General features: G+C 37.2%; 3 protein-coding genes and 1 long non-coding RNA gene across 4 annotated transcripts; 2 read left to right on the top strand and 2 right to left on the bottom strand.

The window, feature by feature from the left end:
* Positions 1–19,963: 19,963 nt before the first annotated feature.
* b3glcta (beta 3-glucosyltransferase a) lies at positions 19,964–110,394 on the bottom strand. The gene is made up of 15 exons (XM_008426260.3): positions 110,096–110,394; positions 94,265–94,302; positions 70,695–70,734; positions 55,400–55,509; positions 50,400–50,476; positions 49,716–49,827; positions 45,296–45,432; positions 45,128–45,191; positions 43,150–43,281; positions 38,411–38,480; positions 35,988–36,101; positions 24,840–24,939; positions 24,323–24,442; positions 22,099–22,243; positions 19,964–20,502 (listed from the first exon to the last, which is right to left on the bottom strand). Exons 1-15 carry the CDS (start codon positions 110,157–110,159, stop codon positions 20,335–20,337), a joined length of 1,491 nt encoding a protein of 496 aa, XP_008424482.2. The 5' UTR covers positions 110,160–110,394; the 3' UTR covers positions 19,964–20,334.
* LOC145554519 (uncharacterized) lies at positions 75,052–78,397 on the top strand. The gene is made up of 2 exons (XM_081614425.1): positions 75,052–76,596; positions 78,084–78,397. Exons 1-2 carry the CDS (start codon positions 75,483–75,485, stop codon positions 78,164–78,166), a joined length of 1,197 nt encoding a protein of 398 aa, XP_081470551.1. The 5' UTR covers positions 75,052–75,482; the 3' UTR covers positions 78,167–78,397.
* LOC145554521 (uncharacterized) lies at positions 79,092–80,411 on the top strand. Its single transcript, XR_014090484.1, has 2 exons — positions 79,092–80,011; positions 80,163–80,411. It is a non-coding gene; the product is annotated as an uncharacterized LOC145554521 (long non-coding RNA).
* Positions 110,395–114,115: 3,721 nt separating the features above from the next.
* wdr95 (WD40 repeat domain 95) lies at positions 114,116–136,804 on the bottom strand. Its single transcript, XM_017308170.2, has 29 exons — positions 136,505–136,804; positions 135,446–135,611; positions 134,360–134,413; positions 134,202–134,285; positions 133,443–133,508; positions 132,870–133,100; positions 132,249–132,334; positions 132,066–132,158; positions 131,940–131,985; positions 131,352–131,398; positions 129,987–130,104; positions 127,692–127,761; positions 127,074–127,314; positions 126,873–126,978; positions 125,553–125,704; positions 125,263–125,365; positions 124,601–124,707; positions 124,441–124,520; positions 124,308–124,362; positions 124,183–124,228; positions 123,796–123,855; positions 120,423–120,585; positions 120,248–120,343; positions 120,093–120,151; positions 118,854–118,986; positions 118,671–118,710; positions 118,164–118,252; positions 116,414–116,598; positions 114,116–116,131 (listed from the first exon to the last, which is right to left on the bottom strand). The coding sequence occupies exons 1-29, from the start codon at positions 136,570–136,572 to the stop codon at positions 116,123–116,125; spliced, it is 2,853 nt and encodes a 950-aa protein (XP_017163659.1). The 5' UTR covers positions 136,573–136,804; the 3' UTR covers positions 114,116–116,122.
* Between the last annotated feature and the right edge of the window lie 4,751 nt (positions 136,805–141,555).

The raw sequence follows: 141,555 nt of genomic DNA, 5'->3' as shown, positions 1-141,555 counted from the left end.
TGTTAAAACATTAATGTTACTGACACTTTCGTTTTGCTGCTTCACATGTGGACTTTGGAAGTTCTTAGCAACAGGAGACTAAACAAGGTCTTACATTAAAATGAGAAAACAAACATTTTATTCAAGGAGCCACTGACTGTAAATTCTATAGAGCAAATTTTCCCTCTACGGATTGTGAGTGGCAGAATATAGGACACATAAAAAGAATTAAAACCTCACGTAGGTAATTATCTTTTGTTTCCAATTGTAACTGAAAGGATTATGAAATACCTTCCAAAGCAGCTGGTGACTCTACTTCTTGCTCTTCATCCCAACATGCGAACTGTAACCAAGTCTCATCCTCAGAGTCCCTCCAGGAGCTCCACTCTTCAGGATGTCCTCTCTGTCGGTGATCCTCCATCAGCTGAGCTCAGACAGACTCCACCCCCAGAAGCCTTCCAGCTCCTGGCCCTCCTGAATAATGAAAAACATGCAAAGCCTCGGCTTTCTTCAGTCTGCCCGCTGACCTGGTTTGGGGACATGTGAGCTGCTCTCAGACACATCTGCTGCTCTGTGGATAGCTAAGAGAGAGTGCTTTGACCATTAAGCATGATTTCTACAAGAAAACTAATGTTAATACAGCAAATATCACTGTAGAAAATGTTTGGGGTTGAATATTAAAGATTGTATTTGGGTTTCCAGGAAAAGGTAAAGCTGTTCCAGAGTACACATCCAATAGCACAGAGAAGAGAGATGTCAATTTGTATAGAGAGGATCTTCATACGGACATAGCTATTGGCTGAGCAAAAGGACATTTTTTAATCCAACAACTAAGTAAACAAATAAATAAATAAGGTAAATCAGGCTGTTTGGTTGATCGGTTAGTTGTACTGCTGTCTTGCAGCAAGATAGTCCTTGGGAATAGAAAGTAGTCTTTCTACCAGGATTTTTCATGTTCCTTCCATTTGTTTGGGTTAAATATTTTTCTCCAAGCTGGACACATAAAACCGCTTAATGACAATGTCATTTTTCTTTCTTCAATTTTAGCACCTTTGGCAGCAAATGCAGCCTTACATCTTCACCAATATGACACCACAAGCTTGGTAAACCTATGTTTGAGAAGTTTTTTCCAGTCGTTGTTTCAGAACCTCTCAACATTTGTGGATTCACCTGTTGGTGGATTTTTTTCCTGTGAAACATAACTCCAGATTGTTTGTAGAAAACTCAAACTTTTTTTTCCTGAGCATATCTAAAATATTCAAAAGAAGATAAAGTTTTGTAAACTGAAATACCTAGACATAGAGTTACTTGAAAAGGTATTGGAAGGCATTTGCAAAGCAGCCAATCCAGTAGCATGATTAATCGAATTAATCTGTAGAAAAATCTATGGGATGATCACTGGAAATTGGATATACCTAAGCTTAATGGCAATGGCAGCAAAAATGTATTTACATGTCATTGTTTATGTCACATGTATTTGTAAAAAATCATGAAATCATGTCATTATAAAGAATTGTGTGCAGAATTTTAAATAAAAAGCAAATTTACAAGTTAGGATGTATATGGAAGAAGCATAGTGCTGTGAATTTTCACCGGGAGCACTGTATTATGAACAAAAATGGAAAACAATGATGCCCTGCATTTGAAAGCATATGGAGTCCTATATCAATCCATCTTGTTATACCAACTTAACTGGGAGGGTCCCAGGGGAGGCTGGTGCCTATGGGCCATATGTGTAATTTACTCTGCTATAATTATCTGTCTGGAGATGCAGTTGTTCATATTCTATTTATAGGTAACAATTTTCACATTATGGAACAAATCGATAATTATTATGATTGTTTTAAAAGGCATGAGGTATGAGTACTCAGAGGTCTTGGTCATGACTCGTTTTCTTTAAAATGCTTAGAGAGAAAAACCTGACTGATAAAAGTTAAATGACACCAATCAGAGCTTTGTTTCAAAAGACACACTACCGAAACTTTACGATTACAAAATATGAGCAGCTGCAACTTCAGTCAGATATTCATAGCCGGGTAAATTAAATGGAACCACAAAGAAATAAAATGATCAAAGGAAACCTGATTGTGATGTGAATCCAGCAGATGGCGTCAAAGAACATGACTTTCAAAGGGAAAATTAATACGTACAAATGTGTATGTTTACATATCTCTGTGTTTGTTGCATTTATTTCTTTTTAAAGGAATAACTGAATTAATGAAAAAAATTCCAAACAAGTTCTATAGGTGATAAATTCAAAATTTGCACTGATTTCCGGTGTAAAACGTCACCACCTCTGACAGCCTCTGTGGTTGATTTCAAGCAGACAGAGTTCAGTGACTGGCCATCAACTTCTTCTCCATTACCATTTCACCACTCAGAATGAACATGTTTCCAATTCAAGATGATTGCATGCCCAAGAGCTCTTCTGTCCTGACGAGAACAGCAAAATTGCTCCGTCAACTGTGTGCACACACCACAGCTGATCATGATGACAGTTCGAGCACAACTGAGCTGGTGAGCACCAGGTGCAATACAATCAAAAACAATAAAAAGAACAAAAAAGGAAAAAAAAGGAGAAACGGATTGTTGACATTCACTTTGGATCATTGGCATTTGCCTTGAAACACCCTGGCTGTTCATGTGAAGCGCAAGTGCGCTTCAGTGCAATTTATGATTGTGCCTGGGAAAATGTTTTCGTTTTCCGATCCGAAGGGAGCCAGATGTTCTCTCCTGCAACATATTGGCTGCAGCGGTAATTCTGTTAAACAACTGAGCAATGTAATAGCACGTCAGTGGCACAACACAAAAGACAAATGTCAGAGCTGTTGCGTAACTTTGCACCGGAGCTCTGACCTGATCCAAATCCTCCTGCCTGAGTTTCTTTGAGGAACAGAGAAATCGGGGGATAAAGGAGGTGTGTGGCTGTCGCATCGCTGTGCTTTGATGCACATGCAGGTACTTCTATACTCAGATGAAAGCATGCTAGCCAATTAAAAAGAAATCCCTTAACAAGTTGTGAAAGCAATGACCCACAGTGCAGAAAAATCCCTTTTTTCTTGGAGGTAAGCACTGCTTGACATTACACTTTAAGGGCTTGCTTTGGATTCACGACATTCTCTAGAGATTTTAGTAGCATTCTGTTTTGAAGCTTCAGCAAATTAATATCAATACCACCACGGTTAAGGGAATTCTTAAACAGGGTCAAAACCGTTGAGTCAAAACAGGACTCTGATAATGAGGAATGTGGGTCTGCTTTCGAAGGCTTTGCGCAACAACACAGACGATGTACGATGCCACACAGCGAGGCAGCTGCAGGGGGAGAAAGCACTAAAGCGGCAGGTCAGGGGGAGAGTAGATCAAAGATCTAATGTCTTGCGTGAATGCTCTGGCTGCAAGGTTTGGGCTGTGCTGTGTGATTCTGCAAACAATATTGATGTGACCACAGATGAGTTGTGCAAGCCTCACCTAGCTCTAGTGAGGCTTGCACAAGAGCGTGTGTGAGCAAAGACACAGTCATTATGGTGCTGCTGTGTTTTGATGGAAAAGGTATGTTAAAAAAAAGTGATTGTTCAGAATTGTCTTCAGTTTGTCAAGAATTAAAAACATAAACCCTTATTGTTACATTTCTTAGCTGTTCGTGGAGTCAATCTTAAATTTTGCACGAGAAAAACTCAAAACCTTTGGAATGTCTTCAGAAGCAGCTTGAAAACAGCAGGGGGTGTTCTCTGCAGAAGAGGAGCAGAATTAGAAGTAACAGTGATCTGACAGTGAGTTTGTCTCTACAAGACAAGTTCTGGGATTTGATGTGGAGACTTAAAGCTGACAAACAGCTGCTGAGAACAGATAAAAGTTTTCAGACACATGAAAGATGCAAAAGATAGATGAGAAGCTTTTGTAGTGCTCAAACGCACAAGTTCTGACCTTAAACTCAAAAGCACAGCTTTTTCTCAAGTACCATGAAATAATATAAGTGTCTTAGATTAGTCAAAATTCTATGATATCCCACACTCATAGTGTCCTAAAAGTTGGAACATAAAATGAGAGATTATATATATATTTTTATATTCCATATATTTTATTTTTCTTAGCTAGAGGTGGCTAAAAATTTACCAAAAGTGCTTTTGATTGGTTCAGAAACCCCTCATGATGACTCCTTCTCCCAAAAGCAAAGAAATAAAATGAATGAACCAGCAGGAAACATTTCCCTGCCCACGTCAGAATAAAAGCTGATCAAAATGTCAGGTTTGGTTGTAATATTTTTCTTCATTATTTGTTGCCCACTAAACATGTTACTTTCTCAAAACTACTGTGTAAAGTTCCTGCAAAGTTGTACATGTTTCCCTCTATGACTCTGAAGCAGTGTGATTTCCTTTAATCTTTTTCCCCCCCAACACATCCAGTCCACTTTTGATTTCAAAGTGAAAAACCACAAAGATCACCAATAAATTAAATCACCATGATGTGTCTTCCATTCCCAGTGACCCTATCAGACACAGTCAGAGAAGGATGAAGATGTTGAAATTCTTGAGCAGAAACGCAAGGCGTTTTGTTTTTGGTTCTGATTAAGATAAACAAGCCACCTGGAAAAAGTAAAGCCTGATTCTGCAGCTAGATTTGCATAATTAATTATACAACTGACTGAGTCTTATTAATTTGATGTTTATGAAAATATTTTTGACATTTAGTCGCTGTAGTTTATATTGACTGTCTAGCTAGTAAGAGTATCACCTTATGTTTTTATCGCTACATCTTAAATGCTAAATACCAAAGAAAGGCTCTCATTCTGTGACTTTCTGAATCGTCTCCAAAGTCTCGGTTGGCAGGATGACAGCTCCACAAGGCAGCAACTGTTAATGCCGAAAGACACTAAAGATAAGAGGGGGTAAAATCTCAGCTCTGACACAAAACTGAGCTCTGTGAATACTTGGAGACAAATTTTCGATATTTCATTGAGCACTGGCGGGATAAGAAGCCTGTTTTTCATATTCATTATTCATGATTCTTAAAGGTGAATGTTTCTTACCAAACACATCAGCCTTGGGCCACTGTCAAAACTGTTGCATAAATTAAGGTCAGCGTATCACCACATCAAACATACACATTTCCATGAAGAGTAATTCCCCGCCCCTTAAAGATTTCTTCTGCTTTTGTCTCACTTAAATATTTTAGATAATCTAAGAAGTTAACACTATATGTATAATCTAAGTAAATAGACCGTGCACTTTTTGAAATGGTGTTTTAATCTAGCCGTCTAAACTTACCTTTTTGTAACTGAAAAAGTAATTGCAGCCTAAATCTAACGGTTCCACTGCCCTTGGCAGCAGTAACAGCTATCAAGCAAAAGATTTTTGGATTCAGATTTAAATCCATGCTTTCAGGATGGCTGCTCTAAACTTTGATTTTGAAACGAAACCATTCAGAGTTTTAGTTCGTTCTTCTGCTGCATAACTAAAAGCATGGCCAAAAACTTTCGTTCAGAATTTTCTGGTAGAGAGCAGATTTCATGGCTCCATCATAATGTCAACCTGTCCACTGTTGTCCAAAGAAAAGTAATTTGTTACAGTGCCATCAGAACAAGAGGAAGGTTTAAGGCTACAGTTCCAGAAAATCACATTTCTGCTTTTAGATCGTTTTAAAGGTAGATGCTGCATCAACTCTTTTAAAACTCAAAATCAAAAAGGGACATTTTGAAAGAGATCCATTTACTTGCTTAATCTCAACCCGAGGGTCGGCTGGCCCCTATCTCCAGCAGTCCAGGGAACTTTGGAACATGGTGACAGACAGGATAACCCAGAAACACACCGCATAAAACAACCATGCACACACTCTGTCACACCTGGGGGAATTTAGTGTGTTGTAATAACCTAACGTACACAGTTTTGGCCTGTGGGAGGAAGCCGGAGTGCCCAGAAGGAACCCGTACATTAATAAGGTGAACATAAAACCTCCACACAGAAAGGCCCAAGGGCCTGGATTCAAACCCAGAAACGTCTTGCTGAGAGACATTAGTGCTTACTGCTCCACTATGGAGTCCATTATCTTGCCAAAGAAGACAAATTAATGCCAAAATTGAAATAGTACCTTTCAAGCAGCCATGTTCAGCTTATGCAGGATGAACTGCAGTTTTGTTTATACACTGCACAGATAAAAAACAGTGAAAGGCTTTTAAAATTCTGACAAATGTTTTCCTCAAGATGTCATTAGTTCTTTTGCATCTTATTATTAGTTAGGATTTTGAATCTTTTTATTGTGTTTAATGCAAAATATCTTAGGGGGGAGTGGAGGAAGAACTGATTTCTTATTCTGCACAGACCTAAAACAGAAGGCATGAACACTACTGGTTATGTTTGTGTTTTCTGCATTTCAATGTGGTCATCCTCGCAGAAATCATTGCTGATAAAATATTCAAAAGATTTTAGGCTGTACAATCATAACTAAAACATAAAATCAGTAATAAATTTACTTTTGATCAAATTCAGGTGATGATTTAGCTGTACAATTTGAAACGTTCTCAAGTCAAACTTATTTTTTAAATGAAATGCTGCATCTGGAACTGAAATCCACCATTAAAACATACAGTAAAGGTGATTTCCAAAGTCAATTAGTTACAGTAGATTTTATTCGGATTTTATTTATCTATACATTAGAAAAACTCTATTTTCCCTCACATTCACAAACATGCATCACCGTATGTTGGTAAATCTTGTAAAATCTCTGCAAAACACATTTTTATTGCAACTTTACAAAATGTGAATTTCATGGTAGTTTTGCAAGAAGCAATATATTTCATAATTTATATACACTGTTAGAACTGTTTGTTTCTTGTTAACTGGCAGTGTTTGCAACGGCACTCCTTGCCTTTAATGCACTGCTAGCCAGTTGGCAAACAGTGTGCGACGCCCTGCAGCCTAAGGTCTTTGAACAGCTAATAGGACAATAATGGCCTTTTCTCTCTGCTTTAAAGTTTTGCAACACTTATTTGCAGTTTTTGGTCAGGAGATCTGTGTTCTCTCCCTTGTCTTGTTTCAGTGACTTTCGCACGGCCAGCATTTTACACACAACAACAAAGCCTTGGGGAGATTTGCTAGTAACCAGTAGCTTTGATGTTTAATCTTTCAGCTCCACTTTGACATGCTGATGTAAATGTGTCTCCCTCGTAGATATAGGTCAAGAAACTTACACTTTGTAGAACTTTGGGTGAATTTATAGCAACACAGTTATTATGAAAAGCTTCTGATCCTCCTTGTTTTGCATAGAATCAATGCCACTGTACTTTCTAAAGGAGACTAAGCATCACATTACTGTAATTTTCAAAGAGCTGCTGTGGTCCTTGTTCCATTATTTCTGTTTCATCCTGCATAATGAACCATTTCAGTATAATTACTCATGCTTGATTACTGAATCTGATCTGGGCTTTTTTGTTGTTGTTGTTGATGTCATTGCCACAATTATTACTGATGACTCAGTGTGTACTGCAGGCAGCAAATGACACCAGAACAAACTGATAGACGAAACCATGGATATACATGCAAGAACACAGCTGCACATCGATATGAACAGCTGCTGTTATGTCACTTCTCTGTAAAGGAAAGTGAGATTTGTGTATCACTTTCCCGTCTCTCCAGCATCTTCTGTCTGACTGATTTTAATCTGTACTCTACCAGTTAATCTCCCCCTAGGAGGACGGGAGGTCCAGGCCTGCCATAAAAACGCACAAGAGGGTGTCTTTTTAATCTTCCATTTTATCAAACCCTCTGGGAATATATAACACGTTGCAGAACAGCTTGGAGTTATGGGGCTGCAGTTGGAAACTCTTTGAGAAATTACAAGATCATATCACATCAGGTGACTTAACGCTGACAAGTGCATCCTCAGCTCCGTCAAATCTGCAAGGGTGCACAAAGCCTGTTTTCGTCCGATAGCTGAAAACGACCAGTCTAGACAACACTAATGATTCTCATCTGTCACTGCAAGACATCTGATAATATTGAACCTTAATTCTGGCTGTCACTCCACAGCCTGCTGAAAGTGCTCAAACATTTATCTCTGTTGGAACATGCTTTGTCTTGCAGCTCAGTGTGTCCTTTGATCATCTCCTAATTAGGTTTGATGGAAAATGCATCCACCTTTTGTGTTTTGCTCTGATTTGCAGCACAACAACAGAGGCTGCCATTCAGAGAGACAGCGAGAGGAAAACAAAGGGAAAAAATGTACAGGAGGTCTTCTGCACTGAGCACATTTGTTGGGACAGTAATGCAAAGAGATTGAATCATATCATTCACAATATATCCAGAGATCTCTCACAGCAGACATAATGCTGCTATCACTCATGACGCGACATGTAATTGAATAAAGCCGAACAATTTTAAAGTCTTTACAGGTCTTGTGGAATTTAGTTTTTGCCTATTTGAAGGTATGAAAGGTCTGCCAGCTCCGACTGACAATTCAACTAATTTACCATAGGCGAGTATAGCACGGTTCTTTCAGCTCAAATAAATTAAATAATGTATTTTTCACTCAAATCAACCACTTGCTTGCAGTACAGAGGGATGAATAATGCATACATAGCAGCGTTGTTGAAGCATTGAGCATAATGATGTGCACATTTTTGGTCATAGTTTTCTGCCACAAGTTGGTTTGCTTTTTGATTCATTGTAAAAATGCTGATAACTACTGTATTTAACACCATTAGAGATATACGAATAAAATGCTCTTTTACATGGGACAATTAAAATGGTGCAGTTGGGGCCAAATTTGGAATTTTCTATATGTCCCCTGGATTGCTTACATATTAAATTTAAATTCATTGTTTTGAGACAATATACCTGCTCTACTATTAGAGGTGATCATCTGATCCAGCATCAACTCCATGAAGCTGACACTTTGTTTCAAATGTCAAAAGAGCTTCTGACCTAAATCCTACTGAGATTTTGAAGCAAACATTTGCGTTCTTCTGGATGAGCAACTTTTAATGTTTTTCATCAACATCTGGAAAGTAACACTCCCTTCTGGTAGAGCACTGCTTTGAATGTTTGACTAATTAGCAAATTTTAAGAGTTACAGCACACTCCCATTATTGGTCGCTAGTTTCAAGGTGGTGGTGGGTTAGGATGGATTAGTTTTGTCACAGTTTACTGTATCTCATACCCATTTTATACAGGTAACATGGCTCACTGTTCAAGGCAGACAAATTTTGAGGGACAACCCAAATAAAAACAGTTATCTGTCTATTCTCTGTTGCTTACCGTCAGGCCCCATCAATGAAGAGTGGGTGTTTTCTACACAGAAAGAAAATATGGCCAAATACCACAGCCTGACAATTATAAAGAAGTTCAATTCTTGATTCACTGCTCCCAATATGGTAATATTTTATTTCTTTTAAAGGAATATGAATTGCATTTGATCCTTTCTAGTTCAAAATCTAAACATTTCTCATTCTGTCTTAAGACATTGCTGGAACCTTTCTTATTATTATTTTTGGGCCTGAGGAGCTTGTTAATTTAACAAGTTAATTATATTACTTCCCACCAAATCAGTCATCATTTGTTATGTAAATTGGTTATTTCTTATCATTAGTACCTGTTTGAAGTGAGCAGATAGTTTTTCCTATTGCACTTGAATGCACCTCATGCAGCGTAGTCACGTAGCCTGTTGCATGCAGAGGAGGTTAAATGTTGCGCTGGGCTAGCAGGAGGTAAGCCGTGCTACAATGTCGGTTCAGATGTAAAACGTTTTTCTTGGTTAATTCACATTTTATAAATTATATATTTATACCAGTGTCTGAGGAAAATATTTTTTTTCTTGACCGTGGAATGTTATATGGCCTATGGAAGCCGAAATTGGATTGTATTTAAATGTACAGCAAGCTAACACGAGTTCCTGTGTTACAGTTATGTAACTGCATTACGTCAGCTTGAGTTCAAGCAATTGTGGCGGGATTTTCTTGGTTGATAATTTGATTTGACAAATTTATGTTTATTTTGGATGTTATTTTCTTGCAAAGAGAGGTGTTTTGGACCAAACTGTGCAGAGTGCTCACTGCTGTTTCTTTTGATATATCATACAGATATGGCTTAATAAAATATGAAAAATATTTTTAAGAGCATTTGTTTTGATATGTCCAAACACATATAGAAAAAAATGCTGCGCTGGGCTAGCAGGAGGAAGGTGTTTTGGACCAGACCATGCAGAGTGCTCACTGCTGTTTCTTTTGATATCTCAAACAGACAAAATAAAAGACGGCCGACCCAGATCTGGCTTCGAAACATGCAACGCAGAGTTAAAGATTGGACTGGTCACACTGATAGCAGCTTTTACAGATGAACTGTTGCTGCAACAGAATCATGGAGCCACTTTATATTTAAAAGAACAACTGTAGTGCTTAAATTTTAACCAGACACAAGATCGCATAAAAAAAGCACTAAAATTACAAAGCCAAAGTATCTAGAATATTAAAACAGCATGGTTTTGATTAAATCAGACCACCAAACTGAAGTAACAATGGTTATTCATGAGTACAGTGAAATTACTACATAAAACCTTAGTGAAGCGTGTCTGTTTCTTGTCTGCTGCCCTTTAAAGACCCCCAGTCTGTTTTAAATATCACACTTGATTAAATTCTTTCTGCAACGCTTCGATAAATATTGCTGCACTCTGACTCCATTACTGCTGTGTGAATGTACATTAGACCTGCTTTCAATGTGTCCAGAGGGAAAATAAAGAAGCCAATCAAGATAATGCAATAATTATAGCAGTTTAAGTCGTATTAAGGCCAACTGAGCCATTGAACTGATCTGAGCACATTTATATATCACTGGGCATGCCTGCCTTTTTAAAACACCGACAGGGGACAAAACTTTGAGTGCTTATGTGTCTATTAGCGATGTTTTTCTTGTTGGCAATACGCCTGAGCAGAAATGATATTACTGACGCAGCCATTGAAGCCACTGACAGTTTAATTACACTGGTTAATATTTCAAACACGCTTGAGGATTCACTATAAATCATGCCTCTCATTTTAGCACAGTTAAATTCAGGCTTTAGACATTCATGAGAAAAATGTTTCTTCTCAAAACAATTTCAGCCACAATTTTCTAACCAACTGACACAGCTCTTTTGCCACTTCAGAGCAAAATCAATCAGATGCAATCAGATATAAAGAACCTGAAAGAATAAAAGCAGGTACTCCCTAAAAACTGTGGTTACAATGGTGTTTAGGGTTAGGATTAGGTTATGGGTCAAATTTATATACAATATATTTATATTTTATAAGCAATTTTACCATTAAACACTAGACACAGAATTTACATAAAAAGTTTTCAACAGTACAAACCCTTATGTTAGAATGTGATTACGATCATTTTAATCAAAACTACATAAAGTGATTGTTGTTTAGTTGGAGTTGTCATGCTGCTTTTTATTTCCCAATACCTGCACACGCAGAGAAGGAGAGTAACCGTTCATGTTTGCATTCTCTTTTTGCTGCTGCCATCACTGTGATTATGCTCTAATTAGCCAATGTTTTAAAGCGTGCAGCCTGGCATGCTTTTTGAAAAGCAGCAGGATGATAAAAGAATGAAAATACATAATTGTTGCTGATTGCAGTCAGACCCATCTGAAGTTTTACTGATTTCATCTCGAGTCAGAGTCCTAATTAAAATGCTGATTGTTTTTCCCTCTAACACTGCAGAGTATTGTTCCTACTAAAGGGCCACAGGTCACAAGTTCAAGATGTCGCTATTTTATCCTGATATGTTCATTCAAAGTTTTTCCATACGTTAAAAGCGAAACATGCAGCTAAAAAATGTGCTTTTAATTTTATTCATAAATCTGATTCAGACTAAAAATGTCAGTAGAGATTAGTAATTTAAAAATATTTTCCACTGATGTAAAGCGGGAAATGTAGTTTCTAGAAATACAGTATTTGCACTGATTTTGTGTTTCCATGTTACAAGAAGACCAACTAAATAACTTTTGAAATCCATTTTGGTATCCAAACATAATCATGCAGTTTTGTTACTTAGAAATCAATAGAAAGTAAACTTTTATGTCAAAAATGAAAAAAAAAAAGGAAACTTAAGTTTAGATGATCTTAGTCAAGACAAAGATGATGAAATTGGACTGCAGCATTGCAGGAGTCCGAGTTAAAAAAAGGGAAAAAAAAGAAAAAACTAATGCCAGATTCATCATGGAGCTCACGGCTAGCTGTGAAAGTACAAAACAAAAAGTTTTTGTGGCCTTCACATCTTACTAACGATTAAAATAAAAAAAAGCCTTTGTCTCTGTTTTGTCCACATCTCTCTTTAATTAGATTCTGCTGATTCTTAAAACAAGCTCCATTTATTATTTCCATTAACTTGCGCAATATCCAGAGTTTTTCTCTCATATAAAAAGCCACAGATGCAACCCGAGCTCATCCCGAGCTTGCCCTCACCTCTCAAAATAATTACATTTCATGCAGAGATGAATGTGAGCAGGTGGCCATTTTTCTCTGCTTGCTGTGTCTCGGAGATAAATGAGGGGAAAAGTGTGTGAGGAATTTGGACTAGGAGCTGTACCGAGGCAAAGCCACAACACAGTGAAATGCTTTTCTTGATGATCACTCAGCAACTGTGTGGAACTGTTTCATTCTAACACACAATTATGGACACAGAAAAGTAGAAAGAGCACGGCTCCTTGAAATGCAGATGCTCACCTGCTACAGCAGTAGTGATTTCTGGGTGTAAAAAAAACAGGATTGGAGGAAATTCACCAGACAAAATTAGCTGCAGGCGTGTGCAGCGGTTCTGCAGAAAACATTATTGCAACACATGTTACAGTCTTTGGACCAGGATAGAAGGAGACAGACACAGCCAGGTGTTGCACTGCTGAAGCAAAAATCAGAGTGTGAATCTGATCTTGTGTGACAGCAATACAAAAGTCTTCCTTACTAACTCAGCCATGTCACACAGCCCTGCAGTATGTGCAGTTTGCACAGTTTCGGAAATGGAAAATAAAACTTCACTCTCCTGCCATCAAATGCACCTAATAAAGGTGAAAGCTTTCTTAAACTGATTATCACTGACACACTTATTGGATGTGTTATAAAATTATTCATAACTCTCGACCTTTTCACATTTTGTCATGCTACAACCACAAACTTTGATTATTGCGACAGACCAAATCAGGAGCGATTGGTTTTCAAACTTTTCACAAATATAAATCTGCATTTGTGTTCAGTCTCCCTGCGTCAATATTTTGTAGAAACACCTTCAGCCTCTATTACATCTGCAAGTGTTCAAGTCGGAGCACATAAAAACAGATATTTTTAATGATTCTTTAGTAATTATTTAAGTGCCTTTGGATTTCTGTCTTTTCCCTTAGAATTGTTCTCCTGTCAACTCTTCTTTATGAGTTGTGGATCTTTGAGGCCCTGAAGAGTTACAGGGGCAGCCTTAATTAATTTTCTCCATGTTCAGCCATCATGTGCAGGTGGATATTTGGCTTGGTGGCTGTGTTCTTGCCTCATTGTACTGAAATAAAGGATTAAATAGTGCTCTGTGAGATCTTCAGACATTAATTCTGCTGCATCATTGACCTGAGCTGAGATTTCTTGGTTTTCTATTTCAATAAGTCAGGGAAAAAAACTGGTGTATTATATAGCACAGTATATATATAAACATACATATGTAATTACAATACTATGTAATTGTAAAGGTGAATTTTTACAGTTTTGAGATTTGTTTCATCATCTCTGCTAGAAACTTGGACTTCTCATTCAGATTCAAGGGCAATAAATTTAGCTCTCTAATCTAATCTGTCTGTGCAATCAGCAGCTGGCAGCGAGTATCCAGAATAATTTAATCTCTATCAGTGTCCCAACACTGTGACAGCACACTGTTTATATTACTATTAGACCGGATATAAACTGGTCTTGCACAGCTGATCACATTTTGACTTTCAGTGCTTGTCCTTTGAAGATTCTGCTGCTCTTACATGTAACACATTGCATTTTATAAATTGGACATTTCTCAAACTCAGTTATTGAATTTGCCACTCATTTTGTTCTATCAAATTAACCTTGAAGAGGAAAAACAATTTATTTCTGAACATAATTAATTTTTCACCCTTGACAATGTTCATTATTTTTGGGATGTTCTTATTCTCAATAGACAAGCAAAGACATTATTCCTGCTGAGGAACAAACTGTACATGTGTTGCCCCTGTGGTCGACAGAGTCCAATGTGCTTGGCTACTTAAACATACAAGTTTGACTAAAAAAGCTCTAACAGCTACGCCAGGTCTGTGTCTGTGGGAATGTATAAACTTTAATCATTGTACTCGACTGTTTGCTGACATTGATGGTAAAACGTAAAAGAAAGAATAATTATACACAGAAAATACACAATATCTGACCAGAATATAAGCATTCAGTCCAGGTTTATCCTCTAATACGACAGAGCGTATCATGTTTAGGATATACGCCACTGCAGATTTATAATTTACAAAGACTGTTTTCAGCAATGTGTCAGATGTCTACATTGGTTAATGGCTTGTTTAAATTACTGGAATTAGACTTCCATGTGATGTGGAAAGCAATTAGGGAGTACAATACCAGGGATAGTGTGTGTGTTCAGAGGATAATGTGAATTTAGCTCTGTAGGCTACTTAGAGAGGTACTGTGGGAGTAATTATCTTAGTCTTATTGAGTATCATAAATATCTGCACAAATATTGATCCTTATTAGTCAGATGTTTGCAACAAAGGATTTATTATGCAATGATGAACAGACATTATTTTTGATGTATTAAATATGTGCAGTGGAGTGGAAAAATTCTGCTCAAAGATTTGTTATATTTTGCTTTTTGTCACAGTTAAAATGTTTCAAGTCATTAAACAAATTTATATCAGACAAAGATAACCAGAATAAAAATAGAAAAGGAAGCTTGGAACTCCAAATCCACAGAGCCCTGAGGGAAAGGTAAATGCCTCCTAAACCTGAGAATCAGTTGTGCCACCCTGAAGAGTAAAAACTGCTATCAGACGTTCGTAAAACTGTCAGTCTTTTACATCACTTTGGAGGAAATTAGTCCCACTCATCTGTGAGGAATTGTATTGATTCAGCCACAATGGAACAATGGAAGACTTTTTTAGCACAAAAGGGAGTATTTAAGATAATCTCACTGAATCTCAACCCAGTCTGGACTTCATTTCTCTTTTGTTCAGATAACTTTGCTGCAGCATAACACAAGTGTGATGGAACGTGGGTTTACAAAATGAAGGCTGGACATTCCCCATCAGGATTTTATTCTAAGACCAGAATTCATGTTTTTATCCATTATGACAAATCGTCCAGGTACTGAGAAAGCACAAGAAATCTGTCTGTTTTGATACTACATCTTTCCATCTAAAATGATCTGTGCTACTTCACAAAGCTTATTCATAAGAAAAGGGAAGAGATTTTGTATTATAACTGCTCCTCTTCTCTGTGGTATGGAGTTACATTCACTTGTGTTTATCACCCAGTCATGACTGATATCATGATTTTAGGAAGGTGACAGTATGATCCTTAGAGAACTGGTAGACTCTAAGCAAAAACAATAAACCGTTACATTGGCGTAATACTGTAGCGTTAATAGAGGATGTCCTGAGTGTTTTATAGTAGCTTTTTTTATACGATCATGACTGTAGTTTAAATGAAAAGTGAGATTTGACTCCTGCAGCTCTTCTTGTCTGCTCTGTTCTGATGGTTCTGCTGGTCAAAGTGAATGCTCAGAAGAAAAGGAAGTCAGGTTTCAATGCACAAACACCAATTGCTCTCACCATCAACGCTTCTTAAATCACTTTTTTCTTTATGTGAATCGATGCCGTACTGTACAGGTGGAAGTTATTGAACATGTTTTTCGTGACTTAAATGTTTAAAGCACCGTGACGGTCAGGGTGTCTTGACGGACCCGTTGGATAACATGTAAACAGTTTTAGGGTTAAAGCCACAACTGAATTCTACAATTCACATTTTTCTCCCATCAGCATGGTAAATTGGAGGTGAGGGAGGCCCAAGGGTGTATGTGTCAACACTAACTGCAGCTGAACAGGCCCGGGTATTAACAAAGAACATCCGGGTGTTCCCTGGGGCTGCTATTAACAGGCTCCCAGCAACACGTCCTTTAGGCACCATGTGGAGACTGTTGGGGGTCTGGATGGTTGCTAGCAGACACTAGATTTAGATCTAGAGATTTTAAAAACAGAACGAACAATTCAAACAGTTTGTTGTTTTTTTGTCACTGATGCTTTTGGCTTGCAGTTTTTGCAAGGTCCACTGCTGTTCCACTGAAGTGAGGCTGCTGCTATTCATAAACTCTGTCCTCATTCATTTACAAAACGCTTGAATTAATGAGTCATGCAGTCCAAAGAGAAATGAAATATATCAAACTTTTTTCAAGAGTCGTTATTTTAGATGATGATGGCTGTGGACAGGAAGGACCTCTTGTAGCAGACTGGATGGCATTGAACCTGAAGAAGACTATGACGAAAGACTGACCCATCACAGTGTTGTGACGAGGATGCTGAGGGTTGTGTACTATGCTTTATGAAGCATCCTTTTTTGCACAGCCATCTCCAGAGACTCCAGGGCAGTCCACAAAATATTCAGCTTTCTTCATCAGCTTGTAGAGCTTAGATGTTACTATTCTACCACATTATCCAGCAAAATAAATGACACTCTCCACAACAGACTTATAGAAGATATGCAGCATCTTGCTCCAAACAATAATGGACCTCATAATGCTCAAGTACAGTCTGCTGCCTCTTTTTGTATCAAACTTGACTGTCTTCAGTCCTAACTGTTGTTTGCATAAACTCTGAGGTATTTATACTCGTTCACTTCTTCACCTCTGATGGAAATAGTTTTACACACTACTGTTTGTCTGAAATCTAAAATCCTATTTGTTATTTTGGTCTCATTCAAAATGAGAGGATTCTTTTGAATCCTTTTGAAACCAATACCACAGAATGGTCCACCAGCTCTCTTTTTCTCTCTCTGTGAGGATTTGCTTGCACTGGAAAAAAAATATTAGATTAAGTAGAGCTGCCAAAGAAGGTTTAATGCAAGTTCAATGCCAGAATGTGGGATTTTTTTAAGCAGTGCAGTTTAAAGCTGCCACATGTACTTTTATGAAAAAACATATTTTTACATATTTGTTTAAACTGTCACCAAGTCATGACATTATAGTTTCAAGTTCCCCCACCTTCGTCCAGTGCTCATTTTTATAGTTGAAAATAGTGAGGAATCACACCAGTGTGACACAAGGACAATTTCAGGAACTACTGGAACTGGAACTTTTTCACCTTACAACTAGGGCTGGACAAAATGTGTGTGTGTGTGTGTGTTTGTTTCAGGAACGGAGTGGGAATCTTTAATCTGACATGGATTATGACCATGAAACAGGAAAGGTTGGACTGAATTCATGGTTTTGACTTCATGAAATGAGCCGTGTTTTAACGTCTTTGTCTGCTGGTTCAGTGAGTTTTGCATGTAGTGTGGTGATTCTGGTATTACTGGACAGTGCAGAACTTGGATTTTAATCTAATAGGTAGTTTGTGTGGGTAGGACAGTGTTGTGCTGCCGTGTGTTTTACCGCATAAGCGTCTATTTATGTTTATTTTTTTCCATTTAACTGCTGAGTTAAAACTGAGTATTGTTGAGGTAGAAAATCTTGTTTCTGTCATTTAGATAAACTTTTGCCTGTTACATGGATATGCAATATGCCTATATTGGTTAATGTATAGCCTGTGTTTGGATTGATCACCCAGAATGCTGTGCGGTACTGGATCAGAGTTCAGTGAAATTGAATATGCTATCAGATATAGCATCTATTGTATTAGTTTTGTCCAGCCCTAGTTGTAATGTGAAAAAGTTCCAGTTAATGTTCATACTTTTACAAGGCACGACTGTAGCTGTCAATGAATTTTACCAACAAAAATAATCAACAAATACACGGATCCCTCTGTCAGTAAAGTTCACAACCTTGCACTTTTCAAACTCGCTACAAAACTCTGGCAACAAGCAGAACAACACTGCTTTATTGATAAATTATAGAGCTGCTGATCTGCCCTTTCCCTGGTTTTCCACAAATACTAAAGACTATTTTTAATGTGATAAAGCTGAACCTTGCTCTTTCAATTTACACAGTGATTCCACCTGCAGAACACCGCCTCAACACCTCTCTCTGTTCCTGTATGGGTAAATCCCAAAAGGTATTTAATTTGTTTCCTGCAAATAGCTTACAATTCATAGGTGTGTTAGAGGATGTCTACTTGAGTTACTGCTCTGCTTCAAACGCCTGAAGCTATTAGACTTCTCATGAAACCGCGCCAGAGCACCGTACTATCAGGGCAGCATAAATCTAGAACCACAATGGAGACACAATCTCAAAGGAGACGAACACATTCTGCTTTACAATGTGATTTTCCTACTCGGTAATGAGTTTTACTTTATTAACTTTTTATATTTGGATTTGATGGGAGCAATATGAAGCCTCTCATTATACTCAGCTTTACAAAAGCTCTTGTTACCATTGTAAGACAGCAGTCGCCTCAGGTTTTTATTCTTGTGAGATTACGGCTGGCTTGTGTTGCTTTTTAAAGGTGGCAATGAGCCAGAAGAAGAAATGTTTAATTTCCCGACTGAAACTCTATGCCTGTAAAAGATTTACAATAACGGTCAGCAAATTACTGAGTCAGCTCATTAATTGTCACAGGAAGTAAAAAAGGAAAATGAAAAATTGATTAGGCTAAATTTCATTCCTTTCTCTCTCTTCCCGGTAATATTTTACAAGAACGAGTGAGCATAAAATTATGCACTTTTTCCACCTGTGCCTCAGTTTGAGGGAAAAGTGACTGAAATAAAAGTTTTTTTGGCAAAAACTGCATAGACTTTAAATTAAAGATAATTGGGTTTTCCTGCCAGTAAAAAGTAGAACTTTTTTAAAGCTCCCATTGGTGACATTTTAGGGGTCAGTTGTACCAGACTGAGGCAGCATTATGGCATAAAAAACATTCAGCCAGAACTTCAATGGTCTCAGTAGAGTCTTAGAAGTCTTCTGGGGTGAATCATGGATGAGTTCCCCATCAGGAATGATGGAGGATGCAAGCTCCCCCAACTGCTTTGAGCATGCACACTCAAATATATGCCGTTTAGTTTGCCTATAACACTGAACTGCAAAATTTTCACCATTCATTCTTCAACATTTGGTCATTTAATACCACTTAAAAAAAATGTTAGGAATTAATTACTTTGAAAAATAATTTAAAAAGTTGTTGTTTCCTGTAAGAATATGGATATGCGTTTTTGTTTTGAAGAAAAATGATACATTGGGATTAAAATCTATTAATCTATTAATCCCTCAGTGAAGGAAACTGAGTTTTTCTCACTGCAGTTTCAGGTTTATAGAGTTTTTAAAGAACATTTCAGCATCTAGCTTCAGCAAACGGTAATGAATAAAAACGCAAAATTGGATTCTGTGCAGCTTGGAGAGTATTGCACCGGCATATGAAAATCATCTAACGTGTCTCTTCTCATGTTGCTGATAAACTGACAAAAAATCTTAAAATTTCTCCTCTTTACCAGCAAGGTTAAAACTGAAGTTGCAAAAATCTCCATGATGTGTATGGAGAAACTTTCTAATCTGTAAAGAAACGTACTGGTGTGGATGTGAAAGCCTAGGCAGTTGCGCTTTGGTAACATGGTCAAGAAAGCAGCAAATGAAAATGTGTTAGGCAACAGTATCAAGACAGCCTTCGCAGTGAAAGAGGGTTTTCTAGGTTCGCTGCAATTTAGTCATGTTGGAACAGTCAAGAGCATCGTAGAAACGGGTTGAAATCTGGTGTGGACAAAATCCTATGATGGCTTAAAGTCATACAGTAACTCAATAACTTCAAATAACTTAATTATTAAGGCAGTGTTACACAAAAGGCCTCTAGTGAAATTGAGATGCAAAACATCTTAAAATATGAATACTTTTATGTCAAAATAGAAGACATTGTACAGCATCATTGATTATTTTGAAGATCTTTTTAAGATACAGCATCTTGTGGAGAACAAAAAAGTATGAGCAGTGAGATGTGTTTATATACAGACATTTATAAATGAAATATAACCTCAACATGCCATCCCAGTCCTGATGCCGCACACACACAAACACGCACTCACACTTACATGTTTTTTCTTAATAATAATAATAATAATAATAATAATAATAATAATAATTCACAGTAACAATAGAAAAAACATTTACATCTGTGAACTGGTACCCTTTAATAATACAAACACATTCTATACATACATGTTTTAAGAGATTAGAAGGTTTTTTTTTATCATAACTCTGTTTTACTCTTCTCATTATGTTCATCTGAGGTATTTGTTCTCCAGTCATCCCTCAGCCACTTATTGAAAACAGCAACAGGGTCTATGTTCCAGTGTTTATGGAAGGATATAGGCACCTGGTGAGCTAAGAGGTCCTTGGAGTAGTCCTCTGGGCGTGCCTGAAAGCAAATAAAGCATCCAGTTATGTATATTTCAAAGTAGCCACAGCAACACTGAATGAGCAAAACCTCAATGGAATTATTGATGTAATTATGACCTCCAATAATAAAATGTTAAAGCAGAAAAGCACAAGTATAAATAGTTAAATGATTGATATATAAATTCCTCCTTGCCATATGGTGCCTTGGAAAAACCGTAATGATATTATTTTTGAACATTTTGTTTCATTAAAACCACAAACTTTAATATAATTTATTAGAATTTTATATAATAGACTGTATATAATTAAAGTGGTGAATAATATGCATGGTATGGCATACATACCTATTGCTGCGAGTCTTTTAGAAAATGTCTAAGTCTTGCACATGTAGAGATTCAAATTTATGCCCATGCAAAATATCCCACACTATGTTAGATAGGATGAAGACAGCATGTCTTACTGCTGATATTTTCTGATTCTTATTTCCTAAAATAAAAAAAACTCTTTGCACTTTATAGTTTTGCTGATTTTTTTTGCTGGTTTGTCACATGAAAATCCCGAATAAATTAAAAGATGTTTGTGGATGTAATGTGACGACATTTAAAAACTTTTAGTGAAATGCTCTAGCACCAGATGTTTTAATATTATGGGATTTGCATTAAAGATGCTCACTTTGCAAACTTTATTCATCTCATAAAAGCAACTATCCTTCATCCTTCTTTTATACTTTTATTCAACCATTTATTTATTTTCATCCATTGTAATTACTTGTTTTGTTTTTAGTTTGTTTGTTTGCTTTTTGCTTTTGTAATTTTGCTTTTATCCATCAAACAATATGATTCCATTTAGAATTATTCCGCTTTCTGACCGAATATTCTTTGTACCAATTTCCTTTTAGAACCACTTCAGCTAAGGTTCAAACTGAACTTAGCTCACCCTAACAAGCAACATAACGGTGCAGAGGAGAGTCAGGTCAGGGGAAATTCTCACTTACAAACAACCGTCCGCTCTTTGAGGTCTGCAGCACACAGTTATTGTGCTCATTCTAAAAAGATGTCAGCACTTCTACACAAAGAGCATCATGCGAACTCACCACTTTTTTTCTTTGCCGCCACTGATTCTCACTGCACTGAAATAATAAGGTGATAATCATGCTCACACATAGAGCCGACTATCTGCAGTGAACTCATTCAAATTTTCCCTTATTATGTAAGATTTCCTTTATTTCCTTGCATGACTGATTGTTCCATGATTGACTAAGAACATAGACTGACTAGTACATGTTCTTTCATTCCCCCCCCTTTAACTCTCCTTGTGCATAAAATATTCCAAATACAAGTCTAATATACTTTTCCTCATATCCATACTGCAACATGATATTCAGGTAAAAACATATTACTCAAAACTTTAGAGAGTGTCAGTCCATGTGTAATTAATTAATAAATATGTGTTTCACTAAGTGAATTGAGTTGCTGGAATAAATGAACCTGATATACAAGAAGCACAAGTCAAGGCAAAAATAATCATAATTTTAGAGCATTCTATCAAGATAACATTTCACAAAACATTGTAGCTACAAAAGGAGAGACATTGAAATGAAAATTCTGAATACAACCTGGTGAAATAGTGGACTGTGTGTGATGGGAAGCCCGAGAGCATTGAGGCACATTCCCAGCACCATGTCATCAGGCGCATCGTTGCTGTAGCACTTGCAGCCGCTGTTAAGAAGTCGGACCACAGCCTCCCTGCTGAACACCATGCTGCAGCAACACAGCAGACATTCAGAATAAGGCAAACATACGCCAGCCACTGTGGCAGCAAAGTAAATCAACAGTGTACAGACAGATTACATGCAATACATGCGATCCGTCACTGGCACTACTGCTAAAGTTGTGTAAAAAAAGATTTGAAATGATTTATCCTGAAGAATCATAATCAGATTTATTTGCCAAGGTCGTGTGGGCAAGCAAGTGCTCGCTACATACAGACAGCAAATATATACAAACTAGCGGAAATAAAGGATAAAGGAGCATTACGTGCATCCATTTGCAATCATTTATAAAGAGAGAAGAGGAAGGGTTGTCGTGATAGTGCTGTAATTGGTGTCTTACACTGAAAGATTCTGTGCTGAATTGGTCATTTATGTTGGCTGATTGTCCTGTTTAAAGACCCAAAGATGACGCATTTTACATTCACTGATAGAATCCAACAGATTTGCCTTTAAACCATCTTGTTGTTTGAAACAGTTTATGATGCTTTGGACTCTAATAAGGTCAGCAGAGCCGTTGGAAGAGAAAGAGTTTCACAACATCACAGACGATACAGTAGGGGCAGCTTTTGTGCCCTGGGTGAGCCTCTCCTTCTGCCACCCCATACACAGCCAAACACACATCCCCTCCTCTGATGAAACCCATTTTTCAAAACAAAAGAAAAACCCCCCCACAACCTTCTTACTCTGTAATTTAACCAGAAGCATCGGAAACCAAAACAGATTTCTACTCTAGACTGATTCATTCTATGCAGTCAATGAACTTTTTAGGTTTTTATAAATGGAAGAAAAGGTTTCAGAGGTCTGCAGGTTTTCTTTTGTTCATTAGAGAACTGTTCAGTCTAGTTGTAAGTATTTCATATTTTTAAAAAGTAAGAAATAAATGTAAGTAAACATCTTCAGTGTATATTGGTGGTATATTCAGAGATTTACAAATCAGGGAACTTAATTTAAAGTCTATTCTCTGAGCTACAAGAAGCTGGTGTAAGACCTCTAGTGATGTGCTTTAATTTATTGTTTTAGTGGGAACAGTGCAATTTTGGTGCAGTTTCTGAAAATTGCCCAAGGATAACACAGGCTGATAATGACACACTCCCAAACAAGAGTTAGTGTCTAATGCTCATGGAGACTCGGTGACCCCGACAAACCACTCTTTTCTGGAGTTCTCCAACAGGGAGCTTTGGAGTTTTCTTTTTCTTTTTTTTAACCCATCAAAACCTCCTCTTCAATTTTGTAGTGCCAAGATAAATATAGGGATCCTAGTCAGGCCTGGTGGTCAGCTGTTAAAAGAAAAAGCATCTCTCTGTCACGTCATATTTCCCCAGAAAAAGATTCATGAAAGAAATGATGAATTTCTGAATGGAAATTCTCAGACAGTAAAGTGTGAAAAAAATCATATTTTTTTTGCATTTCTTGGCACCAAAAAATTTTTTTTTTCACATTGAATATTAAGCAAAATTGCGAACTGAGCTGTTACTTGGTATAAATGAGCAAAAGCTACAAATGAAAAAGGAAGAGAAAACCTGTAAGCTACCGGAGAAGTCACTCATCACCCGTGATCTTTTTTTTTTTTGTGGGTGACACCTGAATGAGGAAGTGTCACAGCAACAGCGCGGTCCTTAAATAGATTTTTCCTGCACCTCTCACTCTCAAGTTCAAAATTCATCTTGTGTACAAGCTTTTTCAAACGACCCAACGCTGCATCAAAGGCTTTAAAATAGTAAATCTAGGGCATTAAAATCAGAATTTGATCAAATCCATTTCTTTATAAGCCAATTTTTCTTCCATTGATTAGCAATTAGTCCTTCTGAGAGAACCATGGAAACCATCGAATAACTGTCCTGTTACATCATCTGATTAAAACTGTTTATCGACTTTCTTTTGTGGTGATTCACTTCAAAATATTTCATCTACGTAGACAGCAGCCCTGTAAACAAGGTTCTCCTAAGAGCACACTCAAATCAAACCGCAAAGGTTAATCTGTAAATTAAAGATAGCTGGGTTTTTATCGCATGCTTTATAATTCATCTGCTGCTCGTTATTCCCAAAGCATCTGAGCAGTCAAACTTACCCTCCACCTCCTGTGATGTAACTGTAGCCACCTTGGCTCAGTCCATAGCCGTATCTCTCTCCGAGGCACACCGGCGCGGAGCGCTCGTAGCAGCTCAGCAGGACTCGTAGTCGGGGGAGGCTACGAAAAGCACAAGTCAAAGGCATGACACACACTCTCATCACACTTACACGCGTGTGCCTAAATGACTATATAACGCTCCATTTAGAAGCTGGGACAATCTTTCTCCCTCCAGAGTCTTCTGCTTGAAAGGAAACCTAACTGCAGGTGAATCCAGCTGGAGGTGTGATTTTAAATCTTTGACAGGATGTTAAGTGACTTCTGGCGTTTAGGAGTTTTTCTCTTTCACTCTGCAAATCTTTTTAAAGGTAGGACTAAATCTGTGAAAAATAAACATTTACGAGTAAATGTCAGCGACTCTTGGGGGGGGGGGATACATCGAAGATATCCCTCACGTGCAAAAGTAAAAGAAAAAACTAAACGTCTAAGTTGAATATTCTTCTTAAAGAAATCTTACCTGATGAGTGTGTCATCATCCACAATAACAAGCCACTTGGTGTCGGGCACAGCGCTGCTCAGGAATCGCTGAAGGATTGCAAATGTTTTCCCACAATGACCTATGAATGGAGACGTACCATCAACAGAGGCCAGCATGACTGAGTCACATATTGACCATGTGCAGAGCTGCGGCTTGCAAAGATAAATGACCCTGTTAGGAAAGCAGGGCACAACTGCATTTGTTTAGTTGATTTACAAAATTCACAGAAGTGAGTAACATAATTAATGTCAATTAATCATGTTGACACTGAAGAGTTTAAAAAGCAGGAAGCTACATATGTGAGCAAAAGACTAAAGACCTGATTTCACTGGATGACATGATTTTTATGCATTGATTTATTACAGTCAAACCTTATTGGATGTCAAATATCAGCACAAAGTAATGAATAACTGCTAAGAGGAAGAAAGATGCATAATGTTTTCAAATAAACACGAGTAGTCTGGCATGCATTTCTATTCAGTCTGATATATAAATACATTTAAAAGATCCCATAGCGTTACTTGGTTTTCACTGCACCTGAGCTTTTACGTCTCACCAAGGTGAACCTGTTGCTATTCTGCATCCAACCTGACGGACAAGAATTTGGTCCCATTTTCCAACTCTAGATTTTCAAAGCTGCAAATGCAGCGAAAAGTCGTTCTAAACAGTAGAATTAAGGTTAACCTTTCACTGAGAGGGGCTGAATAGATGTACACAACATTCCAGACCTTTAAATAGAAAAAATACATTAAAAAAGCATAATTTTCTTTCTATTCATAACTATGTTTTTATATCGTTTAAAATTCTAGTAACATGCGTCAAAGTTTGCGACAGTAATTTGACAAAACATGGAAAAAGTTGTTTTTGGAAGATACCATATGAAGAAAAATAAATAAATAGAGCAGGAACTTTAACCAGATTCTATAACAGAAACCTTTAGGAATTTAATCAATAGAACTAATGTAAAAAAAAAAAAGCTTCAGGATATGCACTAACTTTTTGTTTGCAGCTTTTGCGTGACAGCCTTGTGCATCGTAAGCATAAACATGCAGCACTTCTGCCTTCTCAAGGACACCGTACAGTACTGTATACTTGGCTCCGGGTGCACACATCAGCTACTCCCCGAGATCAAAAACATGTGAACTCAGGCTTACGCTGTCTTTGCTTCAAAATATTCATATTTGTAAGACCTACTTTGCACTTCAGCCAATGTGATTTCCTAGAGTTAGAGTTTGTATTTTTAAAAACTTCCAGCTAAACTTTGCCAGCAGTAGAAATGTCAACTTACTGATGTGTTAAGAGAAAAATAATGAGAGTTTGGCAGGATGGGTCGCAAAGATGAAGTGTTCAGCCTGACACGTTTGACATGACAGGCTAGAAGGAACAAAATACTATGCCATCTCCTAAAAACAAAAACCCATAGTGTGGTTGTGAACAAAACAAAACCAAGAGCCAAGAGAAATGCACTCGCCAGATTTCAGATGTCTACACAGCAACGGAGGCACAGAAATCCCTGGTGGCATGCATTACTACGAATTCTGAGACCTTGCTGTATTATTTATAGGGAACCTTAGGTATTTTTTGAGTTTTTTCTTTGCTGAATATAAAATGAGAAAGGACACTGACAGAGATATAATCCAAAATCCCACTTTTTAGGGCAGATCTTCTGACAAGGCTGGTAATCCTATTTCAAACAGGAAGTGGTGAGTAATGCTGCCGACACCAGAGAGATGAAATAAATAACTTCTTTTGTACTTTCCATGATCACAAAATTCACACACAGGACGTAACAAAATCTGGTAAATTTAAAGCTTCTCTTAGGCTGTTGCTATATGTTATTTATTTTTTAAGTCAATATGGGGTAAAGAGGGAAAAATGTGCATTATCTTCTTCTGCCACAATTTCAGGATCTTGTCTCATCATTTCTTTTCATGCGCAGACTAGATGTCAAAATACACATTTTGCGGTGAGATGTTGGCTTTTCACCTAACTTAGTATCACTTTGTGACAGCAGGATGATTAGACAGATGGTCTTTAATTAGGCCATTGAAGCAAAATGGAGGTTGTTTCCTTAAAGGGGCAGCATTATGCATTTTTCAGGCACATTGAGACATTTTGTAGCATAATTATGTATTACCTTAGTTGTTCTAAAAATTGTGTATATATTTGACACCACAATTTGACACCTTGAAATTGGCCTCTGTCGCTTTAAGAAGCTCCTACTGTTTCTGGAACTCTGCTTTCAGCACATCACCACAACAATGTTCCTCCATTAGGCCATTTACAAACGTTCTTAGGAGTGTTGGAGCAGGGAAGTAGCTTGTGAGAAAATCCCAGCTCCACTGCTAGGTAGTGCTGTCGCTAGTCTGGAGGAGCTGAGCAGAGCTGCAATCTCTGCTGGAGATTGCAGCTTCAAGGAGGAGCTTTGTGGAAATAGGCGACACTTTAAGGGAGCAAGTGTTCAGGCATCCCCCGAATAGCTCCCATGGGAGATTAAAGGATTTCTCAAATATGCAAGAAAGAATTAAAGCAACACTCCAGGTATGTTTTGATGAGGGAAAAAAACACAAGCTCTAAAAAGTTCATTTTACATAATCCTTTAATTTTTGTCGCTAGCACAATTTTGTCTGTTTTCAAACAGTTTTCTTTTGTAAGCTGTAATTTTAAATATTTTAAGGAAACACATGATATACTACAAATACAAATAATTATTCATATTCATATCACACTATTGCATATTTGTTTTCCATCTCCATGGCGTGTGGAAATACATAGCTTTTGCAAAAATAACATTCCAGCTTTGCATTTGATCCCACACCGACCAGCTCAGACTCAAAGCACAATGCGCTACACACAATCTATAAGTGCTCTCCTGTGGTCAGATAATTAGTTTGATTACTCAACAATATATGGCCAACTCCTCTACCAAATCAGCCACTTCAAACATTTGGTATTCAGAGATGACTCAGACCTCATTAGAGCAGAACGGACCTATGATTAGGATATCATTACATGGAGTAACCTCACTCTCAGGTCACTGCGGTGACTTTTCTACAGCACTTGGGAAATTTCCCCAAGTGCTGCAGAAACACTCAGGGTCTGACTGAAGTATTCATACAGCTAGAATCTTTTCACATTTTATGATGTAACAGTCACAAATTGTAGAAATATCACTGTTTTAAAATAAAAAATGCATTAGTTGATGTTATTCCTTTTTCTCAGGTTCTGCTGCACTGGATAAAAAAACAACTTGAATCTATTTTCAAGTATTGTTTTAAGCATGGGTTCTGATTGTGTCTACGAAACATGAATATTCTTTAATCTGATTGACTCCATTAGATTACCGACTGCGTGCTTAGAGTTATCGTCTTGCTGGAAGAAAACTTTCACTAAAGTCTAAAACCTTCTGCAGCTTTTAGCAAGTTTTCACCCAGGACCTCAGTTTATTATAATGTGTCTTATTAACTTCTTATTAACTTTTTACTACAGATATGCAAACTCAAACATTTTGTTTTGGAGTCATCTCATCAGAGCATCTTGTTTGACAAATATTTGTCATTTCCCCTGGCTTGTGGCAAACAATGAGGAAATGATGATAAATTGCTAACTGCTTTTTGCTCATCTTCTTACAAAAAGCACAAACATGTTTTTTTTACGCAGACTGATCATATTTAAGATTTTTTTAAGTTCAAACTGCAATCCATCAATTCATTTTCTGCAGCCAGTAGGAGATTTGTGCCCGTCTCCAGCTTTCGGGTGCAAATTAAAATCAGAGTTCAAAATCCATCCCATGCACATGTACTCCAGTATATGGAATCTGTTATAAGCTACATTTAACTGACAGTGTTTACTGACAGAATCTTTGTAAACTGGCTGTTTACCAAACCCCGATTCCTGCCAACACTAGATAGATGCCTCCTGAAAGCAAAAGTCTGGCATGCATTTCAAGTCAATACTGTGAAGGAGACACTATCTTCAGGATGATCCTTGAGAGAGACTTTGCCAGGAATCACATTGAATAAATACTGACATAAATCTTTGGATGAAAAAAGCAAAGCTGCAGCTTTTTGTTGAACAAGATGTCAAACAAGATTTGGTAATGCACTCTCCCTCATTCTGTTTATGAGAAATGAAACGACTTTGTGTTTTCTGGTGTCGGGTGTTTTGCGTTGGTTATTTATGCACATCTCCAGTGTGTGCAAGCTCAAGATTTAACTAAAAATTATTTAGAAATACAAATAATGCAATTTTGTTTTTGTTTTTTGGGTGAATTTGTCAGTATTTAGCAAACAATTAAGATAGGATAAACCAGGGCTTTCATGGTGTATTTGTAAAATGGATATTCAGTAATCTTTACTTTCACAATAGATCTCTACAAAAGTGATTCATTATACTTTCGAAGCAAATAACCTAAATTGTGTTAAAAATTACATTGTGTAAATTAGTCAACTTTTTTTTTTAGAATGCAGCAGCATATGTTTAAGTTGCCTTTTTGTTATATAATAATTCCATAGTCAAGTTATGAAAAAACAGTGACCTGCCAGGGTATTTATTCCCCTTGAACTTGCTCACAGTTTGAGACACTACAACCAGTATATAATCCCAGCTACTGTAACCCTTCAGTGAAACGTGGTATGCTGGCTGCATCAAGCTGTGGGGATCATTTTCTTTTCAGAGTTAATGGGCATCTTCCAGGCTAAGGGGGACTACATACTAATAAACATGACACCTTTAGACAAACTATTCAGAAAACATACATACTTGTCCTACTCTCACCCAATTATGCATCAGTTTGCGTTGAACTGAACGCGACATTCAACACATTCAGTTAGCTGTTTTAAAATGACTAAATGTCCTGGAATATGAATATTTTTGCACAGCAAAGTAAATGATTCCTAATTGAACTTAAAGTGACAGAACGCCTTTAGATCTGTTTGGTGTTGAAGGACCAAAGGTTTAATTTATCACAATATCACGATAATATTGATCTGGCTTTTTAAAAAAATTGTGTTAAGAGAATGAGAGTGTCGCAGTGGCAACTGCTAAGCCTATTTAGCTAGATGATGCTAGATTTTCCATAATACACTCTGTTTTATTTTATTTTTTAATCTATCAATTGGCCAGGTTATTTAATGAGTCTGATCACACATTCAGATACAAGGATAAAAAAAATGCAGCTTTGTGTAATAAACACGAATGATGTTTCATTTGTAATCTTTACTAAGACGATAACGCTACTGTCAAAGAAGAAAGTAGAAAAAAGGTATTTTGAAAATGTGATTACCAAAAGATTAATATAGAAAATACCAAGACATTAGTGCAAAAATATAAATCATTAGTTGCAGCAATTGATTCAATTAGCTGTTGTAATACGGTTTGTTTGAACAGGCCCACATGACATTTTCAGTCCAATTAATGCTTGAAAGCCTTAAAGCCCATCTCTCTTTCTTTTTTATTCTTTATTTTCAAAGATTTCCTGTCAAGTTGCAGCTGAATGGTATTCCCATTGCATAAACAGATAGTGGAAAATAAATTAAGGATGGTTTTATTTTGATAAAGATCCAAGAGTTGGGTCATTTCGAAAAAAAAAAAAAAGTCAAAAGAACAGAGAGCAGGCTCCTTCCACTCAGATGTGGTCTGGCTATAAACAGCAGCCTATTAGAAATGCATTATATGCTGCAGAGTGGCACTCTGCTGGCCCAGGGGACCACGCTGTCACCTCCCTTTTCAGTCCTGTCATATGAGGCTTCAAACTGAGCACTTGTAATGTCATCTCAAAATTAATAACTTCTTTTATTCTGAAAGGCATTAGTGAGGTCAGTATAGGCAGGTTGAATAGATGGATGCTAACTGCAACGACAAACTTTCTTAGTCTAAAAGAGAAAATTTAACCTGCAGGTTATGTTTCGCATATTAGATGCAAGATTTTATCATTTTACACCTCAATGCAAGTGACAGCTGAGAAAGGTTTTGAAGCATTAAAGGAAAACTGACTTTGACAGCAAATGTGAGGGGAAAAAAAAACTAAATAAAAATCTAACTACAGGATATAAAATCTACTATTTTCTTAGTCTTAGAAAATCAAAGCATTTCTTTTTTCATTCAGTATTTTTCTAGCTGTTGCTGAGGACAGAGGCTATATTTCACATACTGACTAACTGCAATGAATGTTTATGTATACGTTCTTTTTCGCTGTCGTGTTCCCGTTTTAAAGGAGCAAGAAAAAGGATGCAACAAGGACTCGCAGTGTGAAATTTCATGATATAAAACTTGCACAATATTTCTCGTCACAGTTAAGCATGTGTGGCATTACTGGTAGAGCAGATGCCCCATATACAGAGGCTATTACTCCTTGAAACAGCTGTCTGGGGTTTGATGACAGACCTTTGCTGCATGTCTTCATTCTTTCTCTCTTTGCCCATTTCCTGTCTGATTACTGTGAATAAATGCTACTGGTACCACAAAAAAAATCCTTTTGCAAAGTGCTTTCCAGTTACTTTCAGTATACCACTTCAATATGAATGAGTGTAAACCTGTGATTTAAGTATGAGTAATTTAATGAAACATAAAACGCCTTGGGTGTAAATAATAACTTACAGAACAAAGCTGTAACTTATTATAGCTTACAACTGTTGCAGCCCTATTGACTGCCTTTATAAACAAGCAGAAGCAACTTGGATAAATATTTTCTTGCAGCATGGTGCATTGTTTGGAAGAGAAGTCAAACATTCTTACTCAAAATAGGAATGACAAATAAAAGTAAAGAAAATGATAGTTTTTATCATTTTCAGGTGATCCTCAGCAGCACTTTACTGAGTTTCTGCCAATTAATCACTCAGATGTATAGACTAAGCTGTTTCTTACACACATATTTGTGTTGTTTGGAATCCAATCTAAAATCACTCTGTAATTCCAACGGATTGGTTGTTCTCTAAGATGTAAAATTGATTTTAAGTTTTAATACAATGCTCTGACAGCAGCTCTATTGTCTGGCATTTTACCAAACCAGTCGATGATGGGATGTGGATTGCTGCCAGCACCAAGTTGTTGCTTTCCAAAAAAAAAAAAAAACTGGCATGACTTAGAAGACAGATAATAGAGGAGACACTTTCTACTGCTTGATCTTTTACAGAGACTTGGCCCAACACTGACTTCCAAAAATACTGACACCATATACTGGCAGGAAGGATGTGTGGATTTTTCTTGAGAAGAACATCAAACTTAGAGGGGGAATGAATACAAGGTTTTGGTATTAAAGACAATATAATGCACAAACATACAGAAAACTCAAGCTGATTTTTCCTTTTCTTTTTTGTGGTTAAAGTGCAGTTAGATCAGTGTTTCTTAACCTTTTCCGGCCCAGCGCCTCCCCAGCCTTTATCCAGGTCCCTCACCGCCCCCCACCAAAGAATTTGCAGGCTACTTTGCACTGACCATTATTTTATCATTAATATTACTATCACTATTGTAGATGTTTTGATTTTAATGCTTGTTTCTGTATTTATCATCAAAAATAATTTCCCAGAGAACAAAAAAGTCATGGGAATAGAAATTATTTTCACAGGCATCTACGAAAAATGCAATGAACATTCAAGTTAAAATCAGTAGGCCTAACAGCAGCCAGACTGGAAACAATATTCTTATTTTGTGCCATTTTCTAGTTCTTAAATATTGCACAAAATGACCAGATAAAAGATGTGCAACATGCCAGTTTAAACTTTGATTTATTTGCAAAACGACTGAGCTCTGCAACATTAAAACATGGATAGAACTGTAACGTAACTACATTAATCATAATTCTTCTTCTCCTCAGTGTTTGTCAGTTTCTGGTGGTGCAGCTCTGTGCTGCCTTCAGGAGAATGGGACATCAGAGTATCATCCATAAAACTTCACCCACATGGCATTTATTGTGCAAACCAGAGTTTTCAGTGGAAAAACAAAAGTTCCAGATCCTTTTAATGCCATACAAATATGAGACAGAAACATGGATTATATCTTTATATAGACCTGACTATTGGTTTATAGATTAATAGTTTTACTGGACATAAATTACAAAGAACAAATCTGGTTCTTAATCAAATCCTAATGAGTCAAATTCAAAGTGTCATGGAGTCATCAGCCTCATGACATTAACACTGACATGAAAAATAATATTGAAGAAATAAATATATCAATTCTAATTAAAAACATAAATAAGTGATCAGTTCTTTACTGTTATGGTCTGTAAGATATATTTATTCTCAGTACTAGATGTGGTCTCAACAAACCCATGGCATTTCAGCAATATTATTTTACCTTTTATGTGGAAATAGTATCTGTTTATTCTTGCCATACAGTCTCTGTATTAATTATTGCTCGAAAGGTTTTTTCACTGTTCAGCGTCGGATTCTGTTTTTATGCCATAATTCACATCTTCGTCGCTCCGTTTTATGTCCCGCTTCTCCTGAGTTTTGCGCAATGTGCGAATCGTTTTTTTTTTTTTTTGTTTTTTTTTAAGCCCCTAAGGTGCAGGGCGGTCGGGAAGCGTATCGATGGGGAAAAGGCAGACTGACATAAACCTTTTAAAACAACGGAAACAATTTCTGCATTTTGATTATTGAAATTTAAAAGTGTTGTGTTGTTCTATCACCCCCGTTTCATACCGGACCACTTACAGCACCGGTGTTAACGCTATAAAATGAACGCTGTCTATCATGAGCGTTCATGGAGAAAGAAACCCATGGAGGGATTTCTTAATTTCTTTATGTACATGGGTTCATTTTTCAGAGGGATACACAGTGAGGGTATCGTGTTTTTAGTTACCAGAAACAGGAGAACGGAGCTGCGCCAAGAAGCTAACAGAAGCTAACAAACACTGAATAGAAGAAGAGCTGCCATCAATACTTGCAGCCAAGCATGGTTTAATGTCACACAATACAGTTTTACTAAGTTGCTCAAAGTCTAAACTGACATTGTTGTGCATTTAAGGTGTAAAGTTTACCTTCGACCAAACGCCCCCCTAAGGCATCCCAGCGCCCCCCCTTTTGTAAAAATGACCGCCAGCGCCCCCTGCAGTCCTCTGAACGCCCCCTGGGGGGCGGTACCGCCCACGTTGAGAACCGCCAAGTTAGAAGAAGGCACTTTCAATTACAAATATGCAAACAGGGAAAAAAGAGACATGTTTTACTTTTAAATGAATCCAAGGATCTGTCATAAGGAAGAAGATATGAAAAATGCAATTAGAAATATTTATGTCGTCACCAACATGTTGAGTTAAGGGGTTTAAATAAAATAAATCAGAGCTATTAAGAGACTGACGTGACAAGAGATGCTGCACCTTCATATCACTAAGTTTCAGTACTGCAAGCCCACATTTACCAACAAGGGGCCAGTGGTAACCAACCTCCGTTAGTCTGTAAAAACAGGTTGCAAAGCAAGTACTTGTTAGGGGGCTAAGCTGCCTGAAGAAAGCAGCAGAGGCATGAAAGGACTAGACTTTTTTAGTGCAACCTTTACCCACTCAATTGAAGGCTGAAAATGTCTACAGCCATTGCACATCCCATTAAGTTGCAACATGAATCACAGGTCCATAGAGCAATTCTTGTGCCAACGGCAATCTCACTGTAGAGTAAGTTTGGCTCCAGCCTCCAGCAAGAACAGAGGCAGAGAGCCTGTGCTGGTTTTATGTGAGAATTCAAAATATCACCTATTACACAACAAATTAGAGAATGCTCTCTTGATCTGCTTTAATTTAATGTTGAAAAGAATTTCTAAATTTGATCATGTTTGGGCAGACTTGTGACTAAAATATGTGAGGTGTCAAGTCAAAATGGCTCAATGGCAGAGACAGGGAAAAAAATAGACCTTCCTGACAAGTTCATTCAGAAATGACGTGACTCGCACTCCAAATCTTGCCTGGGGGTGAAGCTTATATAAAGGTTTACACAAGGAAAGGCTGACTCTGCTATATTAAAATACTAATTAGCATATCAATAAATGTATTCAGCTAGAAATGAGGGCAAAAAAAGAGAGAAGATATTCACCATTTTGTCCTCCATTCCATCCATATAACCATCCATCAGTATAAGATGCATCACAGGGACACTTGCTGTGTCCCAAGGCCTCCTTCTTCCTGTCAGTCATCTATAAGGCATTCCCAGAGGGAGCCTCCTTTGGGCTTTGTTGCCAGGTGCAGCTTGAGGTTGCTAACAACTAAGCAAATGTTTTCCTCTGGGTTTATTTTTGTTCTTAGGAAAGTTGAATTACAATTTCCTCATCTAAAATCTTCCAAGATAAAAAAATTAAATTTGAGTTCATGTAATAATTAATGGATTGTTCATCTTTGCTGTTGGAGTTAAAAATGTGTTATTTTTCACCTTTATGCTACCCTTAGGATTGTATGGTTTTTACAGGATGTGAGGTATCTTGTAAGGTAATTTGTACTATTTCATTATCAAATAAGAGAAGTGATTCAGTGACATCTGTTAAGAGTCAAAGGGCTGACATGTGCTGGGTGAAAACAATCACATTTCCATACAAATTAACAAAACTTTTCCTCTTCTAATACAGAAACAAAACTGCAGTTATGAAGAACCAAGTGAAACACTTCAGACGTGTAAAAATATCTGTGAAAAATAGCAGATGATAATTTAACAACTTGTTTCAGCTCGCGTTTCATCCCGGTGTTATTGTTCACAGCTGCCAGAAAGACCCTCCCAATATTCAAAAGTAAAAAGGACACACAGACGCATTTATCATCACCTCGCAGTTTTCCTCCGAAATAGTTTTTTAAAAACATGAAAAAATAGGTGGAAATCTATCTACAAAAAGGTCACACTGAACCAAAAAATGCTAGTGTAATAGCCTATTATTTTTTCATTTTCAGAGGTAACATAAACACAATTTTAGAAACAATCTGTGGAGAAATTCCCCGCTGACACTTCATTTACTTCCAATTTTCCTCCAATATTCGGTCTGAATTACATTCCCTTCACAAGGCCTTAGACTGTGTAACTTTCAGCCTCAGTTTGCCGGATCATTTTTCATTTACCAATGTGTGCAGTGCAGCTGACAGCGTCAGCCAAGGCCACTAACTGCATCTACTGTGGAGAGGCTGAGGGTGTTGAGGCTTGAAAAAGGAGGACTCACCTCTCTCAGTGTTTGGCACTCCTAAATTAATGGTTGGTATGGAAGGCTCGGCGTGGTCGCTGTAGTACTCTAAAAATAAGGCATCCTTTTCCCAAGTCTTCTTTATTACTGGAACTAGAGAAAAGGGCAGGAAAAATCAATACAATATTCACAAAGTTTATAAAACAAGCAGGTCTTTGGTCTCTGAGGGGTAAACACAATTTATTTTGCAGCTGATCTAATTATTATTTCATATAAAGTGAAAGCACAGACGTAGAGGTATCCTATCTTTCTGTCTGGTGTTGGTGAAATGTTTATTTATTGACTGAAAAACCTAACCCGATCAGAAAAATCTCATTTGGAAACAATGCAGAGACACGATGCTGTTAGATTTAATATTTGTTTTCTTTAATTGGTAAAACTTTAAATCTATTCATTACAGCTGAAGCAGGTTTTTTAGCCTCCTTGTCTGACATAAAATAAGGCTAAACTTTACCTATTTTAGTTTAGCCAGGATTATAAAATCTCGGTATATTTCATAAATACTCAAATAATGCAAGACTGAATTTTTAGAGTCAAAAGTTTATACAAATATACATAACCTTTCAGATTATGTGACTTGAGCCAAACAGTTTGATTATTCTTCCAAAAGCTTCTCACAATAGTTTGCTGGAATTTTGTATCATTCCTGCAGACAGATCTGGGATCACCAAGTTGGGTTTGAACACTGCCTACAAATTTTCTCAGGAAATGATATCAGCGCTTTGTGAAAGATACTCCAAACCTTTGACTTAGTTGTATTTAAGCTACTTAACACCTAATTTGGTGGTATGCTTTGGGTCATTATTCATTTGTGCCAAACTTTTAACTGATGTCTTGTGGTGTTGCTTCATTATCTCCACATAATGTTTTTAAATTCTTAAAACGTTAAAAGATGGTGGCATGTAGGTGGTGGGTTGCCAGTTCAAACCCCCTCTCCGTCCGTTTCAGTCGTTTTCCTTGGGCAAGACATTTCACATATCTTGCCTACTGGTGGTGGTTAGAGGAGCCAGTGACGCCGGCGCATGGCAGTCTTGCTTCTGTAAACTGGCTCAGAGCAGCTGTGGCTACAATGTAGCTCACCACCTTCAGCGTGTGAATGACTGAAGGTGCTTTGGGGTCCCTTCAGGTAAGCGTTAGACTGAATGAAATTCATGGAAATATTGACTTTTTAAAATCTAGCTGCAGAAAAAAATTGTTTCTTTCCAAATGAACATCTCACATTTACTCCTTTAACGAATGCCAGCTGGCATATGTACACAAAAATCACTTTCAAAATGTGTCTATTCAATTGCCAAAAAAATAAAAAATAAATACTTTCTCAGTAAATGAGACAATAGAGAAGAATTCTACTTCGCCTTTTAATAACAAAAAGTTGTTGTGTTTACTCTCATATAATACACTTATTATATGAGAGTATAATAAGAATATTTCACTCTCATATAAGAATAAGAATAATAGCCCAGTAAAAGTAGCATTACTCTACTTCTACTGGGCTAGATATTTCAGAAATACAGAATATGGAAAATAGTAATATCTGTCAGAGCTAGATCTTTTTTTTTAAGGAGCCTTTATTATCTGATCCAGGTATCATCAAGCATCTCCAGTCTAGCCAGCTTTATTACTTTTTGCAGCTGTGTGATGCCACACACACGTTACAAATAGGATGTTTACTGTTGTTGCAACAGTCATTCTCTAAATGTGCTATAAAAGCATATCATTGCATCCGGCAGGGAAAAGGATTAGGCTTTTTAAATTTTTTTAAACCAAGTGAGATATTGAATGAAACACAAAACACGTCCATGTTGCTCACTTTATAATTCTGAACTAATCTGTGTTATTAGTAACCTGATCATTTCCGTTCTGCCAATGTCTTAACGTAATATTAACAGCTTGGAAGAGGAAGCAGTAATTAAAAGTAATTAATGAAATTACATTTCAGGCACTCCTTTTAAATATAACACACAATTTGTCCGATCCCTCTATAATTAATTTGCCATTTGCTCTATTGACTTAACCTACTCCATTTTCATCAGGTTAAAATAGCAGCAGAGCTACTGTGAGAAGCTTAATGGTGGCCAGACTGTGCCAATAAGAGTTACTGTTGGATGAGTGTGCTTTTCCAGCATGAAACACGGCATTAAGCACTTCCAGGGTGAAACACAGCATTAAGTATTTCACACGTTTTTTTTTGTGTGTTTTTTTTACTTCAGTACAAATAAATCCTTTCAGACATGATGGTAGAGTAATTTAGTGAAGGATTTTAGTATAATAAGAGAAGGCACTCATACAGTTTCACATGTCAGGGGTAAAACAAGTCCATTACCCAAAACAGCAGGGCATGAATGTGAAATATTTACATGAAAATTAAGTGGCTTTTTTCTCAGAGCGAGAGCGTGACTCACCTCGTTCACTGTGAAACTTTCTGCAGGTTTTCACTGCAACAAATATGTCTTCTTTTTTAACAGGCTCCTCCTTGTGAAGAAAAAAAAGAGATCAAACTTGAGTGGAAAATATGATGCATGAGTGCTAAAACAAACTTATCGTTGTGTCTATAATGTGGGACATAAAACATGATTTATTTCAGCTTTAAAGGTGATCTTAAATGTCCAAGCAATCAGTGTAAATTTAATTCAATACATTTAAATTGGCAATTTGTAATATGGATTGGTTAAGTTGCCTTATGAAATAAACAGCTGCTGGTACACATGAAGACATTTTTTTAAGAATACATTGGTCAGAAAAAAATGATTTTTTTTTTCTTTAAATTACTTATTAAGAAGGTAGAAATTAGCAACGAAAGCAGTTAAAAGTGCAGATAAAACAGTCCACGTCAATAACTGTGGATATTTTTGATATTTTTCATGTTGTGAAATGTTATGTGGAAAAAATATTGCTCCCAAGACTTTCTTCACACAGGGTTAGAACAGTATGACGACATTAAAAACCAAAATTAATATGAATGTGGATGGACATTTCAGGCTTTTGGAGGGGGTGCTCCGGGGTGCAACAAGAGTTCAGGAGCCCCCCCAACTGTTTTGAACATCCAAAAAAGTTTTGCACTGAGATCAGTGGTTCGGTACACCGAGGCCCCTGATGTGGTGAGGAGTAGCCTGTTAGCAGCAGCAGAAGATTATCCATGACATCCGACCCACGCGCAGTTGAAAGAATTTGAAGTGGTGCTCTCCATGCTAGCCTGATGCCAAAGCTGCAATCTCATCACCACTAAATCATGCTGGCTGTGCTCCAAGTAAATTACCGTATTGGTGACATGGTTGCTATGGGCATCGAGTCCTGCTGCGGTTAGCCGCAAACAAAGCTCAAATCTCACGGTGTGAACTATTACTGAGGTTGGAGGTGAGCACACATCACATATTCTGAGAAATTATGTACATTTTAAGGTAAGCCTGGCGCAGATGTGGTGGGATGGCCGATTCTGAAAGCGTAGCGGCATCTTGTTTTTCCTCTCACTCAAATTATTTTTGTATTTTCCAATTCGGCTGGTTCGAACAGATGTAGACGTCCTGGAGATGGTGAGGTAATTTTAATCAAAGTGTAAAGCGTAAGATAATATTTCAACAAAGTCCTGTTCTGCGTTTGTGTCTGTGTTGCAGTCAGGGCTTTTTAAATTAGTTTTATTAGTGGATAGAGAGAGAGAGAAGCTTAGGGCTAAAAAATAACAAGAGGATATTTATCCTAAAGAAACGTTGCTACAAGATCCAAATGTCAAGTAACATGAACGCAGCTAAAAGTTGCTTAGCAAATTTTAGGGGTACTACATGCCTAAGAAAATCATGTAATTAGAAGTCTGGAGCAAAAACTGAAAATAAAACAAACAGAAATATTAATGATGATGCTAATACTTTAAAAAGTAAAAGAACTTGACATCAACAAAATAATGTTTCACTTGTACAAGACCAGGCATGGTTGTGCAGAAATCGAACTACAAACATGTGTAATACTACTTGTTTTGATATTGATCAGATGACAAGTAAACATAGAAGGTATTGGTATCGCTGATAATGATATTTTTTATTATTTAAGTCTGATATATCATCAAATTTCTTTCTTTCAGGTCTGACTTTTATCTAAAAGTGTTTTTACTTTTAAAAACGCAGCTATGTTAAAAATGTATAACCTGCATTGTAATCTCCATCTTAAATCTAATTTTAAACCAAATCCAGTCTGCCCATAATGCAGTCATTTATTGCCGACCTATTTTCTCTCAGATATACAGGAGAATCTAAAAAAGATTACCACTCACTTAATTATTCTTCGCTGATCTTAAGTTCAGGACTTTCAGACAAAATATAAAAAAAAAATCTTCCAAGATAACAGCACTAAGAGAAAAAGTGAAGATTCGTAGACCGAATTCCTTTTATTCTTAATCTGTTGTTTTCTGCTCACTCTGGTTTGCCTGCCAAGACCTCATTGGAATATTAGATAGAAGGGCCTGAAAACCATGAATGTATAATGGGAAACCTACCACCAGCCGGTCCTGAAATGTCAGGCATACTGAGAAAAAGCATACAGGACCTGATGAGTTACTGCCAAAAACAAAAAGGATGCGTTGCACAGACCGCTGAAAGTTGCCCTTCATCTTGGAAAATCTGCCTCTCGAGAATCTGGACATTTTTGCTGACAGTGAAGCCAGATGCTATTCTCAATGTACTTGGCAATTTACCATGCAACTATTTTATAAAAAAGGCTGAAAATACCACGTCACCTTCTGTTTCCAAGAGAAACTTCTCCCTGAATAGTTATTAAATTCATGACCTCTACTGTTTTATGTCGAAGATAGTGCTGTGGTGGTGTTTTCTGTTACAAGACACAAACTTTATGAGGACCGTGATGTCTTTAAATAGGATGTGTTACGGCAAACAAACCAGATTCAAACTAAAGTTGCACTGGTTGTATGTGTGTGTGTCATTTGAATGCTAAAGATAGTGATTTCTGTTTCAGTCAAAAGTGTCTTAGAGAGAATGAAGAAAAAATGAATAAGGACACCTTCCACTGCTGTTCTGGCAACCCAAATATATCTCCACTCATCAGTCAATAAATCCAGAGACACAAACACATCCACCAAGCAAAACTTCAACTTCTTCCCAACATTACTGATATTTTTATGAGGGTTGTCAGGAATTACTCCACCAATTGTGTAAAGTGGTTTTCCTCTGGAGCTAAAAACTGATCTGTCCTCTGTGATCTGTCCATGCATGAGTACATGTACTCATGTACTCATGCATGTCCATCATGCAGTCATTCCACAGCAGGGATTGAAGGGACCAATCCCCGTGCTAAAGGGAAGCCACTTGCCTTACATCTGGTGGAATTTGTAGACCTTGCTATGGATTAGCAAGTGCCTTACTCACAAGTTTTCCTTGGTGGACACTAAAATCACCACCTTTAATGTGGGAATTTTATGTAAAATTGTCTTTTTTGTTGCTGTTGCTTTAAAGTGGGAATTCATCTCTTCTACATTGTGTCTTGTGTCTCATCTTCCTCTCTACTGGGTTTAAACCGGGCCAGTTTGCTGGCCAGTCAAGCAAAATGATACCAGAAGGCAGCATGAAGTGCTGGTTGATCGCTGTGTGAACCTCAGAAACGTGGATTCTGCGTCTCCGCGCCTTTGCTCCGGTTGCAGGGATCCCGATTACTGACTAAATGCAAAATGCTATTTTCATCTTAATCAAGAACTTTGGACCACAAAGTTACGGTCCCAGTCTTTTCCTCTTTAGCCCAGAAAAGATGTTTCTAACATTGAGGAGGATCTTTAATCACTGGTTCAAGCCGAAGTCAGCATCTCCTAAATGGATTTTGGTGCGTAATCTTCTCAAGGCTACAGTTCTTAATGTTGTTTAGTACCATTTTTCTAACAGTTTTTTTTGCTTCCCTCAGTTTTACATTTACATCCTTAGACACAGAACTTTATAAATAGCCAGCCACTTAAATAGTGACCTTTTGTGCCTGATGCTTCTTGTGTAGGGTGTCAATTAATAGTCAAGTCAGTTGTCAGGTCAGAATTCTGCCCTTTAATTTATGTGCTTCAAATTCTTTTTATTCTTCTTCTTATGTATTACTCTGCTTTTCTAAAGGTGTATTCACACCAGGAAAGTCCTTTGGTCTCCTTGTTTGGTTGAATTCAAAATAGAACATTTTACTTTGTTTGGTGCGGTTTACATTCAAATTGTGCATTTTAGCAAGCAGACTACAATTTGTAAACAAAGCCACACAGGTGACAATCATTGAATAGATGATTATTGTAATAAATTACAAAAATAAATCCACTTTTGTATTATATTTTAGTTTACTGAGATGCACTTGTATGATACCTATGAGTTGTGACTATAATGCTATAGAGCTTTTCTACATTTCCAAATAAAAGCAGTGGCATTTTATAAGCCAAAGCATCAGATGCGTAGGACCACAATAATAGAAATGATTTAGTTAAGCCATTGCATCTTCCATTGTCACAGAACACAGACCTTCCAAACACAAGCAAGTTACCATGTGGACCATCTTTGCAAAAAAGATTACTGTAAAAAATACAGACTGGATATAAATAAAGCATAGATGGTGATTTTTGTTTAATCAGAATAGCACCAAATGTAGAAAATTTCCTATTTTAAGTGCTTAAAGATAAATAAATGCTAAAATAAGAATACTTGTTAGGCAAGCATAAGAGATGGGGAAATTGAAGCCTCTTTCAATTGTCTCTCATTGTGCAAAATTGACATTTTAATTAAAACTTTTTTTAAGTCCTGTAATCTAAATAATGAAGATAAGCTACAGTGCAGTTCGGCAGGCTTATTATAATAAAATTAATTGATAACAGAAAGCGTAAACTTGAAAAGATTTAGATTAAAGAAAATAAAAGGGAAGGAACTGCCAGGAAAAAAATATGAGCAGAAGTTGCTTAGCAACAGGGGGTGACTTCAATCTTGGCACAAAACTAAATTTAATTTAGTACGACAAAATCCAAGACTTTTTCCTTATAATGCCATATAAAAGCAAGGTTGAATCAATCCAATGTCCACCAGTAACAAACAGTACCCTACTCTTGATGTTTGGTGGTAATTTAATTTTTTATTTTTATTTTTTATTTTTTTAGATCTTAGGACAGTTGAACAGAACAGGTACTCACACACAGTGGAGGGTCTTTTCTTAGAGTGGTTGCACAATACTGAGCATTAGGAGAGCCCTCTGGCTCCGTGCACAATTCAGGGACAGCAGTGAGATGGGGGCCGTTCCCACCATCCCAGATGTACAAAGCAATCTGAGAAGAGAAAAAAAAATTATTAAGGTTAATGACCTAAATCAATTATACATTAAAAACAACAACATGACATTCAGTACTGTTTTATAACTAAATTGTATTCACACCAAAATCAAACTCAACAAATGTACAGAGTAAAAATAAATATCAGAAAGGTTGACAGAAGGACACAAGGGAAAAAAAAGAGGCTGAAAATGTTGGTAAAAATAATCTGTGACCCTATTAAAAGAAAAAACGAAAAAAAGCAGAACGCTACTAAGTTTTTAAGATGACTAAAATAAAACTGGATTGTCCAAAAGTAACCAGTCAGCTCTAAAGGCTGTAATGTTAGTGCACAAAAAACTCTGATTGAAGTATCATCACATCAAGATCTAGATAATGTTAAATTTCCAAAAGCTCTGATGGTTTAATTCATCTTTCTTTTATTAGCTCAGCTTGTAAATTAATTATAGTAGGTTCTTAAATCTTGTAGAAAATTATGCAAATCATCTCAGAAAGCTTTTATTGGCCAGCATTTTTCTTCTTTGTATTCATTACCATTTTGTGTTATGATGATTTTTGAACCTTTTTCCCGTTTCTCTTAATTTATTTGGTTGTTTTTTTTTATTATGTCTCTTTCAATTTATACCTCTAAAAAACTATACAACCATTCACAGTCCTTGAACAGTAATCGCATTTTGTCACATTACTTTCACAATCTTAGTTAGTCAGCACCAGGTAGTGTAGAACTGTGAAATGGAAAGGAAAAAGCCTACATGGTTTCAATAATAATAATAATAATAATAATAATAATAATAATAATAATAAACAATCCTAAAAGTGTAGCACTCATTTGTATTTGGTCTCCTTTACTTTGACGCCTAAATTAAATCCAGTGGTACCGACTGGATTTAATTTACTTCAAACTTCAGAAGTACGAAGCATGTACAGCCTTATCCCCTATGGTGTAGCAAACGTGGCAGTAACATGTTTTCACAGCATATACAGGAAAGCCGGTGAGAGTTAAAGGCAAGAAGGTTGAAGCCAAACGCAGGACAATCCTGGGCGAAACAAACTGTTGGAGGCTGTAAATAATTTCAGACTGTGACAGACGTTCACCTTCCATCAGGACAACGACCCAGAACAAACGTCCAGAGTGTCGGAGTGACTCAGACTTAAATCGAATGAGAATTTTTGGAAAGAAATGAAAACTGATTCATGCATGCTCGCTCCCCATTCAATCTGACAGAGATGAGCTATTTTGAAAAGATGAATGAGCAAGAAAAAAACATAATTACAAGCCTCAATGACATTAAGAAGTAATGCAGTTGCATGTCTCAGACATAAAATAAGCCCATATGCAATTTCTAAACAAAAATAGTACTTAATACCTTCCATATATACTCTCTCTCTCTCTCTCTCTCTCTCTCTATATATATATATATATATATATATATATATATATATAAAAATATATATATATATATATATTTTTTATTTTTTTTGCATACCTAAGGAAAGCACAACACATTTTATTTAAATCTGCAGTAAAGAATGTATGTCGTCTAAAATTCAACCACCTTAAACAGACTTCTGATAATGTCATGTTTACTCCACAAAATCCCACGATGCTTCCGTGACTGAATTTGGGTGATAAGAAAAAGAGCCTCATAGCCACACCATGATAATTCTCCAAAGTAACAAGATTTACTTCAAGGCTTAGATGGCTGCCATGCTTTTTCTCTTTCTGTGCAAATAGATTATACAGTAGCAGACCTGTATAGAGTTGAGTCTGAGAATTAAAAAAAAAAGTTTTAAAACACTGAAAAAGTCTGCAGGTAAATCTTCAACCCTTGTATCTTCTTACCTCATGTTTTAGGTCAATAGTGAAGTCAGATTTCAGTGGCTCATCTCTCACTTTGTTGGCAAGCCTAAAGAAAAAAAAAAATCCAAATCATGAAAAGAAATACTCACTACAAAGCATTTTGTCTATTGACTCCTGTTTGATGTGAAATCTGTCAAATTTTCGACTCACCGAACAACTAGCGGCATGCTTAAGGCCCAAGCAGCAGCAAAGTCTGGATATTTAAAGATTGAGGGATTTTCTGCAAAGGCGTAGTGATGAATGATGGTCGACTCCTCATCATGCAGAGGCTTGCCGAGAAACCACTCCTGATAACGAAAAATTCAAGGACATACAAATTTCATTATGTTAGAAGGAAGTAAAAAATTTTATTATTTTTTTTGTCACTTTTACCATGCTATAAAATTTAGAGCAACATTCCAGCTTCTGCAACATTCCAGCTTCTGGCCTAATTAAGCAGCGTTCATACTGCACTTGTCAGAAAATCTTTGAAATTATTTCCAGTGAGTAGGTTTGCAACTCACTGGAGAAATAACAAGCATTTTTGAGGGAACAAACTTGAAATAATGTCATATATTGCAGCTGATAAGATGCTGAGTGTAACGTTTGATATCTCAAAGAGAAAATAATTATATCTACAATATTACCTACTCCTGGATAATTATGCCTGATAAAAATATATGCCATTAAAGTCTTTAAAGGAAGTGCTGTAAGCCCAACTATATTATTCATTACAAAAGCAACAAATAAAAGAGCAAAGAGTTTTTTAATGGATTTAAATTAGTAGGCACTGCATTTCAACAAAATAATATTTGATCTGTATTATGTCAGAACTGTCAAATTTGGAGATGTTTTATGAATTTATTTATTAGTTTTCAAGCAAAATGTCATGACAACTCTCTGAAGTGAAGTAGATCATGGAACAAAATAGAAATTTAGCTCAAACTCTAAGCACCGAAATAGTGAAAGAATGTTTCGGCAAACATGTTTTAAGGTGAAGTGTTTGTGTTAGGGAACCTAATAACATCTGTGTGAAAGCAGCATTTTAGAAAAGAATGGTACATTTCTTTTTCTTAAACTGCACAGCAAAGAGCAACAGGAACAAACATTTCATTTCTTAGGTGGGACAATTTGCACTTAGATAAGAAAAACACCATAAATTACTTCAGAGTTTTAGTCAAAAGTCAGTTTCTCCTGCTCAGCCAGAGGTGAAAAACATGAGGCCATGAATGTGAACCACATGGAATTATTTTAGTATAAATGTTTTAATGTTTTTTTAACTCAGTTTAGCATAATTATTACATGTCTCTGGTTATATCTGGAGAACCACATCTTTCAGAAAACAATGCATAAATTCATTTCCATTAAATGTTCGTTTCAAACTGGTTTGGTAGAACACTGAATCTTTTTCTTTTCTTGTGAGAGTGACTAATTTCCTTAAATATTCCGAGATGAAAACTTGGCTTGCCTTCTTTGACTCAAACTGACGCTGACCACACGGAGCTGGTAACACTTGAGAGAGAATATTTTAGCTCTAGGGCATGTTGTAATGAATCAAGTCATCGGGATGTTGTACTTTGTCTTCCCATCCTCCTCAGGAGGAAGCTGTTAATATGCATACAATATTTACCATCTTTTCCTTGGAAGTAAAACACCATGCAGGATTTATACAAGACAGAAAAGGAGCAGAGCAATGCTAACCTCTGGATTTGGTGATGGAAATGAGTGATTACTAAATCCTGCTGGCTTCACATCAATGTGTAATTAGAACAAAATGTATACTCTTGTTTCAGACAGTGTGCAACCAGCAATGAAAATGCAAATAATTAAATGTTAATGGTACAGATCAAACAAAAATGTGCTCCAGTTATTTGGATTATCTCGGAAAAATCTCAAATAAGCAACTTAGAGGAGGGGAATCACATGATTTATTACAGTGTCTTTGATGGCTTTTTGCATCATTAACTAATTTATTATCTGCCAACTTTATTAAGCAATATAGATGAATTTTTAAATGCAAGATTTAATTAGTGTTTAGATGGCATCTAAGACATTTAATTGAAAGGTTGATATAATTAGCTGAAGGAGCTCTGTGGATTTTAACAGGCACAGATGAACTACACTCATTGTGATGCTATAAGGCTGTGGTCCCCAAACTACGGTCCGCGGGCCGGATCCGGCCCACCTCCACATTTGGTCCGGCCCCCTGAACAATACCAGAGAGCATTCAGATTTTTTTTCATATATTGTATTTTCTGGTTTATATGTGGATTTTTCTTCAACCACCAGGGGGCTCTTTAGCAGGAAGTGTGTCCTGTAAACTGTGGGTGTTTTGTTTTGCATGGCACATTGCTGCCATCTGTTGGACTTTTAGGGAACTGCTTGACTTTTATGTTATTTAATCAGTACGGTTGTTTGCTAGCGGTAGAGCAGATGAACACACGTGTTTGTTATGAACACCGCATTCCAGGTCGAATTCTTCGAAGCAATGCCTGTAAGTAGCAGCTTATACTTCAAAACGAGCCTTTATGTTAAAGTTACTTTCCCTCAATGGAATATATACTAGTCAGTCCCAGTGATCGTTTCACTAACGATTTTTGGGTAAAAATCAATCGAGTAACGCGCACCCCCCGCCCTTGTCAACAATTTATAACCGTGTAACATTTTTCTGTTACAAACTGACTACGGCCCCCACCAGAGAAGTGAAAAGTTATGTGGCCCTCACAGGAAAACGTTTGGGGACCACTGCTATAAGGCTATAATTAAGTATTTGCAGCCCTTGATTTTTTTTCTACATTTTGTCATGCAGCAACCATAAATCTATTTCTTTGCTTTTTTGTAATCAGACCAACACGAACTCGTTATTATTTGTAAAAATAAAGAAAAATGATTCATGGATTAAATTTATAATTTTTACAAATAATCTGAAAACATGTCCTCTCCTTTTATCAAACACTCTTAAATAAATATTTTCAGTGCCAAAAAAATTGGTCCTTTATTTAAGAGTAGGAAGCAAAAATCTGTTGATGCATTTTGCCACAGTCCATATGACAAACAAATGAAAAAGGAAGCATTCTGGTCATATGGGACAAAAGAAATTACTATGTTTTGTCCACCAAGCGCTATATTTGTCAGAAAAAAAAAGTAAATATTGAATCTTTTCCTTCTGCATAAAAACACGTATTAGTCAAAGTTCAGAAGAAGGTGGAGAGAGTAACATGTAAAAAAAATTTAACTAGTTTGGACGACAACGACAGGAAACATATAGCCAAAGAGCAATTTTCCAAGCAAAACCTATCAAAAATCTCAGTTTGCACAAGTGGAAAAGTTTTGAGACATACCCTAAAAGACTTGTTATTACAGCAAAACTTTGTTTAAGCTTTGGCTCAAAGGAACTGAATACAAATACACACAGATAAAATATTTTTAAAAACCATGTGTAATATTCCTTCCACTTCACAAACATACACCACTTTGTGTTGGTCCATTGCATACAGTCCCAATAGCATGCATTGAAGTTTGTGGCTATTTCATGACAAAATATGAATAGGTCATAAGGGTATGAATTAGAGATGTTAGGGTAAACTGTGTGCATCCATGCGTGGGTGCGCATGTAGAAGATGTAAGTGCATCACAAGAGCAGCTGTGAAAAGAGGAGATTAGATCTACATCCATCGGTTTTTACGATCTACCATCAAATTTGATCCACTTAGTGAGATACTCCACATATATTTTATTTTAGCATTATCCACTCAAATTTATGATTTAGGAGTCGACTCCTCCTATTGACATTTTCTAGCAATGCTTTGAATGGGCACCATGGGGAGGATAAACAACTGCAAGAACAGCTGATGATGGAGGATTCAGCAACATACAAACCATCCAACTATAAATTAGTGTGGATAACCTTAACCTTAATCACTTGAGATTAATAAATGCAATATTTAAGGCCGTTCTGTAAATGTGGAAGTCTGCTAGTGAGCCAGCTTTACCTGCCTCAGGTTTGAATTTGTCTCTGGTGAGGCGCTCCAACTTTTCTTTTCTTTTCACATCCTCTTTTCTAACACCTCCACTCATTTAAAGACAATTACACATGTCAGCACTTTATTTAAAAATAGCCAGTCTTACAGATGGCGACCTCAACACATAATTCTCTGCACAGCTGTAACGCACTATTATTACAGTTTGCCTAATTATAGAGATACTGGTTTGGCACTGAATGTGTTATAAGTTGTGATACAATAAGTTACGAAAGAAACTCTTTCCAACACAAGCTTGTGTTCAGTTATTCATAAAATAGAACATGCATTTAGCCGTTGGTGTTAAAAACTTCTGCACTCTGGAAGGTTTTCATGTTCCAATAAGACATGTTTTATAAAACTGCACTGCACCTCTGTGAAATATTCTGTAGCTGTCTTAAGTTATTTATTATGTAATTAGCTGCATAATATAATTTCTTTGCTTTGTCTTATAACCTATAACAGACTCAATCTTGTAAATTATTTTGAAAGTAACTGTATCTGAATTGCAATGAGAAGCTTAAAACGTGTAACGGAATCATTTCACGATTGGCATAATTAAACATGCTCACCTTATTTTTGGGAAATTTTGCCAGGACTTGAAGAAGAGTAACCATCTTCACATTTGTTTCCTCCTCAAGAAATACAATCCAGGATGAGTTTTTCCCAAAAGAGTGGGACAAACTGAAAAGATAGAAAGAAGAAGAAAAAAAACAGGCTAATCAAAGCTAGAGCTGCATAATAAAGCAGCGGTAAACAGAGCCGTGACATGCACAACGCAAACAGACAAAAAGCTGAGAAACAATCCAACTGGGGCTCCCTCTCAGCCAAATCAGATCAAGGCAGTCACAGTTTCATGCAAGAGGAAATAAAATCAAAAAAAGGGAACTAAGTTTACACAGTCAGGCTGCATAATGGTGTGATCTTACTTTAAAGCTCCAAGTGCTGAATCTTTGTTATGTATAAGAACTAGGGAAGTTGCAAGATTCTTGTGAAGCACGGAGAATTTTTATCCTGCTGTTAACACTGATGATTAACTGCACTAATAGGCCCATTTTAAAACCCACAAACAAATTAAAAATGAATTTATCATAATGTGAAGCCATCAATAACAATTACTGCGGGGCTTCGAAGCAAAATTAATAAACATGCAAGCCGAAAACCTTAATAAAATCGTAAAACTTTCCCAACATCAGTGGAGTTGGGTGAGAGTGTGGTTTTTTAAGTGATTATAAAATATGAACAGTGATACTTACTAAGGCAGAAGAGGAAGAATGCTCCAATCACCCTCGTTGTCTGACAAAGTGTGAAGAAGCAACACTGCAGGCGGCTTCTGAAACACACAAAGAAACCAGACAATTCATAATAACTTTGAAAAGCTAAAGATGAACTAACAAGAGACATGCAGAAACTGAAAGGACAACAGTTTTATCAATGCTCTAGTGAAGGTTTGCCAAGATCTTCTATTTAAAAGGTGCATCTCCGTGGTTTCAAATGTTTTTTCCTGTTTTAGAACTGAATTTATACCGTGTTTTTCTGGGCTTATCAACCTCTCAAGCGTTAGTGTCAATATTTTCACAAGTATCATTTCCTGCTCTTCACAGCTATTGTTTTACAGATCATTTATGAAGGCAGTGCATGCTCTGAGTGGAAAGACTGCTTGTGGGCATGTAGGAGTTATGAGATCAACAAAAGGAAGATGAATCTGCGAATCTGTGAGGACAAGAAGTCTTCATCCAATTAGGTCGGGGTCACTGGCTACAAGCATACTGCAGAAAATAGAAATGGGAGCTATTTATTTTGTAGAAAGGATTTCCCCTGAGAAGAGTGTGCATGTAGCTATGTAATACATGCTATAAGTCTAGATGGAGATTATCTGCAGTTGAATATTTTTCTCGTACTGTAATTTATTTAATAGCAACTCTTATTTACATTACTTGTAGTGCCTGCAACACTGACTTGCATTCCTACCAAACTTAAAGAAAAACAAATCCACAACAAGGAAAGTAAATGTGTTAAAGAAATTAACTGAACGATTCTGAATATGACACTTTAATTGAAAACATCGACTAATATTGAGTACCGGATAGATTCATTTTACACAATTTTGAACCTCGTGTTAATGAACTGAAAAGCAGAAATTATGTCAACAATCTGTACCCACCTGAGATGAAAATTTAAAAAAATAAAGTCATTAAAAATGATCACTGGAAAACAGGAGCCTGAAGAAGATTGATTGAAATAAAAACAAACAGTCAGACTAAGATGTTATGACTAAGAACTGCATTGTTCAGAGGGAATAATCACGATTTTAGACTTTCCTAGTTGTTAGTTTTTCGCAAACATACACTAAGTATCCGGTCTCGACTAATTCTTGGGACCAAACTATCTGGTGTATTGTTAACCCTCCACCAGTCTGCTAATAGTCATCTAATGCTACTCGCATTTTGTTTAGATGTTCTGTTTTCTTTAAACCCAACATATGGAGTAAATAAATATCCAATCTACAAAATTAATAATAAAATGATCTAAACTGTATTAATCAACAGAAGCGTCTTTTCTTTCACTTAATTGCTTAACATACATGTTTGTAAACTACCTTTAACTGTGTATTATTCATGTTATGAAAACATATGAAGTATTATTTGCATATACTATTCATTATTTTATTTGCTCCTTTTTGTTTTTGGGATGGACATTGAGCGATTAACATCTTGTCACTCTGTTGCCGTCTTGCTCTCATAACAAGGGGGGAACTTCTAAAACAAAGATCTGAAAACAAGAACAAGATGTTTTGTAAAAAAAAAAAAAAAAAAAGACAGAGCTCACAGTTGCCTGCAAATGAGAGGAATATGTTTGAGCACAATTTTCTGTCGTACAGACGGAAAAAATATGCGAGGATTTTCAAAGCCAGCTTGTGCTGGCAGAGAAGGGAAAAGCAGCAAAGTCTGACCCTGTGGTTCATTACAACACGGTCCAGTCGTCAGACAGCAAGCCAGTACAAAGACTGACCCACTCTGTCTGACTGCCGCTCGGTCCAAACACCGAATCTGATGCTGCTGCTTACACTTGTTAATTAGTATTAGTCAGGTGTGTTTCGTATCAAACCCAAACATCTATATTAGCGAGTTAAATGATTACATAATATAATGGATCTCTAATGTCCATCTCTGCTAATCTATAAAGAAAGCAATGACGAAATATGCAATACCTTTAGAAACCTTTAGATTTTTTTTTCAACATATTTTTGTTGACGTGGCTGTGATAAAGTGGCTACTGTCACAAACTCTATAAAAGCCAGCTTGGTGAGAATAAAGTTGCAATGAACAACAAACCAAGTGGTTTGCAATCAAGAAAATGAAGGTTAACGGAACGTTACTGGCTACAAAAACAAACAAAAAATAAATAAATAAGTTAAAAAAAGGACAATGATTATATTTTAGTTGCTTCTTGACTCTACAAATGGCAATACTCCAACTGCTGAATTAAATGCATGTTAAAACAATCTTTTTCGCACCACTGATGGAAAAAAGAAATTGCATTGCTTCATCTCATTCCCGCTCCCGGTCTGTGTCTCTGTGGATAACAACCTTGGCTAAATGACAAACATGCTTCATAAATGTGATGTGAATTTTCCCAGAAGGCAGAATGTTGGACTGCAAAAACGCAGGAGGTGGGCAGACTCATACATATGTCTCTGTTTTTTAAACAAGCAGCTATCACATAATCTTCATCTGCTATGGGCGAAAGAAACCCAGAGATATAAATATTTATAGTTCTGAACAATTTCATGTCACTAATCAGGTAGTCTAATTATTTAACACGTTACTAATACCATCCTGACATTTTTCACATTTTGTGACAACAGCATAAGGTCGACTTTAATCATAGACAAAAGACAGCATCGTGATTTGGTTGTACAAATCCTATGATCTTGATTTTCTTTGTGACTGGTTAATTGCTGCCTGCAGCTTTTTTTGTGTGCGTCTTTTTTCATAAGACGAGCAATTACAAATTTTCTTATTCCAGTAATCTCTCTTTTTTCTGAATCGCAACATGAATTTCAAGATATTTTAAATGCATAATGCAAAACACCAAAATCCACAGGATGAGAATGTGTGAGTCTAACTCTTTTGATGCGCGAGAAGCACAACGTAAGACTTAAATAGCATTATCTGCAAAACTGCTCCGTGTCTTGGAAGCGGAGAAAGTCATGGCCAGGTCAGTATAATTTATAATCAGTTTAAGAAGAAAGGGAGGAGGAATGTATTAAGAGTTTACATTTTATTTACTGTCTGCACATATCTTCTTCTGTTTGTGATATTTCCGTGAATATCTTCCTTTATTATCGACCCGTTGCATAAATTTTGCTATTGGTAAATAAATCCGATGTACAAAGTGTGAATGCAATGCATGATATTACATTACACCATCATAAACAGCTTCATTGCCAAACTACCTCTGAATAAAAATAATTCAAATATTCAGGAACTTTTAACACGTTTTGTCAGTTTATTGCCTGAAACAATAGTGCATTTAATTGGGATTTTATGTGACAGCAAAATGAAAGTACTGGATTAATAATGAAGCATTATTTTCACAAATGCCAATCTTCAAAGTGTGACATGGGTTTGAATTAGGGTCCTAGACTCTGAAAAACCTAAATAAAAGCTCAAATTATAGCACACATCTAAAATGTAATAATAATAATAATAAATAAATAAAAAAACACCATCTACCAAACCTGGAATCACTATTCTGTTGACATAATTCTGAAAAGATGGGTCAATCAGGGCCACTTACCGCACTGGGATCTTTCCCCAAAAGAAATGTTTGGTGAAGATAGATACCCAAATCTCAATGTTTAACAAATGTTACTTTCCCTCTGTGAAACATCCATCAGTAAGGCACTAAAGATGTCAAGGTGAGCAACACTCACGGTTCGATTCACACAGCAATTAAACGGTGCTAAAAGTTTGCAAAATCTTAATCTGCACATGTTTCTAATTCTGAATCTAGATGCAAAGGCAGATCTGTTCCCAAAATTGCATCACCAAGAAGAACGTCACTTTGTTGATGCGGTTTGTTAGAATGAGGCAAAACATGTCAGGATATTTAATCTTTTCTTCTGATGAAATCTGTCTGATATTTCAGCAACTAACTAAAGATTCAAATAAATTGTCTAAACCAGGGATCAGCAGCATTTACAATCAATCCAAAGAGGCATTTTAAAAATGACTCAATTTGTGAAGTCACACAAATGGTAACCTACAACCTTTTGTCCTCAAATAAAATTTTGAATATCAAGAAATGAAAACACAAATAAAGATGGAAATTAAATTGCAATATTTTGAATCATAGTCAATAGGAAAAAACACAGAAGGTAAACAGATTCCTCTTTAAAATAAATATATGAAAGATATCAGAAGAAAAATGACAAATGTTTTGTCATTTGCATCAAACTGCTAAATTAACCCAGTAAGGTCCATCAACAGAATCATTAAAGGGTAAATTACTTGAAATTTTAGCTGCTTCTGCGGGAACAACCATGATTATAAACAACAACAGGTGCAAATTGCTCACATTTTCCGGTCGTGATAGGTGGAGCTGCTACTGCCTGTATTTAAAGCAAATTGCTTTGTGAATCCAGAGAAGAAAGGAAGCAAATAGCAGGATCAAAGCAAAGGAAGAAAAAAAAAATAGCCGATGGAACTGCTTTGTAAATTTCTCCCTCAGTGTTCCTAAAATGTGGAAATCATTTTAGGGCATTGCCATCATTTTACCTCTGCAGCACCATCAAGTGCAGCACATTCAGATGCAGTGTCCTCAGTCTCCTTTAGAGTGCTGCTCAAGATTTCCTAATTATATCAAATTATAAGTAACCACATGTCACAAAAAGCTAAAAGTGTTAAATATTTTAGACTGCGCTTTCATATTTAAGGCTTAGATGTGCTTTACACGCAAGAGCTGTAGAGGATATAAATAATTCTCAATGCTATCATTTAACTTAAAATCTAGCAGTATTTCTTTATGTTATCGCAGATGGAAAATGAATTTGTTTTCAGTGGAAATATATATGGTGTGTAAATAATTTTTTTTACAAACCACAGTTGACAGCATGGGGCATAAACATTTAGATTCAGGGATGTGTTTATTTTTATGACATCAAAGGTTAATTTCAGCACATTAACGCTCTCTGAGTTTATGCGTGCCGTTTTCCATGCCAGACTAACTGTAACGGAGACTTCACTCTTACCTCTGTCAGACCATGCACCTGCTTCAGCAAATCTGCTCTCCGCTCTTCCGCCTGCCTCACGTGGAAGGAGTTCCTTTGACTCTGGACGACAAACACTATCTCCCGCAGCTCTAGAGGAACACAAAGGACAGAGATGTGGGACGGCTGGCGCACTGTGAAAATGGATCATGGCAATCGATGACCTTCTGAAAGTAAGACAACAAAAGAGTCGCAGCCTGAATAGCCGAGGTGACTTTGGCTAATCTCCGTTATTGGCCTGATGATAATAACCACAACTCCATGAGCGTAATTGACTTGGGAGAGAGTATGTAAATGCCACAGCAAAGACTGTTTTATTAAATAAAAGATTAGCAGTCAGATGGGGTGAGGTTCAGTAATACCCAAAAGGTTGACAAACCCAGCTGTCCACTTCTGCTGTAATTAAAGTGGTTGCAGCATCAGTAAAAGTCAGCCATGAAAATGAAATGTTTAGACTTTAAGGATAATAAAATCTGCTTATGAATTGATAATAAAGGCGGCCCTGACATCACGCACGGATTCTATTTTTGTCATTGAATCAACTAGCTGCGGGTCGCCTCTGTGTGAAATATATTCGCAGGACTGTAAACAGAAAACGGCTCAGGGAGGAATCCTGTTATCTTCACAAACAAGTCCAGATAAACCCTGTAGCTCTCATGACAACAAGAAACAAAAACAAAAGACCAGAGGGAAGGGATAAAAAAAAAGTCTGTCATTTTGTCTTTGGCTCTGTGCAATTACATTGGACTACTCTTCAATCCCACCAGCTGTCCTTTATGTCAATTTAAAATCTGCAGAACCTGACAAAAATGAGTGCTACAACAAAAAAAAGCTGCACAGTAATTTAGAGCTCTGAGGTGGGGTCAGAAGAATAACGAAAACAGCTAGCGTGGTGAAAAATGACCCCACATACCTCAGTAAAATTAATTGGTTAGTTGAGTATTTGCACAGCATATGGTCATAAAGTGTGTACAGTGTAATAAAGTTTAATTACCTTCTAGAATGAGCTCATTGTAGGCCACCAAATTTGATTGCCAACAGAATTTTTACATTTCAAAAGTTACATAGGAACAGTAACTTGCAAAATTGATCACATCCCTTATACGTTTACAGAATTTATAATGTGCAAACTTCACTATATTTTGTAACTGTATTTTCACGGTAACTGAACAAATAAATAACATAAATGTGAATAAATTCAAACCTATAAAGTGTAGCCTGCACTGAAATCCGTGCACTCTGACCTGATGCACCTCAATAGGATGCAGCAATGCTAATCGCCAAGCCCTTTGACACAACTGTAAGCGTCCCAAACATGGCTGTCCGCTTTATCTGACAGGCTACGCAAGGCAAGCATCACTCAGGGGAGCAACTCTGGAGGAGTCGCAGAGACTCGACCTTTAGATGGGAGGATGTAGTCGACATTAAATCGGGCCAAGAAACAGAAATCCATAAAAAGCTCCTGCTTTTCGCAACACAGCAATCATGTGGAAGAAGATGGCTTCGATATATTGTGATTATCAAGTTTTGCCACAGAATCTAAGCTGAACTGAGTTCTAGACTTTGACTGGACCGTTGTAACACATGAATATTCTTTGATCTACGCCATTCTATTGTAGCCCTGCCTGTTGCTTAGGGTCATTATAATGTTGGAAGTTGAACCTCTACTCCATCCTCAGCCTCCAACAGGTTTTCTCTAGGGATTTAATTTATTCTATCCATCTTGACATCATCAACTCTCAACAGTTCCCATGCCCCTAATGATAAACGGCATCCCAGCAGTCATAATGCTGGCGGACCTGTTAAACAGTGGGGATGTGTGTTCAGGGTGATAAGCACAGTTGATTTTCCCTCACAGCATTTGTTTGGTCTTATTTAAGAATTATTTCATGCTAAGTGTCAAACGACCTAAGTAAGGGGAAAAAAGGAACCAATTTAAACAGGACACAGATGGTCTAAAATGCAGGTGGAAGAACTGTTCAGTCCAAGGATTAACAATGGCAAGATGAGATGGATTAGCTCTACTTCAATTAATTGTCCCCCTAACACTACAGGTTCAGTTATCAGAGGCCAAGGTTACAGACAGATAAGTCACAGTATAGTATCTATGCTAGATCTTTTTAAATATATATTAAAAGACAGGTAGGACTATAACACCCTTATCTAGCTAATGACAAATATCGTCTTGAGCCTTGAGGTTTGGCGAGGCGAGAAATTACTCTCTAAATCTCTGCACTTCCATCTCCAAAACAGATCCAGTCTCAAGAGTTGATGTCAGTGAGAACACCACCGCGCCACCTCTAAACGTCCTTCTGCTGTTGGTGTTAAATGAGTGAGTGTGTGTGAGCGTGTGTGTGCATTGAACTAGTCCTAAAGCAGCCATTCTTGAGATCCCAGGTGGGGCATCAACCTCCTGATACTCCACTGTACAGCAACAGCAGCTAAAAGACACTGAAGGCAAAATCAGATAAGCACTTTGCCAATTTCTCATTGTGTAGATAATGCATACGTTGTGTCAAAGCAAAGGAGAATGAGAGGCAAAAAAAGAAACTAATTAAAGCTGAATTCACTGGCCTTGACTCCACACTAATGGCTTTCGATTAATCATCCAACTACGAGGCGAAAAAGGGGAAAGGAAAAAATCCTGTTGTTGTGCCCTTCTTCCTCCATCTCTATCATTCCTGTGTCCTTCCGCTTGTTCAAAATCACCTTTGTGCACCATGTTGATAATCATGGCAGTGCAACCGTCCAGTCAATACAGCTACCTGTCTTAAAGGAGGACAAACAGGACTTATAGCAATGCCTTTGGAGGCAAACATGCCCCAGGTTATTTTTAGAGAAAAATAAATACATGGTACATATTTAAAAGGTTGAAGGAGGAAAGATATTTGAAACACTGTAGCAAAAAAAATAATAAAATATGTTGGGACTTAATGGCTCAGTTTGGGCTGATGATGTGGTTTAAGTGACAGGGATCAGCGCTGGGATGAATGCTATGAGACTTTGCTTATTACTGTACTGTTGCAGAAAAGAGTGCAGCACTAGAGTTGAACTAGGGTTGTTCACTGTGAGATGTTTGTTTTGCAATCTGACAAACGGTTTATATTTAAGATCCTCTGAGCCAGAACTGCACCAAGGGCAAAAATAACTCCCAGTGGTGGCATGCCTTTGCTCTATTTGATTTCTGACAGCATGCTGCAAACTTTAAATGAAGCCACCAGTGCATTTAAACCCACAAATCTTTCAGCATGAGTCACCTATAAAACACAATTATAATTCTTCTTGCCACACTACGCTAAGTCTAATACAGTAATTATATAATCCAATAATATAGTCATACATTTTCATGGTATCAAATACTGATACATACATGTTCTCTGTGATTCAACACATTCTGGTTACACAAAATATGCTAGTTTTCTGAAACTTAGCAGTAGTCCTCATATGTTTTTATTTACTGAATGAACATATTTTATTTTAATTGAATTCCACATGTGAAAACACCAAAGACGGTAAAATTTAGAAACATTTCCCAATTATTACAAACATTGTGTCCAACAATTCAACAGAGTTTACAGTAACTTGGAAAAGTATAAGCACCTCCTTAACATGCATATGTTAAAGGGTTGCTCATACTCAAGCTTCAGTGAATTTTGTTGGGATTTAATGTGGTGGATTAAAACAGCGTAGAGCATAATTGTTAAGAGGAAGGAAAAGGATTACCAGTTTGCAAAAAATTGCAAATGAAAATGGCTAAAATGAAGGGAACATTAGTATTCAGTGCTCCTGAGCCATTACTTTGTTGACTCGTGCTACAAAATTGGAGGTAGGTCTGAATGATTCCACAATATGAATATAATTTCAACTAAACCATCCCACTGCAGGTCTGGCTGTTCTGTAAGCTTAGGGTTGTTGTCCTGCAGGAAAGTCGACATCCTCCTCAGTCTCAAATGGTTTGCAGCCTCTAAGAATTCCACTTATCGTCCTATCAACTTTGAAAAGCTTCTGGCCTGTCACAGTGTCAGATGTTCAACTTTTCTGCTGTGTCCCTCGGACTTCAGGATTCTGTTTGTTCACTAATGTTCTCTAACAAACCAGATGGAGCTATAGTGAGATTAAATGACACAAAGTTGGATTATCTGAATTATTCCAAATGTAATTATTAGCATTAACATTTTAAATACAGATGTCAGAGTAAGTGGGGCTAAATAGACATGAGAACTTTTAGAGATTTACTTAAATAAATAACTGTATAGTCTTCCTTCAAGTTCACACGTTACTGTATACATTTATCTGTCGTAAAGCTCCTCAAAATCACGGAGTTTAAACAGACAAAACAGAAAAGAATTCAAGGATTATGAATACTTTTGATAGATATTATAATAAAATAATTAAGTTGCTATGAAAACATGTTTTCTTTGCTAGCAAGTTGACCCTTAGAACTGGAAAATCAGTTCTTTCATACATGGAACAGGTAAGAGAGAGGGGGGAAAAAAGAAGATTGAAGGTTTTGTGGGAAATGCAGTTAAATCCCTGGGCTCCTCAGTGCAAATGATGTTATTTTGCCAGGTTGATGGAACTAGAAAGCATGAGACCGGAGTTCAATTATGTCTACCAGTTCAGCATTGCTCAGGGGCCACTTCATGAAAAAAAAATAAAAGTCTGCATCAGCCTTGAAATATACTGGATGAAATAAGAAAGAGGAGAACTCTCCCTCCCCGACTTTGTTATTATCTGATGCTCTTCTTAAGGTGCAGAGCTATTCTCTAAAGGCCATCGCCATCTGGTTCACAGTGAGCTCAACAAACATTTTGAGTGCCCAGATACTGCCTAAAAATTTTACATATCAGAAGTTACACAATGAGACTGAAGAGTGAACCGGGACTAATCGTCTACAAAGTATCTGTTTTTCTAAGTGATCGTATGTAAAGAAAGACTATATTTTCCAGGCCACTTGTGATGCAGTGTTGTCACCTCTGACGCAAATTGATAGTGACACTTCCTTAGAGCAGATTCCAGATGTCGCCAAGTGGTAGAAGAGATGAGGCTGCACCGACCTCCAGGGACTCAAAAAGTAGGTGTGTGTAGTCATGGGAATGGTTTATTTTAGCTTAGAGTATTAGCATCCACACAGCCCGAAAATGCTATCTGGGAAGGAACTGCAAACATGCAAAACTCATTCAACTCCGGCTCACAATTCTGCAAGAGTAATGACGAGTCTGGGTGCAAAAAGTGGATAAGTAGAACAATTTTCATGATAAATGTCTGCAGAAAGCCTGATGGATAAGATTCAGTGGATGGGGCCATTAGGCTGTTGTGGGAGCAAATCAGGTCCACAGCATGTCTTTGCATGCACACAGACAGAGAAGTGAAAGGATGTCAATAGCTTATTTCCATACTATTCCCAATCCAGTAGGCGATTGTGCTGGAGTGAAAACCTGATTCACTCCAATGCCTCATATGATTGGACTCCAGGAGACAAGATGGTCCAGAATTATCTCTCACCTTAAAAGTCAGCTTCTATTTTTTCCCCACATCATGTTCAAGACAGTGCAGGCGAGAAAGACAGTAAAATCATGTTATTGAGAATAAAAGATTTAGGAAGTTAAAGTCTTAAAGCTTATATTTAGCACATTACATTTTGGGGGGAATTGTTAAAAGTTTGATGTAGATATAAAAACGATTTATTTCCCTCCCACTGACACTCATCTCATGTGGCACAAGCCTATGGATCAAGCGGTAAGTGCAATGATTTTCTATCAGCCGCCTTCTTCTGTTAATACATACTTTTAATTGCCTTGCAAAAGATCAATACAGAGCATAGTGTATTTAAGTTTCAGCATGCTGCAGAAAAATAAAAATCAATATCACAAATATCAACCAATAAAACACAGAGAACAAAATATCAAGGAGGAAGCAAACCGAAATTGAGTAAAATGAAGAAAAGGAATCAGCAGGGAGAAGAAGCAGAATCAGTCGAGACATCACAGGAAGAAAAGAGGAAGACAAAGACAGGTTTTCAATTTATATATATATATATATATATATATATATATATATATATATATATATATATATATATATATATATATGTGCGTGTATATGTGTGTTGTGTGAAAGCACTGCATTGGCTAAATAAGGACAAAAAAACTGCTTCCAGCCCATGATAATTACATTTATTTGAGGTTCTCTAGAGTTCAAGACTTTTTGCCTGAATATTCTGTAGACTAATGAATGCTGAACTCAACCCTGGAACCTCACTTAGCATCAATAATTCAGGGAGTCCAAGCAATTAATTCTTAACAGATTCCAGTTTTTGCCTATGAAGTCCATTTATCACTCCTAAAACCCGTGGATTAGTTGAAAGAGTATGGATCATGGTTTAAATGATAACTATTTTCTTTAAAAAGAAGAATTCAAAAGAATGCATGATTTAATGCTTCTTATGGTATATGTAGCCAGGGCTTCTGGTATTTCTCACAACGGCTGGCTGAGTTTGGCTTGGAATGCAGATTTTATTAAAGCTAATAATATGGCGGATTCACTCAAGCTGAAAATAGGCAAATTTGAGGCTGCACCGAGTTTTTGGGTACATCTCCAAATAACATGAAACCAAAATAAGAAAGGAGAGCTTAAAACTTGGGGGGCTTCAGAAAGTAAAAAAAAAAACAAACTATGAAAATATAAAATCGCAAAAATATAAACTCTTACAAAAATCCTCTTAAAACTTCAGTTCACTCTGTTCGCCTATGCACATTTCTTTTTATCTCCAGGATAAAGAAATCTCCCAGTCATTTATTTTCCCACACCAGCAACTCTAAACATCTATTTGGTGCCACACTCCATAAATTCAAATAGCACGAGTTTACTTTTAAGTGCCTGAATAGAGGGTAGCTGCAATTTCTTTTCCTGGTTCTTAAAGGCTTTTCACCCCTCATCTGAAGGGCTTCTTCACTTCTGACTGACTGAAGAGTTTCAGGCTCATAAGCCTTTGCAGGGACATTAACTCTTTCAGCATCCTTGAAGCTTGTCCACGTGAAAAAACACCCAGGGACAAGTGTAGCATATGCAGCCTAGTGAGGTGAGGAGTGCACAGATCACAGTATAAGAAAACTGAGTAGCTAATTCAAAAACATGTTGCAGATTACAGAAGGCTTGTCTCCTTAGTGCAAGACTAATAAGGACTTTAAGATAAAGTATATAAAAAAGAAGACAAGCAGCAGTAATAAAGGAATCAATGTTGAGTCGCGTATGTTAAGTGGTAAAAACAACACTCAGCGGCTTCAGCAAGTATTTATTTCTATATTTACAATCAGGGCTTGAAACCTCGACTTAGAAAGTTTTATGGCTATTTAAATCTTGAAACATGCTAAATGCATTCAGGGTCAGTGACTCACATGAATCACAGGGTTGGTGAGTGAGCAAGTGACACGTAGTCAATGACTCTCACAAGTTCAACCAGTTTCTTACAAAAACTATTACCACCTCTTCTGACATTATTTTATAAATCGCAAAAACAAGTAGATTTTAGTTATTAAAAATCCTTTTCTGACTAGATCAAAATAAAGTAGCACATAAAGTGGGACAAAAACAACAGCCGTGGTTTATGACTTTTTTTTTTTACAAACAGGGAAAAGATGCTGTGTGCATCGGCTTTCCATTGAAGACTTTGTAGCCTCCTTTTGCTGCATCTCCATCTTCTTCACTTAAAAGTATCGATATAAGAATCAGCATCGGCGATACTGGTGCTATGTTTACGAGGTATTGGATCAATACCAAAATATGCAGTATTGTACACCTCTACTGTCTAGTGATGATGTTTGTTTGTTGACTATTAAACCTCTGAAACTTCCATGAAGCAGCTGTGTTTATGCTACAAATTACTGACACAGGTCATAATTCAATGATGTATGAGGGCAATTAGTGCTCATTTAGTAAAATGACAGTTTTTTTTTATTGCCATGCACATAGTCCAATAATATTAATATCACATTTTAAAATAGAAGAAATCCAATAAGCTAAAAACGTGTGGTCTGGATATTTAATAGAAGATTCACAGTTTTTGCTGTTTTGCTACAATCCATGTCCACACACCAGCTGTTGTATAAAAAATATAAAATATCATTTCTGATTCAATTTATTGACTATGCTGTGAGAAGGTTATATTCTATAGGGCCTTTGGCACAATTGGAAAGGATATGCATCTCAGCAGGTTTTAACACTTATATTTGAAAAAAAGCCTTTTTATTTTATTGCAGCTGGGTGAATGATTTCTTCTCCCCAGGCATTCAGGTAGAATATGCTCTCCAAGGTTTTTCTTCTTTCTTTCTTTCTCCCAGATTTGCTGAGATGAACCGTGCTGCATTTTTAATAAGACTATGCAGCTGAATATGAATAGATGAAAACTGTTCCTTTTTAGTTTGTGCCCAACATTCAGCAGCATAGCAGAAAATGGGCACTGTGACGCATGTTGTGTACCATGAAGAGAAGTGAAAATGAAAAAACAAATATAGTGATTATTGTCTGCCTAACATGTTCAATATTGCTAATTAATTCATAATACGTTTTATGTCAAAGGAAATCAATCTGCCATTATAACACAGCTACAGATCGACATCTTTTTAAGTTCCAAGTTTTATACTTTCCCAGACTCAAAATTCAAAAATTCTGAAAGTCAAAAGACATTTTTGGATAGGACAGCTATAAAAGGGATGGATGGACAGACATGAAAACAATTGCAATATAGACATTTCTTCCCATATTCTACTTTTTGTCCATATTTGGCAAATACTTCATCTTAGTTTACTGACAGTGATCATGTAAAGACACTATTTAGTTGGTTGTGCAAAGAATCTCTTTTAAACAATTGTTGCAAAGACTGCATCACTTATATTTCAATGGTTTCTTAAAGTAGTCTCAATCCACAGTCATCTGGGTCATGTAAACAGCAAAGAAACAATCTGAAACCATTGATGAAATAATGGATGTGATAATTGATGTACACAGAACCAGACATGGCTTTGTTAGCTTTCAAGGAGAACTCCTACTGAAACATTTTTCATTGACCTTTAAGAAGAATGAGGTCAGCCCAGCTGCAACATTCACAAAGCTCCATTTAAAAAAAAAGAGAAATAAATAATTCTTTATACCTGAAAACAGCAAGCAAAATTTACTTGTAAAGAAAATAGTTTAAAATGAATCTGACAGCATTTCTTTTAACCGAGGGAAAGACAATTCACCAGTTTTATTTGCCACTGTGTCAAATCTTTCTTTGGGCTACCATTTAAAATCAAAATCATCATTGAAGTCATATGATTAAAGATGAATTGGTTCGGACGTGTCACAGAGGACACAAGCAGAAGAAGACAGCAGGAATATTTCAACCAGTAAAACCAAAACATGTGGCTTTATTTTTAACTCTACAATTAGGCAAAAATCCAGCCTATGATTGTGTTTTTTTTCATTAAAACATGCAAAAGGAGTTAATGAGTCCTCTGTCTCCAGTCCCCACTATAGCTTCCTGCCAGCATGGCTAAATACCCGTTAATACCTCATTGCCAATATGTCAACTTTAAGGCTTTGTTCTCTACAAAGCTCTGGTTTGACTGTTTAACTTCTTACAAGCTTCACAGATGTCTTGAAGCACTGTTATAATAAGCTGAGATTCTGGTTCTAATTGCAAAGAATGCCAAATAAACAACACAGGGACTTTATGCCTGAAGACGTTTGACAAATAACTGGGACACAATATTCGAGACAAGAGCCTTAGGCATTTATACTGACCTCTGACCTCCAAGTAGCATATTTTAAAGCCAATTAAAACAACTTACAGTATCTTAGTAGTCACAAAACACTAAATGCTAAGTGCATTGTGTGCTCAGATTGTACTATAAGCTGTGCCTCAAATCAATTTATGTGGGGCAATTGCAAGCTTGTTATTTTTGCTAATTATATGTAAAACGCTAGAAATAATGTTAAAGCTGAGTGTAGTATGACTGATGTTTGGTATACATGAATTAAAGCCAAAACAAAATTATTTTAACCACACATTTAGGTTCTAAAGTTATATTTTCATTTTCACAAATGTTTCGTCTGACTGGAAGAAACATTAACATTTTTGATCAGTCCAGCAGGAATATCACTTTAAATCTGAAAGAAAATCTGGGAAGGGAGCTAAAAGATTAGGGAGATGGCAAGGAGGCCATCCAACTTCAAAGTCTTGAAGGTTTATGGCAAAAATAAAAATTCTAAATACCACAGTAATTATGTAAAAAGCTGCTCAGTAATTATCAAAGTATTAGGGTTTGATTGCTGAGGAGGCAAAAAAGATTTTTCAGTCCATTATTGAAAAGGGTATAAAATAATACCGACATCTAATTTTTTAATAAACTGTAAATGGAGTAATAGTGTACATACATATTTTACATTTTTAACAGTATGAAGTTAAAAAAAATCAAAGACAAATTTTATCTTAAGAAGATAAAAAAAAATCTTGTGATCTTTGACTTGATATCCATTTTCTTTGTGTAAATTAGCACTTATGCATGTAAAAAAGTAAATCAAGCATTGTCCTCCCGCTGAAGTCAAATTATTGGAAGGATGTGGCCAGCCCAGGCACCTTGTTAGACATAACCTCTTTTAAAAGCAAACAAGCTGGGTATTCCATTTGATACTGATAAGTCAAAGGGAACTCTGCCTTTATTTCATTCCTACCACATAAACAACACTCTCAGCAGGATTCTTTTGAGCTATAACAAAGGGAGCGACGATGAGGGTGTTAGAGAATGCAGCTCCAGTTCTCAGATGGCTGTTTGTATTTCCTCTCTGTGCTGAGGTGCCAAATGAGAGACTTAAGAAGTTGCTTTTGTGTTTGTTGTGACCTAGTTGAGGGGAAGGGCAGAGGTCCAAAAAAAATGGGCAACAAAAAGTTTTCTTTTTCTGGTGATGCTATGAGCTTCCTGAAACATAATTGGTATGAACTGAGATCTTCTTGTTCCCTTATAAATGTCGTTCTTGCTGTCCAGTTGATGCTAAAATGTTGCGCTGAATATCTACAAGCATAATGTTCTGCTAAGAAATTGTAAGAAATAATCGTTTCTTTAAATATTACTTCTATAGCAAATTCCTTCTGCCAGGAAATTCAGGTCAAACATTAAATACAATAATGACAATCAGACGCAATACAGTAGAGATGTCATTATGATGAATACAAAGCACATAATCAAAGATACCAGTCTCTAGAAACTACTATTCTTTTCTTTTCTGAATTGCAATAATTAGGTGAAGCAAGTAAGTCGATTTTGGTCCTATTAAAAGTCAATAAAAAACATTTGTTTTTTATTGCCAGACATCTTTTTGTGTTGAAACGATGTAAATATGAAAGAAAAATATATATAATTTTTCATGACTCAATGCATAATTTTGCAATTATAGAACTTTGACATTTTCTGACATTCTAAAGTCAGAAATTGGCATGAATTAAAAATTCATAAGTTTTAGAAGGTTACAGATGTGCTTTAATGTATAAGTGGTTAATTTTATGAGACGCACACCTGGATATCTTCCAAAGGGTAAATGGTACACTCAGACTATTTTCCTGTTTCAGAACTAAACAACATCTCCCAGGTGCAGACATGCCATCAAACTTCAAACTAGATCCAGAATACATGCCTGAGACGGAGAGGAAGAAGCTGTGGCATGGCTGCATCTGGGAGATGTTCTGATGCCGGGAAAGACCCAGGATGTTTCACTTACACTTTGGAAAATATCGAGATGTGCATCCCCTATTTTTACCATGTCAGTCTCGGAGGTCTTCTGGCGTGTCTTGTTGAAAATAGTTTTATATTGACAGAGAATATTTGTTTTAATATTCAAGCCTTTTAATGACGGTACATTATGATTTCTCACAAATTCTGGGTATTAGTATTTTTTTTCTTGTGAATATGTGAAATTACATTTATTTAAAGTTTTGGATATTTGGGGTGGAAATTTCTTTTTTTTTCCAATTATGTACCATAGCCCTAAGACCCCATTGTATAAGCCATCATTGCAAGAAGCCAAATGAAAACATATACACGTAGTTTTGTACAACCATACAACCAAGCCACAACTAGGCCTGTCATGATAACAAATTTTGCTGAGCGATTGTCTAAAAAATTATTCTGATAAACGATAATATTGGTCAAGACCTTTTGACACTGACTTAATGTAAATTACGTAATAATGCATGCGATTTCCTGCCATACATAGATGCACTTTATTTTCAAAAGAACACATAACACTGGAACTGATGAACTAAATAAACAAAACAACCAAAAACAAAAAAAAATGCATTCTCTGTCTCCATTAACAAAAAACGTACTTGAATAAAAACTAAGCAATGTAAAACGAAAGTGCAAATAAATACTGCATTCAACCAAAAGAGTGCAGATTATCAAGTCTGTATACTATATTGCCCTTCAGTAATCACTATATGTAAGAGAAGATGGGCACATCCGACTACCTAATGCAGTAGTTCACACTACACGATTTTTTGCCACTATTTTCCCCTTACGATAATCTTGGCCGTTCTTAGAACGGTGTGCTGGTAATTTCGTAACCGATCATCCTGTAGTGTGTGGTGGGTTACGGTAGATCGTGGTGACCGCTCCGATCTAAATCAGGGGTTTTCCCCGACTGGGATCTTAAAGCTGAATGTGACAGGTAGCCAATCAGAAAGCGCGGATTCTCCTCCGTGCTTTCTGAGGGAAATTACTGAGGGGAATCCCAAACAGCTGACACGACGCAACCCAAAATCCAGCGGACATCGGAGATGATATGTGGAAACAACATTAATATTTATTCAATATTTCGTGCAAAGAATATAGAAATGACAAGGGGAGGAGTTGGAGCCAAATTGCTACCGCAGTTGATAAACCCGGTAAGTTTTCAGCTGTTCTTTGTTAACGTGACATAAATAGGTTATAATGATTTTCATTCAGTCAGGACTTTATGCTGACTCTAACCACATGCATCACAGGTAGATTCTAGTAAAGCATTGATTAATGCCCGAATTTAAAATTAGTTAACTGGACTCGTTATTTTGTGCCTTTGTGGCTGGACACCACACGGCACGATTGAACCCGATTGAACCGTTATACCTAGGATTTCTGTCGGCTAATGTGTCTCTCAGGTTTTAAAAATGGGCCGACAACTCGTGTAGTGTGCCTGGGCATTACACTAAGGAAATGAGGAAGTGGAGAGCACTGGAGCTGAGCCTTTTTTCATTCTGTGTCATCAACAGAAAGAAAAAAAAAGGCGGGAAGAGACGATAAAGCCGATAATTAAAATGAGGGCGGTAGGTTTAATTTATCGTGCGATTAATTGATTTATCGTTTATCGCGACAGGCCTATCCACAACACAAAATTATACATATTACAGTACTGGATTCATGAGCACAAAATAAAACAAAATGTTAGCTTTTTTTAGTGCATATTGTACGCTGCTGTTTTTATTTCTGTATAGTTCAACTGTAATCCAATGTGAACAAGTGAAGTTTCAACACAACAGGGAAACTCAAGTCAACTTCTTTCTTTTTTCTTTAAAAATGAGTCTCCATGTGTTTGATGAGAAGATTTCTGTTTTAATTTCTGGCGCTAATTTACAGGTACTTGCCTCCTGTACAAATTGTAATCTTTTTGTCCTGTGCCATTTTATTCATTTCAGTTTTAGTTCTGTTTCAATCCATCTGACATTCTACTACAGTGCCATTGGTTGACACATAAAATATCAAATAACTATAATAAAATGCCTCAGCTCCTTTCAAAACATTTGATACCATATTTATCACCGGCCTCTGCTCGTAAAGACTCAGTGGCACTCTGTTGTCATGACTGATTTGTTGTTACTTCAGCAGAGAGAACCCCACCTCTTGCCCCACTGCCCCTCCCCATATCCATTTTTACCCTAAAAATTTATCTTTTATTGTTACTCTATCTGCCACAAGTCACTAAAAATGCCATCTCTGCAGTCAGTGGACACTCTCTACCCCTTTCTGTCTGTTACAGTGCTCTCACACATTGTACATTATACATGTCAGGTAATAAGTGGCAGATATACTGCCTAAAAATACGCCACTATTCTTTAGAGCAGATATGTATTAGTAAATATATAGATTTCAAATATTTTTCCCAAATACTTCCATGTTTTTCTCCCCCCCTGTTTTGAAAACTGTGCCTGATATTAACAGAGTGCAGCAAATATCAGACACCCAAATTTAAAAATGCCTTTGACAAAAAAAGGTGAAGTTAATCGATTGGAGTATACACCATCATTTTTTTTATGCCAGTGGTTTGAAATGGTTTGAAATAGAGATTTCCAGACCAATGCATTTTTAATTGATCAGCATCAGAGTCACAGATGAAGCAAAATTATTGATACACGTTGCTGATCTGCTGTTTATGATTTACCAGTTCACAAGCCATGCAACCGGTATTTGTACAGTTCAGTTTTAGAAAGTCGCAGCCTATGTTTTTAAATTTGAGGCTTATACAACTGTGATATAGGATATTATTTACATTCAAATCATAGTCCACAACTAATCCCGATTCGGAGCACATCTTGGCTATCATGCAGAAATATCTTTCTCATTCAAACAAAAAATATCCACATCGAACAGACTGCATCATTCTGAATGTCATTGGTGAGTATGTGAGTATGTGTAATACTGATGAAATTCAGTGTTTAATGATATATTTAACTGCACTTTAACGATACTGAGTTTTCAGACAAATACATGCCGCTGATTTTATTAACTCAGTGTCTGAAGGAGACTTTATTTGTCTAATTTAAAATCACTGGCGCTGGTGTCAGGATGAAAAAAGTTCCAAACAGACGTCTTTAGTTGTAAGCTTGACAGAGTATTATTGTGAGAAGCAGAAAGCTCAAAGTGTACCCAGGCTGTTCCAAAAAGACATCTGAGAGGACTTAATGAAGGGATTGAAGCCAAAAGTTACAGCTACCACAGCCATTGCTCTCAAAACAAAAAGGCTACGCCTGCAGTTCTCTAACTGGATGCTGTAGTTCTCACATTATCCTATTATCCTGCTTTTCACATTAGCCCAAGACAGATTTCCGCCAGAAAACACAAACGTGTTACCCCTTTCTTCTTTTTGCTTCTTTAAGTACTGGCACCCAACTTGCACACAACAATACAGTTCCATCTGTCTTACAGTGCGGTATAAACTACTAATTAACAAAGTGAGCACACAGTGTTAGCATTTGAAAAATAAGACTCACCCAGCTTATTGTTGTGAGGGACACGCATGCCGCCGTGGTTCTGAAAAGACAAAAGAAAAAGAAATTAATAATTCAGGCAACGCTCTTCAAATAATCTCTATACATCCAGTTTAACAACACATAACTAGGTTATGTGAAGATGCTGGTGTTCAGCCCAGTACTGAAGCTCCTCTACCTAATCACTAATGAAGAATTAATGATACAAAGTATTGAATCCCCTATGGCTTATTTGCAGAAATAATGGGCAATACCCCATGTCATTAGTCCTTCCTAATTGTGTGGGTTTTGTGCCTGCAGCTTTTAAGCTCCAAGTATTCAGCTCAATTAAGGCACTGTTCCACCTTCAGAGCTGTCAGCACAAGCTGCAGACCACGGAGCGATGACTAAATCAATCACAGGCCATCGAAACTTTTGACGAACCGCTTTCACCTTCGCTTTTCAGATAAGATCGTTTAGTCCTGGGAGAAGGCGAGAAAGCACGGGCGGCAGAGCGAGAGCGGCACAGTATTAATAGATAATGATAAACTGGGTTTGATTTATGACTTCCTCTAGACTAACAATCATTTCACTGGCGGGCTGTTGCAGGCTTCAGAGAGCCTAACTAAGTCATAAATTCTGGCTTATAGGATGTGGTGCGGTAGTGACAGGGAATCCCAACAGTTTGATGACAGCAGCACCAATCAGCTTGTAAAGCACCACTTAATTTGGAAAGATTATTCATTTTCCAACTAAAAAAAACAACAACTTTGTATTTCTTCCACTTGGCTCTTATGGCTGTCCTCCATAATTTATTTCCAGACACGTTTATTTGTATTTTTTATTTTTTTATCTCTCCTCTAATTTAAATCTTGGATGTTTTGACAGGTTTCAAGTGAGATGAAGAAACAATAAGTTCACCACCTATGCAGACGTATTCATTGCAGTGATTTGTGTGAGGCCTCGCGTCTTCACTCCACCCCTCCTCAAGTAATCAGAGATACAAGGAAATTTATGCATGGGCAGACAAGATCATATCGGGGTGATTTGATTCAGAGGGTACATCAGCTTAATTGGACTCAGTAGCATTAGTCATGGCCACAAGGTTTCTGTCTCATCTCATCAGACACTCCTCGTATGAAATCACGATTTAAGCTGGAGAAAGAAGATGCCTCCAGAAAAAAAAAAAAAAAAAAAAAGAAATACGGAGTGGTTTTTTTTTTCTGCTCTGAAAATGCGAGAACATGACACTTTATCAGATAATTACCCGTATAAGATCTCTTCAACTAGAAAATACATCCCACTTTGCAGGTTATTATTATTGAGGTGGAAAATTCTCAAAAACTGAAGGCATGTACTGATAAAACAAATTAAGCAGCCTGGAATATGATGTACATGGTAATTCAGGAAGAGGACAGGCAGTTGTTGTTCATCATATCTCTTTCAAAATGAGGGTAACAGTAAACCACAGTGTTTTGACAGCCATGTAACACTCAATTTACTGCTCTGTCAAACATCACTAATTAACTTGACTGTACAGCTGGTGTACAACAACATGTTAAGGGTTTTCAGCACACATATCAAAATAGGGATAATAATTTTAAAAACAGATATTTAAAAAACATTTTTTTTAATCAAATTGTGAGCTGGACGTATTGCTAGGGGTGTTTCAGGACGAGCAGTGTTTAGAGTGTTGAGGTCATTCAGGTGATACAATTCAAGACGTGGTCTGAGGATCCATCTGGACCGCAGGTCAGCAAACTCTTCCATTCAAAGAATCGCTTTTGCCTACAAATTAAAACTTTCCCGGACCTGCAAAAAAATGATTTTCTAAATGTGTTCTACATCAAATGTTTTGTTATGGACGAAAGCAATATGAAACTAAAATGTATTTCTATTTTCAGCTTTTAAGACAAAATGAATCTTCTATTACAAGAGGAAAAAGCTATTTTGCAAAATGAGGTGAGCCTTTTCTATATAGATAGCATAGTTTAAAGGTAGTTGTAGCTACTATATGCAGACTTTGCATAAGAACATACAGAAAAACTGTTAAAATTACTATTTCTCATTTTGTGTTCATGAACAAAAATATTTCCTTTTTTTGGTTTTCTAAGAGCTACAGCGGTGGAGCAAAAGTCTGGATCTAACTAATAGTGGATGTTGGCCAACTGCTTTAACTGTTACTTAAAGTTTAATATGCATTTGGTGGGAAAAAAACTGAAAAAATGCCTCCTGATCCGCTAAAATGTTTTTAGAACGTTTTTTTAAAAAGGGAGACAAACTGAATGAAAGACTGATGTTACTCTGGAGCGAAGATCCATATGAAAAGGTAAAAGTGTGGACCCACAATTTTTCTCCTCCTTCTTAACATCACTGCACTTCAAATAACCTGCAGTAACTTAAAAGCTTACAAATGTTTTAATTAATTAATAGCTCACAAATGCACAGATAAGCAAAGGCAGACACTCACAGAGGGGAAAGAATCCCCCTATCGTTGCAAGAACACACCGACCTGCATGCTTTTCATGTTTCCCTGCTTCAGCACATTCGATCTCACTGAATGAGTCACACAGTGGCTGTGATTTGCTAAAACTCAACTGTGTAAAACACAACAGTACTTGGTGACAAGTGGCAAAATTATTTAAGTAAACTGAACTGCGTACGTTGCAGTCAAGAAACAAAACCTTGAGCCGTTACAGTGCTTCGATACAGCTGCAATTGCGACACAAATCTTGTACGTGCAAAAGATATACACTTGAAAGCATAAAATATTATTAATGGAAAGCATAACTATAGAGAAGAGCTGCACAGTGGTGAAGTGAGTGACACTGATGCCAGCATGAAGTTTGCATGATCTCACAGTGGGATCTCTCCAGGTACTCCGGCTTCCTTCACTAGATCAAAAATCATGACTGTTAGGTCCAAGTTGCCCATAGACATGAGTGTGTGCATAGTTGGATGTTCTGTGTGTCTCACTGTTGTCCTGTGATGGACTGGTAACCTGTAATCACACCCAATGACCACTGGAGACAGGCACCACTCAGTAGCAGTAGTTTGACTTGCCTAAGGCTTCATTATGACCACATTGATGATGTAAAGTAAAAACACTTCTTTGCTTGAGCAAGAAGTCTGGGGGCTCTGAATTTCTTCTAGAACATCAATTCAACTAATTTAATTTCTTCTTTAAAAAATGGCATATCACTTTTTAATACACTTCTTTAAAAACATGCCAAGAATTTGCCGGGATACCCAGCAGCACAGGATCATCGTTTCATTCTTTAAGTGAAAATCGAATGCTACGTTGATGGTCAAATCTGTATTTGATACGAGTTGCATTTGACTTCCAAATCATTTGCAGTTATGTCGTACAGTAGTGATGTATGACCTGTGTCTGAGACCTTTCTGTCAGATTATCGAGTCATAAAAAAAACCCTGCGTTTATTTTAATTTGAATACTACTTTGGCACAGCCTGGATGCGGCCGTGGGGAACCCCAGGCAAATAAAAGCAGTGGGTCATCAGGTAAATAAACTGAACCTGGCACAGACTTCTGCAATGCAACATCATCCAGTGAGACAGTGCTTAGTCAAGCATGTGTTCATTTTTGGCAAATTCCTCGCAGCAATGTTGTGATGAAGGGAAACAAAAGTTGCTGTGATCATTTTCCAGAATTGTTTGTTACGATGTGACAACTGTCTGTGCAATGTTTTCATCTTCTTTTATCCGTCAAATTCACAGATCCATTTTTCAGTCCAGACTCAGTGAATCTGAGTTTTTTTCTTTAACCTCAACTTTTCCCCTAAAACCAATAAATGCTTTTTGTTTGAACTGCTATGGCAGTTTGTTCATCTCTTAGTTCTATTTTTCAAGAAGTATCTTTCTGAACTCTTTAAACTTTTATTTTTATTAATAAAGACGCAAGTGTTGAAATATGAACAACTTGGTTGACAAAATTGACGTTTTTGACTTTAATATATTATCAATTAGAAGAAAAGTACACCACAATTTAGTAAAAGTCTTAAAATACAATTATCTTCTTAATTGCCGGAACATAATTTCAAGAAATTTTTAAAAATTCAAACTTACATTACTCAATCACATCACTGATAAGCTATTGGCATCCCTCATAATTCTTAGAAAATAAATGGTACTAACACTTAAGGCCCCTCAAAGTCTGAGGGTCCTAAGTAGCTGCTCACTTTGCTTATGCCTTGAACCGCCTCATATATTAATATTATTGAAAAATAAAATAAAATCACTGTTTATTGGGGCATATTAAGAAAAATTTATAAAATATGTGATTTCAGTTAAAGGTAATGCCAAAACAATTACAATAACATTTTACAGAAATTAAGAGGAATAATAGAATGAAGAAAAAAATCTTGTTAAGAAGCAATAAGATGGAAAGTGTGTATGTAATTTGTTTGTTTGTTACCTTTTGGGTGTGTCCCTGTAGCGGCCATTTTGACACTTCTTAAGAAGGAGGCCCACCTCAAACCCAGCCTTTTATAGAAAGTTTCATGTTTGCTGGAGTTTGATTGGCTGAGCAGTTAATTGAGAAGGCGGGGACAACCATATATAAGAAGACTGTTTGCTGTGCAGAAGAGAGACAGAGACTGAGAGAGAACAACATTGTGGGTTGTGGGTGACTTTTGCTGTGCTGATGGAGGCCGAATAAATCACCTTTGTTCATGGTACAATCTACTATGCTGAGTTTTGAGTTTTTTCTTCCACACCACACTTCTCAGTGTAACAAGTGGTGTCAGAAGTGGGATCATTTGACGCCTGTAAATGAAGGAAGACATCAGGCCAAATGAGAGGAGTTGGACGTGGAAGAACTCGTGGGACAAAGAAAAGCCCCCTTTCTGAGATGGAAGACGGACAAAGTGGAGGAACGGCAGAGCCCGATTCACTACCTGAAGGAGCCATGGCTGGTGAAGACATTATGGAACCAGTTGTGCGGCCTAAGCAGACCATATTTGGTGCTGTGAGTAAAGAACTTTCTGAACCTGACATCTTTGATGAAATAAGAGAATTTATGCGACATTCTAAACGAACAGAAGCAATATTGTTTGATCAGATTGAACAGTTGCGCAGTGACCTGCCAAAACTGCAAAGTAATGTTTATGCTGAACATGAGCTGTCTGTTGAGACTGGCTTTTCTAAAGAAGCAGCTTTTCCAAAGCGAGAGACTAGGACACTGTCTAGGCAGTCTGCCTCAGAGCAAGCCCAAGGAGCCTCTGATTACCAAGCTGCACCTCATTCTCAATCACTTGCTGCACAGCCTCAGCAGCCTATAGCACATGGAGGTCCAGCACAAAGAGTGGAACCAAACCGTGGAGGTGATCCTAGGATACCTGACTTTAAAGAAGGTGAGGATCCTGAAAGTTTCTTCATACGTTTTGAACGCATTGCTAAAACATGGGGATGGCCCCCAGCTGAATGGGCTGCCAGGGTGGTCACATTATTGACTGGAAAAGCCCTAGATGCTTATGCTGGAATGGATGAAGACCAGTCTGACTCTTATGACTCTATTAAAGCTGCTGTATTGTCTAAGTTTGATGTAACAGAAGAGACCTACAGATACCGGTTTCGAAGCTCCAAGGTACCAGTGGGAGAGAGTGTACGTGAAACCTATGGTCGGATAAAGGGACTCTACAAGCGATGGATGCGGCCTGACAGTCGGAGTAAAGAAGAGATTGGGGAAACCATCATTTTGGAGCAGTATCTACGTGTGCTTCAATCAGATGTTCGCACGTGGGTGAAGGAGAACAATCCAAAGACTGGAGAGGAAGCGGCAGACCTGGCTGAACGTTACCTGGCTGCTCACAGAGATCCTTTCAAGTCAAGAGTAGCAGAGAGACCAAGGTCTATGGAGGTGACACCCCCAGGTGCAACAAATGTGGACAATTTGGACAAGAGGGGTGGTAAGAAGCCTACACAGTCCAGGCTAAATTATAGTCTTATTTGTTACTATTGTCAGCAGCCTGGTCACAAAGCATCTTTATGTCCTTTAAGAAAACCTAAATCAGAGTTATGTGTGGTACCTTCCAAAGAACATAATTATGAACTTGCTTCTGATGGATTGATTCCACATAAACATGTAGTGGAGGTGGTGATAAATGGCAAAGCTGTAAAAGCTCTTGCAGACACAGGTAGCTCACAAACTCTGGTGAAATCTTCTGTGTTGAGTAATGTACTGCCTAACTTTAACAAACCTGTAAACATTCCTTGTGTTCATGGATGTCCGAGAGAATATCCAACTGCTGATGTCACTATTGAAGTTGAAAGCCAAGCTTTTATGTTGACTGTTGGAGTGTTGAATCAGTTAGCATATGATGTGATCCTAGGAGAAGATTTACCAATCTTAGACAGTTTGGTTCAAACAAACTCTGTGGCTTATTCCTGTACTGTCATCACACGTTCCATGGAAAAGGGTTTAGAACCTCTGCCAGATGCAGGTGATGATCTGTATGAAGGAGGAAGTAAGGTCAGGAAATCAAAACGACAGCGCAGACAGGAGAAAAATAAGAACAAAAACAGGTCGAAACTTCCTGAACCTGTATTGTCATTAACTCCATGTAGTGATTTCCAGTGGGAAATGCCTAATAACTTTAAAGAGAGACAGGAAAACGATCCATCTTTGAAACCTCTCTTAATAAAGCATGCAAAGATGGTGGAAAAGAGAGTACTGCGGAGGTGAAAGGTTTATCAGGAGAGCCTTTTATTATAAAGGATAAACTTTTGTATCTAGCAGACATTGATGAACCCAGACTTGTTGTGCCAAAAGAATATCGTTCAGTAATTCTGCATTTGGGTCACACGGTACCATGGTCAGGACACCTAGGACAGGCAAAACCTATAATCGTGTTGCTCAACGTTTTTATTGGCCAGGATTATATAAAGATGTGGTTGACTACTGCAAAACATGTCATGACTGTCAGTTGGTGGCCCCTACTAAAGTTTCAAACCGAGCCCAGTTGCAGACATTACCTATAATGAGTGTTCCTTATGAGAGAATCGCCATGGATATCATAGGTCCTTTACCTAAGAGCAATAATGGCCATAAATATGCATTAGTCATCTGTGATTATGCAACCAGATATCCAGATGTTTATCCATTACGTTCTCTGCAGGTCAAGCACATTGTTCGATGTTTAGTTGATCTTTTCTCCAGAGTGGGTATCCCAAAGGAGATTCTGACAGATCAGGGTACCAATTTCATGTCACAAGTGATGAGAACTCTTTATGATCAACTGGGTGTAAAAGGTATTCGTACTACCCCATACCATCCAGAAACCGATGGTTTGGTTGAACGATTCAATGGTACATTAAAGCAGATGTTGAGAAAGTTTATTGATGACACTGGCAAAATCTGGGATAAATGGTTGCCTTTTCTTTTGTTTGCTTACAGAGAAGTACCACAAGCTTCAACTGGTTTTTCTCCTTTTGAGTTGCTTTATGGGAGACAGGTTAGAGGCCCTTTGGACATGCTGAAGGAGAACTGGGTGGCTGGAGCGGCGTCCGGATCCAGAGAAGCGGCTTCACCAACAAACATCATCTCCTACATACTGCAGATGAGAGACAAACTGGAAAAGTACAGAGAACAAGTTAAAGATCATATGGAGAAGGCACAACTTAAGCAAAAGGTATGGTACGACAGACATGCCCGTGAGAGAGAGCTGAAGACTGGCCAGAAAGTCCTATTACTTTTGCCCAGTGGGCCAAGTAAGTTGCTTGCTAAATGGCAAGGACCCTACACTGTGGTCAGAAGAGCAGGACCAGTGACTTATGAAATTGTCTGTCCAGAAAAACAAAAGTCAAAGCAGCTGCTCCATGTAAATCTGTTGAAGGAGTATCATGAAAGAAATGTTCCAGAACGGGATGTGAAGCAGACCCTGATGGTACAAGATGTCCAGCCTGAGGACAGCGCCATTTTGAAAGATGGAGAAGCCGAAATGAGCCCATGCAGAGAAGTGGCCAAATCTGAAGAGGCTCCAAAGCATCTGACTCCTGATCAGTGGCGACAGCTTGGTGAGATTAAACAGTCTTTTCCATCCCTGTTTGCAGATGTACCTGGGCGAACTGAAGTTATAACGCACAAGATAACTTTGAAAGATACAACACCTGTTCGTCTTAGGCCGTACAGGATCCCAGAAAGAATGATGGATTCACTGAAAAAAGAGGTCCAGATGATGCTGGAAATGGGAGTGATAGAGCCATCAAGAAGTGAGTGGTCAAATCCCATTGTGTTGGTTCCTAAAAAAGACTCAAATCGACTTCGTTTTTGTTCTGACTTAAGAAAGTTAAACAGCATTTCCTGTTTTGATTCGTATCCCATGCCACGTATTGACGAGCTCCTGGAAAGACTGGGGAAGGCTAAGTACATCACTACCTTAGATTTATGTAAAGGTTACTGGCAAGTGCCTTTGGAGCCATCCTGTAAAGAATACACAGCCTTTCAGATTCCAGGAATGGGTCTATTCCATTACACTGTTCTACCCTTTGGTCTACATGGAGCACCAGCTACCTTTCAAAGGTTGATGGACATTATCCTTGCTGACTGTTCAGAGTTTGCGGCTGCCTACTTGGATGATGTTGTGATCTACAGTGAGACCTGGGAGAATCACCTACAGCATTTAAAGGCTGTAATGGAAAGGGTCCAGAATGCTGGTCTGACTTTGAATGTGAACAAGTGTGCATGGGCACAAGAGGAAGTAAAGTATTTGGGCTACATTGTTGGCCGTGGACAAATAAAGCCACAACTTGAAAAAGTAAAAGCCATTCAAACAATTTCCAGACCTCAAACAAAGAAGCAAGTAAGATCATTTTTGGGCTTAGTTGGGTGGTATAGAAGATTTATACCCCATTTCTCAACTTTAGCAACCCCTTTGACTGAGCTGACAAAAAAGTCTACTTCTAAAATTATGTGGAAGGAAGACTGTGAACATGCATTTCAATCTTTAAAGAAACTGATTTGTCGAGCTCCTGTTTTACAGAGTCCTAACTTTTCCAAGCCGTTTGTTGTTCAAGTGGATGCTTCAAATGTTGGTCTTGGAGCAGTGCTGGCCCAGGGAGAAGCTGGTAAAGAAAAACCTGTCCTTTTCTTAAGTAAAAAACTGTTTGATCGGGAGAAAAAGTACTCCACAGTAGAAAAGGAAGGACTCGCAATAAAGTGGGCTTTGGACTCTTTAAGATATTATCTCCTAGGACGGGAGTTTACTTTGCAAACTGATCACAGACCTCTGAAGTGGATGCAATCCAAACAGCATCAGAATGCCCGTATATTACGTTGGTGCCTTGCCCTTCAGCCATACCAGTTCACCATACAGCATTGTCCAGGTAAGAAAAATCTTATTGCTGACTACCTTTCTCGTTTGCCTGAGTTGTGTAAACCAGAAGGGGGAGGAAGTGAGTAAATGTTAAGAAGCAATAAGATGGAAAGTGTGTATGTAATTTGTTTGTTTGTTACCTTTTGGGTGTGTCCCTGTAGCGGCCATTTTGACACTTCTTAAGAAGGAGGCCCACCTCAAACCCAGCCTTTTATAGAAAGTTTCATGTTTGCTGGAGTTTGATTGGCTGAGCAGTTAATTGAGAAGGCGGGGACAACCATATATAAGAAGACTGTTTGCTGTGCAGAAGAGAGACAGAGACTGAGAGAGAACAACATTGTGGGTTGTGGGTGACTTTTGCTGTGCTGATGGAGGCCGAATAAATCACCTTTGTTCATGGTACAATCTACTATGCTGAGTTTTGAGTTTTTTCTTCCACACCACACTTCACAGTGTAACAAATCTCAACAGCTACAAAACCAGCAGGAAACATCCACATTAGTGAAAAATCTTAGCAGTATTCTTCAACTGAAAACACTTTTTAAAAATGTAATTTTTATTTAATTACATTCACTTTCACTATGTATTTATGACAACTGACAGGCATTAATGGATAAGACGGCATTCATTTGCATTTACTATTTAGGTATTCTGGTAAGGACAAAAAAAATCTCAGGGAGTATTGGATGAAATCACAAGTTATGTTAATATTTTATGGCATACATTTTTTATTAAAAAGCTACAATCTATTAGGGAACAAGTTAGAGCAATATCACATTCAAATGGTAAAAAATAATTTTATTTTGTTTTTTTGTTTTTTTAATATTTAAACCAAAGTTCAGTTATTAAGTCTAGTGGGTTGGGGAACGTAGGAGGCTCACATCCTTCTCTGATAAATGATCTCATTCTGCAGCTGGGAGATCCTACATCACACCCCATACATTGCTTTTCATTATAAAGTGGAGATCAATGTCTTGGCTTACAACCTGACTCTTTTTTTTTTGCCATCTGTGGCTCTGCACTCATGTAACACCCTCCCTCCCTCAATCTCATTTTTACAGCAAGCTGCCAGCCATTTCCAATGAGACTCCAACACCCTTTGGTGTTAAAAAGAAATTTCTCTGAGTCGACAGTTACATGAGCAAGAGGTTTTTTTTTTTTTTTTTAAGATTAACTTTCATCTTTTTAATCTAATGCTTAACAACGGAGTTGAACTCAAACTTTAAGATTGAACCTCACCTAAAGTAAAAATAAATAAATAAATAAATACATTGCTAAAAGTCTTGATCTACAAGAAAGATGTTCAGCCTACTTAATATGATTGTTATGTAATCAAGGGCACCCACAGTGACAACCCCTTAATCCCTGCCTTTGATTTAGAACCTCTTCACATACTCTGCTTCGCTCTATCTCTGAGCCCCAGAGAGCACAAGTGCTGCACTGATGTGAATGACCCATCAGTTCACATTAGCTTCCTATTCACTGATGGCAAGAATTATTGAAGGTTGCAGGATTTTCTGAATTTTGACACAGAAGAGGACTTTGAGCAGGCTAAGTACCTGAAAGGTCATCTTAATTTTGCAGCTTGAAGACATATTGAGCTATTAAAAGAAACCCCTCCTCTGCAGCAGAGTGACCGGAAAACTGATAGATTCAAATTTTATTCGGTAAGCACGTTGCACTCACCAAGCCTCTTAATGTGTAATGACCGACTTTGAAACCTAGAATTTTTTTCCCCCTTGCGAACAGCAGCAGAATGTAGATTTGTCAAGTTTTCATCTTACATATTTTCCTGCACTCTGCGAGTTTCATTTGGAAATCACGTATGCACAGTCCAATTTGCTCACTTAACAACATGACTGAAAGCTGATTGGTTAACACATCTAATGAGAAAAACTTCAAATGCAAATTACACTCATTAAAATATGTTTTTAGCATTAAAAACCCAACCTCCTTAGTGCTGTGAGATGTTCAGTTTACAACACAGGCAGTATTGTGAGAGCTAAAGACGTATTTTTCTTTAAACATGATGCAACAAATTTAAGAAAATAAACTGAATGGCATAACTTATAAAATATGTATTACTAACATTAATTTTGGCCAATAATTGGGAACATTGTCATTGTACATGCAAATATTAAAACTAATAGCCATCCTCTTGCGAGGGCAGGAATTGTACAGAGGAATTCACAGTGTGTTTGGAAGGAAAACATACTTTTTTCCTCTCTCTCTCTAAGACAGAGACACATCAGTGGAGTCTGCCATCTCTTATGGTTTTTGATGCACCGAAGACCGAATACAAAGTACAAACATGCATGTTTGCATTAATACAAGAGTCAAGGCAAAAATAACCAATTACCCAAACAGCCTGTGTTAGGAGTGTGGGAGAGAGAATTGCAGAAGCTGAACTAAAACCCACGCAGGCACAGAGAGAACAAACCAACTCCAAACAATCATGCCACATTCCTATGGAAAGGTTTTGATTAGAAAATTTCCAAAAAGTTTCTGGGGAACAACCAATTGACTAAGAAAAAAAAGTTCTCTAGAAGGATGAAAATCTACTTTTGACAGTTAAAAGAATTGCTATAAATAGCACAGACTGAGAAACAATCGAATTTCTCTTTCACATCCTGCATGACTTCTTTTAAAACTGATATTTACAACATTAGTGCCTCCTCTCACATTGCTCTTCAGCTCAGCTCAGAAAAACAACTCTACTTCTATACATTTCACAGCCAAGTAACCTTTCTGCTTCTCTCTTTAATCAATGTCTTTACAAAGAAGATAATCACTATCAGTCAACTTTTTGATTCATCCTGTGATAAACATGCATCTCCCTCCAGATGCAAATCTCTGCTCAGAGAAAGGGGAATTTACAAGACAATTATACTGCAGCCTTGCCAACATTCCCCTTTCTATTATGGATTGATTTTAACCATTTCTTGCCTTTAATGAGAGCAAACTCATCAACACTGACGACACACATCAGTCTTACTTAAATGCTTTCTTTTCGATGATGGAACAAAAACTCCTTTATCTGAATTAGAAAAACTTCAATAGAAACCGCTCTGACAAAACAGTTTTTTCTGTCTCACAGAGGTTCTCAAACACCAATGTCCTTGGTATTGTTTTATGTGACTTCTCTTTATATGACATAAACTACCTTCTCTCAGAGAGAGGCGTAACAGACATGGTGCATTTGTCACTGGATGAAATCCAAGGTAAAAAGTCCACGGTATAACATTAAGCTGTTAAGTATCTTTTCACCCGGGTCCTCCAGGGCACAGCTATAGGACACTTTCTTTTTCAGCCACCAGAATAACATAATGTTCTATATGGATGACTGACAAATGCACCTGTCAGAAAGTGCAGCTAGCCTCTCTAAGATATTAAAATGAAGGAACTAGCCTCTTCAAAGTCACTTCCTTACGACGACAACAAAGACATAATTTCTTGCCAAGCAGTCTATTATGTGACATAACTCTGAGTCCTCTGTCATACACCGAGCAAAAGTTGCAACTAATCAGGTTGTCATAAGTGGTGACCAGTTGTCCTTCTCTAACCATGTTCCATCTGTCTAATGTTTGCTTGTAGTCTGAAATATAAGAAAATCTGTTAAGAAAATAGCTCACTTATAAATTTGCCCAATTTATTGGAATGTTGTCACCATCACATGTGTAAGTGTAATATTAAAGGTTGAACAGATGACACAGCAGGAGTTCTGATAGGAATAAACTGGGAACTGCTGGAGACTGGAATATTGCAAATATAGTCATTACACAATATTTAGTAGATCCATTTGATGGGCTAGAATATTCCAGGCACCATATATTTTTATGTTGGAAAAGAAGCACAGCAATGAAAAGTGCTTGGTTTGACTCCACCGTATATCGTCAATATTATTAATGTCCATTTGCAACTTTTAGAAAGGCAAAATCAAATTCAAGTGACAAGTGCCTGCCTTCGGACCGCCTGCAGGTTTTTTTTTTACCAGATAAATAAAATTTTATTCCGTCTCAACCAGCAGGCTCCTAAGGAAGGTCATCTTGCCCTACTGTTTCTATTGTCAAGAGATTCTTAGTCCCCACTTAACAGAGAGAGCAGGAAGAGCAGCATTTGCTCTGTCTGGTAACATAACACAAAATCTTGAGTTATTTTTTTAAAAGTAAAATCACGTTCTTCAAATTTAAATTACTGCAAGAATAGTGGATTATTTCAAGTTGACACATTAATCACTGTTTAAGCTGCCCAACTTCCAACTACCAGTTGATTTCAGTATCTGATCTCTTGAAAAAACAAAAAAAACAAGCCACCTGAGAATATGTGTTATATTCAACATATGCACAGCTACAAAAGAAAGACAATAAATAATGTAAATAAGTGAATAAATGTAAAACCTGCTGTGACTACACCACTCCAAAACAGAAAGGCCAAAGGAGTGTTTTGAGGCAGCTTTTGGTATTGTGGTGGAGCAGGGCTCCATTTGGAGGCTATTAGTCCTTGAAACAGATGTCTGACTTTCTGCTGCACATCATCTTTCTTCACTCTTTCTGCCGGTCTACTACCTGAAAACTGTCAACAAACGCTGCTAATACCACAAAATCTTTAAAAACATGGCAACACTTTGACAGTGAATAAGACTGTCATGACACTGTCATAAACATGACATAACACCTGTCATGAACATGAATAAGTCTTCATGAAAATGTATGACTGTTGTCATAAAGTGTCATTTGGTAAATCATGACACTTTTAATACAAAGTTGACATTATTCAAAATGTCTTTGTTATGACAACTTGTCATTAACCAAGAAATCATGACTTGACATAAATTTGTTAGAAAAGTATTACTGATTAAACTTTGTTTTATATATATATATACAAAATGTACTGTATTTTCAGAATCATATCTTGAGAGTTGTATATCTATTTATCTATATCTATATATCTAGAAGCTCATGAGTATTAATCAGTCAGTGAGAATAAAAAGGCCATCAATGAGGTATTTAAGTTTCAAATTTGCAAGATAATGTGATCAACAATTTATTCTAGAAAGAGATGTTTTACATTAATACATTGTATTAATGCAAGATCATAAATTAGCTTACTAGTAAATCTTTTCCCTTGATGTTGAAAACAGCAGCTTGTAAAATATGTAATCTCTGATTTATATATGTTAGAAAGCCCTCTGCTGTGTAAAAGGTGCTCATGTGTCTCACTGGATTCCTGCAGAGTTTTCTGATTGTCCTCTCTTATTTATCCCATGTGGGTCTCCAAATGTTGCGCTGAAGCATGAACAAACAAAAACTAAATGTTTTATTTTCTCAAATAAATACTTTATTGGACTGCTATAAAAATAAACTGCTTTAATTTCTCCGTCTTGCTGAATTTCTGCAGACGGCCACAATAAAAGGCATTCGACTTTATTCTTCTATGCCCTGGAGAGCTCTTGCCAGCTGAGACAACCAGCTGTTCAAAATCGTTGACAGTTATCCAAATCTGACTGTCTGGAGGAAAATACAACCGTCCCTACCCAAACCTGCTGTGCAAGTACTATATGGTCATGTTATACTCAAGTCATGATAACAGAAGGTTGATCAATAAATGCTTCTGAGAAAAAAAAAGTTCCAACAATAAACTACATATGTCTGGGTGCAATTGTTTTGGGATTTTATTTTTATTTTTTTTCATTATTCCCCAACCCTGAAATAAAATGTATCAGTGTGTCAGTAACACCTTTTATACACTTATTCAAAAATCAATATGGGTTGAATCCACAGCAATCACACTGTGGTTTTCAGTATCAAGATTAGCTTCTCAAATACTAGCAGCAGCTGAAATAAAGGATAAAATACAAACTGTACCAAGAAATCCAATCAATTTAGATGTCAAGTCATTAAATGACTGATGATACAGACATGTATTTGCAGCTATCCCCTCAATTATGTTTGAAGCTGGAACAAGTTGTATGTTTACCAGTGGCAGGATTTGAGTAGGTGCAGTTTCTGACATTTCTGATAAAGTCCAGACATGATCGTCCAGCATTGTCTAGAATTCACTGCAAGAAAGATCAGTTCAAGTCCAGTTGAAGTTCTGAGTGGTTCTAAAACAGTGTGTGTCAAGGTCTGACAATATTTCTCAAAGTTAAAGGTATCTAAAAAAAAAAAAAAAAAAGAAAAAAAACCATTGTTCAGTTTCTGCGACTATGTGACTTTGATAACATTTGATGTCAGCAGTTATCCTGAGCCCCAGATCTGAAGGCGAGTACTTTAAAAATTGATAGCCTAGATCTATGTTTGAGACTGCTAACTTAAAGAAAGAAAGAAAGAAAGAAAGAAAGAAAGAAAGAAAGAAAGAAAGAAAGAAAGAAAGAAAGAAAGAAAGAAAGAAAGAAAGAAAGAAAGAAAGGAAGTAGTCATTGAGCTGTCACCCTCTTGTGTTGACCAAGTTAGCCAATAAAGATGACATAAAGCTCGCTGGCAACACAATGTTGCAAAAGCACCGAGGTGGCTCCCAGCACTTTTAAACCATTTGCGAGGCAGCACTTTGGGTAATGGGCAGGAAAAAACAAACTGTGACAGAGTCACACAAAAAACAAAGAATTTATAACAGTGGTGAGTGGCTAAAGGTTATAGCTGCTAACACAAAAGGGTGCAAAGTTCAAGTTTCTTAAAAACTCTGAACTCTGTCCATCTAAAGTTCTGAATCTAAAAGTCTGTTCACACTTTTACACATCCTTTGCAAATTTGAGATTTATTTCTATATCTACACCTCCCAGCCACATGCAAATGGAGTTGTTTTCTTTAGCGATTCCATAATCGCTGTTAAAGAAACAGCGACCATTGAATATAGTTTGGTGTACTGTTTCTATAGCAAAAACATTTTTACACGTAAACAGAAAGTGTAAAAGTGAACAGGACCCTAGAATCTTAGATTCTGAACTTTGCCTCAGCAGAGAAAGGTTTATATTGATTACTTGACATCTGTCTCACATTATTCTCACTGTGTTTTCACTGAAGTTCAAATGTAAGCTGAAAAAGGTTAGTAGCGGAGTTTATTTTTTCAGAAAGAGAAATCTGTAAAGGTCTGTGCACATCAGAGTTCAAAGTACAGAACTCTGCCAAGTTTCCAAACTTGGCAGTTTTTTTTATTATTATTTAGGCTTAAATCTGACCTATAAATCAATAAAGGCAAAAAGTTATCTAAAACTAAATTATAAATTGGTTACAATAAATACATATTTCTTTCAACACACCAAAAATGAAAGTTTGACAAACCCGGCATAATATTTTAGCTTCATTTTTTTTTTCTAAAAACAAAAATTGCACCCAGAGGATGATGAATTGCTCATCTCCCACATCCTGTGTCAAATCTTTTCTAGATTTCCTCCCATTCCTTAAAGCCATGGCGTTGGCATAATCACCTCCTGATACTGAAAGATCTTCAGAAAGTCAGGAAAGGAACTGATCCAGACGTTCTTCAAGGATTATCAAAATGTCTTTGTGTTAAGAAGGAACATGCACAGAAATTACCCCTAGGAACTTTTCCACAAAACTCTATATTTTATTTTCCATTTACTTAATAACAAAACCACAAGAAAACACCTGTTTTTATCCATCTTGTAAAGTTGTAGAGATTAAAAAGTAAAAAAAAAAAGAAAAAGGAAAACAACTCCCATTACTTTTAACCAAACCATCTGAAAACCCCGCCAGTTTAATCATGTAACAAAACCAGCTAATCTCTGCTGCTGCAACATAAGAGAACTCCATGCCTACCACTTCCAGTCTCTCTAATGTATGTCCACCGCTCTGCAGAGTGACACGCTGTGACGCTGACCTGCCCAGTGTGCATGGATATCACAGAGCAGTGTGTTGTGAAGCATGGTGATTGTATCAAAGCTTCACTGCTACCTGTTCCATCTGTGTGTTTAAGCAAACATAACACTCCTCCAGAGGTTTAATGCATGAGGTATTTTTTCTATCATGAGCTCTGCAGTGCCGAGTAATACAACCATCCAGGTGCAGTTCCACATTAACTCTGGTATAGTTCGTTCATGGCGTGAATGTGATCCAACATCGATACCACATAACGACCAGGTGTGCACCGCAAGCTTAAGCCAAACTCATTTCCATAACCATTATAGTAAACAAAGTCTGTTTCGTAAAGCATAAAACCCAATGCGACGTCATCTCAAAATCATTTGGTATACTTTTCAATTATTTTTGTCTGAAATGGTACCCAAAATCATGCCCAGTGGTTTAACCAGATCTTAACGGAGCATCTACTTCCTGTATTTACATTTGGTACTTCCACTCCAGACACATCTAAGGTAAGGAAATTTTAAGGTAATTTTATTTATATAGCACATTTTCAGCAACAAGGCAATTCAAAGTGCTTTACATGAATTAAAAGGAAATACAAATAAAATAACACATCAAAGGAAAGAAAAAGAAGAAAAAATAATCTAATGTTGATCTGATCAATAAACAAATTAAACATTAGACTGGATTGGATGGATGGACGGTGGTACAGATGTACCTCAATGAAGCATAGAGCTGATTGTTTAACTTATAGCAATGGGATCTGTATATTACTAATGGCTGCTTTCGAAAAATATGTGGGCTCAATATAATAACTTTTCTCTTCTGAGCCGAGGTTGCTGCAGAGGGGTTTCAGCAATGATTCATACATCAAACTGGCACATCCCTCTTGAGCTTAATTTCCTTAAAACCACTGCCCGAGGTAATAAGATGTGGGGAGATTCAAAAAAGTTGGTCTGCCTCAGAGTGACAGCTGTTTCGGATTAATGAATGATGTTTGGCAGGAAGCAAAACATCGTGACAATAACAAGTTAGTGCGGAGTCAAATGTTATCATCTAAATGGAGAGTGTTGCCTCTGGATGATTAATACTGGTCATTTAGTACTTAAACATAAGTGCAGCCTCAACAGAGATGATCTCTAGTGAAGGTCAAAGATGCTCAAAGTTCAAGGAAAAAACCACAGTTTCGCAAAAACACAGGAAGACTAGTTAATCCGGAAAGACACTGTTCATGTATTTCAAACAAAAACATCTTGTTTTTCTTTTACTTTTCATCAATATTAAACAGAACCACAGGAAAGATAGGCGTACCCTTTCAGAATAAAGCCTCCCACCTGGGCCTTGAAATTCCTTCAAGGGTGTCCTCATATACCTTGCAAAAACTCAAAAGGATCAAAGCAGTGAGAACTACCAAGGTTTTTTATTGGCTTAGCAGGACTGTCAGCAGGAGGTTTGAAAGCAATTTTCTACACTGTGTTGTCCTCCTGAATCCATAATCTCACTATTCCCCCAGGCACGCAAGATCAAGGCACTTCTGCTTACATGAGCAAAAATGTAGCATATACTTCTTGTTTGGACCCTTTACCAAGCCCTGAAGTGACAGATACACACAGTACCTGTGCAGAGCTTTCCTAAAATCTTCAAGTCACTCACAGTTCAAACTTCTGTCATTCATCAAGGCCTTCAGGCTATTTCCAAAGAGAGGAGGGGGCGGGGGTCTATTTTTGATATGCAAGCTACTGCAATGTTTACAGCTGCAACTGTACACTGTGCTTTACATATCATAACCTTTTTACCTGCTGCAGCGTTGATCAAAGCAGTGTGTCAGATGAAAACATTTTCCAGTAAGGCACAATAAACAGAAAACTTTTCCGCACAGTAGATATCACACACTACATACTGTACTTTACGCGATGGAGAGAGGAGCGCAGCTTTTTGAAGTCTGATGGGAATTCATCTGTCATGCAGAAGCAAACCTTTTATGCTGATGATTGGGTTTGGTTTGATCATGGAGATAATCTCAAAAAAAAAATATGGCTTAAGAACCAGACAGGGTTTAAAAACAGATAAACATCTGATAAGATTAAAAGATAAAAAAGATTTTTTTTTAAAAAATCACTGATAAACAATTCTTTGTAACAATTGTATGCTCCAATGGAGCATACAGAAAGTGGGATCAATGATCAGTGCTCTGCACAATCTCTCTTCATCAACAGTTGTTTATTCTCTCATATAACTGTATTTTCATATACGCTCATCTTACAGTTTTTCCATAGGTTTTATGTCTGAGACTGAGAACCATGAAGGAAGGTTGATTAGGTGCCTGATTAACCATTTCATTGCTGATTTGGCCAAATGGTTTTTGGTCATTATCTCATCTTTGTTCTCAACTGTGAGAAAAATTTGGTTTCTCAATCAAACATCTATTAACAATTCTTCTGAATGCAGAAATGAACCCTTTCATTGAAAGTAGCACCTCTTTTCTTGAATCCCTTTCCTTATTTTTGGAGATCACCACACAAATGCAATTATGTGAATTGCAAGATATCTTGTCATTTATTTGCATATTTATGCTGCAAGTTTACAAGATTAATACATTAGTTCGATTAACTTTACTAAGTGTAACTTGAATAGTTACTACTGCTATTTTTTTCTAATAATTGTTATGAATAGAGATAAATGTTCCACCTCTTCTTTAAAGAAAACTTTTTAATGCGCTACATGGTTTTAAAAATTTTCCACATTAACCAAATTATTTGTGACTACGCATACCTTTTATGAAAAGACTGGAGAAAAGAAAAAACACTTTAAATATAAATTGTAATAACCAAAAGAAAAATAGTGTTGTATTTAGAAAACAAATCCAGCCATTTATTTAAAAAACAAAGTTCAAATCTATGCCACAAACAGAACTGTTAACCAATGTTTTTTTGTTGTTGTAAATATTACTATTAAAAGCAGCTCATTGATTTGATTTTTATTTAATTGTCAGATGATGATGGTTAGAAACTTGGCAACACATAATCTCTTGAGACTGTTTTAATCTCGTCAACATGTGACTGCCTCTCAAGGTGAACAGTACAGCCCTGAAAAGACCCTTTAGAAATGAAACAACACCCTGTGGAATGATCCATAATTAATGGCTTTATTCGTAAGCATCTTAAGTGTTTGGAATAATACATTAATTAGGTTTGCTTTAGAGGACACAAATTTATAAACATCTGTTACAACATTTTTATATGCATGGCCTAGATCCAATTTCAATGACAGCCCCTTCCCAGTGGCCCCAGCAGCCACCCTTCCAACCTGACTCAAGTGCCTCATTGACCTAAAAATTGGTATTCCTTCCTCATTTGTTATTGTTGCCCTTTGGTGCAATTCAGAAAAACTAAAGAGACAATCTAGTTTATATTTTATTTCTGGAAAATAGGCATGTATTAAAAATAATACAAAGTATGTAATTGATGGGGTAAAGATAGAACAAAAAAAATTGCATTTCAGTCTTGTATGTTTAGGGAGTGAACAGAGCACACTGGTAGAAGAGATAGTCGATACGGCAAAAATATGTCAGAATCTTTTCACCCAAACAATCTATTCCATCAGCATCTATCAATATAAAATCAAAGCTCTTGAGGATTATCATTTATGAGAATTTAAATGAGGCAATTAAACCACTATGTAAAGCGCAAAATGCACTCTCATACTAAGTAAATACAAAATTATTCATAGCATGACTTAAAGCAAACTTTTAATCCTGCTATGATGTTTCATCTGACTGCAACTAATGTTGATGTTTTTGCCTCTAAAACCTGGAGCTGATTACTAGGGGCGCACCGATAAGACTGCCAGCCGATAAATCGGCCCTGATTTCCTTCATTTTGAGAGGTCGGTGATCGGCCGATGCTTGCACAATTTTATCCACTGATATTACTCTACCTCCGCAAAGGTCTAAAAATCAGCCACTGTCCTCTTTTGGTCTGCCGTGAGAGTTTGGCTGACAGACCTGACCACCAAGTCATGTCTGCAGTTAATAGTCACCCCACTGTTGCCAACTCGATGGCTTTCTTGCTATATTTATCAATATTTCAGATAAAAAATAATAATAAATTGATATTGGCCAAAATTAAAATTGCCAGGTCGAGTTCGATAAAGGCAGATCAGATCCAAAACTGCACTCTGTGCACCTCTACTCATTACCTAATCGAAAAGGTTGAATATCACACATTATTACCATCATCATCAATATTATTATTGCATCCTTCAGCATGCTTCTGTTCCACATGGGAACCTCATTTTGCAACATGCTTTCCAGAACTGCAGTACAACAATAAAAACCTCAACTCACATCCAACATCCCACACAGCAGAACTATCTGAAGTCAGCAAAATACATAAAATCAATCAAATTATATCTACTGATGTAAAAAAAAAAAACTATTCCCTGGGCGATGGATTTTTTATTCCTATTCCCCTTGACTCATGTGTCTCAGTATCTACTGCCTGAGGGAGGAATTTCAAACTCATAAAGCACTGCAGAGGGATTTGGATTCCAATGATGGTTCTGGCTTTTCGCACCTGCTGCTCTTTCACAGGAAATGTGGAATATCTAATGTTTTACTGGCCACTTTTACCAATAACCTTTGCAGAATCCCTAATTCTACAATTCTGTCAATGTTAAAAAAAAAACTGGAAAAAAGTTTTGTAAAAAAAAATAAAAAATTAGAATGAAGAATTAACATAAATCTATTCACCTTAAAAACATCAAAACTCCAAAAAATATACAACTCTTAGTTACTCTTATTAAGAACGGTTTCCAAGTTAGCCTGAAAAGTTGTCTTCACTGCATAATTTCACCACCGGTTCATGCTTGTCGGCGTGCAACAGATTAACAATAAACAGTATCGACTGTCAATTTGAATACATTCCTGATCTCATGGATACTAAGGTTCATGGTGCACAGGACGTACAATGTGAGGCAACTGAACACCCAGTGAATAAGAGATGATACTCAGACATCCCTACAACCTATCAGGTAAGAAATTAAAATCGAATTTATCAAGGTATTATCAAGAATCATTCAACAGCTTCTGTGATTAAATTATTGGCTGAATAGTATTGAAAGTCAATGTGAAACCCACAAACACCAGGCAGGTGAAACCTCCTAAAAATGTGTCAGTAATTATAAGAACATTTTAACAACTACTACTGAGTAGGATTTAAAAATATTGAAGCAAAATGAAATGCAACTAAAAAGAGACTTTTCTAAATTGACACTTCACTTTATTATATTATTATTATTATTGTTATTTTTAAAAGATGCCTCTCTGGTTTCCTTTCCAGCTTTTAGGTTGGATGAAAATAATTGGAAGTCTATCTGTAGTGACATAAGTCCAGCACATCAAATCCACTTGTTGTATAGATTTCTGTCAACTCTTGGATGGTTGAGGTTGTTAAAAAACAAACCAAGCAGGGGCGTCTAGAGGAGTTGTTTGCATGTTTCGTGCTACTTGCTACCTGCTATCTTCTTGTTCCTAACAGTAGCGTCTCCAGGGTCATTGCATAGGTGCTTCTGTTGACTCATTTCTCCCTCAACTAGAGAGTATTTTGTCTTCGATATCTCATGGTCAGATAAGCTCTGCAAAGTTGTCAGAGCTCTGTTTGACACAGCCATAAAGTCCAGCAATGTTTGTTTTACTTGTCAGTGGGAAAGCAAATCTGCTGTTTGAACACACTGGATTGAAAACTGTTGTCTTTTTGCAAGGAAAGTTTTAGACTTATTTTTTTAAGATCACTCAACACTGTCTATGCTTGCAAAGGTTTCAATGAAGTTACATATAACTTATATAAAATATATAACATAAGTTATTCTACAAAACATGAGTTTTCAGATGTTCAGCAGACTAGTAAAATGGGAAGCAGAGAAACTGTATTTTTTTTTTTTTTTTTTTTTATATTAGTGACCAGGGGTTTTGCTTGATTTCCATAAGCTCAGTCAGTCAGGTTTCTTCACACTGGAGTTTTATCTTAAGATATTATTTTCCTTATTTTACACCACACCCGTTGCAAAGCGAACAAGCAGCAAAACTTCCTCGCCGAGAAGAGAATTAGTTGACATCAGTGAAAAGGCAAGACAGTAATTTCCTATTTCTGTTATAGTAAGCACATCTGCCAAGAGGCTTACCGTCAACATGCTCTCACACCAATAAGAAGCAGAGCAACTGAACATTTAAATTTTTTATCAGGCAACAACTGCAGACTACAAGAAAATGTGAAAGCAGAAAAAACACCAGAAGAAAATAAGCTTGTTCTGCTGAGCAAATGACAAATCTGAAAACCAGTGATCAGCTTATCGGTGTGAATATTAAAAAAAAGTAAATGACAACTTCATAAGGTTGTAACACAACAAAATTCAGATGAATTTTTTAATGAAAGTATTTCTCTTACCTGATCGGCTGATTCAGCTGCAACAACACTGGCAAAAACTGCAGAGAAAAAGAGAGGAATATGCTTTCAAATTATCCTAACATTTCAAGATGGAACTAAACCATAAAATGTGACACCCGAAAGAGTCAGAGTTGGATTGCAGAGTATGATACATCATTCATCCATCATAATTTGCAATTAGTGCCCAAAGAGTGTCTATCTAATTACATTGCTGCTGATGAGGAGACAGAAAATCCTTTGCAGACAAATTTGCAGAGTGATTACGAATCAATATATCAAAAACATTCTCAGGCACCCCCTGACAATTAAAAATGATAATTAATTTAAAGAAGGGAATGGTTCAATTTCTTATTTTGACTCAGCAGAGAAATGATTACACAGTTGCTGACGGTCTCATTTCTAACCTAAACACAGTGGTTTAGTTTTCAAAGAGAAAAGCTGGCTGGTATCATTAATGTCACAAAACCAAAACATGTACTCAAAAAAGTTCAATATGATCTCCCCGCTTTATGCAATTAATGCAATCCATGACTTTTATGAGCCAATTAATAACTCTGTTAGTTAAAAGCCAACCATTTCCTAGCATTGTCGATTTTTTAAACAATCTTCTAAGCTCGAAGCACCTTCAATTCAATTAGTGCGTTAAAAGTAATGCATTTAATTATTTCAGTCAAGAAAGCACAAAAATACAGTCAGTGGCGCAAAAAGTGGGTATGCAGCGCAAGCAACGCATAAGGGCGCAGCACCAGAGGGGGTGTCAAAACCCCGTCTGGAGGGGGCGGCGCGCCGATTATGTTTTTCCATACACTTCAGCGCGCCTTACCTTGCGCACGTGACGAGGTGAATGTGGGAAGTTTTACCCTTCACCTGTCGTCGTCTGGGGGGTGAGGTGGAGGGGGGGTAATAGAGCGAGCATATGTTTTCCACGCGCCGGGGGAAGGTTGACGGCATGTTTTTGCATCCACCTGAATAATGTATAGTTGCGCCACTGAATACAGTATATATACATACATACCATGTCAATTATTCTAACCATTGAGTAATCTGATAAAAAAAAATCCTGCAGATTTTCATTTAACCACTTAAGCTTAGCCAATGCAACATACAGTATGATGATGTAACGCCTTTTTTAAACAAGTACATATGCAGAAATGCTGAAATTGGTTCAAAATATGTTGTATTTATAAATACAACAAAAAATGCACAAATTTGCAACAATATTATACCTTTAATTGTAATTTTTTTTCCATCATACAAATGTTTGTGGGCTGATTAATTACATTAAAAATGATTATGCATCATGTTCTATTAATTTTAAAGGTCTGAAAAACTCAGAATTATAACAAGAGTGTGGATACTTTCCAATGATTGTGCAAACTGGAGAGGGTGCTGAACATTTTGCTCCTACACCAAAAGACAGACCGTGTTGGAGAAACTTATTGTTATAAATAGGTGATTATGTGACTGGTGCTGATGCCTGTTATGGATGCCATGAATGCAGATTCGTTGTGAGGGAAGAGGGGAGGAATATGAGTCAATTGTTGACACATTTTGCAAAATAAGAGCTCAGTGCACTGAGCTTTACTCATTAATTAGATCTATGTGGGTCATAACTAGTGTCATCTCTGCAATGTAATGCTTGTGGCTTGAGCAGTATAAGTATCAGCAAAGAACTGAATAAGACTATGTATTTTTTGATTAGAAAAGTTAAACACTTTTCAACCTTTTCAACCATGTATCGCTGTGGACACATGGTTGCTCATGATTACTTCATTTTCATCAGTGATCATAGTAACACATAAGCAAAGAGGGGATCAGATCCACATCTAACAGACAAAGAGGCGGACATAAGATTAAACAAAATGATTTTTGTTGTTGTTTTGTTTCTCCAAAAGTCATCAAAATAGTCAACTACCAACAAAGATAAATGACTGTGAAGTGGTTAAATACATCAGCACGAAATTATGTGAAATGTGAAATAGAAACAGTTTTAGGTAAAATGGTGAGGTCTGCATATGAAATGGGAATATGAATCCATCCAAAGCCTGAAATCACAAGCTGCATGCTGATGAAGAGACTCCAAATTCCTGATGAAGAAAAAAATGCTAAGTGTGATCATTGGTAAGGTGACTAGGGTCCTCCTACATGTACCGCCGGGAGTGTTGGCTTCTAAAAGACAAAAGTGTGCCAGGTGTGAAAGAAAGATCATAAGTTGTTCATAAGCTCTAAACTCTACTTTGGGTCAAATAGGTCTTCACTTTTGCTCTGAAAGAAAATGGAGTGCGCTAAATCCAAATCTTGTCATCTTGATATCACAATATTCCCGTTTTCCCATATCATTAAAAATGCAGCATTTGCTGCAAATCCAGGCTTCCTACAGGAATACAACCACATTCAAAATAATATATTCTGTGACAATGGTTCCGAATTTCCATCATTTCATGGCTTACCCCAGTGAGCGAGAGGGGGGAGTAACTCCATACATAATGCTGAGCACTAGGGAGCGCCTCCATTTCATCGCCTCCTCATGCTGCATAATCAGAGCGGTTGTTTCCAACCAGCAAACCACGCCGAGGGGCTTGATGGTTGGATCTTTCTGGCATTCAGAAATTTTGGAAGTTATGTTAAAGGATTGAAGCTATCACTGGTTTTGCTGAATACTTTTCAACAAAAAGCTTAATTCGTATTACTGGTATTGTAAAAGCAGATGTCCAGGTATTTAACAATGGGAAATTATAAAGATCTTGCAAAAAGAAACAATCCATACTGATAAAAATTATAATGCTAGGTTTTATTTAAAGGGAACATTAAATGCACAATCCTCTTTTTTTTATAACTTAAATACATTTAGTTGTGTACTTGGAGTCTCTAGTAGTGCATAAAAGTTTAGTCTCTCCCGGTGCTGAGTAGATATTTTTATTCTGTTTGTGACATGTTTTTCAATCTTTCCAGTTTTTTTCTATTCCCCATTTCCATTTTTGAACAATTTCATCATGGTATTTGCTGCTGAATTGTTAAACAATGTTATGGATGTCCAGCAGACTAATTTCCCATATCTGATATTTTTATTTCTCGCAACAGTTTTGTAGTCCAACTTCAAGTATTCTGAAGCTAGAAGTCAAAACGTTTGGTTGTTGGCTGTAGTAACCCATATAATTCATTACACCGTCCCCCAGTATCAGAACGTGGGGAAGAAAATGCTATAATTCTTGGAACTTTACCCACACGTTGGAAAGTTCTCTTTGTTTGCGCAAAGGCCTTCAAGGATGAGTTCATCAGCAACCTTCATCAATATCAGAAAGGATTTGCCAAAAGACTTTGTCTGATTAAGAGGTTAGTTCCTTCTGTCTATGAAAATGACAGACACAGCAAAGCAGTAAGCTGCAACTGATATTAAAATGATATCAAACCTTACTTTAGATATTCATTTATTGTGTTTATATGATGGCCCAGCCATTGTTTTGATAGCAGTAGCTTCATGCCTTTTGCTTGTGTTAGCACTCTGTGCTCGCTTTCAGCTTCTTGAGGACATAAACATGTTTTGAAAAGCATTATTACATAAAAACTCTGACATTGTTTTGGCTGTTTGCGTCTTGGGGAGCACATGATCTGTTAGCTAACTCACAAACTATGTTGAGGCCATGTTTAGAAGACATGTTTATTCATAATGTATTTTCATTTTCTGGCTCAAACATGTAAGGCTGAGTGGACAAGTCTTGCATTGTTTGGGAATAGAAACTATGGTTTTAGCAAACCACCACATTCCTTAGCCATCATGTACATGGAGTCATGCCAGCGCCCTTTGTGAATGCACATAGTATGAAAAGCCAGCGCTGACTGTAGTGAATCACAAATAATGTCTGTCAGATATCCAATTTGAAGCTAACTTCACTGCAAGGGTAATACCGGAAATTTGGAGTGAAGCAGGATTATCCAATCAAAACAGTTTTAGGGTGGAGCCATATGTCCGACTTGGCCTACTACCAGACCCTCCTCCATTCTGTCACAAACAAACCAATCTGTAATCTGATTGGACTGTTAAATTTGTGACTGACATAAAATCGGCCAATCAGATTAAAGAAAAAAAAATCCAGGTCGAAATTATTTCCTCCAGGTTAAAACTCACACACAAGCAAGAGAACTTCAGCACAGAGTTTTACATGTTTTGCTTTGTACCTGCAAAAAAGATTGTTAAGGTAAAATAGGTACTTTAATTAATTGTTATGAATACAAATCTTGTTTTACACACAAACAAATGATCATCTATGGATGTTCAAGCATAAAATTCTCAGACATTTTGGTTTACAATGTGACAAAATAGGGCTGCACAGTGGTGCAGTTGGTAGAGCTGTTGCCTTGCAGCAAGAAGGTTCTGGGTTCGATTCCCGGCCCCGGTCTTTCTGCATGGAGTTTGCATGTTCTCCCTGTGCATGCGTGGGTTTTCTCCGGGTACTCCGGTTTCCTCCCACAGTCCAAAAACATGACTGTCAGGTTAATTGGTCTGTCTAAAATTGTCCCTAGGTGTGAGTGTGTGTGTGCATGGTTGTTTGTCCTGTGTGTCTCTGTGTTGCCCTGCGACAGACTGGCGACCTGTTCAGGTTGACCCCGCCTCTCGCCCGGAACGCTAGCTGGAGATAGGCACCAGCAACTCTCCTGAACCCACTGAGGGGACAAGGGTGTAAAGAAAATGGATGGATGTGACAAAATATATATATATTTACAACTACATATTCTTGTTTACAAGTCCAAATGTATAGACCATGGACTTTTTACATGCACACATTTCCATCTATCCATGGTGAAATCAGATATGTTTGCCATTCTGTGCTACCAGGATACAAACTGAAATTTGCCACACCACAATTTAATAAGTACAGTACATAATATTTATGACAGGAATTTGTTCCCACAGTGAAGTTACAATAACGAGGAGTTCAGACCAAGGCATTGCAGTTCTGCTTCATACAGACCACCTCTGAATGAATTAATGTGAAAAGAAAGTATTTAAAAAGATACGTCAACTTTAAAGCCATTTTTTTTTCTATTGAACTTTTTAAAAATAAAGTTTTAGTTTGCTTGTTTAAAATGTGTCAAGTTTCTCATTCAGAGTTCTATTTCTGTCAGAATTTAATGAGTACAGAAGAAAAGGAGAAATCACGTTAATCCTTTGAAGTCACTCAATCCGATTAACAAAGGCAGTTATGTAGGTGTGCAATATGCAAATGAGTAGGACAGCAGCAGCATTAAAAATCCTATGATCACTTTGTCTATGTGGGGGTACACAAAGCTAAATGAGACACCCAGAGGCTGCCAAACAGGCTGGGAAGAGAAAACTAAAATTGCAGCTGCAACTGTTCTGAAAAAATAAATAAATAAAATCATCTGGTGAAAACAATAACATCTCTAAAATAATTTTAGCTATGTACAGTTTGCCGCAGAAGTGCCACATCCGCAAATCACTTCTGTGACCAATAAACAAATAGCTGAGGGCCATTAAACCTCGATTCAGCTCATTCTCATCTCCTCCAGAATCACGGGGAGCACCTGCCGCCCTCAAGTTTACAGAAATGAACCCGCGCAGTGGCACAATACAGCACAATTTAGAGGCAGGAAAAAAAAAATTAAAAATTGTGGTGTACCAAACAAAATATTAAAGGTTTAATTTCTCAGTCGGTTAGGTTCCAGTTTACTTCAGCCTGCTGTTTCCTTATAAAATAAAGTTGGATGAGGCCTGTGCTGATTTCTAGCATAAAAGTTTACAAAGGTTTTAAAATTAGGGTTTTAAATTCAATCAAATGGGACACAGAGCAGGACAATGATGTCCATGGACCACCTGTTGTTCACATTTCCAGTCAGCTAATGTAGAGAAAGCTTTGACACTTTGCTTGCAGCAAAAACAAATGTATGGACATTTTTAGCAATATTTAGTAACAAATGTCATTGAAACTTTAGAATGTCATAATTAATGTCACAAGATTATTGCCCTAAATCCTAAATAAAGATGATTATTTTGTTATTATTGTGATGGTAAAACCATGGTATTTTTCCCCAAGTCTAACATATTGTGAGAATCTCAAACTGTCACATGTATTTTAAAAAAATATTATATGGAAAAACAGTAGCATAACATATTAATCATAAAATAGGTCAGATGTCTTAATTTGAAGCATATGCATTTCCATAGAGTAAAATGTTTCCATTGTGATGCATGAGATTAATATTATTTTGTCAGTTATGCAACATTTGAGTTGTGTGTTGCTTCTGAAGTTTTAACCATGTCCCAAAATGTTGCAGCTACCTGGCCTGGCTGATGGTACAGTGTGTTTTTATAGTGTCGACAGCGTAGTGAGGTCACAATCTAATATTAATCTACTAAGACATTCAATGCCCGTCTGCCAGACATGCTAAGGTAATAATGTGACCCGGGTGTTGAGCTGATCAAACCTCAGATACACAATTCTATGACGAACACAAATTCTTAAAAACATGATTTGAATTTTATGAAACCTGTAAACCTGACTCTTGTTTGGCAGGGTAAAAATGCCAGTAATTTCTCCGCAGACACACTTTGAGCTGACAAACAGAAAAATCTATTATAAAGCACTTTATCAAGAGGTTGGCACAGATGGCACACAGTTTGAGTCTCACAGACAGTAGTTATAATGCTATTGATTTCCACCTTCTTAAACTGTTCAAAACTGTTATGTATGCAAAACACACAAGCCTCATCTGGAGATGTGCCATGTTCAACTTTAAAGCTCAAGCTTCTCCATCAGCCATAGGAACCACACTTATCTCTGTGGAGTCTAAGTAACATGGCTTCTAATGAAAAAAGGGGGAATATTAAATACAAAGTTAGATCAAAATGACTAAGTCGGGTCACCACTTGATTATCAAGGAAATAAAAGCCAAATAGTTCAGTCTCAGTTATTGTTTATATCTGCCTGATAACCCTTAGGATTAAAAATAATGGCTGAAGTCATGACTCCATCTCTGATATATGAACAGCAGGCATGGATTTAAATGCAGACAACTTCTCTACAAAATACAGGACGTAACAAGAGAGAATTCAACTCTTCAGTCAAAGTCACTAAACTAGTAACACTCAACTGAAACAAGTAAAAAAATATTAAATTATTAAATAAAACTACTAAAAGTAAAAACAGTAAAATATAAAAATTGATTTTAAAAAATAGAACAAAGAAATATGCAACAATGTCACAATTCAGTATGAATGCACATTTTTAAAGACCACGGTTTGTTTTAAAAATAACACCAGTTAAGCCGGTGTTGGGAGCCAGGGGGAAAGCTATAGGCCAACAGCTTGCAGTGTTGTTGGTTAGCACACGTTAGCTTAAAACGCTGATGCTCCAAAGCATCAGCAATTGGCCAGGCGTTTGCTTCCTATTGGAGGCAGGTGGTGAAAACAACTGCACCGAGAATCGCCTTGTCATCTCAGATCCTAGAAACACACAGAATGGTTATCAGTGTCTATGCGTGGCTAGAACACGTCCGCTTGGGAATAGGGGCGTTTTCTTAGCTATGGTGTTCAGTAAAGCTGCAAATCTCACCTGTTCTCCCTTTGGGAAGGAGCAGCCAGCGTTGTTTGCCGACAGCAATCTTTGGGAAGCTGTAATTACAAGGTCCCTTCTGCAGAATTATGAATAAACCAGGATCAAGGTTTGTTCCTCCAGCCAGATAGTATAGATCAGTGTTTCTCAACCTTTTTCGGGCCAGCATATCGATGGTGAAAAGGCAGACTGACATAAACCTTTTAAAACAACGGAAACAATTTCGATATTCTAATTATTGAAATTAAAAATGCTGTGGTACCGTTGTTCCATCAAACCCGTTTCATACCGGACCACTTACAGCACCGTGTTAACGCTATAAAATGAACGCTCTCTATCGTGGCATCACCCATGGAGGGATTTCTTTATTTAAATGGGTTAATTTTTCAGAGGAATACAATGTGAGGGCATCGTGATTTTAGTAATTACATGTTTATAAGAGCGGTTTTCTGTTGTCCTTCCATGGAAGCGGGCAGTTTGCTTTCAAACGGAAATAAAACACAAATTGCTGCTTTGACATGATCACAGAACTGCCAAAACATATGTAGCCTACATAAATACCAGACAAAGTGAATCACAGCAGCGTCATCAGCCGGTGTAACGCTGAACTGATGCGGAGCTGCGCCATGAAGCTAACAAACACTGAATAGAAGAAGAGCTGCCATCGATACAGTTGCAGCCAAGCATGTTTTAATGTTTCACAATACAGTTTTACCAAATTGCTCAAAGTCTAAACTGGCATTGTTGTGCATTTAAGGTGTAAAGTTTACCTTCGACCAAACGCCCCCCAAAGGCATCCCAGCGCCCCCCTTTTGTAAAAATGTCCACCAGCGCCCTCTGCAGTCCTCTGAACGCCCCCTGGGGGGCGGTACCGCCCACGTTGAGAACCGCTAGTATAGGTAGTGGATACATAGAACAGGAAACTATAGATAATTTTGGATCCAGAGTTCCTGGAGTTGAAGGAGCAGGCCTTCTCGCCGGAAGGCAGGGTTGGTTTGAATACTTTGCCTTCGGAGGAAGAGGTATCCTCTCTTGATGCAGCTATGCTGCAGAAGTGGGCATCTTTGTCCTAGTTATGGAGTATTAAAGGTTCACATGACATCACAGAGCTTCCTTCCTGCAACTCCTCCTCTTCCTCTTGAAGCTGAAAGTAGGTTAATGCAGTGCATTGTTGAATCAATAGTTATCCCAGCCTTCTGCATTCGGTCCTTCATGGCCCGTGGTCCAACAGGGTGCTGCTTCTCACTTTGAAGCATCAACATGAAATCTTTTTTAAAAAAATGCTTGACAAGGCCACAGTTTTAAAAAAAAAGTAATGAGCCAATCAGAGATCTGTGACAAATTTCACAGTTTTAGTCGAGCTTTGGCCTGTCAATGCTGATTTTAGCATATTTCTATTCTCTTTAAGGACATCCGTCTATTATCTGAACACACTTATGTTTGCAGGGTCGCGAGAGGGGTCGGTGTCCATCTCCAGCAGTCGTACGACAAAAGGCAGGGTCTTTAAGAACATTTATAAAATGAAATTCAAAGTAATTTTTTCTATCCTTCCTGCTGTCAGTGGTCATTAATAATTTACATTAGGAACAAAGGGAACGTTTCACTATGTGTGAAAGAGCAGTAAAGTTTTTTACTAGATAAAATGATTTTAATCTGTATCTTATCACGGCTCACTAAGCATCTCTCGTGCATTTTCTAACGAAAACAGACACTAACCCTAACTGAGATTTCCAATATAACATTGGACATTTCAAAATATAGCATGTTCTGCAGCATAAGGAAATTAAAAGCTTACATTACTGCAACTTCACTGCTGCTTCATTTTTAAACCGCTTTCTGGTACTGCACATAACTAACTTTCAGTCTTTTTCCCACAGAAGAAACTTCCACACTGTTTCTCCATTCACAGATGATGCAATCACTGATCACATGAAGATCAGATTCATGAGTTTCTTACAGATCAGTCAGACATCTGTGTAGTTCAAGCTGATGCCTTGGTGTCTTTCCAAGATAAATAACTGAGATCTACACTGCATAAATGCATGCTTTCTGTACAACACGAAAAGCATATTTTTTAACTAAAGTATGATCCTAAGCCTTTTGAGAATTGCACTGAAAGGAAAATGTCAAAAGCAATGCCTTATGTACAAAAAAGCAGAGTATGTAAGATATTTGATCTTAAACATGTATGTACAAATTATCTCATTTTCCAAAAATACAACTGATTGTGAGCAATTATGCATTCAGCTAAAATCTGTCTATAGATACAACTGCTTGGAAAAACAATTTCTATAGAAAGAATAGACCTTAATTTCACTTCTGAAGTCTCCTCCTGGATAAAATCTACTCTCTGCTATTTGAACATCACAATATAAACATGCACTCCTCTGACTATGTAAGGCATCAACTTAGAAATAAGCAAATAAACAAAGTACATTTTACATGAAGTTTTCTCTTTTTTAGGTAGACATTCTGAACCTGTGTAGACCTTTCCTCCCTGCAGACATTGTGAGTCACCGTAGGAACAGCACAGGTGTAATAATGAGTCCTGCATTCCACCGAGGAGCAGTCCTGCTGTTGTACAGCCTGATTTGCTTTCATGACTTGCTGGGAAGCTTAATGTGCTTTCACTAATGTAAGGAGCCCACAATGCCTTGCCTGAAAATGATCAGTATACGGTCTTGGGAGAAACTGATGAAACTAAAATGAACTATTACTGGCAGTTCTAGCTAATCTTATTTTAAAACTAGCAGGTCTAATACCTACAGCCACATGTCTTTAATTGGGGGAGCTGTTTCAAATAATTTGCTTTTATAAAGAGATTTTCGTTCAAGATATGACAGGTGAGAAAAAAAAATCTATTACATTTTAGAGAAAAGGTTTTTTTTTAATTAAACTATGGCATGTAAACCCATTTGTTCTTTAGTTAATAACTGCTCACTCAGGGCTGTGCTGCCTGGGGAAGCTCAGGGAAGTAACAACAGCCGGAGAGCAAATTTACTTTGAGCCTTGGTCCTCCAAATTTCATCACCCAGAGTGACTCCATCTGGCCTGCAGAGAGAACTTTACTTGCTTTTCCTCTCAAATTGCAAAAAAGGTCCAGAAATCTTCTCGGCTGAAGTAAAAAAAAATAAAAAAATTTATCATGTCAATGATAAGATTGCATACACTGTTGACTGCACCATTATTTAGTTGTTTTTATTGTGTGCTGTACTGAAGAATAATGTTTTTTTTTTACTATAAAGAATCTCCTTTCTGTGTAGAGCTAACCACAAACTTCTTAATCCCCTTGGTAGATTTACCTTCTGGTTTCTACCTGATAAAACTGAAACAGAGATCTTTAAAAGATTATCAAAATATAGCAGAAGAAATATGAGCTTATTTCCAATTTTTTAACCTCAAAATTAATGCTGGAAATAATTCTATCCTTCTCACTACACACTAGAAAAATATTTTTGACCTTACAGCATTCAGATCCTTTTTCCAATTCCTCAACGATTCTTTGCATGTTTCTGCTGGATTTCTCAATGACAGACTGATTGACTCTTTGTCAATGTCACTTACAGTCACAACAAAGACTAGTGAAAATGCACTTTACATCACCGCCTGATATTCTTTGCAACCATTTTTTTTCTGTGTCCAATTTAGCTTCAGAATGATCCAAAGCAGGAAACCATTCAGAGACTTGGATCAAAAAGCCGATCCGCTACCTTTCTTCCACAAGACAACTTTGAAGCTTGTTTGAACAGCTGTTGGGCAGAGATTCCTTCTTCTACTGAGCACAGAAAAAAAAAGATCAGGAGACCCAGTCAGGTTCACTGAGAGGTGAAACAATGAGATCCGGATCTTAATGTATGGCGTTCTCACTGTTCTGATAATGCAGTGTTCTGGTCTAAGGAACTGATGGATCAAATGTGGCTTCATTCCGCCTTTAATTTTCTATCCCAAACCAGCACCTTTTGATAACTCTAAATTTGAACATCCATCCATCCATCCATTTTATGTACACCCTTATCCCTATAGGGGTTATGAGGGGTGCTGGTGGCTATCTCCACTCATAATTCAGCATAATATTGGAAATGCTCATTTCCAGTCCTAAAAACTTCAAGTAGTTGTTAGATTTTCTCTTTGTTATTATATGCTTGTGATGTTCTTTGTGTAATGATTTATTATAAGGTTGACCTCAGAGCAACTAATAATAAATATAGTCCTTGATCACATGATTACAAGTAAATCATATTTGTATGTAAAATCTCATCATGCACACTTTGTTCACGTAGAAGATAACAGCTCCCTGACTAGGAGTTTATTTATCAGGTTTTACAATTAACAATCTTGGGATCTTTTGAGACTCGTCAATATTTAATAAGACTGACAAAGTATTGATGTATTGATATGATTTAAAACAGCACCAGTCTGCTACATTAGAGACAAAGGATTTGATGAATAAACTAGGGTAATCTTGTAATTCCATAATTTTCCACTGAATTGAAAAAATACTACCTCAATTACTGAACTTTCAACACATTTTATTCTCATTCATGCAACATTCCCCAAATCAGATTCAGCAGGTCAGACCTCAAAGTAAACCAGCATCAGCCTGAAAAGGCCCAATGGGTAAATGTCAAGTCACTTTATAAATAATTGACATATACTTAGAAATATGTCTTCATTTCTAAGTATGTTTTAATTAAATTAAGTGTTTCCATTATCTTGTACAGCATTATTTGACACCAAACTGCTTCACAGCTTACTGTCTCAGATATCATTTTTAAAATCCAACAACTTGTGACCACAGCGGAGGGTCAGAAGAAAGAGCTCTGAAATCTGTGCTCTGCAGCTCAGCTTTCACCGCCATCTCTTACATCTTACATCTTGTTTTCTGTTGCCGAACTCATCTGTCATATAGCAAAGAGATGAGGGAAGGCTTCAAAGAAAACGGCCGATTTACAACTCAAACAGGGAGGCTGAAGCAGCAACCGTGTTGGAGATGTTTGAAATGGAAATGACATCTGGCAAGAAACCTGCTGCAATTAATATTTCTCATTACCGCTTCTCCACCAACCATCAACAACCATTTAGGATTTTGTAGCATTTACATAAAACAACATATCATTAAAGAAAAAAAACTGCATTTGATACAGGTTGGATCTACACTTTGTTTACTGAATGATTTCCTGCCTGAATAAACAGACATATGCGACCGTTGCAGAGCCACCCCAGCAACCACAATTGAAATGCGCTCCGAGCAAACAGAGGCAGAGTGCTGTGGCCTGAGACTGGGAGGTGCCGTTCCCCATCCAGACTGAGTCACACTCAGCTGCAAACCGCTCCAGTGCACATCAGAAATGACAGTGGGTGGAAACTTCTCGGACAACATCATTGAAAAGCAGCAGACGCAGTACCCTGTTGTCACCAAACAACTCACTCTCCGGAACCTCAGGAGAGCTGCGACGGTCAAGTCCATAAATGTTGCGTTCTGGGCGAGTCGCGACGGACTTGTCAGAGTGTGACGTCCGGCTAAACATCCTTGGTTCAGTGCCAAGCAAGTAAAGAGGGCTTCTGTTTGTACACATGCTCGATTGAGACATAATATCACTGCTGCACACAGTGAACGCAGTGCATTTCATTTTTAACCCCAGCTTCAGTAAATGTTTGAACTGATATGATCTTCATCTAAATGGAAACCTACTGCATCATTAAAGTTTGTAATGAAGAGCCTTCAGTTATTTTTACAGCAGAGCAAAAAGGGGGGTGATCATGATCGAAACAAAATCTCTTGAATTTTAAGATCAACATTTCAGAAAATGAGTTGTGGGCATAAGGTGAGCAAGAAAACAATGAAATTGTTGATTTAATACTTAATTTGATTGCGATAATTTGTTATATGCATGTCTGAAAAGGGTCTACTAATGAGTCTTTTAACCATGACATTGGTTAAATTATAGATAGCACCAGAGTGAGAATGTAGTATTAAATAAAGCTTATCATTAGGGATAAAAAAAAAAAAGTTAAAATAAAAAACTATACCATCGTTAATAGTATGGTTTTATAGATTAGGTACATCAGTGGTGTCCAAGCAGTTTTTCACCTGCTCAATAATAAACAAAACATGCAAAGTTTTAGCAAAGCGAAACAGACTGATTTCTGTGGAAAAGGCATCTTTTTTTTTCCTGTCAACATAAAAAGGCTCTTACACATTTGCTATATTAAAAAAAAAGTACACAATTTCCTATATTGTTTACACTATGTTCTATTTTGTCGGTCTAGAAAAGGTTTCAGTCCATTTTCAGACCTAAGATGAAGATATGGGTCACTCTTTCTTTGAAAAGCGATATAATACTTTAATACGTTAAAGTATTATATCCCATATAATAACTCTTCCCCTGAATCAACATCTGCATCTGCAGATCTTTGTTGTTTTGTTTTTTTTGCTCATAACTACATTTTTACCCACCTCCCTGGCTCACTCTCCTGCTCTTTTCTCGGGCTCTAATGGACCTCCACACTGCGCTCGAGTCACTCTGTACAAACCACTTTCCAATTGCAGCAACATATTTTGCAGTAACCCCTCCAATTTGATTGACTGGGCTCATCACAGACTATATTCTGCACTATATATTGTAACAGTGTATAGAATTTTGAATTGGCAGGAAACATTTGTTTGTGAGTAAAACACCACACTATTGTAAGTTTGATGTTTTACATTTTGATCAGTTCTACAGCTTAGACACTGCATAAAAAAATTAGACTACCATATACATTATTTTGGTAACACAAGTCAAATGTAGAGTCATTTATCTGAAACATTTGCTAATTTGGTTGATTATGATTTACAGCTAATGGGAATAATAACATTACATTAAACTAATAAAAAAGGTTAATACCACAATGTTGACCCTCTCAGTATGTTCATGCATTGCACAGTACATGCACTTAATATTTTGGTTGGCCTTTCTTTTGTATTAATTACTTCAATGCAGTGCTGCATTGACCTGTGGAGTAAAAAAGAAGCTCATGTTGCTTTAATAGAGGCCTCCAGCTCATCCTCGGGTTAAAGATACCCATGGATTCAGTCTGGGGTTTACATCAGGCCAGTTTGCTGACTGATCAGGCAGAGTTTGTATTGGTGCGTTTAAGCAGAAGAAAGCATAGTGCTCTAAAACCTCCTTAACTGCTGCATTGACTTTGCAATGTATAAAAGAGAGTGCACAAACACCAGCAAATCCTCAATGGCTGTGGAAACATCACACTGGCCATTTGAATATCAAACTCTTTGGAATCATCTTCCCGAATCATGGGCACCTCTTTTGACCAGACTTCTTCCTTCCACTTAATCTTCTATTAACATGCAGCTGCTCATGCCAAGCTTCCTTGTGCCAGTGATTGTCTGATGGGCAACTATAAAGTCATTAACATTTAGATCATAATATCTCAATAAAGATTTTACTTTTAGCCTAATGTGATATTTGAGAAACTGCATTCTGGTTTTCTATAGCTGCAAGCCATGATATTTAACATGATCACAGTGTCCAATATAGTTTATTAATTTTACTTATCTCATTGAATTAATAAAAAATCACTTCTTGATAATATTTAATGCAATAAGCGAGCCTCAATGTCTCAATAAAGCAGACAGTCACTTTTGCAACGCATTGGTCAAGTCTGTGCACGCCAATCTAAAATAAGATAAAAACGGGTTCGACTGTATGACCAAATTAAGAGCTCAGATCTCGACTGACAAATTAAAACCCACTTGAAGACCCGGAAGCGGGGAGGGGGGAAACCAGCGGAGGTGCACTGATCCCCGGGCGTGAGTCCTGCCAGCGGAACGTCGATGTGTCAGGAAGAAGCAGAGCGAAAAGAGGGTCACATTCCGAAAAAAAAAACAAAAAAAAAAAACAACAGTCTGTGATTTAAAGTGCTAGAGCTTTCAACCTCCGCCCTGTGATTAACTCCAGAACAAACTTGGAGCACTCTGAGAGCCGCATGCTTGCCGAGCAGTGCGAATCGCCTGGAAACTCCTCAGGAAGTTGAGGCGGATCATGGCTCCGCACTTCTCAAACAGTTGCACTTAATGCGCTCGGCTCTCGTCCTCCTGCCCTGCTCATGCTCTGCTCGGCTTCTGTCAAAACACAAGCTTCGCCTTTTGAAACTAAACAACACGAACTGTTCACTGTTTGGACCGCCAGCACGCTCCTCGCAGCTGCCTGCTCCGAACCTCCTGACACAAGGATTAGAAAGTAAAGTGAGCACTTACGGAAGGAGAGAAAAATCCCACAGACTGCCACTTTGTGCCCGATGTGTGGGCTGCTCGACAGCATCCTGAAGAGAGTCCTGTGACTGGTGTAGGCGGTGGAGAAAGCTCACAGAGCATGGGCTAAACTGGCGGTGGATTTTTTTTTTCCCAATAAAAAAAAAAAAAAAGACAGGGTTATTCCTTGTCACAGTTTCACGGCAAACGGGGAGTGGGTTTGTGCTCAGCTAGCAGGCATCCCCAAGCTTCTGTCCAAGGCGCAGGGACGCGCTCTGCTGGCGGGATGAATTCAGCTGACAGAAGGTCTGAGCAGATGGAGAAAATCAGGAGAAAAAAAAAACACCCACACGATGCTTTATGCTGCTGACTTCAGGTGCTATCGTGAAATTAAAAGCTGCTTTTATTATTAGAGACACTAATTTACCTCGGGCTTTTGAATTTTGTACACACTGACAGTTTTTTCCGTGCGTGTTTACCTTTTTTAAAAAACAAAAACACAATCAACCGTGTATTAAGTAATGAAACTATGTGGACTCAGAAAAAGCCATACCCCTTAATGTTGTTCACGTTTGATCACTTTACAGCTTCAAACTTTATTTACTATATTTTGCATGATGGCATGTACAGTTAGACCCCAAGCTGTTTATTCCTGGTAGATTTACATTTTAAATTATTTTTTCAGTCATGGAGCCAATTAGGATTTTCTTTCTCTTTCTTTTAACCAAGATAAAACCATGTTTCTACTGTAATTCTGTTGAACTCCACTCATTTGAGTCACGGGACCAGGGTAAGGCCCCCTGGTCCCATCACAATAATGTTTAGGTCTCTATACTGATTGTCTTCAATTAAGTTTGAAGACACGACACTGGCTTGGCCATTACAAAATGTTAATAATACTTAAAGTCAGAAGAAACTTGTAAAGTAAAAAAGTGACTTTATTCCTAAAACTAGCAGGGACAGTGAATAATTTAATTTTTAGCTGTGATGTGAAAAGAAAAAAATATATATATATTTTTTTTTTTACAATTTAGAACCTGAGATGTGTGATGTGCATTTTATCCAGACCCTTTAAATCTGATAACCCAAATAAAATCTGCCTTTCTATATCAGCTAATTAGTAAAGAGTCCAATCTTTAACAGAACGTAGATGTTCTGGTAAAGACTCAGAGGTTGGTTTGTGAACTTTGGTGAGACACATCAGAGAAAAACGGGGTGAAGTTTGAAGCAGGGTTAGATTAGAAAACAATAAACCAAGCTGCAGAAGTGTTGTTCAATCTACTTTCCAAAAAGAGAAAGAATATAGCACAGCATGACATGACAGACAAACAACAGCTTTGATCAGTGAAGTAGTCGCAAGTCACATGGTGACTCTAGAGGAGCTGCAGAGGTTCCCAGGTGAGAGAACATGTCAGCAGGAAAACGTTAAGTCATGCAGTCACCAAGTGTGGCTTTATGACCAAACAATAAAATGAAAGCCACTGCTGAAAGGAAACCATCATAAGGGACAATTTATAGTTATGGCTTGGTGACTAAAATCTAACTTTTGGACTACCGGTACATGCAAAACACGATTCAAACCTAATAATGCACATGATCCTGAAAACACAATTTCTACAGTGAAACATACTATTGATGTGCTTTTCTTCAGTAGTGGTAAGGAAGCTAAATACAGGACAATCTTGGAAGAAAACCTGTTGGAGGCTGCAGAAAAAGTCACATTCTAACTGAACCCCTCTAAACTTACAGCCAGAGCTACAATTATTGGTTTAGATCAGGTGTGTTGAAGCAGAAACACATCTAGAAGTTGTAAGACACAAGCTCTCGATGGCTGAACTTTGAGACTTTGAATGGTTTCGGAAAGCAAAGCACTGTGCATTCAGTTACTTGACATGTGGCTCCCTATGGTGTTTAAAAGCCGAAACCAACAAATTTCTCAAAATTATATGTTGCAGTTTGACAGGAGTAACACAAAAGTGTTCATACTTGAATTCAAAAATCCCTGCTTGGTTTGGGGACTTTTAACTACTAAATTATTTTGAAACTGCCCCATTTAAAGAAAAGAAGGAATTTAACCTTTTCAAAAGGGAATCTAGAAAGAATGAGAATGAAATCCCCTAAGGATGCAAGTGGCTCCCTGCATAAAAAGTGCAGGCTTTTCTGCATTTTCAAACTGGCCTCATTATTCAGACCAGGAGGTAGCTAAAGAGATAAAGCAGAATAAAGCACATGTGTGATTTCAGGTAAGTGGTCTAACCTCACCACTTAGTCAGCATGCTGCTGTAATAGCTGGACCCTGAACATGGGGACACCAAAATAGAAATAGGATGCTGTGTGTGCATTTGGCAGACGTTTCATCCTGAGCGACTTACAAATGAGGATTATAACAATGCAGTGAATATCAAAGCTAATAATAAACCACTAGCCAGGCTCAGTCAGAGGTGACAGTGTTAAAACACAGTGCTGAAATAGAGTGAAGACAATAAAGAGAAGCAGTCGAGGGGTAGGTGAGGCCATTATGGTGCTAGGATACGGAGAAACAATAAAAGAAACAATAAATGCAGAAAATTCAAAGTTCTTAAAGTTTTTTTTTTTGTTGTGCTTATAATTGACTGCCATTTACTGTTGAAGTCTTGGAGCTGTGAATCTGCCTCAGTTCAATATTACTTCTACCTATAATGTCTTTTTATAAATATAAAGTTAAAGCTACATTACTGAACATATTTCACTAAATGAGTCTTTTTTATGACTTTGAACATGAGTTCACACTGCTTGAGTTCATTTAAACTTTTAGGGATATTCATATTCAGAACAAGGCAAACAAAACATGTGAGTGTTTCCAAGATCTTGCCAGGTTTCTATGTCCTTGCTACTAATGTGTATGGCATCTTTGTTATTCTACCATTCAAAACAGAAAAAAAAGAATTAATTATCTTAGTTTTAATTTGCTTTGTACAACTGTAAAAAAGAGTTTTGTGAATATATCTGAAAGCCAAGTGCATGTTTTTCCACTGTTAAACACAAATATAGCAATTAGTCTAATTAACCGTAATAAGAGCTGTTTAGTCCTTGCACATTGTAAAGGCCCTTTCTGATCATGCTCTTTCATGTGAGTGCCTTTTCTTCAGAGGCATTAAGATTCACTATAAAAGTTGCATTGTGTTTTTTATGCTTTCACAGTTGTGGGTTGCATATTATTCATGAGGATCCTCTCTTAGCATTGTAATGAAGCTGAGAAAGTAATGATCCTTGAGAAATGAGCTGAAGTGTCACAGGAACATGAGGCTTGATTTTTTTTCTTCAGATGACAGAATAACCACATTCGGAGAAGCACTGTTGTTTCACAATCAGTGCCAGTTGGTTTATTTTCTCATATTTGATTCAGGAACATTTAGGCCAACTTCCACATAATTAAAAAAAAAAAAATCATTCAGATAAGCTCCGGCAGATCAGAACAGCTTCAAGGCACAGCAGGAAACAATGGGATTGAAACCGCATCACACTGGATTCTAGAGCTAATTAACAGACAGTGACAGGACATAACCTAAAAATCTTAAAGGGGAGGTATGATGTAAAATCGACTTTTTTGAGCTTCATATCATGTTATAATGTTATCCCCACATCAAAAACATCCCTGGAGTGCTGCTTTGATTCTTTCATGCATGTTTGAGAAATCCTTTAATCTCGCCCCAGCAGCCATTCGAGGTTCCTAAGCACTAAGCACTTGGTGTCACCGAGCGCCGCCTTGTCCACACAGCTCCTCCTTGGAGCTGCGGTCTCTAAGCCGAGCTTCCGTGTCACAGAGCACCCTCTACTCATGACCTCCTCTCAGCTCCTTCAGACTAGTGGCAGCAGCAATCAGCAAACACCTGGTGTAACTTCAAGTTTGCTGAGCTTATCATATGAACTACTTCTCATATGCTTAATTACGTACTCTTTATGCTTACAATCTGCCAGAGTATATGATTCATACCTAACTATACTGTACCTTCTAAAATTCAGTTTTTCTAGAGCAGCTAAGTTATTTTAATAATGTTTTTTTTTTATAACAGTGTAATTAACATCCATCCATTGTCTTACACGCTTGAGATTTCGTGGGGTGCTGGTGCCTATCTCCAGCAGTCACCAGGAGGGAGGCGGGGTCACCCTGGCCTGGGCAGGTTGCCAGTCCATTGCAGCTCAACACAGAGACCAGCAGGACAAACAATCATGCATGCACTCACCCACACCGAAGGAGAACATAGAAGAGACTGGTTAAGCTGACAGTCATGTTTTTGCACTGCAGGAGGCAGCCGGAGTACCCGGAGAGAACCCACGCATGCACAGGGAGAACATGCAAACTCCCTGCAGAAAGACCTTCTTGTTGCAAGGCAAAAGTTCTACCAACTGTGTCACTGTGCAGCCCACAACAGTAAAAACAAAGAGTTGTATTATATCTCTGTCTACCAATTTCAAGATGACCTTTTTTCCCTTTTAGAAGCTCGTATTTACCGAGCTCTCCCTGAATAATTCAGTCCCCATGCAGCCCGAGTTGTGAGTGTGAGAGTAATTATGTTTTAGAGTGGAGCAAAGTGCTAATAGTTATTGTAATCAAAAAACAAATTAGATGTGTAGAGCCTCCCTTCAAGTAATTAATGCTTGCTTTCATGAAGTTGCACACCCTCCATACTTCCCATGTAATAGATTGATGAGGGGAGTTCAGGTGTGTGCATCCCTGTGTTTGTGTGGGTGGGCAGGCGATGATAAATTGCAGGCTTCAGGATCTCCATGGATATCGTTTCCATGAACGATCGGACCAGCAAAAAATAAATACCATGCTGACAATTTACTTGATGGACTGTGCAGAATCTAGTTAGGTTCCCACATTATATACCACACCACACTCCCTCCATTCTTATTCCATGACAAACTTTGTGGGGGATTTCTTTTTTTCAAGACAATGACACCCACCCTGCATGCTTGTTACCTTTATATCCTTCTGGAATTATTATATTCGCCACTGACATGCTCAAGTATAGATTTCTATCTGCATGGGTAAATCTTCTGAATCCACTTAATACATTTCTTACTGTCACTGCAAAAACCTAAACCAAGGGCAGACCAATTGAACTACGATGTCTCACTTAGAAATTAAAAGGCTGGCTGTTTTGAAAGAATGAAGACATTTATTAATTATCCATTTTCATAATGACATGAATAATGAAAATACTGATTCACTGCTAATAAAATACATGGCATGCAACTGTTACAGAGCAATAATTAAATCATATATACTGTATTACAATGCCTTGAATTCATATAACTTGAGACATTATGCATTTTAACATTAAAGTCACAAATGTAAGTGTATTTTATTCAAATTTTATGTGTTAGGGGTTTTATCCATTCATCCATCTATTAACTGTAGCTGCTTCCATGCTGAGTTACAGGGAATCTTAGGGGCCTGAAGGTGATTTAAAAGCGGCATTGATGCCCAGTACTTCACAACCCGAAGACTCACAGGACAGAGAACCATGCGCACACACACTCACAAACTTAAATGTAATTTAGAGAGGTTAATTAACCCAACAACAATGTCTTTGGACTTTGGGAGGAAGTTGAAGCAATGCATACTAACAAGCACACAAGCCAAATGAAAAAAACACAGAAACGTTGTCAACACCGAAATCAAATAAGCTTCCTTGAAAGTCACTAAGCTGAGTTTGAACTGGACATCTGTGGAAATGTGTTTCCGCAGGTCAGAGGTCACCATGGTATGGGTTTCTCAGCTCACAGCTTTATTGCACCACGTCCGAGTTGTGTTAAACAACAAAACATACGTTGATTCATAACATTGCAAATGACCCACTTTCTCAGCTTGGATATAAATGTTTTCATTTGAGTCAGTTAATTCCAGTTCCCCCATGAGGCTGATAAATGGATCAATACCAGAGAGAGAGTCGGGGTGGTTCACAAGTATTCAGTGGCTCCAAGGTCCAAAAGTCATTCAGGGCCAAGTTGTTTGATGGTATGCTGGTATTCCAGTCAATTTCTTCACACAGTCTGAAATAAAGCAGAAAATACAGTCCCTTCACATACTAATCCATGCTTTTAGTTGGAGCCAGGTGTTAAACAGGCAGTACATGTGTGGAGCGGTCTGTTCTATTGAAATGGTTATAATCCGGGCCAGACTCCTATTCCTCTGGGTGAAATGTGCTCCTAAATCTCCCTCATTGTCAGCGTAACTGATGAAATTCAAAGGATCATCGGTGCAGTGTGACAGTAAAAAAAGAGACAAAAAAAAGGAAGAGCTCAGGTAATCATTTTTGAAATATTGCAGCTCACCTTTAGTTCCCCTCTATCAGTCGCAGTCACGTCAGAAGTGATGGCTTCGGCGAGATGAGACTTTCTCTTCAGAATATCATGATGTGGCACACTGAGAGGATCAATCAGAACCTCATAGGGGACACCTGGATGAATCCAGGATGAGGGAATCTGGACGCTCCACATCTCAGGCTGGCCAAATGTCCCTGCAGATGGAAAATCACATTTTAACGTATGTTCTAATAGATTGCATTTAATGGTGCTGAACAAATTTGACTGTAAAACTGCAGCTTATTAAAATGTCATATTTCTGAATGACTTTCCCTGCAATATGTCACGACGTGCAGAACATTTTGTGCCGTCCTAGATAAAAATGGGACTTTTCTAAACATTCATAAATCTGCTAAAAGTTAATTCATTTTTTCTGACTTACTTCTGAAGCTTCATTTAAAAAATAACAATGCTGAGGGTTTGATTTCTTCGAATGCAGAATGTCTGCTTCTGCCTGGTTATCATGCAAAAATCAATAGAGTGGTGTTTAGTTGACAAATGGTTCAAAGTGGGATCGCAACATGCATCATAAACAGCTGTGCTCTTTTTAAAGGTATATGGATTCATCTTTCAAGAGTTGTTAAACTCACTATCTGGAGAGATCAGTCAATCTTCTCCCTATCGGCCACATTCCCGGCTTGCCGGAGGAGATAACAGCTCATGTTCTCACGCTTTTGACACCTAATTTATATACTTGATGACTGATTCGTGTTTGGCTGAGAGGTTTAGAGCAGATCTTTCTCTAGTGTGACAAAGTTAGAGCTTTGTTATCGGCTGCTTTTATTCAGCCTCCAGCTCTTGAAATCCATTCAGGTGTAAGTTTTATATCTATTACTCAAAATGTAAATACTGAAAATAGATTCAAGGCAAGGCAGGTTAACATGTTCTGCATATGGAAAAGTATTCATACCTTTATTTTATTTGACATTTTTTCACAGTACAACCACCTTGAAGCTACCAATTTAAGCACACAGTCAATACTTTAAAGGTCCAACTTACTGCATTACAGTTGAATGTATTTTAATGAAGACTCCTACTACCTTGGAAAATCTAGACACTAACATTTTAGCATATTTGTTTGTGCAAAACAATTAAAGCTTGGTCAGACTTAATCAACACTCTATGTCAGCATCAATTTTCAGCTTTTAACAGAGTGCCTAAATTGTGTTAAAGTCTTTACGTTGACTAGGTCCTTATAACTCACACATATCTTTTGACCTACACCAACACATTTTAGCTCTGTGTGTTTACAGTTATCCCCCCTTCATTATCCCAAATCTCAATTCTTTTGTAGCCTCCAAGATTTTTCTGTATTTTAGCTCCATCATCCATATTCCCATGAACTCTAACCAAGTTCTCCATCCTGACTGAAGGACAACGTCGTCACCACCATGTTGTGGGTTTTATTTTAAGGGCCATAAGATTAAAGGGCCTGAGTGCAAATGCAGACCTTTTAAAGGGTTTATGTTGAAGTTTCAAAAACCATTATTCTTTCCATGCATAAAATCCCCCAAAAATACAGCCATGTTTGTGGCTGTAGCATTACAAGATACAGAAAGTCTCTACAGTAGGAATACTTTTGACAGAAAATGTGTGATACATGCTGTGAGTGATTTGCACTATAAATAGTTGAGGTTAAAGGGGTAAAGGTCCAGCTAGGGAGTCATTGTTAATACAGCAGATTAGAATTAATGGCTGAATTGCAACTGTTGACACCCACCGATAAATTTTCCTCTTGCACTCCAGAGCCTCACAGTGTGGTCAGTGGATGAGGTAAGCACCACTTGATCACTGGTGACAATCTGTAAGCTGGACCAGAAAAAAAACAAAAAAACAAAAAAAAACAAAAAACCATGGTAAAACACCAGATGGCAGTTTTCTTACTGAAAACTCAATCATCCACACAGAGTTCAATGAAAAGGTCAGATTTTTGCAATACTCTCAGAAAGTGCGAAAACCCGACAACTCTAGTTAGCATTTAAAGGCAGCGTCACAGGTTGCTCATGTTGTCAGCTGAAGACCTTCCCACACACTGTTCCACACTGTGCCCACAGCTGCAGAACAACATTACCCTGCTGCTGCTACTGACACTGTGAACTGGAAATAATTAGCTCAATTTGGAGGAATTAGTTAAAAGTTAGGTGTTACAAAAACATAACCAGTCACCTGACATGATGATTTTGTAACAAACATTAGGGCACCCTGTGTATTTTTGGACTTTACATACCTGGTAATTGAGCTGGTGTGGGCACGCCAGAAATGTTCAGCTGAGTGAATTGTTAAAAAAAAACAAAAAAACAACAGGGAGAGACAGAAAGTCTGAGAAAAATGTCTCATAAACAATATCTATCCTCACAGTTTCACTGCAGGTCTAGTTAAAGTCAAAAGTGAGGGAAGACGGGAAGCCAACCTCTGGGTGACCTTTGCTCTGGGTCAAACGTCTCCATGTTGTAAATATAGATGTAACCCATCCTGTCAGCAGCGTACAGCAGTGTCTTCTCATCAGTGATGTACAGTCTTGTTATCTTTTGTTGATATTTCGACTATGTGGCACACATGTAATGTCAGACCCAAAACAAAAAGCATTACATATGAGTCCGTTAATGCAAACTGTAACTGTCATTTAAGTTTTATAAAACAAAGATTAATAGAATAAGAGAGACAGTTATTGTCCACCTCAATCTCTTTCAAATGAAAGAAAACATTATGAGTAAGAAGAGAGAAAGATAGGACAGAACTCTGAACCGATCATGCAAAATAAATAAATAAATAAAAATGTATGGCGAAAGATCCCTCTCTCTAAAAGGTCACAGCTGAACACAAAAAATGAGTTCTGGAACAATTTCTTTTGAAAAGATAAGACAAATAAGAAATTGTTCAGACATAATAATACAATGTTTCACATACATTAAAGATTAAACACAACCAGTCAGCACAAATGGCAGGAAGCTATCTGAAAATCTACTGGGGTATGGCAAAAAAAAAAATAAAATAAATAAATAAAAAGGCAAAGTGTTGCAACAGAGCAAAGTTCAAGAGTTCAATGAACTGAAGCTGCGCAAAGAAAAGTGGGTCAAATTTTACCACCGCAATGAAAGACTGAAGAAGTGATTTAAAAGGGGAATTGCACACTGACTCTATCTTTTAGCTAGACTTATATAAAATAGTGACAGTGCAATATATAACATGGAATTTACTATTGTTCATATAAGGGTTGTATTTAGCTAGATTTAAAATCAAATTAAGCTGTAACAATCCTTATTAAGTCCTGATAAAGATTTAAAATCTAAAAGGTGAGTTTTTTTTACCCTGGTGGGAAACTAAGCAGTGGCATTAGTTTTAATTTTACACATTTTTGCAATGTTTCTTTCATCTGTGGAATTTCTCATAGCACCATTTTGTTTTTTCAGCTTTAGCAACTCTCTGTGCCTCAAACTCCACCCACCTCACAAAACCCAGAGAGAATATGAGATGTACAATATTTACCTGCAGGAAAGATATCTACACTACTCAACAAAAAATAGTAATTCTAAGCAAAATAGTCTATAATGGATTTTCTACATCTTTTTTCTGCCATTTGGGAGACAAAAATAAAATAAGAAAAAAATGTATACAAAAAAAATTATAAGATAAATTTGAAATGTCTCACAACTTTGAAGCTGCTCACAAGCTTCCGTCCACTGAGCACATCCCAGAGATTTACCCACCCTTTAAGAAACCAAATGAATAAATAAAGCTGTGATGAAATAAACCGTGGAAAGTTGTAAAATGAAGTCATGCATTATCGCTCCTTCCAAGGCTAACCTCTGACTCCAGATGTCAGGAGAGCAGTAGTTGGAGACGGCTGCGCCAATCTTAAGTTTCTGATAAAAACCATGCTTGGAACACTTGAGTCCAGCCCTATTGTTAAAAAAATATATTTCACAGGTTTAATCCCTTTTTATTGTGCAACTTATTCTCCTTATAGCTTCTAAATCACCTTTAGTGTTGTGATCTTCAGCTGAAAGAGGTCCAACAAACCGACAGTTTATAGACCCGGTATCTGCGTTCCAAACTATGATCTCTCCGTTGTAGCTGCCGGTCGCCAGTAGAGAGGGAGGACACTGCACCACACAAAGGATGTCCTCTGTGTGGCCATTTTTCTGCAGGCAGAGAAAAACCCATCTTTTTAAACAGTTCAGTTTATTCCACAGCTCTGAATTTGACTATTTGTTCTTATCACAATGAGTCATTGTAACAAAATATGAAAGTGCATTAAAGCTGGGGAGAAGAAATCTCTTTAAACGGACTGGAAAGTAACTTTTTAATAGCATAAAACAGCTTGTGGACAGAAAACATAAAGTCTGTTGTGTTGGTAATGGTGCAAATGTTATCAAACACTCAGCAGAACATTTTTTCAGGAGTTAGTATCATATTTCTGCAATAAGTATAGATTTTATAGTTTACTGCGTCTTGAACATTTGACATACTTCATCTGTCTTTTGTGTAGAAAACAGGTTTTTTATCTTTTAAGTTTCCAATTTATGCGTTCAAAAGAAGTGCACCTTCCCATTTATCTTTGTGAGTAATGAAAACAAGCACAAAGTCAATCAAAAATATTTTCATTTAAGAAATTAATAGAATGAAGCACATCAGTTATAGTCCTCGAAGTTACTATTGAAAAACAGAAACTGCTGTCATATTGTGCAGATGAAAAGATTGCTGGATGAAAAATACTTCAATTTATCTACAGTCCTGGGCAAAACAAATCATGATGCCATAGCTTGTAGCTTTGTAGAAATAACTCCAAATTGTTTTTTTCTGTATGATTTATTAAATCTCTTACCTTGTTGTGGGGAGACTTTGATTCACTATTCTCTACAAAACTGCTTGATATCATGGAGGTTTTTGTTGGTGTTTTTAGACATTCTGCTGTAGATTTACTGCTGCGTTTGGGGGTCGTTGCCCTATTGATGAGCTGATATCAAGCGAGCTTCAGTGGTGAAAAAGATGGCCTCACATTTCACACCTGCTTTACATAATAGACAGCATTACGATGTTCGTAACACATAATAACTTCATAGCCAAGCAACTCTATTTTGATCGTATCCATCAGTAAAACAACACAAGCTTCTCTGGTTTGTTAAGATTCAACTTTAAAAACTAAATCATAGTGTCATATTGTTTTCAGAGAGAAGAAGCTTCCTCCTTTAACTCTTCCTCCCCAAAACTCCAATGACCTTTCTCACTGTAGAATAACAGGCTTCAAATTGTTCATAAATGGCCTCATAACCCTGTCTGGATTGATCAGAAGGCATAACTGCTTCTCTAATAGTCATTGCTGATGTCTTCCTATTTAGGCATGGTGTAATATGCTATTATAGAGGTGATCACACTTGATAAAAATTAATAATTAAGTTCATTTGATTGGCATCACTTAGCTGCTATTTTTCCTAAATCCATAGAAAGTAGCAAAGGTGTATTTGCTTTTTTCCAAACTGGTAGTCATGAAAAATGTCCTTTTTTTATCACAGTAAATGCCAAACAGTCTTCAATGTGCTTAAAATATTCTGTTCAAGTGTACGACAACTGGATTAAGAGCTTGCTGGGTTTAACACTAAATGTTTTGAAACTTGGCTCACAAAACCTAGCAGAAAAACTCACAGTGAGAGTGAGACATGGAGGCTAAAGGGAAGGAGAGTCATACATATAAAACAAACCATTGATCTTCCTCCTGCAAGCCGCTAATGAAAGGTTTCAGTAAGGCCCTCTGTAGATAATCAACGGGGTCACTTTGCTTCTCAGTGACGGTAATGCAATATTTCTGAACTGATAATGGGCTTATATGTGGGTGAATCTAACCACTAGTCTCAATGTAAAAGAGGTCTCTGAAAGTCGCCTCAACCAATGGATCATACAGCATTAGTGAGAATCAGCTCTCCCTCCAGAGAGAGCAGCGGCCTGCAGACAGAGATAACTTAAATGCATTACGGAGGCAAAAGCAGATAGAGGAAACATCGTCTGCTGTCTGACGCTTGAGAAAATGCATTGGGTGGTTCGTAAAGCATAAGTCATCCAGTATTTGTCAATTCAAATATGGACTTTAGTGTTTTAAATGTATCTCAAAGAAATTACTCAAGAAGTAACAGAACTTTTTGAAGTAATATTCACTGCAGATTCTGCTGCTGGTAACATAAATTATGGTGAAATATATTTCTGAGTCAACCAAAATAAGACTAAAAGAATCAATTCCTTCAATATTTTGGTTGTAGTTTTTGGAGGATTTTTTTTCACTAGCTTCAGTTTTCCAACTCAAGACCTATATTATTTAAGCTTTTGTGAATTTGATCAACAAAATAAATTTGTATTTCGTAGGAAGAGTGCAAAAATTAAACACACAAAGATGATCATTACGAGTTTTCAACCCTTATTGGACACTGGAGCATCCAGTCATTTAAAAAGAAGCACATTAACTATGAAAAAAAAGTAAATGAAAGAAGTAGAAATCCAAACAAAAGCAATATTTGTGTTCTGAATGAAATGTTTTTATGCAAGTTAAGGGGAGCGACTGTGCAAAGAAGTCATGAATACATAACAAGGAATAAATAATCTTGGACAAAAGAAAACAGTGAAGCGGTGATGAAAGTCTTTTGCTGTTTTTTTTTTTTATTCCTTTCATTGCTGTTCTACAAGAGAGAAAACAAGAAAAGTTTTTCTTCTTAACCTCTCTGAGTTTTTCACTCTCCAAAATACAATTTTCAGGACATTTTTTCAAACACAGTATCCTCTGTGAATCTGTGTCAAAGACTGAACCATAACGCTTTATCTAAATAAAAGTCCTTCAGGTTGAAAGGTAACTGAAGCAATGGAGGTGGAGCATTGGCTTTACCTCTCCTGCACAGTACAATGAGTACAAATGAGCTCCTCTGTTATATCTGAGAGCAGATTCTCAGTCAGCATCAATGTTTACTGCTTTTTAGAGCGCAGAGTAAACAGAAGATGCAAATAGAAGAAACCACTAATTAAAGATAATCGTCATGATCAAAAATTAATTTAAGGAGAATGGTAAACAAGTAACCAGGGTACTTCAAAAGAGAGAATTAAGCAGCGATTTGGGGATTCTCATAGATGGATTTAATTATATTCACAAACAAGTTAAATTAAAATATAATTATGTCTGTAAATATTATAGTAATTCATTTATGAAACATTAACTCTCTTCTTTACCTTATACAAAATCCGCAGCACTAGGGTTCTGTGTTTTTTTTTTAATTTGGTATGAAAAGCTGTAAGAGCCAGCTGGATTATTGCTTTGGTCCACATGAACATCAATAATAAAGTTATTATTGAACCAACTTTCTGCTTATATTCACCAAATCGTCTTTCCATGAAGGCTGTGGTCTCTGGACATGATAAAGCTCCTCAGGAGAATCCTGAAAAAAATTCAGATATTCAGTAAAAGCCATTTAGCTTTGTTATCTCCCTGTATGAATAGAAAGGATTAGTAAAATCATTGGGGACAAAACCTGATCTTAAAAAAAAAAAAATAGAGTTAGATGAAAGTGTGCACAGCTTTCTCGGTTGAGTAGTTCCTAATCAAATCCTGCTTGTCTTCTGAATAAGTTCAGCTCCCAATAACAATGCAAAAATGCAAATGAAATTAACTAATGGAAGAATTGTGCAATTGCAAAACTTACTGGAACGAGATTTCAAAATACAAACACAGAAATAAGATGCGTTGGAGTCTGACTTTTACTCACTGAATAAATGTCAATCCTCCGGTCTCTTCCGACAGCAACCACATATCTTCAGACAGAAATTGCACAAACTCAGCATGGAATCAAGGTTATACTGAACAACTGTCAAATATCACATGGTTACTCACGAATTTCCTTTAACTTTAATAAAGGTGCAGTCACACACCTGATGGCATTTACCCTCTGATGGGAAATGAAAAAAAATATATATATACTTTCATATATGTCCTTTTCTACAGCGATGAAACAAACTATACCCACCTTTCTTTAATGTCTTTATACAATGGCCACTGTTGAAGTTCCATACCTTTATGTATCCATTACTTCCTCCTGTGATGAGTCTACAGAAACAACAGCATGTTATAAAACCGATGCGTACATATTTTATTTTAATAAAAGGGAAAATATTCCTTATCCATGCCTTCTTCCCTTAATGTCTAATGCCATGCAGGTGATGCTGGTCAGGTCTGGTGTTGCAGTAAACTCAAAAATCTGTCGCCCAGTATCGAAATCCCAGACTTTCACCACCTACAACCAAAAACACTATAAAATACATACATTTTTATTTATCTCAGTGCATGTTTCTGCACTAAAAGAAAGTGTCTTGCTAAAGTACTCATGTGCTTCTCCTTAATAATTTTTTTTTTTTACATTACAACCACTACATTTTGTGACAGGGAAAAACAAGGTATAGTGCCCTGTGAACTTATTCACCCCACAAGGCATTTTTTGTGTTTTGCTACCTCACAACCTGGAATTAAAATGGATTATTTTATGGTGCACACAATCATCTTGTGTGCTGCCCCCCCACAAGATGCCACCCTGGATGGTTGCCAATGTTATCCATATCAGAAACCGCCACTGCGTCTCCTAGACGCCTTTAGGAAAACTCAAAACGAGCCCTTCTGTTTTTGTCTGTAAGTGAAAGATTTTTTCTGGCCACTTGTCCATAAAGCCCAGTTTTACAAAGTGTATGGCTTATTGTGGTCGCATGAAGAAATACAAATGCTTCTAATTTAATGTGGCAAAATGTTAGAGAACTTAAAGGGAGTATGAATACTTTTGCGGCACTTATTAACTCACAGCCTCCTCGCTGCAGCTCACAACCTGCCGGAACTCCTGGCTGTAGCCACAGCACATTACAGCCTCATCATGAGAAACAGAGATGCGACTGTGAGGTTTTGGCCTGAAGGGGCAAAGATGAGATAAAATCAATGAGAGTGGTATTAAGATCAGGGAGCAGCAGACACTATCAAATATAAATGTGTCATCCCCTTTATATCAGTTCATCCAAGGAACATTTTCAATGTACTTTAAAGTACACTGGTATCTAAAAATAGAAGAGAACTCAGTGTAAAGGCAAAACAACCAACCTCAGCATCAAGGGGAGAACAGCTATGCGGTCTGCTGCGACATACAGAGATCTCATGGCAGCGGAATAGGAGCATGCAGATACATCGCCACGAATCCCGCTGGCTGTGGGGTCGGCTGTGAACAGGCAACACTGATCTTCAATGTACCAAATCTGACGTGAGAGCACAGCGAGATTTAAAAATTTACTAATGTGATGAAGGCTAAAACTAAATTTAAAACCAGTAAAAAATTTCAATGTATTTAGGAGAAATTTTAAGTCAGAAGTAGTGAAGCAGTGAATAATACATTATATTTTCTTTTTTTTTTTTACAAATAATAATCTGCAAATATCTGTGTGAATTTGTACTTAGCCCCCTTTAGTCGAAATAAAATCCAATGCAAGCAATTGTCTTCAGAGGTTGCCTAATTACTCAGCAGAGATCCCCTGTGTGTAATTTAATCTCACTCTAAACACGGCTGTTCTGTTCCGTGGAGGCCTCAGACATTTGTTAGAGATAATCAATAAACAAACATAATCACAATGAAACCGGGTGGTTGCCCAGTTACAGGTGAATGTTTTTTTTTTTTTTCCAAGTGGCTACAAGGTCACTATGAAATCTGATGATGCTTTAGATATTTTGCACAGGAGAATGGACAAAAATGGCAAGCACTGTTAAGAGAGATGGCCTATAAAACTTGCAGCAAAATGTGTTTCTACAAAGTATTGACTCAGGGGAGCTGAATACCAATGCAAGTCACAGTTTCAGAGTTTTTATTTGTGAAGAAAAATTTAAAAGAGAATTTCGCTCCACTTCACAGTTATATGATGCTTTCTTTTGGTCTTTCATTTATAATCCATTGACGTCTGTAGAGTATTCATGTTACAAAAAATTCAAACGGTCTTTCATTTATAATCCACTGAAGTCTGCAGAGCATTCATGTTACAAAATATACAAAAGTTAAATGTTAAAAACTTTTTATTTTTTGCAACGTGCACTTGTTTTTATTTAATTTTGTTAATATTTAGGTAATAATTAATATTTTCATATTTCTGCATGCATTTTTTAAAGTACATTTTACATCAGATATGGTTATATTTGTAATTGTCAAATAGCATTTGACACATTGATCTGATTTTGATTCTGTATTTTAAATGTAGAGCTTAAAGATGAAAAAGGTAAAATGCATGATTATTTTAGGCAAAAACAAGTGTAGTTAAATATGTAGAGTGTTTTACAACTTCTGGATTATTTTTAGCAATGTCTGTATGTAAATCTTTAAAATGCGTTCCACATTTCAGATTTTAATTAAAATATTAATGAAATATACTCATGAATCACCTTCACAGTGTTGTCCATTGAGATAGAAAAGATCCGGCCGTCCTCTGATGAGATGCAGAGGGAGAAAATGGGAGCTGAGTGGCCTTTTAAAATACCAGTGGGTTTTCTAAGGAGAAATTAACTGAATCAGGAGGAGGAGGTGTAAATTTAATTTTAATGACGCTTGTCTGAAAAACGGCCATCTGAATTCAGGTTCCTCACTCTGAGAAATGTGGGTTCCACAGGCGTATGAGTCTGTCCAGGCCGCCGGTCACCAGCAAACTGTGCTTCTGACAAAGGTCAAAAGCCTTCACACCTTTGTAGATAGAAAAAATGGTCTGATCCCCAGATGTGCGGACATGTGGAGTCCAGCTTAGTTGGATCTTCCTGTTTTTACCCTCGTAGCACACCTCTCTGATCTCCCTAAGCTTCTGTGCAGAATCTGTTGAAGGCAGCATACAGCCTGGAGAAGAGAGAGGAAAAAAGGAAAAGCATCACAATACAAGAACTAGCATCAATCAAAGTGTGCTTCTGGAGCGAGGATAAGTCATTATCAGAATAAATGACCAAGCTTGCAAGTGAACATGCCCACATACAAGGTGATCACACTCTCACATAAACAGACAGACTGGCATTGATCGGTGAATTTGTGATAGATGAGTAATCATGAGTCATCCCTCACAGATCTCCAAGCAGACTGACCAGTGTCCTGCACTATGTTTAATTACAGAGGACAAAGTAAATATGCAACATTAAGTGTTCAATAGCTAAGTTGCTATTCTAGGTTATTTTCTATAGTGAGAAGAAAGAAAGCCAGAAATCAGAATAAAAAGGCCATACCTACAACAAGAGAAGAGGCATCTTCATTTGATGATGAGACAACAGCTTGAAAATTGTGAAAATATTTTACCTAAAAAAAGAGACAAGTGTTTGTATTTCAGAATTATCACAACTAAAATCATTCTTCTTTTTTTGGCAAATGTCAAACATAGGAACTTTCCTTCAGAGAGAATTAGCAGGATTGTGTGGGAAAAAATGAGAATAAACCTGGAACTAAAAATACTTACAATTGGACTTTTGTAACTTCTGTTGCTGTTTTCCTGTTGATTTATTCATTTGTTTGACATGTCATTAATTTGTATGCTTAACTTTTTATTTCTGCAGGTCTTACATGCTGGTATTAGTTGTCATTATTTAAATATGGAGAATGTCAAGAAACAAACAATTAACAAGAAAGGTATTTGTGTCTGCCTATGTTTGGCGAGACTTACACGCTCAACAGGAATTTTACATTTTAAATGTATTCAAAAATGTGTTATACATTAACAATATTGACTAAAATGACTAAATATTACTGATTATACAACCAGATTTCATGTAAGTAGACATGAGCATACTTGTTTGTTACATAGCAGGTAAAGAAACTATTATCCATCCAAAAAGTTTTGATCTACAAAAGGAACATGTCATTGTTTCTTAGTTATGTGATTTAGTGGACAAGCCACACTGATGAAATTGAAACGGGTGCCTGAATGACCTTTAAGCATTAGGGTAATGTGTATGGGTGTGTATGTAAGTAGATGCATGTGCGTGTGCATGAACGTGTGACCTGGAGGTGCAACCTTGTTAGAATGGTGAAATTGGCAGAAACCTCGCAACACAGTGCCCAAGAGCAACAAAGGGAAGATAGCAGCTCTAAGCCCCCTGACAGATTAGCTATATGCAAGACAGAGAGGTAGGGCAGCAGTGAAGCACATTATCAGCAGTCCCAGGGCCAAAGAGGCACAGGGAGAGATGCAGGGCAACAAACCCCTGATCCAGCCTCTCTGCCACATTCCCTATTGCAAGCCAAGCTCAGAAGTGACCACGGCAGCCACCAAACCTTGGAGGAAAGACTGTCCAACACTCCGGAGAGGAACACCTGACCACCTGGCCAGAACGCAGAGGAACCAAAGAAGGAGGGACATGGTGCCACCCCATCCAACCAGATAGCCCCAGGAAGGCCCAACAAAGCATTACACAAATCCTCCGACCTACACCCTCTTTCACCCCAACCATGTCCCCACACATGGTTGGGCTGGCAGCTACACCAAGTTTCTCAGCGCACTGAAATCATTCAACTCAAACATTCTTTAGTTTTTAATTTGTTGCAACAAATCATCTCCAGCAATAACCTTTTTTTGTTTTACTTGGAGCTGCATAATGGAGTACTGCTGTCTCACAGCAAGAAGGCCCTGTGGTCTGATCCATCCTGAATAAGTGTTTGGATGCATGGTTCTGTCCCGAGTGCCTCTGTACTCTGTGACAGAATAGCAATCCGTGCACGGTTTATCCCGCCTCTCTACCATTGGCTAGAAATAGGCACATACACTCAACAAGGATTAGGGGGATAGAGAAAATGGGTGGACGGATATTTGACTTGGATTAAGACTCAATGCAGGCTGAAAATAAAATGGAAAACAAAGTGAGTTACTTTTAAGGTGAAAGAAGGACTCCAAAGGTGAGAGAATTTCATATGAAGAAAAAATCCAAAACACAAGAAGGCTTGACATTGCAAAATATTATTGGCTTGACAGATTTTTTTTTTAATCAAGTTTAAAGACACATGAGGGACCAACTGGACTGAATCACTGCATCATTGATAGCTTGGTCGGGACTAGTCTCTATAATGTATGCAAATGAAACAAAGACATGCCCCTCAAGCATAGCTGAATAATATGATCAAAAAGTACGTTTTTAGTTATTCAATTCAAAAAGGCATTTTATGCACAGCATGTGTTGAATTTGAACTGGAAGTCGACGACAAATTTAATTCTTCTCTGGGCCTCCTACAATTTCAAGATGGCTCTGCCCAGAGAGACCAGACACTAACTTTGCAGTAAAAATATTTAAAGCAAAAATGTTTAAAACCTTTTTTCCTCCTGAGACTTTTGATTGATTCTTAGAGTAAAAAGCAAAAGCAAAAATGTTGTATTTCTTGAAAATGATTACAAAAAGAACAAAAAAAAAACTGCACTTTGCTTTAAAATGTCAATACATTTGGAAAGGCATTTTTAAAAGAGCTTAAATTTAACATTAACTTGAAACAAAGAAGAAAAGGAGACAAAATAAAAAAGAAAACAAACATAGCCTTACCTGTGTCACCCAGTCATGATGAACCTTCCATCTGACAAATGTCACGTTTTTGGAAAGCACAGCATTTTTAATAGCAACATTAGGCACATTTTCAGCCTTTGGTAATCTGTTCCACAGCCTGTGAAAGGAGAAGTTCAGTCATTCATTCAAGTTTGAAACTGATCATCTGACCGACTCGGCGTCGCACACCACACAACGTGTGTTTGATTGGTGAGACCTGCAGCGAGGCAAAGGTATAATTTTCCATCACATACTGTGTTTGTGTGGACGTGGCAACATAACCATCGGCTCTACTTTTTTATCATAAAGTCTCCCACTAATCCACTGTATAGCCTCAAAATAATTTCTCAGCTGTGAAAGACATTTCATGAGTCAAGCGAATGAGTCTACTTTTGATGGCTCAGTTCACCTTTTAACAGATCCTCAAAATATTTAGGGAAAAACTGCAATTGGGATGGATTAGCAGCTAGTTTATATCAACTCATGTCCAGGGGTTCAAAGACATTCAGATCAGCTTTTCATTTTAACATCAGCTATATAATAATTTACTGATAATTCTTGTACCAAAGATTGTTGCATCTTGAGAATATATTACATGTCTAATATAAAAACCACAGGTGAAAGTATTTGTTTTTGGCAGATTCTATGTTCAGACTGATTTTAGATCTAAGTGTTTGGTATAAGGTTCTTACTTTATTTGCATATTTCCTAATTATCATGCTGTGTGATTTCAATTACACTGATGCTTTCCAACTGTCCTAAGGCTCAGACACACAGGACATTCTGCTTTCACACCTTCAAAAACATAAATTTAAAATTACTGTTAAGAAGTTGTCCCTACTGTTTTTGAAAACAAATTACTATTCTCTTTTTTTTAAAGGGTTGTATCTCACATAGTCTGTTATCCTATTTATCATTTAAGCTTTCTTTTCTTTGCTTCAGTTCAACAATATCTATGATGCTTTAATGGTCATGTCTTAATGATTTTTTTAATTACCATCACAATTATAACAATAATAAAAAACAATGGATACTGACCATTGATAAAAGTGCCCATTTAAGACAATAATATTAATTGTTTTTTTATGTGGCTGTATCAGTTCATAAACTCAAAGATTTATTTTTTAATTGTGGTTTTTCATTATCCTCTTTTGATTCTGATGTAGAAATGTGCATGAACGGACCCTCTGAGTGTCGTTGCCCCCTGCTGTGAAAGGTCACTTTGCTTAAGAATAATCAAACTCAATACAAATGGAAATTAATGTGCCACTTATGTCTCTTACGGTTCTGATTACGGAATAAAAATGTGTAATGGTGCTAAATGAATATTAATAAAGTATTAGATCCTCATAGAAGCAACATTACCTGAGGGTGTCCTCGGCAGGGAACAGCAAGATGATGGTAACACATCCCTGAAACACAGACACATTAGTGGCCTCCTGTGAAGAGCTTGCATTTTTGCAGAAGTCGACAGTGATACAAAAATCTGTAGTGATGTAAAAGAAACCTTACTTTAAAATGTTTAAACAGTGCAAACTAAGGTGCAAAAACATGGAATTATGTACAAAATCTGGTATGTTTAACTATTAAAATACGGAAATAAATAACCTACCTACAAATGAGCAAATTAAGGTGTAGAAACAAATAGTTTCTCACTGTGTTTTGTCATTCTTGACTTATGTATTGAAGTACAAGCTACTTCGAGGGATTAGAAAAACTATATTAAGTTGCCCTCCAAATGGCACAACAGGCTCAGAAGACAGAAAACAACATTCGGACAAAATATGTGCATCCGAGACGTCTTCCTTTACCAACAAAACTTGCACTGAAGTGAAAAGACAATTATACTCCTCAACTAAAAGTATGACATTGCTGAAGTAAAACTATTCCTACAAGTATGGCTTGTGACATCACACCTCTGCATATTGCTTATGTAATTTGATTAGGACTTACCTCCATGTCTCCATATAGAAAACAACATTTATCAGAGCCGATGTAGCTGCACAGCAAACAAACAAAATAAAAATACACATCAGGTAAAGAACTGCAGAAGAATTTTTAAGATCTTGTGCAGCTCACCTGTAGCTTAAAGTTAAAGGTATAGTTTCCAGGCCGCTGATCTGGCAGTAAGGCTCTAAAGTGGAAAGTTCATAAAACTGAATCTCTCCGTCCCTGAAAAATAAAGTGCTCAAGCAGATTAAGTCTAAATCCAACCTCTTATTAATGAAAAAAACATCAGTGAGGTCAATAAAAAGTTCTCACCCTGTTCCGATCATCAGCTTGTTGTACTCTGACATCATAGTGAAATCAGTTACCCACTTTGAACTTCTTTTGCCAGATCCCTGACTCTACAAACAGGACCAATTAAAATGTCTTTAACAGAATTGAGAACAGAGTTTTATTTAAAACACATTACAATATATCTGTACTGTTCTCTGTTCTCAACCATTAATTTAAAAGGCTTTGGCCTGACCTGTTCAGTAGTAAGTGAAACATTGTTCAGCATATTTGATGTGTATTTTCTTCTTGATTTTAATGATGACATTTTGTCAAAATGTAATGTTTATTGCTAGTTTCATAACTGATGACTTATGTTTTATGAGGCATTGCACCTTGAACTGTCTTGTTGCTGAAATGTGTCATACAAATAAACTTGAATTGACTTAATTTTATTAACTTCAGTGTCAGAGTAGATAATAAATCACTAACCATATTTGAATATCTTTAAAGACATTGGTCATCTAAATAATCTCTGTTTTTGTTTTATGAGATGTTTTTCTTCCTACTACTTTAGGTGTTTTAAGAATAGATTTTCTTTTTAAAAAATCCTTAATTAATAAATGAGTTAACATTCCAAGAGCAATTCTAAAAGTTAATACCTACAAACATGTGCTTGGTCCTCCGAGGTTTAACGTCAGGACTCCACTGACAAACTAATCCATCTTCTCTCACTGTTAACACGCCGCCATCGTGGGTGGGGTGGATGTTGACTACAGGAACGCCATGTCCGCCATCGTTCATGAGGGCTGGCAAATGAAAGGCCACCTGCTTCCTACGCCTCACAGTTTCCATCTTTGCTTCGTACTGCTGGAGCAGATAGGTGGAGAACTCCATCTGCATTACACATCACATCCACTTCCTTTGTGAAAAGTGTTCAAAGGATGTGGAGATTTACTGATTTACATCTTTAATGATGTATCTACGACTTCACGTGTGCAAACAACTACTTATTTTGCTGTATCATAAGATGTCTTACGAGGTAAAATTCAAAGACTGTTATATACAGTGATCTTGACACTACAGAGGCAACTATATCCCAAGCTACTGTGCTGATGTCCGTTCCAGTTACATTTGATCAATAAATACCATCTCTAATATTATTGCCATTTTTTTTTTCTACAGATTTATTTCATACTATGGTCTTTTATACTCAAACAGAACTTGAATATGACTCACCCATGAAATCCTTCCTTGATCAGAGTAATCAATCTTTTTAAACAAACAATATATCTCTTCAATGCTCTGTGAGATACAAGAAAAGAAAAAACGGTAATTAACTTTTTTTCTAAATTTACATTGCCTTGATACAACCACAAACTGAAAAAAATAAATATTTGATTGGGACTGTATGAGATGGACCAACACAAACTGGAAATGAAAAAAAAAAAGAAGACAAATCACAAATTAAATTTGAAAAGTTTGATGTGAATTTAGATTTGGCCTCATTTGGAGATGTGTTTTCATGAAATTTTTACCCATGGAGAAACATTTTGTTTTTATTTCTTTTTAAAATACCTCAGGCTCAGTAAAATTAAATAAAGAGTGTCTGAACAGCATTTTTTTTTGTCAAGCTGTTTGCTGAGGATAATTATCTTACTGGAAGATGAACCTCTCCAGCTGCCTCAAATCTTTTGCTATCTTTAATAGGTTTTCTTCTAATATAACAAAATATTTAGCTACACTGATCTTCCCATCAACTCTCATATTATCCCTGACTGTGTTTAAGAAAATCATAATTTTGATTGTGCTCCAAAATTATACGCTACTTTGTGTTGGTGTTTCACATAAAAAAACTAAAAAAAAACTATGGAAATAATGTTTGTTTTAATAAAACAAAATGTGAAAAATAATAATAATAATTAAATCACCTTCCAGGCTGTATGCCAATACTTGTGAGATTATGGTCAAATGATATAAAAACAGTTATTGTCTTACCATGTCAGACACATCCAAGCACTTTTTCAGGAAATGTCCAAAGTTCTTTGCATCGGTGTACCCTGCCCCACTCACGTCACATTCCTTTGTAAGAAAATTATATGTGATGTGATAATTTTCACATGGGTAAAATTTGAAAGGTGCAATTTTCAAAGTACCTCAAAGGACAATTTCAGTTCCTGGAGTTCGTCTAATGATATCTTTTCATTGATCTTGAGATAAAAGAAGAAACGGAAGTTACAGCATTAATCACAATTATAGAGATAACTTCATAAAACACTTTGGCCCCTTGAAGGATTTTATTTGAATATATATTTCGGATCCACACAGATCCACTCACCAGGCGGTTCATAAAGTTAGAGTGCTAAAAGGAGAAATTAATGACTGAATTTGATCATTAGTAATCAGCAGATATGGACAGGGCTTCACCTTTGCATATCAGTGACCCTTACGAGCGCGTCAGAGCCCTCAGCCAGACAACAGGCCGCGCTCTCCAAGTTAACAACTCTTCTAAGTTTTTCAGCTGTTTCCTAGCAACTGGTCCTTCATCTTGGAAACTGTTTGATCTACCATTAATAAATAACAGGGATAAACAGCTTAATTCCTCAAGGATGTAACTAGAGCTGAAGTCTCCCCACGGTATTCCCTGAATTTGTAAGATAACTGTTTAATCACTCAAAGTGATGAAAATGGTGAGAGCATTCGCATATTCCTGACTGCTTTCCAAATCCCTTCATAGGAGATGCATAACTTTGAACTCCTGAGCCTGCTTCTCTTAATCTGTTATGGCACATTGCTTGCTACATTAAGCAGGAGAGTGTGACTGACATCTGCAATGGAAACCCAGAAACTTGAGCCATGCATTGGCAGCCCAGCCTCCTGCATCATTTTATCGTTCCTGTCAGCTCAGAAGCTCAAATTCAAATTTCCTGGGAAACCTTTTATATGGTTGGCTCAACTATAGCTTGAAGTGCTTTGGGGCTCTGGGAAGATTGCTCTGCCTGATGCACTGTCAGGTTGTGTGCAAACTGGTCATGAACTTTATTTATGTAAATTAGTAAAGCATTATATCGTTTTCTGATAGCTGAAACCAAGCTGGGAAACAGAAGCGCTGCAGCATGCTAGTGACATCTTCTGGCTAAACGTCGCAGCTCCTCACAGATGGTCCATGTAAGGACTGAGTAACAGTGCTACTAAATGAGCACAAGATTTTTGAGACAGGGATACTTGTTTCAGGACTGTACCTCAAAGTGATGAGTTGAAGATCCACAGTGCAGCAGTTGTCTCCCGATTTTAGATTCTTCCATCGAGTGTCTTCTATTGTTGTGTTTCAGCAGCTCTCGCTCCAGCCATGCTGGTGTTTTCCTTATCCTGATCCTCTGCTTCGTACTTCCCAGTTCAGAGAAGACACTGTTGGATTCCACATTATAGTCAGATGTTTGTTTGTTTGCATCTTTTGACAAACTTGCTATGGCGCTTACCTAAAGAAGGTGAAAGAAGTTCATGAAACAGTTCGTGTTGATTCAAACTTTTTTAGGGATATGGAGTCTCATTGTGTTTAGCAGTAGAAATATACGGCCAGAGTGTGTATACCCCTTGAACCATTTCATAATTTGTCATGTCACAGCCAGAAAGATCTGTGTTTTCATTGAGGTTATTGTGCTCAACCAACATAAAGAAGAGGATGTGAGGTAAAAAGGCAAAGGACATACAATTTCCAAAGCTTGTTTTGGAAATAAATCCCTTAACATAAATAAACACCAGAGATAAACAATATGCCAAGTATGGAACAATAACAATAACACAAAAATCAAAGTCCCACAGATCACGACAGGGTTAGGCTACAAAACAACATACCAAGCTTTGTCCATCTCATAGAGCACTGCTCAATTTATTATCTTTGAATATAAAACACAGGCCACCACAGAAAACTGACATTGTTACACGGTCCACCTAAACTAACAGAGAGCCTTCATAAGAGGGGCAACTGAGAGCCTCATCATCAAAATCTCATAAAAATGCATGTACGTTTGTAGAAGCATGACAAAATGTGAAAAAGATCAAGGGGTAGGAATACTTTTGCAACACGTTGCAAAAGTATTCTCCAGAGATCAGATTTCCTGCAACTCTGTGTATTGCTTTAAGAACCATGACAACAGACAACATCTCTTTAGATTTAAACAGAAGTAGGAAAAAAAGGTCTGAAATTTTTCTCTCAACTAAACAATTAAAAAACATCCAATCAATTAGTTTTAATATTCTTTTCCACACATGATTAACTATATCATGAGAATAAAGAATACCTCGTCATATGTATGCTTTCCAATCTTCCTAAAGCTGATGAAGGGCGGGCGGTTTTCTCCAGTTGCATTCTTGCCAAAAATCTTTAACGATGTTGTGATCGAAAAATTAAGGGACAGAAAATTTCTTTAGCCCGTCCACCAAACAGCCATTAGGCAAACACATTCCACGTTTCTCTACCTGACACAGGATCTAGTATTACACCTGAACAAAGCAGGTGGTAGATGGTAACCAAGAAACCAAGTGACAACTGAAACCACAAAGCTCAAAGCATTGCCCCTTTACATACAGAGAAAGAGACAACTATCATCAAACTCAGGGCACAATGAACAACTGAAAGTGAGAATATTTTTTATATTTATTTATGCTTTCTTACAACACAGTGGCTTAATTTTAAAACATAATAAGCATGCCTTGTATACTATCAATAAATAATTTTTCATCCAATGAGAAACTGTTGTACTGTTGCACATACAAAAACTATATGAAATGAAGGTATTGTATTATTATCGGTTCATTTATTGAGACAATCAATCAATCACATTTTATTTGTATAGCACATTTCAGCAGTAAGGCATTTCAAAGTGCTTTACATAATTAAAATAAAAACAGCATGTGACATTGAATAAACAGTGAGAAAGAAAAAGAGATTTTGATAAAAATTAAAAAAAAGATTAAAAAATATAAAAACATTAAAACCCCTTTTAGGACTTCACAACAAAATGAAAAGAATTAGAAAAACTAAAAAACATATGTGATATGTAGGTCACTATTTCATAACATGATGTAGAGACAAGCTACTTTTTGCTGGTCTCACCAAGAAAATCTATCTCAATTGAGGCTGGAATGTAATAAATGTGAAAACATTTAAGAAGTATTCATTCTCTTCATTCAGTTAACATAAAGAATCACTTTTTAAAATTCACAGAAATAACCAATTTACTAGTAAGGTTCAGAGAGGTCTGAGCCAATTCAATAGCCAATCTGGTGATTGGTGATATTCCTGATTTTCTGAGCATGCTTTTACATAAAGCAACTTGTGATCTGCAAATTTAAGAAAGAAATACAAATATAAGAAAACCAACCTTTTACAATTAACAACTTGTTAAACTACTTGCAGTGTCAAGGAAAGAAAATTATGCTAGCCTTCATTGGGTAACAACAGGTGCAGGATAGTTGACTCTCTTTCCGTTAAATGTGTCATAGGTTTTCTGATTTGTCTCCCTCTCCTGAATGTGGACATGTCTTTGAATAACTGTTGAGACTGCAATGCAAATCAGCGAGCAGCATAAAAAAACTACAACTGGTGTTCATATTCATGTTAAGAAGTTTTAGAAAAAAAACACTACTTATACCATGGCAGATAACTCTATAATATGTGCTGCTGTTCTGGAATATATTTTGCCAAAAGTTCAGGTTTCCACTTTGGCAGCCAGTAATTGGCTGTCATTTCAGAGTCAGTAGGAAGAGTTGCCTGTTTGTGAAGCCTGTTGCGCATAGGTGCGAGCTTTTCATCTTGTTATTTTGTTGTCATTATGTCCTGTCAAAAAGCAGCGCAGAAAACAAAAGAAAATGAGTTAATTAGAGAAATGGGATGTTGGTTTTGAGTGTGCTTTTTCATCTTTACTCAGTTTCTACTACTTGATCAATGCTCACAAAACCATGTATGATGTATGTTGAGATGATTCTTTGAAGTCAGAGTGTAGGTGGAACAGTACTGTGCTGAAGGCCTTACATGTGTGTCTCCCAATCAGATGTGAGATATTTCTGAGGAAAGACTGCAGAACAGTGTGGAGCATCCCTTTGGCAACCTCCATTCCAAGGATATCCTGGGGAAAAACTGCTCATTTTAAAGGCTATGTAAATAAGGACCATTCGGATATTTAATACTCAGACTAGCACAGTCTAAAAACAGACCTGAGTGGGATGTGGGTTGTTTCTCAGATATCCTGAGGCTGTTCCTGTGTAAATGTGATCAGGTTTACAATGTGGTTTCCAGTAACATTTCCTATTGTATACAGTTGAGCCAAGAAGTCCAGAATGTGAAGAGGAGCCTATAAACCAGATAGAAATGGGACGCCTATGTGTGTATTAACATGGAGTTACTTACACAAGCAAATAAAGTCTTAGCATTCATTCTTAATTTAGTGCCATGAATTAGTCGTACAGCAGGATATCTGCAGCTGAGTGTTGTTGGGAGACAAATTGTCTTCTGTGAGATGCTTCATTAGAATCCCACCACTGCTAATACTCTACAGACGAAGCAAATAGTAGGTACACAGATCTGTTAAAGTAAAGCAAGCATTTTATTGAGCAAGATAGCAATAATACTTTTACAATGTGGGCTAAACGCTGCACATTGTAAAAGAAATGGCATACCAATAAAGAGAAATTAGCACCTTGGAACTTGATTTTAACCCTCTGATGCGTGAGTGACTGACTATACAGTCTTCCGTGAGTGGGTCCTTTTTGACCATAGTTACAAACAATGTGTTTTTATGCTACTTTTGTCATTTTGATTCAAAATAATGTTTTGTATAATACTTTCTATTGTGTTTAATTTCACACAAGAGTTATTTCATGTTTAAAATATTTTCATTTTTCACTTTTTAAAATGTTTTTAGAACAATTTGTAGAACATTTCTGACAATTTGTAGAATAGTTTTAAAACAAAATGACAACAACAGCAATTTTACAACAGCAATGATGAAATGTGAATAATGGACAATGTCAACATCCATTGTGTGTGTGGGTGTGTGGGGGGGGGGGGTACGAAAGAGCACGTTTCTTGAAACTAGCTACCAAGCTAGCTAACATTACTGTTTCTATTATGCTATGTGTATCACGCATGTGAGTGTGTGTCTGTGTGTGATCCATCCATCCATCCATCCATCCATCCATCCATCCATCCATCCATCCATCCATCCATCCATCCATCCATCCATCCATCCATCCATCCATCCATCCATCCATCCATCCATCCATCCATCCATCCATCCATCCATCCAATCCACCTGTCGATCTCCTGCTCCATTTTTCACTCATTGGTGAACAAGATCCTGAGATACTTGAACTCCTCCACATGGGGCTCCTCCCCGACCCAAAGAAGGCACTCTATACTTTTCTGGCTCATTTATTTCTATAGCTATGAAATTTTATTTTATTTATTGAGATGATAAAAGAGAGAACCTTGAACACATATATCAACAGGTTTTGTATGTCATTCAACACACACTCTCTCATGCTTTTCTCATCCAGGGTGTCAGACACACACAGAGACGCACACAGACACACACACACAAATAATACACATGTACAATAAAGTATAGGTGGTAATGTTAGCTAGTTGGTTAGATAACTAGTGTTGGCTAACTTTGAAGAAAGCTAATATGTTGATTTGTGACAATAACGCTGTTACAGTACTCATGATTGACACACACAAACACATTTGTGAGATAAAAAATAAAGATAATACTTATATGTAAGAGTTCTTGCTGTGTAAAATATTCAGGGGTGACACTTAGGTCTTAATGTGTTTGGCTCACAAAAAATGTTTTCCTGATAGTCACAGTTGGTAAGAAACAAAGATTCCTATTAAATTCCATAGGAAATGAATGCGGGTCATTTTGGACCCACTCACAGAAGAATGGGGTAGTAACATAAAATATGCTATTTCTTAAAATGTATAAAAGGTAAATCAAAAATTTGAATTGCATGATATCAGTAACATGTTTCTTGAGGAATACCTGGAATATGAAGTGATGAAAACTTTTCATTACAAAGATATTGCAAAAAGATGACCTCACCGGGTCAAAAAGAACCCTGTTACGCATCAGAGGGTTAATAGAAAACTTATACCTTAGACTAGACAATTAAAGTAATGATGGACCTGTTCAGAGTGTACCCTGCCTCTCCTCCATTGACCGCTGGAGACAGGCATCAGCACCCTTCACAACCTCACAATGGATAAGCACATTGATAATGGGTGGATGGATGGCTGTGGCAGATCTGAGCTTAACAAGTCCTGGGGGGGAAATGGAATTGTAAAAATGTGAAACATCAGGAAAATAGGCTTTTGACTTTTACATTTGTGAATATTTCTCAGGTCTGGGTGTTTGAGTCCATTCTGATACATCGTAGAGTTCAGTACATCTAACATAATCAGACATCACTACTTTACAGGCTCCAAAAGACAATAAATATCTTTAATAATAATTATCTTTCATTATCAGGTGTGACAATGGCAATTAATATTGGATTGGCTGTATCTGTTATTGTGTGAGCGACCACAACTGTAAATTGAACTGGATCTGTCTGAATGTGTCCTTCTAAATTCAGCCGCTCTCCTAACTAGAACTAAACAATGTGACCACATGACACGGTTTTTTACTTTCTTGCAAGCCAGCAGAACTCGGCACCTGCACACACTGCTAAAGGTACCAAAAGCTGATTTATTGACCGTGGTGTTACTGTGCTTGAATTGACAGTCAACCCGCCTGACCTGAACCCCGAAGAAAATCTATCTGCTGTTGTCAAGAAGAAGATGGAAGACATTAGAGCAACAACGCAGATGAACCAAAGGGCGCTATCGAAGCAAGCTGGGCTTCCATTACGCCGACGCAGTGCCACAGGCTGATCCGCTCCGTTCCACACAATGATGCAGTCATTCATACAAAAGGAGCCCCAGCAGAGTGCTGAATGCAGACAAATAAACAAACTTTTCAGAAGACTGATATTTCTGTTGAAACTAACCTATTGTGTTGATCTTTGGGGTTTTCATTACCTCTGAAATCAGTAACAAAAATATTGAACTGTTTTCCACAATATTTGCATTTTTGGGGGAAATTAATCAATAAATTAATAAATTATTTAAATACCTAATAAGCATTAAACTTTTATTCTTAAATATTAAGCTGGTCACATCTGATATTGGTTAAAATTGTCAAGCATACAAAATGAAAAGAATTAAGGATGTGATTTATAACATGTGTAGTAAAAGACTAAATTAATTATGTTATAAATTGTTTTAGTTGGGGTGTATCTAAATTAATAT

This window comes from Poecilia reticulata, chromosome 13 (genome assembly GCF_904066995.2).
Source record: "Poecilia reticulata chromosome 13, P_reticulata-male-v2, whole genome shotgun sequence".
NCBI lineage: Eukaryota > Metazoa > Chordata > Actinopteri > Cyprinodontiformes > Poeciliidae > Poecilia > Poecilia reticulata.
Note: the sequence above shows the minus strand (reverse complement) of the source record. Positions and strands in the feature narration are given on the sequence as shown.

Bases quoted from the DNA above. Each gene is read 5' to 3' on its own strand.
- b3glcta (XM_008426260.3), bottom strand. From the start codon at position 110,159: ATGCTGTCGAGCAGCCCACACATCGGGCACAAAGTGGCAGTCTGTGGG. The intron at 45,433-49,715 runs GTGAGCATGTTT...TTTCGTTATCAG, and splicing joins CAAAATTTCCCAAAAATAAG to GAGTGGTTTCTCGGCAAGCC. The intron at 38,481-43,149 runs GTGAGTACCTGT...TTTCTTCACAAG, and splicing joins GAAAAGACCCTCCACTGTGT to GAGGAGCCTGTTAAAAAAGA.
- wdr95 (XM_017308170.2), bottom strand. From the start codon at position 136,572: ATGCAACTGGAGAAAACCGCCCGCCCTTCATCAGCTTTAGGAAGATTG. The intron at 134,286-134,359 runs GTACTTTGAAAA...TTTCTTACAAAG, and splicing joins AACTGAAATTGTCCTTTGAG to GAATGTGACGTGAGTGGGGC. The intron at 131,986-132,065 runs GTGAGCTGCACA...TTTGCTGTGCAG, and splicing joins CCTTTAACTTTAAGCTACAG to CTACATCGGCTCTGATAAAT.
- LOC145554519 (XM_081614425.1), top strand. From the start codon at position 75,483: ATGAGAGGAGTTGGACGTGGAAGAACTCGTGGGACAAAGAAAAGCCCC. The intron at 76,597-78,083 runs GTAAGAAGCCTA...GTTTGCTTACAG, and splicing joins CAATTTGGACAAGAGGGGTG to AGAAGTACCACAAGCTTCAA.